We start from the raw sequence: 144,179 nt of genomic DNA on the forward strand, positions 1-144,179 counted from the left end.
TTTATAAACAAGCAATGCTCAGAAGCAATGAGTGGTACACACAGTGAACACTTAGGAGAATTTGGTATTTGAGCATAGGATTGTTCTGTTAAGCAGCTAGTTGCAAATTTTTATCTGAAAAAGTCTCGACTCTCCTTTTTTAATATTCACTGACAAGGAGAGCGTGAAAACAAATCAGGCCAATAAAACAGGCTTTTCTTTAGAAACCGTTGTCCTCCACCTCTGTCAGCTAATCACCTGTTTACTTCTGCTTCAAGAAAATGTTGTAGAGAAGATCACATTTTCAAGTAGTTACTCAGAGTGCTTTATGGGCTTCAACTGAAGGTCAAAAATTACCTCTCATTTACAAGAAATGTCATCTGTTATTCTAATAGAGATTATTTTTGACGTGACTGAAAAATGGGTCACTGAAACTCCAGTTTGCCTATGGATAGTGTGCTGTGGCATTTTTCATTAGAGTTGTATATTGCTCTGATGGAAAAGGTTTCTGTAGACATGTGAATGCAACCAGCAACAGCAGTACATTAACTAGCAAACACTGTGTGGGCTCCTTCTTTCTAATGCTTTGGCTCATTAGTCCAAGGTGCAGGCTTAGCAGTGTCAGAGCCATGAAGCATTGCAGTATTCCTTTTTTATCCAGACCTATTGAGGAAGAAGTTTAGCATACAACCTTTGTTACCATGTCTCTTTTTTCCTAAACCCCTTCCTGAAAGTTAACACTCTCACTGTGGGGAATCTGTTGAGCTGTTTTTTTAGATACATGATAGATGTATTTAATATTTATCTTCCGGACAAGAGTGTGTGTCCTGAAAAGGTTGCTGCTCAATGAGTTGGGGATGGGGAAGGGAGAGGGTGAAGCTGCGCTGAAGCCTTCCAACTATACAACACACAGTTGGTAGACCAAGGAGAGGAGATAAGCAAGGATGAATCTCAGCCAGCTCTTCAGCATCCCTGTGTGCCTCTGCAGGGACTAGTAGTACAACTGAAAACACCCTGAGGGACTAGTCTCAGTTACAGTGCTCTGGCAAGTGTGTCCTTTTCGGTGGCTCTGTTGGAGGTGGCTCAGACATATCAAGTCAAACCATCTGCTGAAGTCACAGCTGTCTCCTTACCTGCCAGCTACAGCAAGCCCAATTCCTGTCACGTTTGTGTCTCTAGGGTCGCACTGCCCGCACTTGGATCAGCGATATGATGTTCTCCCAGAGAAAATCTTAAACCCACTTCAGCCTGGACTTCAACATCTTTGCCTTGCTTTCAGACAGCTCCCATCAGTGTGCCCATCTCTCAGCATCTCCTAAAGCACTTGGCACAGCCCAGCCTTCACTGTACCACTATCCACATGACACGCAAGGCAAGGTTGCACTGGCACGGCTCCAGACCAAAGGGTCTGTAGGAAATAGTTTTGCATCTCCTTTACAGTATTTTTTCTGGAGGACTCTCTATTAATGAGAAATAGAGCTTGCAGATTTTTTTATGCAGTCATAGTACATTTATCCTACTACAAGACACTGAGCAGCACAAATTTCCTCCTCCTTTTTCCCTAATGTGTTTCTTGTAGATTGGTGGAGCAATTAATAAGGTCTAATGTGTTAATGGGAGGCTGGAACCAAATTCTCCCCTCATAAAAGGTCTTAATCAACATGTCAGACATGTCAGGAGTTGAGACTGCATAGAATTCTTTCTGCAATCCTTCACCAGTGTTTTCTAATGCAAATAGCCCTCAAACCCTATTCGGTTTCCTGAATGAGTAATGCCATTCAGGACTGGCCTTGATTCCTCTCAACAAAAAAATGACTCATATGCACAGATAAATGTTTACCACTTTAATGGACAAAAGACATAATATTCAAAATACTCTATGTCAGTTCTGCAAGCATTTCAGCCATAAAAAAGGATGTAATTATACACACACGTTGACAGCTCTTAATCTCATACTCTGCCTTCTAAGAATAAAAAAAACTCTCAAAAATTGAAAAGCTGTTAATACATGAGCACTGAGTTTTCAAAATTAGTTAAGGCTAGAAAAATACTCTAATTTCACTGAAGCACATGGGAGTGTTTATAAATCAGGTGCATTTTGAAAAAGATCTTGTGAATGTATGGAAAGGTAAACTCCGGCTATTTGCTGTGCAATAAAATGAACTGTTAGCCAGATAATGGAATCATAAAACTTTAGCTCTGCTTTCCTATACATTTCCAGGAAAGGAAATATAAAAATAAAATTAAAAAGAAAAACATTCTGGGGTTTGTCTTTTTTTTCAACTAGATTTTTAAATTTTATATTCTTAATAGTTTCAGCCAGTTGGCAAATGATCTTTAGGAGAAAAAAAAGGTTGAATTGTGTCTTTCTTCCTCAGAGAGTTTTCTCATTGATTTAGACAGAATGACTGATGCTAGTTAGGTAAGATGTAGAATAGTTAGCACAAACCGCCTGGGTCAGGCCCCTGGAGATCACAGGGTTCAAGAGAAGTAGGACTACACCCCCTTTATAATCAAAGGGTAGCATTCACTCACAATCACACTGAAGATGAAGAGTGTTTGTAGGCAACTTTAACAGTACCTGGACTTGACTCAAAACTGAGGGTTTTTTGAATTAGGCTTTTGAACTGAATTTGAACTTAGACTAGAACATCTGATTCATTTAAAACACTGGCTTATTTAAGCTACCAACTAAATCATGGAAAGTAATAGCTGCGTGGTTTACTGTAGCACTAACTCTTGAAGAAATTATATCGCTATTCATGTCAGTCAATTCATCATTCTGGTGCAGAAGTGTGGCTGCCACATCTTTGTACTACTGCACACACGTCTAGCACACTGAAACAACAGTGCTATTAAGGCTGTGTATTTGAAGGGTACTGAACTGACTTCAGACACACGCTGTAGTATGCAGTCCTAGCTGGAAGTCTTATGATGCTTTCCATGTACTGAATCTCTTCTCTGGCTATTTTTAACCTGCTTATGAATTGACTGCATGCACCAGCTCACCTATTCAGCAGGTGTCAGCTTAGAATGAGGATCATTTTTATCAGTGAAGTCTAAATTAATCTGTAGCAGTATCAACTGAGAGAGAGAATATAAGCAAGGAATCTTTGCTCATTACATATTAGTCTTGTCAAACAATGACAAAGAATTTTAAACATCTATTTAAAAAATCACTAGAAAATAAAAGATACAGTATTTTGCCCAAGGGATGTGGCTCAGATCTCTGATGTCATCTTTAGATAAAATGCAAGAAAGTTACAAATATCCAGCCTGTAACAGTGAAATTTTCAATCTGTTCAATTTCCACTGCATGGCAACTAGCTTTTACCTTCTCTGCTCTTCCCAATTGGATATACATATTAAATTTATCAGGGATCAATTATTTCTCTCTCTCTCTCTTTTTTTTTTTGTTGTTTGTTTGTTTGTTTTTTTGTTTGTTTTTTTGGTTGGTTGGTTGGTTGGTTTGGGGTTTTTTTTTTTTGTTTGTTTGTGCTAATACATTTTACAATATTTTTTTCAGATACTCCAGCTGTAGCTCTTTTGTATTTTCTACAATTTAACAGGTTCATGCTGTAACTCTTGGAATTAACTGGGAGGGAGTATTCAATTCTTTGTAGCATCACATCTTTAGGTTTCAAATTTTAAGATCCGGAGTTCCACCTATTTAAGTCATAAAGTTCTAGTGCATAGAAAGCTACTCATAATACAGGTTCTCATTTTAATCATCACTGAAGTCCAAAGAGGAAAACAACAGTCATGTAAAACAAAATATTTAATCAACAAAAACGTAAGTTGTTCTCTCCCAGATATCTTTGTTTTTCAATATCAAGCCTTATTTTTCTACAGAAATTGTAACTATTTTATGTTTACTATCCCATGTAAAAGATATCTTAGTGGAGCAGCTTCCTTTGGAAGCTGACAACATCTTTTTGCAGGAGAGTCTAAGACTTTGTCTGCTTGAGGCTACAAAAACTCTCAGCATCTAATTTGAAATCCAGTATAATGAACAGAAAGACTTTGAGTTAGGCAAAGAATGAAGTTGCGAGGGATGGAGCAGGGGATCTAGATATCTTCTGACTGTTTCAGAGTCATTTTTCTGCATAAATACCTGCAAAAAGCACCTGTAGTTCAGGCATTGCTCAGCCCATAGATTCAGGAGGAGAATAGCACAGGATGAAGTACTTTATTTGCACTGCAATAATAAAAATGTGTAGCTGAGTACAGGGGGACAACACTTATGGCACTTCTTTGACAACAGCTACCAACAGTAGGCAAACTGCAGACTGGAAAATGTATTCTAAAATAAAGGTAACAAAAGAGTGTTGATGACAGTAGGTGAAATGCCTGCTTTAGTGCTCTGAAACATAAAAAAATTTGACACAAAAAAATGTTGAGGGGTCACATCTTATTCACATTTATTCTTAGAAAATTCCACAGACTTTTAGAAGGATAAAACCAGGGATATTTTCTAGGGAAACATTCCATGATTCTATATCAGAAGATTTCAGACTGAATTCATCCTTCAGGTGAGATAGGTATGTATGTTTTTTTTAAATTATTTTTTTCTGATTTTCTGTGAAGTGATGAAACACCAATGGGAAACCATCATACATGCATGTCAACTTAGTCAAGATCTGACCTTGTGTATTGATTTAAGCCATCTATATGCTTTTTAAATGGAAGAAAAATATATACATGCTTTCAAAACATTAGAATGCACTCTCAAGATGAACATTTGCCAGCTCAGCCTTGTAAAGGCTCAACTCCCATTGAAATCAAAGGTACACGTGCACAAACACTTTCCAGAAGAGAGATGTGTTCCTGAATTAGTCATAATGAGAATGAATTAATTTTGGTCTACTTCCCAGTACTCCCCTAGAGCCATGGTTTTTACATTTTCCTCCTAGCTTTAGACTGAGTGAGATGCTGTGCCTGATTTTTTGAGCTATAAAGTTTTTCAGTCATAAAAACCTATTTCTGATGTCTGCCACCTCTTTCCTTGCCAGACTAGTCCTAGAGAAAGGAAAAATAATATCTGTGCAACAACTCTGGAGGAAATATTCTCAAGGGACTACATGCACATGCAAGTAAATCAGCCTGAAACAGTAAATATCTCAAAGTGATTTTTTTAACCACTTTGTACCAATTATAAGGCAGTAGATTTAATTCATTAACAAAGATACAGCATTCCTGAAACAAACGATTCCTAGAATGAATTGTATACTGCCATCTTGCTGAAGGAACAAAATAACATGATTTGTTTCTCTACATTGTTTGGATAGCCTAGAATTACCAGAATTAAGTATGGTAATAGACTGCCAGTTAACAGTAATTCCTTCTGTCACTGTGGAAATGACATTACAGAAGCAATTCTGACCTATAGTTTCTTTCATGAATTCTGCAGTTACTATCACTATATTTCTAATTATCCTCGTGGTCACCTGAACTAACATTATTTCAGAGTAATTACAGAGACAATGCAAAAGTACCCTGTATCATCTTGTTTCCTTCATCCACTGATGAAGAGATGAGAATCAAAACAAAATAAAATAAATACACAAATCACAATGCATGATGTGAGAAGCATGGTGCATTGAAAAGATAATTAGAAATATCTTGTGCACTTGATCGTTTCAATGAATATAAATGCATATAAGCAAACAATTTAAAAAAAAAATAGTTGCTATCACTTTAGAGCACTCATTTGCAATTTAAGAAATAATGCAGAGTAAAAATTTTCAACAACTTGCAAAACAACTACTTATGTAACCTGACCTGAGTTTTAATTCCATGACTGTCAGTACATTACATGTCTCCTCCACATCAGAGGAGAGACTGAGGCCTGGAGGCTCAGACAGTAGCTGGTGGAAATTTTGGGTTGATCCCAGATCCTTCTTTTTTATTCCTGAGTGTAAATGACATTTCACATGGCTGCTTGGAGAACAGTGATAATCCTTGCAGGTTTAGACATCAGAGAGCAGCTCCTCCACAGAAGAGTTACAGAGGGCGTGCAAACCCCAGACTGAACAAGGACACACCTCCACACAGTTCTTCTGGAACTACAGAAGCCGATAAAAGCTGGTATGTACCACAACCCAGAAAAGAATAAGCTGTCTTTTTGTTTGTTTGTTTGTTGCCAATGAGTGCTAAGGAAGAGGCTAACACCTACAGTGAGAATAAACAGTTTCAGCTGAGGATAGCAAGTAGGTATTGTCAGCATCACAAAACAGTTGTAACCTTGATAGCCTATCCTATTGTAAAGTGCTTCAGTGTTATGCTGATGGTCACATTCTTTAGGACTTTTCAGAACTTAGAAGTTGATTAAAAGGTGATTGTTTTCTCCTAGAAATGGATTGTTCCTGCTATTATTTGGAGTGGAAGTCCTACCTCTAAGGGATGATGGAGGCCTCATAAAAGACCAGAAAGGTCCAGTCAGCTAGTGAATGTGTCAGATAAAACACTCAGGACAGACTTTGCCATGAATATGTAGCAGGACAAAAAATATATATATATTAGCAAGAAAAACAGAAGTGGCCGACAAACAGAATGGCCGAGTTGCTTATTTAAAAGGCATGAGCTTTTCCATGTGGTAAGCTTTTAGGCTTTTCTATCCCATGCTTTGCCCCCTCCCAGTTACTACTCCTTCCATCACTCCCTTTCTCTTCGCTGGACGTCATCATCAGGAAAGACATATGATGCTTAGCACTGACCTGTGAATCCCGTGCAGGATCTCATGCTGTCTCTCGCCCTGCAGCCAGACATCTCAGTAGGTAGCTTTGGAGATCACATAGTTTCAAATGATCCTCCATTACTGGTGCATACAAATATTAACATTTAGTATGGATTGTATGCTACAGAAATATGTTATGCTTATGAAATCTACAATAGGAGATTTGCAGTTTCAACTTCCATGCTTTAGATATCAAGATGAAGTGATTCAATGTTCACAAAATTAAGAAGATTATACCTTAGTTCTATTTAGAAAGCTGTGTTACACCTGCAATTTAGCTGTATGCTCATGTTCTGACTTAATGCAGCTTCTTTCAAACATTCATCCTGCAACCTGTGCTTCTTCATTCAAATTTTTTAAAGGTTGCTATGGCCACCTTAAGTACTGGACATTGTTAGAATGCCTGTAACACATGGTTATCTTCACGACTGTCGCTTCCCAAGAGTTCTGTTTTATGAAATGCAGTCCTCTAGTGTTGGAGTTTTCAACTCTTAAGTTATTGGGTTTCCTTAATTTCTTTTTTTTTTTTCTTCTTGTAACTACCTCTTTCTTAATAAACACATAGGCTAGACCTTCCATGAGGAGATGACAAAATATTTTTTTAAAGACTATTTTTTTTGTTCTGTTTTACATTTAACATAAGGGATATTTTGAAAATTAATTCTATGTGTATGCATGTGTTTATATATGCATACATATATACATATGTAACCCGCCTCCCAATTGTCACTGATTCCTGGAAACTAGAGGGATTCGTTGCGTGAGGAATCTCTGCTTTAATTGTATCAACAGTGGTAGCTAGCTTTCTAGAAGAAATTCCTACCAAGAAAGAAAAGGTCATACAATTAGGTCTTCGTTCTTGTCTACATCTATGACAATACTTTACATTGTCTTCTATCTTCAAAACCAGTGCTGGTAGCCAGGAGAGGAAGTATCCATGAGAGGGAGGTAGTTATCATCAGAGTCCTAAATCACTTGTGTAATACCTTCCTCCTACTCTGTCCTGAACCATATCAGGAAAAATTCTTTTCCTGGCAGCCCTACCATGTTGTATGAACCCAGCAAGGCTGACTGCTGACATCTTGAACTAGAACAGAATTATAATTTCCTAATTTATGCCAGCTTCCTAGCAGCCCCTGGATCAAAAGTTCATAGCACTAACTGGCTGTGAGCTCTTTCTGCTTTGAGTGTCTCTTCACATTTGCTGGACAGACTTCTCATCTCAGTGAAGCACACCTAATGAGAAGTTAGTGAAATTACATCTGTAAGACATGAAGCAGGATACTTGCATGTTGTGTGTGATCTTGTTTTATTGGCAGCATGTCTATAACTGGTTAAGATCATAAGCACCAGCATTCCTGAAGATGATCCTTTTATTTATTTGTGCCTATAGCAGACCATGTATTTGAAACATTTGTAGTAACAGCTATGAGGAAAAACATCACATAGTATCTATCTACATGTAGAATTTATGTGTTACTGTTTTGTTTTGTTTTATTTTCAGAATATACTAAATATTTTGCAGCTTAATCACTCACAGGTAGTGTGATAATACATAAGGGACAACTTCAAAGAACGCACAAACACATTGCTAAATGAATTTACAGAGCTTTAGTAAAGTTCTTGATGAAATCCACATGCAACACCTCCTGAGTTACATCATCTGTGACACCGTATATTCCTTTCCTACAGTTTTTTTGTAGCTCCCCTTCCACCAAGTCATTGGTTTTACCCTCCATTTTCCTTTGTGAAATTAAAAAAATGAATTCAGAAAAAAATCCTGTTAGCCAAAAATAGGATAATGAATCTCAATTTTGCAATTTCCTATTGAGTATATTAATAAAAATATCTGTTCATGGTAGAATATCACATAACAGCTATTAAAGTTTTCATAACACTCAGTCTAATCATATGGTCTCTTATTTTTCAACTGTAGTAGAATATTAATGCCAATTGCCCTATTACTGTAACTTATTTCACTTTGTTCAGGAGTAAAATTTTGTACTTCTTGATCAAATGACACTTTCTACTATATTTGAGAGAACAGCAGGACATGTAGGAAGTGGTTCTGATTTCTGAAAATAGTCTGTATTTGCATGAAATATAATTTTTCTTTGAAGCCTCTGATGTTACAGACCTTGTGTGAACTTTACATAGTCTAGAAAATTAATTTCAGGGGTCAGATTAAACGTAATTAGGCATGACTGATGTTATTTAGTTCAGAGAAAAGAAGGCTGAGGGGAGATGCCATGACTCTACAACGGTCTGAAAGGAGGTTACTGCAAGAAGAGCATTGATCACTTTTCTCCTGAGATAAGATGTGAGGAAACACACTGTGCCACAGAAGGGTTTAGACTGTTTTTTCATTCTTCATCAGAAAATTTATTCACAGTCAGGACTGTCAGGCATTAGAAGAGGCTGCCTAGTGAAGTGCTGGAAATCCACATTCCTGGTAAGAGATCTGTAGGTTTGGCACTAAGGGACATGGTTCAGAAATTGAATTTGTCAGGCTGGATTGCTATCTGAACTTGGTGATCTCAAAAGTCATTTCTGACAAGGAATTCTACATAAGTTGCTCCAAAAAAAAATGCTTCCTATTTATTTCCATGGAAACAACAACAGATACAAGGAGCACAATGACACTATTTGATAGAGCAAATTTCAGCTACAAAATACTAGTTTTCAACATAGTCACTACCATTAGATCTGCATTAACTGGAGTTTGTGTGTTGCACTCATAAACAGCAGAAGTGACAAGTTTTGCTGACACCACTGCTGAAACACACCACACAGTGCCTCATTGAGCTCACTTGCAGTGGTTGGTCTCCATAAATATTCAGCAAACACAGTTAATGACAGTGTATTCTTATCTGTACGGAGGAATTCAATTCCATATCCTTGTGTCATACATCCTCCCATGTCGGACAGCAACTTATCAGACTTCAACTTTGCTGCCATGTATTACACAGAAACAAAATGTAATGGAATTTCAGCGGGAAGATTCAATCTCCCTACCATAATCTGCCTCTGAATTTGCAGGACAACATAATAGAATAGGAAGCATTACTTTGGGAACAGCCTTCATATTGTTCTATTTTGAAACATTTAAGAAGACATGTCACTCAGTTTTCTAATTTATTATAAAAGAAGTCAAAAACTTCTATATGCCTGACAGGAGTGTTAAATAGCCTATATCACAGAATCACAGAATTGTAGGGGTTGGAAGGGTCCTCAAGAGTTCATCGAGTGCAACCCCCCTGCCAAAGCAGGTTCCCTACACCAGGTCACACAGGTAGGTGTCCAGGCGGGTCATGAATATCTCCAGAGAAGGAGATCCCACAACTCCACTGTGCAGCCTGTGCCAGTGCTCCGTCACCCTCACCATAAAGAAGTTCTTGTGCACATTCGTGCAGAACCTCCTGTGCTGCAGTTTCTGTCTGTTCCTCCTTGTCCTGTCTCCATACAGTGCCGAAAAGAGTCTGGCCTAGCCACTTTCCCACCCACACCTCATATTTATAAACCCGCATCAGGTCCCCTCTCAGTCTTCTTTTCTCAAGGCTAAAGAGACCCAGTTCACTCAGCCTTTCTTCACAGGGGAGACCCTCCAAGCCCTTCACCATCTTTGTGGCCCCCCTCTTTCCAAGAGATCCCGGTCTTTTTTACACTGGGGAGACCAGAACTGGACACAGTACTCCAGATGAGGCCTCACCAGGGCAGAGTAGAGGAGGAGGATCACCTCCCTCAGCCTGCTGGCCATGCTCTTTTTAATGCATCCTGGAATGCCATTGGCCTTCTTGTCCACGAGGGCACACTGCTGGCTCATGGTCAACCTGTCATCCACCAGGACATCCAGGTCCCTCTCTGCAGAGCTCCTCTCCAGCAGGTCATCCCCCAACCTTTAGTGGTGCATGTGTTATTCCTCCCTAGGTGCAAGACTCTACACTTGCTCTTGTTAAATTTCATCTAGTTTCTGACTGCCCAGCTCTCCAGCCTGTCCAGGTCTTGCTGAATGGCAGCACAGCCTTCAGGCATGTCAGCCAATCTTTCCACTTTGTATCATCAGCAAACTTGCTGAGGGTGGCCACTATCCTCTCATCAAGGTCATTGATGAGATGTTGAACAAGATCAAACCAGCACGGACCCCTGGGGGACACCGCTGGTTACAGGCCTCCAACAGGACTCTGCACCGCCAACTACAACCCTCGGCACTCTGCCAGTCAACCAGTTCTCAACCCACTTCACTATCCACTCATCTATCCCACATGTCCTTAGCTTTGTTATAAGAATATAATGGGAGACAGTATAAAATGCCTTGCTGAAATCAAGGTAAACTACATCCACCGTCCTCCTCCCATTCACCCAGCCAGTGACAACATCATAGAAGGCCACCAGGTTGGTTGAGCATGACCTCCCCTTGGTGAGCCCATACTGACTACTCCTGATAAGCTCTCTTTCTTCCAATTTACAGATATTCAGTATTCACAGAGGTTCAAACTACTAATCCAAAAACCATCCTGAACTTTTATTTTGCCTAGTATAGAGCCAAAATCATGGGGAAAAAAAATTACTACACATAGGAACGTGAAGTTTACTGATTCAAGATTTCCCACAATCTAGATATGTTTAAGACTTGGTGAATTTTTCACATTTCAGAAAGTAAAAGAGTAAGTCAGAGACAATTTAAAGAAATGGAAATCTTCAGTTTTTATCTTGTATTTATGACAACAACATGATAGCATTGATAAGCAAAGTAGAAAGCTACCCTCTATATACTGAGTAATTTTGTATGCCTCTTTAGAATATATCACAGACCTTTGAGGCTCAGGAAGCAAAGAAAAAGGAACAGAAACAGGAAAATAGCAAATTAACATTGTAAATCTTTAGTTTATGTCATTATTTGATTGGACTTACCCCAGCTGTGAGGTCAGATATACAATTCACTAATTAATACTACCACACATGTAGCAATATGTTGTGCATTTTAATAAAACTGGTGGTAGAAAAGTATTTGGCTAATTCAAATCCTCATTGGCTCAAGTAGGATTAAGTTTAAATGTTAGATTTTTCATATCACTTCTGTCTCTTCAATACCAAATTGCATTAAAAAAGAAAGTACAAAACACACTCTCAGCTCACTTGAGTGAATTGTCTTGTTAAACCCTAAGGAAATAATCTTAGATTTGCTTACATTGTATCTTAGTAGAATTTAACCACTTCCATTAACCCTATAAAAAACAACACCCTCCAGCCCTTTCTACAAAACACTAGTAGTTTAAACTCCTTTTATCCTCTGCCAGATCATCTGCAGCTGCTACTTGCAATCCCACATTTGTATTTAAATGCTGCTGGGAGAGACTTTTCAGTTCATGGCTTATCTAATTGATTTCAGGTATTATTTCCTGCAATGCAGGTAAATCCAGGAGAGTAGAAGGAAAACAGCACAAGTTGCTACTATATAGATTTTAAGCTGTGGAAAACTCATTACCTGTGGGTAGGCATTGACAGGAATTCATAGATTTCTGGAGCTACTTGGTTGTAGGGAGTCCTAATTTTCTGCTGGAATGCCTATTCCTGATCCTACAAGCTGTTGGTGCAAAGGAGGGTGTGGGCAAAGACTAGGAGGGTCTGGGCATGGCTACAGAAGTTTGGATGTTAAAGAAACTGTTAGAAGAAAGTAGGGCTGTGTGGAAACTGAAATCTTGTTTGAATGTTGTCTGTAGAATTCTCACAGAAGAATAAGAAATGTCATTCTGAAGTAGTACTCCCTTTGTGTGTGTTTTGGAAATGAAGTAATAACTCCAAAAACAGGTAGACTCTCAGTTGGCTCCTGGCAGTGTTCCAGCAATACATGTTCTAAGCCTGTGTGCCCCGGTGTACTTTAGGTAATCAAAGTCATAATAGAGGAGTCTGTTTCATTTCCCTCCTTGAACTGCTCTGTATGTGCACTTATCTGTGAACTTTTTAGCTTGACTATTTGGTATTCTGCAAGAAGCTGAATATAGAATTCAATTTATTCAATTTGACCAAAAATGTGAGGATGCAATTGAAAGAAAAGCTTGAAACAGGGATGACATTAAAAGAAGCAGCTAAGTGTAAGTTTGATATAATTTTATGTGAAGATATGTGTTTTTTACCAATTTCAAACTTGCATTAAGGGAATTAAGTGCTGTAGATGTACATGGTGCTTGTATTGTTGATTTCTTTTTTTTAAGGTAAAGAGGAGAAACAGAAAATAAAATATTGTAAGTCCTTGAGATAATTAAGAATGTTACAAAGGAGAACTAAAACAGTTCCTAAACTTTCTGTAAATAACTTAGGGAAGTGCTCGGGGGATTTGGGAGACTTGTCAGCATTCATGTGCTCTCACATTCCTGAAGGTTGAAGCAAAATCATTAAAAGAAGAGTAGAAAATTCCACATTTACTGTAGGAAGGATTAGGTAGCTAATTTAGCATAGGGATCTGATCCCTATGTAAAGAAAGACATTCAATATGTAAACACATGACTTCATTTTTATAAAGTGCTTTAAACTGTGTGCTTTGTGTTAAATTGATAGGCTCCAATGCCTATCAATCCTTAGGAAAAATACACATAATTAGAAAAACAGAAATAGATCTTCAGACCACAGTCAAATTCATGCTCAGGAATTTACATGTTTGCGATGCCAGATTTATTTGGATAAACAAAGGCTCAAATATCAATTTCACATGCAAAAAAAAAAGATTTCTCCAGCTGTTGCCACATGTGTCATTAAGACCTGCTGCTACAACAGTGAATGCATTTAGACAAATATTACAAGCAAAACTCTTCTCCTCTTCATACAATTCTGGATACCAGAATTGAATTTAGTTCTTAATGGGAGATTGGGTACTAGGAAATTGCTATCAGGCTGGGAGAAAATATTGCAGTCCTAAAATAAGATACAAAATAATGTACTTTGAATTTTGAATTCAGTAGTAGGAAAAATAATGTGATGTCACTTTGGTAAATGGAATGGCAAACCTTCATCAGAGAACAAAATGCTGTGTGTGAATTCAAGTCGGTGACCTGTGTCAGTTTACAACTTTACTCTTCCTGGCCAAGAATTCTGGATTTTCTTGTATAATACTGTATTGTTGATGTATATTTCATTCTCAAAAATTCTGTTATGTTGTTTGACAAATAACATGAAGTGTCCATGGAGATATGAACTTGAACCTTATAATGTAATCAGAGTAAAATTTTGGGAGATAATCAACTCCTTCAAAAGACTATTTAAAAAAAAATAAAATAGCAAAGCTTAAAAATAAGTGTTTTACTGTTTTGTAAAATAAACTGTAGTGAAGAACAGAGATAATCAATATATTGCAAGCTTTTTATATGTCTACAACATGCTGGATAGCTTTTATGCCCATGGTTGTTGTGGAATCCTCCAAGATGCTCACTCAGTAAAGAATGTCCTCACTGATTATTCTATTTTGGTCAATTCCTCCATCATGGATTTGCCTCTTGGCATCTTTCTAACTGTGTATTCAGTGCTCCAGTCAAACAAATGTAGTGCCATAGCCATAATAAAAAGCCATCAAACATCCCAGACTGAATTATACTGCACCTGCCAAATTCTGGGTGATTGTTATATTGATACATTGTGTATCAAAGCAAAATTCATCAACAGAATGGTTTAGGAGGAGATAATAATTTTTATCTTCTAAGCAGACATCTACACAGGGAGATGAGACTTCTGTAACATGATTTAATTTAAAAAGAGCATTGTCTTATTTTCTCACTGCCAAATTTTAAGTCAGATGGTATTCCGAAGAGGTAGAGGTAGTAGCATAGGTGATAAAACTAGTATGGTTATTCTTCCAGTGCAGTTATTTCTGTACCTTAGTTCATCTTGGGAGTGAGGCCATCCCCATGGTTTGTACTGTCCACATACCCAATAAACTCATAGTCCTAGCTGTAAAAAAAAAAAAAAAAAAAAAAAGGTTGCTATCTGTGTAGAGCAAGAAGCATGGGAGTTCAAAGAATGATCAAAAGGTTTACATTTAGCAGATCTTTCCCTTTTGTCATTCCTGGACTGGAATTTTGACATTCCTGTGTTTCACATAGGCACTGTTTTCTACCCTATTGTTACTTAGAGCCCCAAATTCTAATCAGCAAATTACTTGCTAAAAGCTGGAATGTGATTTCCACTGGCAATGATAAATCCACCTATGCTGCAGAATTGATATGACACAGTTTTATCTTCCATAAACATTTGCTGCTTAGAATAGAATTCTGGATCCAACATTTAAAAAGCTATGCATGCTCATTTATAGGTTTTCTTAAGGTGTGCAGGTATGTGTAATGTATCCATGTTTGCTGTAGATTTCTTTGACTTGCATGCAGTTTGAACAAATATACCTAATCTAATGATTAATAAATGTCTGTGTTTGTGGGATCAGAGCAAATTTTGTGTTTACACAAACAACAGAGACAGTGCTAGTAGAAAAGTGTTCATTTTCAGTAAAAGGAGTATCTTCACTTGTATTTGAATTTCATTCATTTTCTACTGTTACATCAGTGTCCCAAATGGGATGGATGCTGGATGTCCAGAAATCCTAAACCAATGATCCAGAAAACAGTAGGGCACATAAACTGGGAATGGCATGTTTTCTGGCTGCAAATACAGTTCTAGAACAGTTCACAAAATTCTGAATGGCATAGCAAGATCTTAGAAGTATGAGCCAATAATTCTGTGGCAGCTGGCTTCCGTCAGTGAAACTGCAAACTGGAATGGGCCTTTCAGGCTTGCTTATAGGGTGTAAGATACAGTTATGTTAGTTTTGCCTTACATTATAGTTACAGGGAAATTCCCATTCTATCAGAAAATGAAGGATGAGTGTTCTATTATAAGCTAGTTTGCCCAAATTATCAGTGAAAATAAAAATACGATAACTGAATACTTAGAAATCTGTTGTCAATGGTTGTTTTGAACTGTTGCAGTGGAACAGCAAAGTACATCCTATACAGCTACTACGACATAAAGATATATTTCAAAATATGAAAGGTAATGTGTCTTGTATTTATCCTTCAGACCTGGAAATTGAGAAAATTAATAAATAAATAAAAAGGAAGGAACATCTCGTTGTTATTGTTCTGCATGGCTGGAATCACACTTCAAGCTTAATGTTGATGAATAGGTTAAGCACAACTGAAAATTAGCTTTCCTTCCCAAGAGATTGTTTAACTCAAGACATTTTTCAGATTTTTAAATGTAAAATTATTTTCTTCAGCATTTGAGCAAACAATCACAGGTACTTAGGAGCAGTCAGTGAAAACAAGGCTTTATTTCATTTTGCTCATCAGTTTTTCTCTCTTGCAACTTGGCAAATGTGCCAGTTAGGTTTTCTCTAATATCAGATGCTGAAGTATTCCTGTGTATTGTGCCAAATTTTTCATGGCTGGTGTACCTTTATAAGACACAAACACAGAATAATATATCTATTTTTAAATAGCACACATTTTTTCAGTGTTAAAAAAAATAAAAATAGCATAAGCTCTGTGCTCAATAATTATACGAACATTTCTAAAACAAATTCCACCTACATGAAATGCATATGTGCCTGTATCATCTTTAAATGCTCTTTATTGACTCCTTCCTTTCTTGCAGATGACTGTAGCTAAAGATCTTTCTTTAGGATTTATACCTAGATCTTTAGTTGACCAGAGCAGAAAATCTGCCATAATGATGCTGGCTGTGAAACAGAAACTATATGTTTTGCATTTATAGTACACTGATCTTTCACTTGCCAATCCTAGAAGTACTATTAGCTGTCTGAAAATAAGTATTTCTTTAAACATGCAGTTTTTGAGGACAGAAGGAAATCATTGTACTAGGGTCCAGTGTAAATAGCATCTTTCACTTGTAGATCTTTCATTTTTCACTACTGGTGCCAGGTGAAGTAATGTATGTTGTTCAAGCTCAGCGTGCACGTAGAAGAGGAAAGAATGAGCCCCAGTCTTGCAGACTTATTCATGATCAAATGGAATCTGGAATAACATTTCCTTTCATACATGATTGTTTGACAAAGACAGGAGTGTGCCACAGTCAATCCAGTGATATTTTCTGCCAAGAAGCAAGAGGGAGACCCAAGAAATGTAGTAGCTGGTGCGGAAGATTGAGGCTTCTTTGTGCATGAAACTCAAGAGCATCCTATAATAATAAGGCTGGTTTCATGGTCCTACGAGAAGCAAATCCACTATTTCTAGTAGAACAGTGAATAAAGCTACTCATGGTGCAATGAAAGGGGTCTGTTTCTCTCCAGCCATTACTTTTCAGAAGAAATTTTCTTCTTTTTTTTTACAAGTAGAACAAATTTTTGTGTTTGCAACTTACATATTCAGTAGAGCAAGAGCTGAGAGCTGCATTTTGATTATGCCATCTGACCAGGAGATATATTGCAAACATTTTAGCAAACATTTCTCCTCTTCCTTTCTCCTAAGATTGGTAATGTTGATGTTGATATTTGACTGGGTAATCTATTCATATGTGAAGAAATTCCCTATCCCAACCTGTTAAACAGCAGGTAGTACCATTTCACAAGCGCACATAACAAATGTAACATGCTGGAGTTTAAACTTTGTTCTCCAAGTCCTTGAATAAAATCTGAATCTGAAACCATAAGACTCCCAGCCAGCATTATTTCTTGTTCTAGTACCTGTAAAACTTTGTAGGTGCTCAATTGAGAACAGCAGTGCTTAAAACAGTGATACTTGATAATGGACATAGACTATGCCAGAAACAGACACTTCACAACTACTATTATGAATGCTAGAAAATATTTTCTACTGCAGGACAAGGAGAGGAAAAGACTTAATCTCTTTTGGGGGAAAAGGGTGAAGAAGGAATTCTAAACAAATTCCCTGGCTTAGGTCTGCAGGACAATGACCAGTGTACAATGACAAAGCTACTAACCCTTGGTTAATTTGGTCCATCACTTCCATAAAAATGACTGAGTAACTACCAGGGTAAGAACTTATTCTTCTCTTTGAGCTGTTACTTTTCAACATGAACAAGGTTAACAGTGCAGTAGCTACTCTTTACTTATACTGTATTTAAATCTTACCCCAAATTCTGCCTTAGCATATGCCAACATTCATGTTCAGAGCTGCAGTGTACTCCCCAGTTGCGTACTTATTATGCATACCTACTTAAATCGAAAAAAAGGAATGTAGACTTTGATATGTTATGTACAGCAGTAATCAGCAAGATCCTGAGTATCTACAGTCTGCATTCTGTCATGTCCCAGTAAGTCCAACAAAGATGGTAAGTGCTGAGGGAAGTACTTTGCATGATCTGGAATACTGACTGAATGAAAAAAAAAAATAGTTAAGTATCCAGTGGCTCTTAGATGTCCCTAATTAGTTTGCTATAAGATTAATTTCAAGTTGTAATGAAAATACATGGTAGTAATATATGGAATTTTTTATTAGAAATTACACAATCATTAAGCGCATGCCATTGTTGTCTCAAAAATTAAATCAGAACAATCAGTATGAAGCCAAAGATACCCATCCTGATTATTCTAGGAAGATTTGGAGTTTCATACTGTTTACAATAAACAATGTGTCACAATTTGTCTAGGCATAGGCCAGACAGTCTGGATGCATAACGTGACATGGTACCTGTCACTAATATGCAGAAAGAGCCCACTAAGATCAGGTATCTGTGTTCAATGCTAATGCATCTGTCAGTCTGTCTGATCTTGATTCCTTGATCTCCACTTGTAACTTTTGCTTGCCTTAGCACCCAGCAGCTGATTTCTATGGTTTCTGTTACAGCTCCAAGCATGAGGTGCTATGCCCAATTACACCAGAAGAACACTATTCTTATAGAATCATTAAAATTGGAAAGGACCACTAAGATCACCTGGTCTGTGCTTGTTCAACCTTTTGGCTTGCCTCAGCCACACCGCTAGTTGGACATGCCTAACTTAGTCAATTCAAATCTCTTGTAAGTCACTCAGATATCTAAATTTATTACACTTCAGATATAACCCATTAAGATAAGCTAATGAATCACACAGTAGGTGAACAACCTTTGATATTTCAAATGTTAGCAAGTGTCTTTCAACATTTTGGCTCAGCCAAGGACCTAAAAGAAAATGGAGATCTGCTGCCCGAATAGAGAATGAAGCATTTCAGGCTGAACCAGAGACATTCTGTGGTTCAGGTATTATTCTCTAGTTTGGGTGGCTGCCAAAGCTGCAGTTTTTCATAAGATTTGGATTTGATATTTTGTTCCTGTAGAGGAAGTTTTGTTATGAAGGAGCAGAATAAATTTTAAAGGGACAGTCATATCCAAGTACTTCTGTCTACGGTGATGGTGAGGAGCATATCTTGTTCCTAGTAGAATGTTGCATCATTAATACTACTTTAGCTTTTTTTTTTTTTTGTTCCTAAAAAGGAAAAATGACCATCTTTAAATATTGCAAAGTGAAGCTATTTATAATTTCTTACATTTTTGTGTGTTACTTTATGGGTTTTGTAAAGTCTGTAGAGGTCACGTTTTGTTTCTTTAACTCCCATGCTATTAATACAATTGTGAAACCAGCAGAAGTCATAATCTACCAACAAGTGCTTCTGTCCTTTCCATTCAGAAACCTTACAAGGGAACTCTTTTCATTACTTTCACATTTACATCCCAAGTGCTGTTCACTGAGCCCCTCAGATACTGCAACATTTCCTTTGCTACTTCTGGCAACCTCAAAGCATGCTTGTGCATGAAGGTTATTTTTTCATGTTTAATGTAATATAATCATAATGGAATTTCAAGTGTTTGGCAGAGTGTTAAAGAGTCATCTTATCTGACATTGTAAATTATCTGTATTGGCAAAAGTAAATATTTTCTCAAATATTTCAGTCCCCTATGAGTAAATTTGAAGCTTCCTAGTCTTCAGATGTACTTGAATGTGATTTATGATTACTTCCTGAAGCCCTCTAAAACATTCTCCATCGGAGACAAAAATTCAGCTTCTGTCAAATGTCTTGACTAAGTCACATAATTATAGTCCCCTAGACAACACTAGATATCAATAACATTTATCTTACTACCTAGTAATGGACACTATAGATTTTTCACTCCGTGAACATGGTAAGAAAAGTGTGATGGAAGTGAAAGCATTGGGCTGGGTTTGTACAGAAGGTGCATCAAAATTCCAAGAGGGGAATAAGGCTGAGGACAAGAGGGTTCAGCTGACTACTTACTCTTCACAGAACCCACACAGAAGGCGAAAGTAAAAGGTAGTAGTGCATGCAAAGGGATGAGCTTTATCCAAGTTATCTCATTTCCCCACCTGCCAGATGAGGAAAATAAAGAGCTCCGTTCACAGTGGCACTGTGGGATAAAGACACTGGTTTTTCCTAAGGCTCTTGTAGATACTCTGATTAAAGACATTGTTGATGTACAAATTACTTGTTGTGCCTAAAACTTGAATGTATCTGTGGCCTTGGGTAGCAAAAAATAAATGATGTGTTACAAGCACACGCCAGATAAACATTTTAAAGGTTTAAAATGAACAAGACAAGCAGAGTGGGTAGGTGTAGCTGCAGAAGTTGGATTAGCAGTTTCCGTTTTCCAAATCGGTTTCTTTCATAGGCATTTCCTTAGAAACATTCAAACATGAATTAATATAAACTGTGACCAACCACTTTTTATATGTCTTAGTAACATATCACCACTTACATTAGGGCTGTAGAGATGCTTGCAGTATGGAAATTTCTCCTTGTTTTTTTTCCAGGTTCTCCTAAATGAGCAGGGAATGGGCAAGTTCTCAAACTTCATAAAATAAGTACAAACAAGAAATATTAAAGCAGAAGCATAGGCATTGCAAAGAGCATCAACTACGGGGCCACATGGATTAAAGGCACTCAAGAGTGTTAATAGGCACCAGGAAGAGATATGGCATGCATCTCTGAACAGTAGTTACTGCGCCATTGCCTCTGTAAATTTTTTTCTTAATTAGGAACATGCAAGCTTTCATGTTGTTACTTAGTATGTGACTCAAGTAAGTGTAAATCAAAGAAAACAGGAAACATACTAGGTCTAAGCAGAGGACTTTTCTAGTATGAACCTGATCCAGCAAATCAGAGTCAGAAGTTGCAGTGTGTCCTTCCATTTGCCAGCCTTGGCAAAGAGTCTAGTATCTATTTCCTATCATGACCCCACACTGAAACACTGACAGGAAAGAAAATTCTGTTTAAAGATAGTTTCTGCTTTCTTGGATACGTTCAAAATCTTAAAGAGTGAACTCAGCATGTTGTTTACTGAACTATGCTGCCTGTTCGTGTATTTCAACAGAAAGTTGAAATACATAAACTTTTCATTTTGAAGGTGTTTTAGGAACGTATGTACTTTACAGAAAGAGTAAACTGGACAGGGTGTACTCTTTCATATATTCGAACTGCAAGAGTGTTAAGTTATTGGAAAGAAACAGAAAAAACAAAGGTCCCAGAACCCTCTGGATTTTTAAGCCTTTGATACTCCTTACTAAGTGCCAACATATTAACTTAATGCTAAGTAACTTCAGAAATTAAAGAGATCAATACACAAAGTGGAGTGAAGGATATTTGCAATTCTGAAACACTTGTGTATTTTTTTTTCCAGTTCAAAAGAACCTTCCTTCCTTTGCACAGCCATCATTTGCAGAGAAATTCAGCCTGTAGCAGTAGAGGTCAGGAAACTGAAAGCCAATGGAGCAGTGTCAGGGTACCTAAGCACAGCATTGCCATGGTTGCAGATCTCATCCACCTTCCTACTTCTGGCAGATGTGCACCTCTATCTCTCTGTCGAAATTTGGCAGTCAGCATGAGGATTCAGCAGTTGCTGGCATTTCAGCCGTAACAAGGGTATGAGAGAGGTGACCATAACAGACTGATCTTTGCCTTTTGATCCCTAGACATACAGGATCAGGACTACCAAAGTTTGTATTCCCACTCCTCAATACGGAAAAGTGTCCAGTGATACTACTGGATTGTGTTACACAGAGCTTCCAAGTCTTTTTTGTTGTTTTTGCCCAGTAGACTACAGGCTTTTGTCCCTTTCTACTGGGAAATCTGTCTTAGCGCTTTTTCTGGCTCCAGGATCAGGGCATATGGGATTTCTTCTCACAAAGTGATTTGTGCAAGTTAAGAGCTAGCCCTGGCACCAACATGTCTAAAGAGTCTTTAGTCTCCTTGACTTTTCTCATCATTTAGATTATGCAAATTCAGGTTCCACAGGCTTTCTTTAGAACCACAAATTTATGCAAATATTTTTCTCTTTTCTGGGAGCTAGCTGCCTGGTTTTAGTGCCCGTGTTTCTCAGATCTTCCATTCATCTTTTGCAACTCATTCTGAGAACTTCTTGGGGCTGCCTTGTACAAAATCATTAACTGCATTGCTACAGTCACTACACAATACCATTATGGGCAAAAGCAAATCCAAATGCTAATCCAGTGTGCAACCTTAAGATGTCAGTAATGTTTTTGAAGAGTTGCTAAATGCTTCAGAGCTGCAATCCTTTCATTTATTTAATTAATTAATTGGGTGGGGGGTGACTGATTATGAGTTTCTTTTGGGAAGACTCTCATGTATTTTTTTGTGGGATGACAGTGTAGCATTTGAGCATTTTTTTTTTTATTATAGTCTAAACAAAGATTCTGCCTTGCAGTTAAGAAAGTACACAGATCACCTGGTAAGCACAAACACTAAAATGTTTCTGCATAGAACTTATTTTGCTGTAGAAAAGTTGACTCAGTGATTTCACTGTTTAAGATGTCAACATGGGAAAGCTTATGAAGTGAGTCTAAATGTTTTTCCCCATTCGTGTTTTGTGCTCCATCAAGGATTGTATTATCCTCTGGAGCCCACTGTTCATTCAAAGACAACATAACAGTATCAATTATACTGTGGAAAGAGCAAGTCTCAGTGGAGATTTTTGTAAGCCTTATTCCTTTTTTTTACTAGAGGCAAGAAAGTGTTTCCAGTATTTTCTGTAATTGGGTGCTTTCTTATTCATGTATGTCATCCCTGAATAGTCCTGAATTATGAAGTTTTTCTGCTTTTTTTTTGCTCCTTTATGATGTAATATATTAGGAGATTTAACAAAGACATTGTAGAAATTGTACTCTGAAATTTAAAATAAGTTTTTGTAAATGAATATGGCCAACAGGGGCAGATTCCCTATTTATCTCCTAGTAGAAGTCAAAACTGAGAGGAACAGAGCACCTCCTCTACAAAGACAGGCTGAGAGAGCTGGGCTTGTTCAGCCTGGAGAAGAGAAGGCTGTGAGGAGATCTCACTGCTGCCTTTCAGTATCTAAAAAGGATTTTTAAAAGGAGAGTAATCAACTTTTTACAAAGGTAGACAGTGATAGGACAAGGGGGAATGGTTTTAAACTCAAGAAGGGAAGGTTTAGATTAGATTTTTGGGTAAAATTCTTCACAGAAAGAGTAGTGAGTCACTGAAACAGGCTGTCCAGAAAGGCTGTGGATGTCCCATCCCTGGGGGTTCTCAAGACCAGGTTGAATGGGGCCCTGGGCAACCTGGTATAGTACCAGGTCTGGAGGCTGGTGACCCTGCCGGTAGCAGGGGGTTTGGAACTCAATGATCCTTGGGTGGATCCTTAAACAGTTTTTGAAACAGTAGTAAGAGGAGGCAAACAAGACAGAAAGACATGCCTTTGTCAGTTCTACTTGCTGACATCAGTAAAGGTCAACAGACTTGCCTTCCTGAGTACCAGCAACAAGGAAAGTCAAGCTGCAGTTTTTGCTAGGATATGTGCAAAAAGTAATTTATAGCCTCTACTGATGCATATTTTATCACTTGCTGGGGAAGAAGCTGCCACAGCCCCATGGCATATAAAAGAATTCATTTAACAAGTACCACAATAAAATAGAACTAATAAAAACTCTAATATAAACATCATGCTGCAAATTTTAGTTAGAAAGAAGGATCAAGTTAAAGCTTTAATAGAGTTGCAGTGTTCCAAAAATGTATTTGATTGTACTCAGGAATCTGGTGTGTTTCATGTAGAGTGGAAATAGCACATTTGGAGACAGCATAGACCCATTGAGTTCAAGACAGAAGAGCAGGCTATCCCTCAGACTCAGGGTATTGATCACGTGTAGAACAGTTTGCTGGTCATCAGCTTGTGCTGATACTCACTTCAGCTTTTTGTTGCCTTTTCTTCAGTTTACTTTGTTACAGGAACCGGGATTGTTTAGTCTGGAGGAGGCTCAGGGGAGACCTTACCATCCTCTAAAATTCCCTGACAGGAGGTTGTGACAAGGTGAGATTTGTCCTCTTCTCCAGTGTAACTAGCAATAGGACAAGAGGGAAAGGCAAGTTGAGCCAGGTTCAGGTTGGATATGAGGAAAATTTTCTTCTCTGAAAGTGTGGTCAGGCACTGGAACAAGCTGTCCAAGGAGACTGTGGAGTAACCATTTCTGGAGGTGTTCAAGAAACATTTAGATGTCATACTGAGGGACTTGGCTTAATGGGAAGGGAAACATTAGTGATGAGTGGATGGTTGTACTGGATCATCTCGGGGGTCTTTTCCAGCTTTGGTGGATTCTTTGATTCTATATACAGTGAACTGCTCCCTGGTGGATTTCCAATTGCATTGTATTGTGTTACTTTTCATGCAGGAGGAGGTAAAAAATTATCACTTTCTCCAGGGAAGAAGGAAGGGCAGAAAAGCAGTGGTAATTGCAGGGGATCAAGTGCATTTCTTTTTTCAAGAGTCATGCTACAAATACTGCCATTTACTTCACTAAGTCACGATGCCACAAACCTTTAAACTTTCTGAATCTATTATTTCAACCACTGTAACTGCTAATGTTTTTCTGAGGCTGAAATTTGTCCTTTGGAGGTCAGCTTAAAGTGAAGCCCCTTTGATATCCACATACAATGTTTACCTGAAGTAGAAAGAGAAGAACAACAGGAAGGAACAAAGTGTAAGAGTGTCAACATCCCCTTCTATACATGCATACAAAAGTGAACAAACATCAAAAAGAAAGTCGATAAAACCAAAACTTTGTTCCATACAGCCAGAAAAAAAAAAAAAAAAACTTGTTTCTGACCTCAAACTTGGGAATCAGTTCAGGTCCACACATTTTTGCAAATAACATTGTCATTATGCTATAAATCGTAAAGGATATAGAGTTCATCTTTGGTTTTCTTTGTTTGTTTTTCTAAATGATGAGAACTTCACAAATACACAGAAGAGACAAAAACCCCAAGCTTTCAGTATTTAGATGAACTGTTCACTCATGAATTGAATGTCAGTCAGTCTGGTCTGGCTTTGATTTATTTTAAACAAAATGATATGCTTTCATGTACTTTTTGCTTAGAGAACTCAAAAGCAGCTGTATATTTTTAATAATATTAATAGTCAATTAATTCCAAAATGGAAGTGGATTAGTTTTTCTTCCCTTGGGAAAAAAAAAAACAATTTTTTTGAAAAAATTTAAAAAAAAAAAGATTTTAATGGGTTCCTCCACTTATAAAATAATAGCTATTGCTCATGCTTTTTATTGTACTTCACTTGTATATATTAGGTATGAAAATACTGGAGGTCACTTGAAAAGGCCGTAAAAGGCCATTTCCATCACTGAATTCATAAAAATAAGTGCAGTTCACAGCTGTAATGTTTCTATATGTTCCAGGCAATATTCTTCCTCCTAAACAATTTTCTACCACTGTTATACCCTACGTTAATGGCTTATTACTGGTTTTTGAGACATAAAGAATGCTCAGCAAGAGAATTCTGAGCTTTGCAATAGGCTGGCCTATGTGCTTTTAAGTTATTAATTTGGGAAAGTCATATTTTCTCATTAAGCATTCTTTTTTTTTAAGCAGTTCCTTTTGCTGACACTTTTTTGCTGTCATTTTTTAACATAAGATTAAAATACATTTGCTTTCTTGCCTGTAATCAAAATATTTATATCTATTTGGAACCTACTTTTAGAAATATCAATCTCCAAACGAAGGCTTAAGACACAGTTGACAGAAAATGTTAAGAGGGTTTCTTTCATTTGTTTCTCTGGATTCCTCCTTCTGAGGTCAAACCTTCATTAGTAGCAAAGACAGAGGGAATTGGGTCTTTTGCATACTATTTGCACGGAAGCCCTGTGTGACTTCAATCTGACTTCAAAGGGTTCCTCTATCTCTCTCAAAAGGATTCTGCCTATGTCTACGCAAGAATGGAGCCTTTTCTCCTTTGGAGAAATATATTTGCACTGTTAGCCTCCTGCAAAATAAATAACTGGAATTCTGAAAGCAGTGATCATGCCTTTTCCCTGACTAGCCACACAGGTATAGCCATTCAGATCAACTTCACTATTTAGAAGAATGGCAAAGGCAGGAACATGCAGGAAATAAAAAGCTCTCCGAGCCTATTCTGCAAATCATGGCAGTCTGAGCAATATTTTGTTTAGCTTGAGCCTAATGTGCACATATTGTTACACAATATGACACTGTCTATCTGAGTCAAAGCATTGCATTAGCATTCCTTTATTGAACACGGTGAAAAGGAATTAAACAGTTAGAAGGTTCATTTGATATTGTGTTAGTTTATTATACTGGAAATGAAAACGTTATATTCTCAACTTTATAAACATTTTAAGGAACCATCTATTGTGTGCAAGCTGGCAAATTGTTTGGCTCAGCATGTGGGGGCAGTGAGTTTATCTCAGCATCACTGATTGAACTGGTGGTTTATGACTGATTAGTCTGAGCAATACGTTTGAAGATTTGAATGAAATAAGTGATTTGCGACTTAGGGAGAGGGAGCAACATCAATAATACAATTCCCTACAGCAAAAATAAGTTAATACAGAGACAGTGAACTTATGCTAGACTTGCTTTATCAGACTGTACAATGGATAAATAACAATGCTAATAAAGTCTAAGTGACTGTATTTATAAAAAAATAAAAATTAAAAAAATAAAAACCACTCCAAAATAACAATTCAGGGATGGAACGTAATATTAAGTGAGATTTCTTGCTCAAGTGAACATACAAGTCTTCTTATATTCTTATATTCCAATCAAAAAATGCTGTTTTATGGTGTGTGGAACTTGCATGTGTTATTAATGAATTAGAACATCCTTGACAATGGGATTAAAACGTGAAAAAGGTAGTGATAAGAAAGAAGATGTTAATTAATGGTATGTCTACCTTGGAATATATTGGTTTTCTGCATCAGCATTATAAATAATTGAGTAACCTCTTGAGGCAATCATCCAGAGAATGTTTGTAACAGCTGTAACTTAAAAAAAAAAAGTCGAATTAATGGGTATAGTAAGTGGAGTGGCAATGTGCAATTGTTAGCCAAAGGTCAGTATACCTAGATACTACACAGGGTTCAATCCTTCTGCTCTACTTTATCAAAATTCATATCGTTATTATGCAGTGAATGGTGTTGCTAAGAGATTAAGGATATTTGACCTCCTTTTCCTTACAAGATTCAGTTTTTTGGTTTAAAATGCCAAAATATCTATGTCTATTAAATAAAATTACCCTGGAAAGTTATTAGTTGAGTTAAATCTTGCTCGCTTCTATGGCTTACACACTAGTCATTTCCTACACATTAACATATTGCATGTAACTATGTTCTTCCAGATATCAAAGGGTTAAATTATAAAATGTCACCACTTATGCCCAAACATCGGGGACTGAGATTTTGAATTAAGAAATGGATACTGTGCACAAAGAACCGAAATAACACTCAGAGGTCAAATGATTTCAAAAATGTTTAGGTAAAGGATGTGTGTGTTTGTTTCATCTAAGGAAACAAATTCTAAGCAACTGGTTTGCCACTCATCATCCCTACTGTTCATAGTAACCTTACTTTTAATCAGTTTTCTGTGAGTGTAACAGATGAATGAAGCCTTAAGGGTATGAAGTTACAGTATATTTAACATAGTTGACATCTCAGTAGTGACTCTAATACGACACTCACAAAATTTAGTGAGAAAGGTAAGGAGAAGAGCCATATTCACACTGTCGGACAACTGCTTGATGGTTGTGATGGCTGCTTGGATCTAGCCCAATTAGCGCTGCCCCTCACTCAGTCAATCTGTTAAAGAAGAGGAAGGAAGGGCCATGTGAAGGAGGCATGGCTGCCTTTGTGGGCATCAGAGATGCTCAGATTACTGAAGTGAATATCCCACATGAGCCACAGTAAAGCTGGGATTAGAATGAGTCAAGTATGGGAACATGAAAACACGTCTTTATCAATCAAGTCATACTCTTGTTTTATATATTAGAGTGGATGTACATACATGTATATCATGTTTTATATAGAGCTAGGCTACTTCTACATGTGGAAAAATTAATTTAATTCGGGAAATGAGGAGTTGGGAAACTGAAAATGAAGAGAGGGTAGCAGAAGGCTTTCTAGTTGTTATAGGTAAAAAAGTGTATAACCACAGTATCACTGAGAGGAAGTGAGGGTGGAGCACCTTGGCACAGCAGTCCAGCAGATTAAGAACTTCCCTTGTCAGTGCCAGAATAAGGAAAGGGAAGCACAGGAGGGCAGGACAGGTGAGAAGACAAAGAAAATATACAAGAAAAATATGCAAGGAAAAACTGAAGATGCTGTGGTAGGGAAGCTGCGATGGAGACCTCCCTCTCTTGATGGTGTCTCAAATCATCTCCTCTGGGGCACAATGGAGTGATTCACCTCCAAGAACTGTCATAGGAAATCTGATAATCCTATTGCAGATAAACCTCAATTGCTGATACTGCTGTTTCCACTCTCACTTGGGCACCATCCAGCAAAATGACACATGCTGAAGAAAAGCTCAGCAGCAGTTGTTTGCCAGCTCAAGAAACCAGAGACTCTTGCGTATTACAAAGGGATTGCTTTACCTTTCTGCATCATCTCCACAGAAGGAAAAGATATGACTTGAAAAGACCGAAGATTGTTTCAGCACAGTGAAAATCTGAAGTGCTTTGGGTAACTGCACTACAGCTGTATGTGTGCTTGTAATGCAGAGGACTTAAGCAGAGGTTTCATATGAAAGCTAAGGGGGAACAATAGGTAGGTGGCATCTTGGTCTACCAAAGTACAAAATTATGAACTTGGCAATCAGTTTCAGTGTTGATTAATTTACTGGAATTATTCACCTTCTTAAAAATAAGCGTATGACAGTGTGCTTTGCTGCATGAGATGCGTTTAAGCCGTTTGATGCATTCTCAGTTACCTTGCTTACACTAATTAAAATGACTGGTCATTTGAGTGAAACATAACTTTGCCAAGTGAAGAAATAAGCTATAGTCAAGTGAGAGTAAAAGCCTGGGAAGTTTATTTTTTGTGTATAGAAGTCAGTTAATTTGCTCAATATCTCTCAGAACACCATATGACAAACAATGACAAAAATTGTTGCAGGATAACTGTTGCTGAAATCTTTAATCTGTGATTTTTTTCTGTAGTATGGCCCCTAAATCATGGGTATCTTCGTCTTGATAGTGTGTTAAAAGAGAGCTAATAAAGAGTTAAGAAGCCCTTCTCTTCTATTCAGCCCTTCTGTTTCCTTTACAGTGTTTCTAGGGATTGGTTAGGGAAGGAGAGAAGGGTTGTTATTGTCTGCTGTACTCAGAATCCTGAATACTAGCTCCTTTCCAGCCACTCCAGGAAGTCATGCTGAGTGAATTACTGTAAAATGTGAAATTGATGCAACAAGTATATTTTACACTCCCCTTGAATCAGATGGGTGAGTGTAAATTAAACTTTGCAATAACCTGCTCAAAACAGTTAGTATACGAAAAATATCTGAATGTTTAAGCTGATTGCAGTATGAAAAATATAGGAATTTTACCTATTTGAACAATGCACAAATATAGCAAAATCGTTTGGGGTTGGTTTTTTTTTTTTTTTTTTTCATTATCGAAAATTGGGGACTTTGAGTCACTCTGTTAGAACAATGTTGAGCACTAGAAGAATGTTACATAATATATGACCACTTGAGACAGACCTATGACCATGAGAGGAGGAAGGAGAGACCTCTAAGGTATTTTTTCCCAAGAGGCACTGCGACCTTGCTGTCTGAGCATAAGGAATGAGGAGTTTACTTTTATTCTGTCACTGATTAGTTACACAAACTCAAGTAGGCTGTTTCCCTTCGTTTTCCATGTGATGTTGGGCAATTGTGATCTCTTGTCAGTCTGTCAGTGGTTAGAAACTGTACGCTGATGTCATTCTTTTTCCTGTCATATGTAAATTTTGCTTATTACTGTGGTCTATCCAGTCTGTTAATCTTACAGTGTGATTTTTTGGCTCTCTAAGAACTATTGTTTTACAGATTAAACATCCAAATGGCAGTGATGATAGTCTACATGCAACTGTTCATCTTGCTTTGGCATTTCCAAAGGAGAGCTGTCTCCTCTGCTGATAGACCTCGCCACTCCCATGTCATAAATTACCACAGAAAAGGTAGAATGAAAAAGTTGGCAATAGCATCACTGCTCCCTTCCTGCAGAGTCTGCTAGGTGATAGTTGAGTATTCCCAGACATCTCTCTGTGCAAAATCAGTGTTCAGTTCAGCTTTGTGTCTCCACTGGCTGTACCTCCGTGCCTCACGGTTACCCCTACAAAGTGAGGTCTGGCATGAATGCAGAGCATCTCAGCGCTGTTCTGAGCATCCATGGCTGACCATAAAGGTACTTGGGTCTTCGGGATTTCAGTAGAGCACACATAGCACACTGTGGGAATCTACTGTATAAGACCGTTTCTCTTCGGGAAAAACCTGTTAGGCAGCATTCGTTATTTATCAGCATACAAAAGGGAACAGCTTCAAGTTCAAGACATGCCCCAGGATGCTGTGGAAGTGCTTTAGCTATCATTGTGCCATTACATTTGGGAGAAAGGGAGAAATTGTAAAAATGTTTAGTAAAATTCTTCTTTGTGAAAATACAGGACGCATGTTGCATGTCATACAGTAAAAATTCACACTTGTGTGCAAAATAATAATGAGAAAGCAGCCATGAAAAACGATTGAAGCAGCAACTTCTAAATCTACCTTTGTACTTTTATAATGCAGGACACAACTACAGCACACTACAGGGTTCATAGATGCCAGTGCACCCTCTATTTCAAATGTCATGTTTGAATGCCTCCTAATTGTTGGTTTAGTTGTCATAAACTATGGGGAATGTTGACTGAAGGTCTCATGGCAGAGGAGGATAGGGGCATTGTGTCTTAAGTTGCCTAGGGCTTAGAGAACAAAGACTTCCTTGTTTCAAGCAGCATAAACTCATCAAGACCACATTGTTTCACGTTGGGTTTTTCTCTGGGATCAGAAATGCTTAGAATGAGTGAAAGCACAAAAAGGCGAGTTATTTACAGCCCAGTGAGAAGAAAAAAAAAAAAAGAAAAAAAAATTGCTTTAAATGCAATAGTAAACTAACCAGCAAAACATTTGACAATTTTTCCTCAAGATTTGTCCATATGTGAGGATTGTTGTCATCACAGATCTGTGAGGATACAGAATTTTTTATCACTACCTAGTTGGGGTTTATCTGGGGGGGGGGGGGGGGGGGTGGATTGGGTAGAAGATTTCGCTATTTAGTTTTCTGTTGTACTGGTTTTTGTTTGTTGGTTGGTCTGTTGGTTTTTGTTTGGCATTTTGCTTTGTTGTGTTTTGGTTTGTTTTACTTTGTGAAAAGAAGAAAACAAAACTTTAGGAACAAAATAACATGACCTCTTGATCTGAATACTGGAATGGAATAGAGAAAATGTTGCACGTTGCTCATTCATGACTCTTTCTGCAGTAATTAAGAAGTTAATTCTACACATGGCTTAGTTTTCAAAATTAATAAATTTCAGCTCTGCTGAACACTTATTTCAAAATGCTCAAAATTTTAAACAGAAGGTTTAGCAACTTCAGCTGTAAATTTTCCAGAACACTAACTTGTGGCATTTGTCGCATGGGGCAGAGAGATAGTGTCCCTACAGAAGCTTTGTTCTCTGTGCAGCACTGTAGACACAGGGCTCATGCTGTTCCCAAGTTCCAGCACACACTTTCAGCCCTCTTCGTGTACATTCAGTATTTCCCCCTAGTTAGGCATTGCCTGTCCTCAGTGCAGCAGTTTTCAGGGACTGTCTTTGGTAAGGGATATTTGAAAGGAGACATCTGTCCATAACACTTCGGTCAAAATGAAAGTCTTCTTGTTACAGAAAGAACATTAAAGCAGTTTGCTACAGTTGCTTGTGGAGGCTGACTGAAGCAAGATTCCATTTATCTTCTGTCTGTGGAAATGATCTGCCTGCTTTGGAAGGGCAGCTACAGATAACATGGTGAGATGCAGCATGCCTATGCTGGGACTTACCAGAGGGTTTGTGCTGCACTGCATGTTTCTACAGGCCAAGTGCAATCCAACCTTAAGTTCAAACCTCTTTGTCCAAAATGTATTGTGACTCAAGAAAACAGAATATTCTTCTGACTTATCTATGCAGCCTTTTTGGACAATGGTACGCATGTGTGCATGTATTGCTTCATGGATGATGTGTTATTTTATGTTCCTAGATAGGTATGAACTCCATTTTCTGTAATACTTCATCAAACTTGTAGAAGACTTCAGGCATTATGAACCTTCATTTCATTTTCTGCACTGCTTCTCTTTGTTGGGGCACCTGTTGGCTACCTTTGGCCCATAGCTCCAAACATAAAACATGTCAGAAATCTGAGCCTACAAGATGGCACAGTGCTTATTCCTTCCAACATTTTTGTTATAGATAGGGCACATAACACACATGCCCAGTGCAAATTAAGCACAGCTTCTTGCACAGAGTTTGCAGTGTTAAAGAAAAGGCATTTTAGAGGAGTTCAGGGAAGAAAGGGGCTAGACCATAACACAGCTTATGAAAGACTTCACAAACAAAATTAATTTTTTAGGCTACTAAAAATGTGTAAACATAGTGATATGGCATCTCATATCAATATTCCCTTCTCTGAGTCTCAGAAGACACTAACTAAGCATTCTAACTGTGGCTAGTCACTCTTTGGTAATACATACTGGTGGGGGACAGCCAGTTGTTTGCTTTATTGCATTCCTGAATTGATAGAGCTGAATGATTGAAAATATATTTTAGTAAAGAGAGAAATTCACTTTCTAGAACTGATTCTGGGAAAGGTGCAGCTCATGTGTGCCTTCCCTCAGTAGTGCCAATGGCTGGCTGCTTACTGAGAGCCCCAGCCAAGCAGAGAAGATGCACAGTTGCTTTGTAGCATCCAGATACCTCCAAAGGCCACCAAAGCAGTGCAAATGTGTGTTTTCTTCATCTCTCCCAGCAGCTGGAAGAAAGACATTCTTTGAGATGGTGTGGGTGGCCAGCATCACCTGGGAATTTGATTTTGCAGAGTTCTCAGGGTTTGGATTTATGGTTCCTGTGTGCTGTCCTTCTTAGAAGTTGCTTCACTGCAGCCAATATTCTATATCTATTTATGTGGCTTTTTGTACCTTTTAAGATGAAGACTGCACTTACTATCAGACCAAGTGGATTAAAAGCCACCGTGGGTTTCACCTTCTTTTTTTGTCTCATGTATTCATATGCAGGTCAGTCACAGCCAACTCACCATAATTCCTCTGAAGTTATATACATAAAAGAGTTTTTAGTTTTATTCACCCCCCTTTCCCCAACTACCACCTGTTTTTGCCTTTGAAAACAGGCTTATTGTGAACACTTCAAACCACAGATGAGAGCGGAGGGGGAAAGATCATTTGATTTATTGTAGGGCCACAGTGAGATTTCTTTCAAGCCCTCATAAACAGGCTTCTCAAAGATCTGAAAAATTATATCCAGGGCCAGGACCTCTGTTTACCCATTAGACGCTTAACCCACTTATGAAAGCCTGCACTTAAAAGAAAACAATTCCTTTCTGAGGTCATGGCCCTTCGTGGTGGGTTTAGTGTCCAGCACAAGGAATGGTCTGTGTGGTCAGTGTTGCAAGCTATGTGGTACTGAGTAACTGCGGAAACCGTGAGGCTGTGGGAGTAGTGTAGGAGCAGTTTGTGGCTGTATGGAAGAAATAATAGCTGGTAGTTGATGTTGGCAGTACTGAGAGCTAAGAGTGGGAGCAGAGAATGAAAAAGGCAATTCTCTAAAGGATTCTCCTTTAAAGACGTCATCAGCAAAGTCTGCCAGAAGAAGAGTGTCAGGGATGTAGAAATTACATCAGTAACAGCAGCAAGCAGTAATATTAGGCCCTGTTAGTAGGCTGGGAATTTCACTTGAATGTTTTCTTCCAGATTCTGCAGAAGATGCAGGAACCAAGGCTCAGAAGGAACTGTGCATCCGCATGCTAGCAAGCCTGCATCACATTACTGGGTGTCTCAGAAGGAAGGGAAAGGAAATGAAGGGAAGGGAAGGGAAAGGAAAGGAAAGGAAGGGAAGGGAAGGGAAGGGAAGGGAAGGGAAGGGAAGGGAAGGGAAGGGAAGGGAAGGGAAGGGAAGGGAAGGGAAGGGAAGGGAAGGGAAGGGAAGGGAAGGGAAGGGAAGGGAAGGGAAGGGAAGGGAAGGGAAGGGAAGGGAAGGGAAGGGAAGGGAAGGGAAGGGAAGGGAAGGGAAGGGAAGGGAAGGGAAGGGAAGGGAAGGGAAGGGAAGGGAAGGGAAGGGAAGGGAAGGGAAGGGAAGGGAAAAGTTAATCTATATAAAATGAACATTACATTTTTTATATTTTTTATTGAAACATGGAAAAGGAGAGCAACACACTTATAAAACTAGAGGGATACGTGACCTTGTTTCTGTTAAACTAACATAACGGTCAGGTTCAATGGCAGTAGCTGCAGTTCTTAATGAGTTGTTAAGGTGTTTATCAGAGATTTTTGATGAAATTTTATGTTTCCTGAGCTTCAACCTTGAAAACAGTTGTTCACAAATAATCACACTGCCAAAAAGTGATGATGTGAATAAAGTATTTTTGATTTTTGACTTGAATGTGTGATTGTGACTCTGTTTATCATCTGTCCTCTTAAAATTATATGTTGATTATTATAGCTTGGCACTAAGAAGAAACAGTTATTATTCACAATAGTGAGAGCACTGGTACAAGATTTCTGTCCTGGAGGAACAGCTGTTCATGGAACTGTTTATGCCTCATATTTATCTGGGCAGTGAACAATATGTAATCTGGATGTATTTAAAAATAGTGCAAATACATGCTTAAGGTGCCTGATTAATTGCAAAGAGATCACATATTAGAGGACAGTTTTCCACCCAACTTTTTTTTTTTTTTTTTTTACTTCTTAATGCAGTGTGAGAAGTAGAAGCTGACATTCAGAAATGATACATCAGTTTCATTTTGGGGAAAATTGTTTTGGTAGAAGAGTTGTGATTGCATTCCAATCCTCAAGATATTTGTATAAACATTGCAATATTTTAACATTACAGAAAGGCTTTTTCAAAGTAAAAATAAATAAAATGGTGCAATATGCCATTTTGATATTTTAAGAACAATTCTGTTTCTAAAACAAATGCTGATCTATTAAATGCTATTTGAAAGATGTCAACTTTATTGAAGTGCTGGTTTCCAGGGTAACTCTGTTTGATTTAGACTTTCTGACTTGATTTGCTCTGCAGTACTTTCATGCTATTAGTCTCCTTTGCACTCTGCAGTCAAAGCCTCTTCAGTACCTCTTAGTCTCTTATCCTTCCTAAAGTGCTCTGTAGTAAGTCAAAGTAAATGGGTAGGGAGAAATGGCCTTAAATATTTTACTGAGCAAACTTGGTTATAACCATCCTCCTGTCACGCAGCCTTGGCTCTTGAAGTGTGTTTCATTAATTCTTCAGTATGTCCTGTGATATCCTCTCTGTTCATCACAGGATAAAGTTCACTTCCTTCACACTTTTTTAAAGCTCTTTGAGGTGGTCTTCTTTTTTGTTTCCAGATGTACCAACACTGTTGTGCTTCTAAGCCAAATGTGGTTTGAATTTCCCTTCCACTCAGGAAATGAGCAAAGCAACCCATGACTATGCTCATGTAAAGCACATCATTTGTCTCTCAAGTGCTTGCAATCGAACTGGGAAAAGAAACAGAGCACTGGTTGTCTTTAACAAGGAAACTTTCTCATTTCCAGCCTAAGACCCATTATGGGGCTGGAGGCCATTCTCCAAAATGACTTCAAAATATGTTACGTGAAATTGTGGCAGCTACATCAGCAGATTAAGTTAAAAGAAAACAGGAATATCCGAGGGAGGTGGAAAATGCTTTAGTGCTTCCTGCCACTTGCAAAGATTTGGTCTTCAAATACAAAAGCAAATGTGAATTCATTTTAAAGTTTAGTCATGATCCCAGACTGTGTCAGTGTAGTTCTATCTTTCCATTCCACTGGCTGGGTAATGCTTCTGCCAAGACCATGGCAAGCAAGTGCCTCCAGAAATGTCCTTTAGCTGCCTGAGAGGGAAGAGGATGGGGAGCTGCCAGATGTGGGAGAACAGCCATGCCAGGCATGAAGAATCCTGCATCTGCTACAATCACATAAGCAGCAGACGTTTGATGAATTACTTTCTAACCCAGTAACCTGGCAAATGCTGTGTAACCTGTGTGAGACCCAGACCAGATCTGAACATCAGGAAAATTATTTTAACTTTTGTTACTTTAGCACATTTATCTGAGCACCTCATTCATTACTTGATATTACTCCTCAGAGAAGGAGGAATCCCTGATTTTCCTAGAGCAAGAACAAGATGGTCTCTTAGAGAAGAATGTTCAAAGTCAGATTAAGATAAGTTCACTGTGTGTGTCAATGAGCAGAGAAGAAAACCCTGATGATGGTACTTGTCTAGTAGATTTAACTGTTCTTCCTGTTACCCCATACATGTACGCATACTCATGGTCCAGCATGTTATCTCTCGCTGTTTCAGACTTGTATGCTGGGAGAGAGATGAATTTTGTTTGAACAACAAAAAAAAAAAACCAACCAAATAATAAATCCTTGGCTTTAGGTCCAGTGGCCTGAAGCCAAAACCACTAAAATAAAATATTACTTCACATGTTTCAGATTAGCATGGGAGCCCACACATAGGGGAAAGAAATGTCCCTTCAATGTCACCTGTTTTTGATAGCATTCAGTGCTAAACTACTGCAATTAGCAGGGCAAATGCTGGAAGCTTTTTCTCTCATTGTTTGCACTATGACTTAATATAAACCAATGTTTTAGGACTACAGACGTTATTAAGGCCAGAATAAGTAGTCAGGCTAAACTGATCTGCCTCCAATCCTGGAGTGTATGTATGAGTTACACCTGACACACATTTGGCATGTTATGAATATGAGTATCTCACTAGCTAAAGTGGTCATTATGCAACTATTCACTGAGAAAAAGCAACAAAACCTTCAGAAATAATAGGAGAACAAAATCCAGCATCTGGGACAGAATGTGTTGTTACATTTTGAAATGGTAACCACTGCCTGGAACTCCACTGGGATGACAGTTCTCAGAGGAGTCCTCTGGAGAAGCAGAGGTCTCCACTACTCTGAGCAGTTTGAAACAACTCTATTCCCAATATAATTCTGGAAAAAAAATCAATAACAGTAAAATTTCAGGATGTAATCTCTATTGGCTCACTCTTTAAAACAAAATAAATAAAATAAAATAAAATAAAACAAAATAAAGTACAATAAAATAAAATAAAGTACAGTAAAATAAAATAAAGTAAAATAAAATAAAATAAAATAAAATAAAATAAAATAAAATAAAATAAAATAAAATAAAATAAAATAAAATAAAATAAAATAAAATAAAATAAAATTCATTTGTATGATGCTCTTGGCCTCACTTAAATGTGAATTAAACATCCAAAAATTAGTTTCTTTGGAGAGTACAATTTTATGATCCAAAAATTAGAAATAATTCATGAAAATCTCCAGATTTTTATGAGATACTAATTATTAAGTTGTATGCATTTAGAAAAAGAATATTATTCCTGTAAATCACCCTAAGGCTTGTGGGCAATATCCATTTCTCAAATCTATCACCTTTTCCTTGGCTTCCCTTTGCTTAATAAAAATAGAGTGGGCAAGGATGTGTGCTCCTACAATGATCAGATGATGTGTAGTACCACCAGCACATCCATTCCGATGCATTCTGTTGCCATGTGACAGATGGCAGCAGAGGGACAGTCTGACAGAATGGCATCTGACATGGAATTATGGATGAAGCAAAGGTGTTGAACTGAATTCCTTCATGCAGAAAAAATGGCACCACTGACATTCATCAAGATTTGCCGAAAGTTTATTGAGACCAAATAGTAATAAGTTTGTCAGTCGCAAAAATGTATTGCTAGGGGTGAAGACTATGTAGAAAACTAGTGTTTTGTAGCTGAGAATATGCTCTATCAAACAGTGTTATTGTGTTCTTTGTATCTGTTGTGGCTTCCATGGAAATAAATAGGAAGCATTAATTTTGGAGTGACCCATGGAGATTAGGACATATGTAATCATAATCAAACATAGAGGTATACCAGTTTAATTAACTTGGAGACTCATAAAATTCCCTTAAAAAGTAAACACAATGGCTTTGACCTTCAGAATATGTGGAACTGGCCAAGCAAATACCATCTGAAGCTCCTCAAAATTGCATTTGCATTCCACAGGCTTTAAATCAGTCAATGGCTTAATTTTATTATTTTTAACTTAGCATATTTTATTTTACCATTTAACCAGCCATGTTTTTAAAGAAAGCTCGGTAGAAGCCTGAATTGGTCAAATGATCATTTGAATCTTTATTGCATACGGTAAATTTTGGGTTAGATTATTTTCTTGTAACTAGGGAAGTGGTTATACAAGGCAAACTAAATGTTAACTTAGTTTAATTGTACTCTGTATTCATCTTCATTCTCTCAAGTGAAGTGGATAGTATTGATTTGCTTCACCTCCACTTTGCACGGAGATGCATGACTTTCCTGTGCAGTAGCAAATACGTTGCAACTTAATCATTTTTGACAGGATGCTTTCTCCTCTGAGAGCATGTCTCAGACCACATCTGAGAGAACATCTGTCTGTTGGAGAATACTCTGCAAAGAAGTATGTGTGAGCCTTGTAATTCCTGGTCTTTGTTGATACAGAGGAATCTATTCTGTGAGAAAATATATTTCTCTGTGATCTGTAATGCTACGAATGTCTTCTTGGCCCCTCAAAACGAATTTATGAAACCCTACAGCTTTTGTTCATCACCTCAAATAATTAATTTGCATTGTTCACCCATACTCCTAAAACAACGAGGTAGGAAATACATTAAACTGCACTACATTCTCTCCTGTATAGTATTACATCCAGTAAGGGCAAGGAAACTGCTTGCAAAGTTGATCTCAATTTTGTCTATCGTTGGCAAGAAACGTAGGGATTATGCATATCTGAAGTTCTAACTGTTTGGCATACTCAAGAAAAATACTCTTACCTGTGAAAATTATACCTACTGGAACATGTTAAACATAGGAACAATAGCATTGCTCATCTGCAATCAGCTACTACAGACCTAGCACTTTTTAAAAAGCTACCACATACCTAGTACTTCTTAAAGACCATAAGATACACAGAGCTCTGATTAAATGCAGTGATTTTTCCTGAGCCTGTGAAAGTACTTTTTCAATAATTACAAAGTTTAGGAATCAGAAAGTTGGCCCACTTTTTTTAATACTTAGGTGGTTTTGCATGCAGATAGAGACAACTCAGTTCCTACTGTACTTGATCTTTTTCTGTTCCATGCTATGCACAAAGAAAAGGACTCCTGCTAACTTTAGACTTAAATCACCATTATCTAACCTTGATAATCTTTTTTTATCTCACAGCTTGTAGAGAAGTAAATAGGAATTAAAACAGAGCTCAAACAAGTTTAACCTGCAACCTCTGAAATAAGAAGTAGAGCACTTGGCTACCTGGTCTCCATGGAAGTGTGTATATATATATATATATATATATATATATATATATATATATATATACACATGTATATTTATATGGGAGTTTATTAGCTGTACTTTTGTTCCCTGAATATAATAGAAACCTAGAGAGAATGTGTTAAATTTTACAAGTCAAATATAAGTAGTATTCAGCTCAAACAAACCCTATTCCCCAATTCATACAAAGATCTAAGTGCACAGAAAATTTAATGAATGTTAGATTTGCTGTAAGTCTGTAATTTTGTTTGAACCGGAAATATTTGATTAGTCTTTAGGACCAAACACTGGCACCATCCATAAATTAGCTACTGATTTCACTGGGATCAAGGTTTGGTCCCCAGTGCCCTACTTGACATTCTAATGAATTTATTGTTTGACTGCTCTGAAAAATCTTCTCACAGAGCTGCTGTAAATATAAGGGATCAGTAATGTAGGGACACTTTTTTTTACAGGCTCTACTTTCAGCCATTGTGTCATAGAAATAGTTGTCTGCAAAAGAACAGTTTTAAAAATTATGGAGAGATGTTAATTAAAAGTCAGCAGTAAATATCAGAGGCAAAAGAAAAAAAAAGAACAACACACAAAAACAAAAACAAAACATAACAAAAAAGCAATAATTCCTTACTCCATAATTGTATGTGTGAAGAAAATGTAATAAGAAGTTAGGTTAATCTATTGTATTATTTTATCAGAGAGAAAACTGATCTGAAAATGAATTATATACTTCTTCAATTCTCAATTCACAAAAATATGCAGAAAGGTGGTACTAATAAAATGTAGGATTGGGTTTTGTAGTGACTGGGTCTGTGCAAACCCATCAAGGATTTAAGAGCTTGATATTAAACTTCACATCTGAATTATTTCTGGGTAGGCAGAAAATGCTTACAGCACATAAAAGAGTATGCATCCATGTGTATCCTGGCTTGTTTATGCAAGCCCTGTAAGACCAAAGCCTTCACTTTCCTAATTTTTATTTCGAAGATACAATTATTATGCTTCTAGTCAACTGTGTGTCAATGCATATCTGTTGCAGTGTCTTGTCATTTAGCTATATCCCTAATGGTATGTACATCTTTAGCATATGTGTTGGGGAATCTGCATTACTCACCTCAGCTACTGTGTTCTCTAGCTGTGAGTTTCCTTGCAAATGTAACTGAAATCAGCTAGTGGTTCATGGTGAATTTATACTAATATAAGAATGTAACATGCATATTTAATATTCATAAATAGAGAACACTTTTTTTAACAGCTGTCTATGATATCCCTACCAAACACACAAAACAAATAAAAAAGAAGTTCTTACCAAACAAAATCAACCTGGGAACAAAAACAAATGTTCTATGGATGGCCACAGCAATGACCCTCTGGGCTTCAGAGCACTGCTCTCTTGTCAGCAGAATACCGGATACTGTGTCAAGTATCATCTTACCTGTATGGTATTCATGAAAATATTTAGCTGAGATCAATCATAGCAGTTAAGTCAATACATGTTAAAGTTCAGTGTATGCTGATTACTACTAATCTCAATCAACTGTTGTATATTACTGCCAAGTGTTTAACCAGTGAATCTGATTGTCACAGCAGAGTCACCTGGAGCAGCAATGCATGAATGGTTTAACAGTTCACTGTGCAAACTGTGGACTAGTCAGTGAATGAATGTATGAAAAGCACTGGGACAGACTCTTTGTTTAAGTTTACTGACAAATAAGGACACATGCAGCATTGCCATCATTAAATTTCAGGGAGTCACAGAGTATAATGTATTGCCTCAGGCTTTTCAAGAATTGTCTACACATTCATAGAGAATTATAAAGGGCTTGGACAGGAAAGGAACCCTAAGGATCACCCAGTTCCAATCCCCTGCTGTGGATAGGGTGGCCACCCACTAGATCAGATTGCCCAGATCCCCATTCCATCCTGGTCTTCAGCACCTACAGGGGCAGGACACTAACATTTTTTCTAGGCAATATGTACTAGTATCTTACCACACAGTTAGTAAATAATTTCTTCCTAGTATCTAATCTAAATCTCTTTAAGTTTTGTTTCATTCCCCCTTCTCCTATCACTATCAGAATGTGTAAATATTCATTCTCCCTCCTGTTTACAAGCTCTCTTCAAGTACTAGAAGAGCAGTGAGGTCTCCTCAGTGCCTTTTCCAGGCTGAACAAGCCCAACTCCCCCAGCCTTTCTCCATCACGGAGGTTCCCCAGCCCTCTTAATATTTCTGTGGCCGTCCTCTGGATCTGCTCCAACAGATCAACATTTTTATTGTGCTGGGGACCCCAGGCCTGAAACCAGTACTCCAGCTGGGGCCTCACAGGCACAGAGCAGAAGTGGTTGCCCTACTGATCACACCTTTGTTGATGCAACCCAGTGTACTATTGTCATCCTGAGCTGCTAGCACACACTGCTGGCTTGTGTCCAGCTTCTCATTCACCAGGATTCCCAGGTCCTTCTCACTTGAGCTGCTCTCAAGTTCTTCAAATCAGAATGCATAGCTGAGAATCTCACAATCCATGTGCGCTCAGCCTAGTTAAACCTCACTAGGTACATGTGTGCCCATTTTTTGGCATTTGTCCATGTCCTTTCAGCACCCAGTTTAAGGGTCTGCAAACTTTTGGAGATTAAGCTCAATCCCATTCCTTATGTCATTGATAGAATGTTTGAAAAGCATCAGTCCTAAGAAGGACCCATGGAGGATACCAGTCATCACTGGCCTCCACCTGGACAGAGAGCTGTTGACCACAACTCTTGTACTGTAACCATCCAGCTAACAACTGGCTGACAAAGTAGTTACACTTAAGATCCGTACCTCTCCAACTCCGAGTGCAATGGTGCAGCAGTGTGCAGATTTCTGGTACCAGTGGGAGGCAAGATGAGAGAAAGAGCCTTACTATGTATATATCTTAATGATGCTTATTGAACCCTAAATATTTGGGCAGGGCTCCCCATATTTTTAATACATTTTAAAAATAATAATAAAATTATCAGTGGAAGAAGGTGCAGTATCCAGAATCCTCCTAGTTAGCTGTAACCCTGAGATAAATTATAATATTTATGCAGGAGGCCAGTCTCTTCTGTAGCACTGAGAAGCTAAATATCTGTCCAGTCAAGCATGACAATTGTACCCTGAACACTTGGCAATATATGGAATTCACTGTTTGATAAAATTGTTTACTCTATTGCACTCCATAGAAATAGCCAGTGGTTAAGTGAGGCTGTATCTCAGAAGAGTATAATCTATGGAAATATATGTAGCATCCCATGAATACTAAACAAATTCATTATCAGCAGCAGTATTTCCAATGAATCTATAATGATGGAACCTTTAAATTAAATTGTCTCCCTTGATTTTTCAGTTTAATCATGTTCATCCGCACAGTCCTGTTTTTCTCCTTATTTAAGGCATCAATAGCATGAGCTCATCAATATATGAAAGCACATTTGAGCTGCTCAGGCTAAGAACAAAGTGGGGAAAAAGAAAAAGAAGTCATTTTTTACATAATGGAACACCAAATTCTTTTTGTGTAAAGAGCAGTAGAAAGAAGACAGAGATTAAGAAATACAGCACAGAATACTCAGAGAAACTGCAAGGGCTCAATTTCCTAACCTCTGTCTACAAAGATACTGTAGGTAATGCCTAAGAGAAATAAGACAGCCTCTGACATTTGGATAAGTGAAGAAGATTTCTGAAAGCTTAAGTTTGTTTCTACCTAAAGTGGCAAACCCCCATTATTTCTATCCTGTTCCTCGAATTCTTACCAGGAGTATCTCAGCACTGCTAATGCTAGAGTGCTTGCTTCAACATTGGTGAGTGAAGCAATTCTTAGGCATACTTCAAAGTGTTTGTTTTTGTTTTTATCTTTGGCTGAATTACTTGGTAGGACAACAAGTTTCCAAGTGGAAACTAATTCATTTCCTCAGCATCAGCACTGTGTCACGAGAACAGCAGCTATCATCCTAGTGACTGCCCTACTACTGTAGAAAATCTTGGCTTCTTCCTAGTGATAGACTGTTAATGACATCATCTTCTGAATAGTGCAGTTCTCCAACTGCATTATTTGTTCCTATACAACTCCAAACATGTGCAAAGTCGATAAAGGGCAAATGCTACTTATTCTGCTTCTCTAGAAGTTTATATCCTCATATTACTTCGTTGATCCTAGCAAGATACAGGAACAAGTCAATGTCAAAACTATTGCTTTTTTCTGACACAGGAAATGAAACCATGAAAACATGAAGCTTTAATCTCATATATATATATACACATATATATGTTTTAATTGTATAGTCAGCTGAAAAGTGTATTTTCAAACCAAAATTTCTTCTATACCAAGTACAGTTCTTGAAAAAAGAACATTTATGTCAGTAAATGGCAATATATATAAATTACATTGCCTCAGTAAATCTATGCATTTGCATCATTTACCTCAGCAAATAACATCTCAGCTTTCTTACTGTTCTGTCTCAAATTAATTTAAAAGTATCTCTATCCTGTGCTCATGGAAGTTCAGAATTCATCTTTTCTCTTCAGCATGTGTGAGTTAGATTTCACTAAACATTTTGTACAGTCAGGGAAACTTGATGTCATTGTTGATGACAAGTGGTCTTGATCATTTTTAGCTGGTGAGAAACAAATTGCAGCATTCTTATTTGTTCAGTAGGTCAAAGTGCATGTGCTCTGATGTGTCAGCATTTGGCACAGATGTAAGCAGGCTTGCTCCATTGAATTTTTCATCTGTGAAAATACTGAAGTTGTATTTATTTTTTTTTTGTCAGTGAATGTTCTTAGATTTCTCACAGACATTTTTTTTTATTATTATCATGTATGTTAGATATATCAAAATCTCAATGGCACTGAGTCAAATTTCTTTCAAAACAAAGATGAATTTTCGTTTTCAATGGTGGTCAAAGTTGGATGTTGCAGAAGCTTTCGGCCGAAACAGAATAAAATTTCCCTTGATCTCTGCTAATGGAGACTGACTAAAACCTCAAGGGCAGAAGATAAAATCTTTATCAAAATTTTATATCCACTTTGAAGTGTCTCTACCATTCAAATAATTCTTCTTTTTAAAGTAAACCAGTGTAAAATCCTGAAAAACAATCCATATTTCACACTACTAGGAGATGTCAAGTTAATTGCAAAAACAAAGGTTTCTGATGTGCCTGCCATATCTCTGTAACCAACACCTGTTCTCTCTTCAGTTCACTGTCAGCAGTTTACAGGCTGGTTCATCCCAGTTCCATGACTAATGGGGCGGGGGACCCACAGATCAATGCCCCAGGAAAGGGGAAGGGGGAGAAGGGAGAGTGTAGGGAGATGGACCTAAAAACAAAACAGCAGCAACTATCTGAGGAGGAAAACTAATTTACTAAATAAGATACGGGAATGCAAAATAACATGATATAATACAGTGTAATTGGAATTGAAGCTAATAAATCAAATAAAATGTGACAGTGTCTGAAACCAAAGGCCTTACACTGAAGTTGAAGGCGAGATGGCTAGAGAACTTCCACTGCTGAGATGAACAGCAAAAGAGGGAAGTCCCAGGACTTACGTATAGTTTTATCTTCCCCTCTGGGTGGAAAATGGGAACACAACACCCTGTGGGGTATGTACTTCTTCTCTTCTGAGAACCAGGTACCCAGATATTTGTCAGTCCTTGGAATTGGAGCATTAACTCTTTAACTCCCAGTGCCTTACATGATGTTATGATGTGGAATACTGACAACAGAAAATCATAAAACCATTCACTGATCACCCTTCAAACACACACGCTTATACATCTTTGATTTGTTTTAGACTGTTGCAATTCCGTAGCAGAACTAATAGGATAAAAAGAGCTATGTGCATTGTGTGACCTGCCTCTTTGACAGCAGAGCCACAGCAGTAAACACGTATTTACAGGAAGTAGGTAATAGAACAGCTCAGCAGAAATGTTACTGGAAAATAAAGCAGCTTTATAAAATTACTTCTCACTTCTCCATTGCCCTGTGAAATGCTGTTTCAACACAGATATGTCCTGATTAAATTGTAACTGCTCAATTTCTAACATTCACAGTTATTTCACTAACATGGTTGTAACTTTATTTTTGCTCACTTTCTCAGTTTGGGAAGATGTAAGTTTTTGGCAACACTATATTCATATATTGAAGTCTTTAAACTTGCAGCAGCTCTGCAGTGTCTAGGCTGCCTAATTCTACATGTAATCCCGGATTTATTGTGGGCAGAGGAAATCTCCTTTTGATCATAAACGGAAAGCAAAGCAAATCTAAACAGCTTTAACAGGTTCTATTAGCATTTATTAGAAGTCTCTTCCAAAATCCATACAAGAAAAAAATGAATTTATCCCATCTTGGATAGCAGCAAGCATTTGAGTTAGTCCTTAACACAGTTCATAGATTCATAGATTCATAGGTTCATTAGGTTGGAAAGGACCTACAAGATCATCTAGTCCAACCATCCTCCAATCACCATCCCTACCCACTGAACTACTAAATCAAATCCCTTAGCACCTCATCTAAACGCTTCTTGAACTGCGCTAGGGATGGTGCCTCAACCATACATTGAGCCATTCCAGTGCCTGACCACTCCTTCAGAAAAAAAATGTTTCCTCAGGTCTAATCTAAATCTTTCCCGGCACAACTTGTGGCCATTCCTTCTCATCCTGTCATTATTTATCAGGGAGAAGAGGCCCACCCCCTCCTCAACACAACTCCCCTTCAGGAAGTGGTAGAGTGCAATAAGGTCTCCTCTGAGCTTCCTCTTCTCCAGACTAAACAATCCCAGCTCCCTCAGCCACTCCTCATAAGACTCCAGACCCCTCACCAGTTTTGTTGCCCTTCTCTGAACACGCTCCAGGGCCTCAATGTCCTTCTTGTAGTGAGGGGCCCAAAACTGAACACAGTACTCGAGGTGCAGCCACACCAGAGCTGAGTACAGGGGATACTTGCGGGAATCCTGGACAGCCTGCTCCTGTGCCTTTAAGATTTCCATCTTGAGGAGCATCCAGGCTTCCTGGACCCCTTTACCCCTCAGGAGCAAGTCCCAAGGGACCCTTGCAACAAGCATCCTGAACAGGTCAAAGTCTGCCCTCCGGAAGTCCAAGGTAGCAGTTTTGCTAGTCACCCTCTTGACATCACCAAGAATAGCAAACTCCACCATTTCATGGTCACTCTGGCCAAGGCAATCCCCAACCTTCACATCCCCTACTAGTACTTCTCTGTTAGTGAAGAGCAGGTCTAGCAGGGCACCTCCCCTGGTAGGATCTTGCACCAGTTGTGTCAGGAAGCTATCTTCCACACTCTAGAAATCTCATGAATTGCTTCCTCTGCGCAGTATTATATTTCCAGCATATATCACGGAAGTTGAAGTCTCTCATGAGAACAAGTGCTGGCCATCGTGCAACATCTACGAGTTGCTTGTAGAGCACCTCATCTGTCTCTTCGTCCTGACTAGGTGGTATAACAGACCCCCACTACAATGTCACCCCTACAGACCAACCCCCAGATCCTTATCCATAGACACTCTACTATCATTTCCAACCTCAAGCTCTTCAATATCAAAACACTCTTTGATATAGAGAGTTATGCCACCACCCTTTCTTCCCTGTCTATCTCTTCTGAAGAACTTGTAGCCATCAATCCCAGTTCTCCAGTCATGAGAGGGGTCCCACCATGTTTCTGTAATAGCGACAGTTGTTCATCTGTTCTCAAAATTGCAAATTAACATATCGGAGACTTGAAAGTACTTAATGATGTTGATTACAGTACTTCACTGTAATATCACAGTTTTGCTATTGTGTACTTGACATGTCCAAAACATAATGGATGACACAGTGTATGTTTTGGCAAGATGTAGATTGCACCATGTTACATTATAAATACTCATTCTTATTAAAAATAAATAAGTGATAATGACTGCATCAACCTTGCTCAAGGTTCTTTAGCATTTACCATCCAGGCACACTCAAATAGTCTTAGTGACATAATTATGTCAGTAAGGAATGGAATCTGAAATAGCTATATACAGCTATCACTCACAATAAGAAAACTATTAGGAAGTTGTTCTTGAGAGAAGATGGAAAAAGTACTTTAATGAGTGACAACTAATCAACACATTAAAAATAGTGAACATCAAATGTTCAGATTACTATGGGACAACAAAATATGATAGGAACAAAAATATAAAATCTAACTGAAAGCCAATTACACGATCTCTTTAGAAAACTCTGTGTATGAGGCTCAGCTTGCATCTGCCACTAGAACTGAAGAACTCTGCACAGGAACTTCTATCAGGCACCCTGTGTTTTAAGGTTTTTTAGCAGAAAAAAAATATTAAAAAGATAAAATAAAAAAAGATAATAATAACTGATACTATATATATAATAATAATAACTAAGACTATAAGAATAACTAAGAAATCTTGAGAAATATAAAAGTTAGCTCTCAGAACCTCAGTTGTGGTTTAAGCCAGCGGACATCACCACTCACTCCCTCCCCCATCCCCAGTGGAATTAGAGTGAAGGTTGAGAAAAAGATAAAACTCATGGCTTCAGATAAAGATAGTTTAATGGAACAGAAAAGGACAGGAGAGTAATGATAACAATAACGATAAAAGAATGTACAAAACAAGATATGAATAGTGCAATTGTTCACCACCAGCCGGTATCTGAGCAGTGTCAACTTCCCCAGTTGTATTACTGTGCAAGATTCCTTATGGGAATCCCTTTGAACCAGCTGTCCCAACTCTGTCCCCCACCACCTTTTTTAACCTCTTCATCCTCCTCTCTGGGAGGGTAGAACGAGAAGCTGAAATATTCTTGATTTAGTCTAAGTACTGCACAGCAACAACTAAAACACTGGTGTGTGATCAACATTTTCAATGTAAATCCAAAATGGAGCACCAAACTCAGAGCAAGAAAATTAATCATATTCCAGTTGAAACTGAGGAAATCACTCAAAGTCACTCATATTCCAGCTGAAACTGAGGAAATCACTCAAAGAAATGTATTCAGGACCATCCATGACAGTCTATTAGAACTCTGAAGGAATACACACGTATACCACAGAAAGACACATGTACACCACAGAAAAAATCCCTTTTTTCTGCTCTACTAAATGCTATAAGAACTATTGCACTTTTTAAGGAAACCCTAACACCCACAACTATCTTAAAAAGCTCTTGCAAAGTATATTCTGAATATTTCTGTAGAGAAATCATTTACTGTTGTAGCTCATCTTTCTGTCATCTTTTTTGACTTGGCTGCCTAGTTTTCCAGATAGTTGATATATTTTCTTCTCATTTAATAGCCAAGGGAATAACATACCTATTTCAAAACTGAGTTCTTCACCAAGAAAATTCTGGGTTTTTTAAGTAAGAGAAAATACCTTTGACATACTTAGAATGTGTGACCATTTCCTAGCTGAAAGCAAGTTGACACTTGATTATATAAAAAGCCAAATAGAAGAACATTGTTAGTGCCTGAATGTCAGTTTCTCTAGTGTTTCCCTGAAATGAGTAAGAACAATGACTGGATGTAAAATCTATTTACAGAAGATGACAGCCAGTGTAACAGCTAAGGCAGCACCATGGCAGATTAACAGTCTGCACTTGAAGAGAACTCAAATTTCTTGACCAAACATGATTGTGGTGACATACCTACTACCAAAATCATCTTGCTGCTTCCGTGATTACATTTATTTATTTACAACGTGATTATATTTATTTTTTTTATACTTGTGCGTATTGTGGTTTAACTCAGTAAGCAGCTCAATACAACACAGCCTTTCAATCACCCCCTCCCCCCCACACTCCCAAGTGGTAAAGGAGAGAGAACTGGAAAAAAAAGGTAGAACTTGTAGTTTGAGATAAAATAATTCACTTAGACAGAAAAGGAAGAGAGAAATAATAGTAATGATAATCATGTATACACCAGCTGACTGATGCCTAGCCAATCTCCAAGAAGCAGTTAACTCCTCCCCCCAGCCAACTCCCTACAGTTTAAGAGTTTTTTCACATTATTTCATATTGTATGGAATTTCGCTTTGGCCAGTTAATGTCAGTTCTGTTCCCTCCCAGCTTCTTGTGCTCCCTCGTCCTCTTGTTGGCAGGACAACTTGAGGAGCTGAAAAACCAAAACGTCCTTGGCTCTATGCAGCACTGCTCAGCAACAGCACATCCACATATAACCAACTGTTATATAATATAACCGTTTTCCTCCTAAAGCCAAAACATTGTATTCTAACAGTCACAGTGAAGAAAATCAGCTCTGTTCCAGCTGAAACCAGGACAATACACAACATTATCTTGAGTCATTCTGCACACAGTGCTTTAAACTCTTTCCACTGTCTTTGTGCTTAAAAGTGCTATACGACCATCCAGGAGTGCAAAATTTCAAAAGGGGTTTGAATGCCTCTATTGAAAAAATCATCCATTCTTCAAAGTTCCCCCAGTGTGTCCATTTAAAATGAATATTGCCAAATCACAAATATCCAGCTATTTTAAATAGGAAGTCACAAAGACTCAAAGAAACAGCACTGATTTTCCTTTGAGCAAACACAATTGTATTAACAACCTAAAACATAGAAGAAAAGGATACTGTTATACAATATTCTAAAGAATTTTCAGGCAAACAGGTAAGCAAATTATTAATTCTTAGGATCTCTGTATGCTACAACTACAGGAGGTTCAAACATATCATGGAAACAACAGAGCAATCCAGTCTGACTTTGAAGACAGTCCTCCTCTGAGAAGGGATTGAACCTCCAGACTCACATCCCAAACCAAGCTAGTATTTAGCAAGTAGTAGTTCTCTGCTAAGAAACTAGCCATCCCATTTCCAAACAGTTGAAGAGTCACCTCTATTTGGTAGACAGATATGTTAGCTATGCAGATTACAAATAGCATAGCTGATGACCATATATATTAAAGTTCTGTTTTCTTGATCAAATATATTAGGAATCTGATAAATTTTACTATTTACCTTGATTCTACCTCATTTAGAATGCTACAGAACTTTCTGCATCTAATGCAAAATAAGTCTCCAAATGGCAATCCACTGACAGTTAACTTGACAAACAGGCCACACAAATGCAGCAGCTTCCTCAGAATAAGTCATTTATGAACATAGATATTTAACAATATATTTCCACAAATTTCCCGAAGTGTTTATCTTCCAAGTATATTAATAGTCCCACTCACTGCAATGAGAAAATAATGGCTGTAAGAAATTAAGCAAATGAGTAATGATAGTTACGAATCTCTATACTCAGCCTTTTAATTGTACACTTCCAATATTTAGAAAAGAAAATCAGTTGAAATAGAGATTCTTCTCAGTTGTTTTATATTTATTTTAACAAAGGAGAAATAGGAAGAGAGAGAAAGAAGACAGAGGAGGAACTTAAATCCAATTGCATCACCTCAGATACAAAATTAGAATGATTTTTTATAACCTTCCCTATTCAAGAATAGCATGCCCCTTCTCTCTTTTTCCACACTTCTAATGCCAATTGGAATAACTGCAGTGTAATAAAAATCACTAATGCAGCATGTTATTATATACTGTTGGCCTTATCTAAGGCCTCTACAAATGCAGTGTTGTATAAATTTTTTCTCCCTTTTGCTGCCTGGCTGCTGTACCTTTCTTTCCCAAATTGTGCTATGCTAGTCAGTCCTTCTGTGTGATTTGTTTATCTCAAATCAACTTTTAAAAGACCATTTTTGCAACTTCTGTTCTGAACAATAACATTCTAGAGAAACACAGGCAGTGCCTCTCTCCAGATGTATTTTCACTGTCATGTTATAGATTTTTTTAGCTACAGGTAACATAAATATCCATAAACTTGATATTTTAGTTAATTTCTCATTAAAGTACTCTCATTCAATTTCTAGTTCATACACCAAATCCTCCAATGTTTCTAAATATTGTTTATTTACTATTTGCTGTTCTCTGCTATCAGCTGCTGGGTAAAATTCATCTTTAACTTGATGTTTCATGGCTACTAAGAGAAACAGCCAAGAAATGCACTTTTTCCTTAACCCACAACAGTAACGTTTACCTTTTGGCCATACTACTGAGAATGTCTTAGGCAGAAATTCCTTGTATTTTCTGTTAGTACAGGTTTTTCCTGATCTCCTTTGAGCAGTTCCAGGTAACAGCAGCCAAAATAAGAAATACACAGCAATGCACTGCAGAGAAGTTTTGTTAGAGAAATTTGTTTTATTCATTCCAAAGATATGCTCAGAACTATTTGATGACTTTCTGTGTGAGCAAGAATGTGTTTCTCTACCTGTGCATATACATGACTGTTTAAAAAAAGAAAAAAAGGGGAGGGGAGGGGAGGGGAGGGGAGGGGAGAGGAGAGGAGAGGAGAGGAGAGGAGAGGAGAGGAGAGGAGAGGAGAGGAGAGGAGAGGAGAGGAGAGGAGAGGAGAGGAGAGGAGAGGAGAGGAGAGGAGAGGAGAGGAGAGGAGAGGAGAGGAGAGGAGAGGAGAGGAGAGGAGAGGAGAGGAGAGGAGAGGAGAGGAGAGGAGAGGAGAGGAGAGGAGAGGAGAGGAGAGGAGAGGAGAGGAGAGGAGAGGAGAGGAGAGGAGAGGAGAGGAGAGGAGAGGAGAGGAGAGGAGAGGAGAGGAGAGGAGAGGAGAGGAGAGGAGAGGAGAGGAGAGGAGAGGAGAGGAGAGGAGAGGAGAGGAGAGGAGAGGAGAGGAGAGGAGAGGAGAGGAGAGGAGAGGAGAGGAGAGGAGAGAAAAAATATTTAATTTATCACTCTTAAGGGATTAGATCTGTGCAGAAGAGGTCAACATTTGGTTGTACTTTGTGTTTCTGCAGTGGGAACATGTATAGTGCAACTACTGAAATGCTGCTTGTCTCTGCAGTCATAATTGCTGAACATACTCTCATGACTGTGGGTGGTCTAGTATTTCATGCTGCAGGTAGCGGTAGCAAAATTTTTCTCAGCCATTTCTGCATGGGAGGGATGCTCTTGTTTTGAACTTTTTTATGCTCAGAGATCTGTTTAAGTTGGATTTTAAATTCTGCAGACCCTGCTGTTTTAGGTGTCATCAAGCTGGCTAACAATAAGGAGCATGAATGTTTCTTCTTATTCAGCTGCTGGGCCTGCAAGGCATGGAGAGGACTGTCAGTGGTCTCACCGAAAATTAATTGAAATTGCTAGAATAAAAGACTGTGGAAAGACCACAGAGTATTGTGGAAAAATCAAATCAATTTTAACATGTGGAACTTAATTCTGTTAGGTAATATCTGAATTTCACCAAAGACCTCTGTTTTCAGTGTAAAATTTCCTATCCTTACGGTTGATCAGTAAAATAATATACAAAGACTCATAATAGTTCATTAATATGCCAGATTATTTCCTCAAATAGAAATTTATTTCAGACAGAAATAGTACATGTATTGTAAACAAGAAAATGTTGATAGCTATTATTATTACTATTATCATTATTACATCTCAAAAGTTCATTGCAACCTCCCCCTTTTCCCCCTAGAAACTCTGTTTGCCTTCAGTTGTTTGCTGTTTCTTGGTTTTCTGTGCAAACTTTAGAATAACTTTAGGACTTCTCTTTCCACTATCTTCGAAGTTAGGATATTCCTCTCTACATTTTCATTTATATTAAGTTCTTTTTATGTTTGTCTCATCGTGTTCACTTTTGCTAGCATGGGGAAAGGAGATGAGCGTCTTTCAGTGCCTCTGCCATACAATCTGCTCCCCAGCTATTTCCCACAGCATCAAGGTTAAAGACCTTACCCTGGGGTCACCAGAATCTCCTTGGAAAGTCCATGCATATAAGACTTTTTAGCCATGTAACTCTTGGAACTTCAATGACTTGACTTAAGGGCAATCTGATCAAAATGTGGTATAACTTTTGAATCCTCTTCATAACATAAAAAGCCTGTTCAATCTACAAACATAAAGAGATGGTATAAAAATCAGCTACAACTTAATGCTGAAATTCCTGGCTTCAATCAGACTCTTCCTGCTATTCTTTTATCCCACAGAGCAGAGCCGGGGGGGAGGGAACAGGGGAGGGTGCTGTGTGACTGCTGTTCCAGGCAGCAGAAGAGTTGTTCACAACTGTGGCCTTTAGTAAAATAATAACTTCTGCTGCTTTTACTCATTTTTTTTCCTATTGGCAATTAACATGTATACCAAATATTCGCACTGCATTTCTCCCATAATTTTTCTGCATTCCATTTAGCCTTTTTTGCAGATTATTGCTAGAATGAAAAGACGGTAGAAGACAGAGCTTCCAGAGATCAAACTTACCATTGTTCTTCGAATAAGAAATTGTATTTGAGTACAGAGATTTGCATAAGAATTAGTCCCCTTCCTTGTATCAAGTCAGCTTTTTTTCAGCTCAGTGTAGCAATCTTTGATTTCTTGGTTGTAACTATGGCAATAAGATTAGGTGGTATTCAGTAAGATTCGTTTTACAAATTAGCATGGGAGGGTGCCCATGACAGTGAACGAGGGAGTAACATAAAAACACGGTGGAATGAGGCTGAAATTAAAACAGGACTCAGAATGTTTCTCAAAACAATTATTCTAAAATTCATCCTGCACCATCTGGTAGTTTCTGAATGATTTACAACTAGCTAGAATAAAAGTGATGGGATCAATGGGCCTGATGGGGGCCATAGTTCTTATTCTGTGCCATTTTGAAAATACATTTTAACCCCATTTTGGTTGGATGTTGATTTCTTTGATCTATAACTTTTGTAACACCAACAGTCAAATCAATTTCAAACACTTTCTTTACTGTACAAATCTACAAAGCTCATTATAGCCAGAGGAGGAAAAAAGAAGGTCTTGCTCCAAGCCTCAGGACATGTTATAATGAGGGTAAGAATGAACTATATGGAGTTCTGCCTCTGCCTTTCCACTGCTTGGTACAATCCTGTGGGTTCATTACAACAGCAGACCTTAATTTGCACATGCTAAAGATGACTTCCTGAAGTTTTGCATCATTTCCAATAAATCTTGATTTTGATCATACTTCATTACTAATGAGTTTCCTGTCCATACCTAGCCTCTTCTGTTCTTAATGATATATACAAACAGGGTTAGAAGGAAGACAGTTTTAAGCATATATTTTTTATAAGTTTAACAAATATTTATTGCATATATTTGCATTTTCCAAAGGAAACAGTGAATAAAATATGTACTGCAAAAATGATTAATAAAAAGAACTTGATGTTATGCTATGATAATTAGCTTAATATGATATGGTTAGTTTAATATGATATGGTATTTATTTCATATTTATATGATTATTTCATCAAGTATTAAGAAAAGGAAAGATTTGTTTTTCTTCTTCTCTGAAATACAGTCTTTCTCAGCATTTCTTGGATGTAGATTGACATTTCAGAAGGCTTGAAGAGGTCAGCCCCGCAGTCTTGCATGAAAGACAGCAGAATTTAATGAAATTTCATCTCTCAGCACAGTTCAAGCTCAAAAGATGTTCTTCAGTAATGTACAAGGCCTATACCTGTTGTCCACAAAGCAAATCGTTCTCATGGAACAAATGTATGCTTGAACTGCATAAAATGGAATTTGGCATTTGTAAATAATGTCCAACAACCCCAATTCACAGTCTGACCAGTTCATCTTACCAAACAGCATGCACAGTTTCTGAGATGATGAAGAGCCAAAACTGGCCCTTCAGGAGGAAAGAGGAATTACAGATTATGCAGACCTACTCTTTTGGTTTGGAAAGATCACCTCAAGGGACATTTTCAGAGCTCAGTTTTGAAGTAAAAAAGATGTTAGGAAGAACACTCCAAATAAAGTCTGACCGCTGAGGGTGTTTACAAAGTAAATGAATGCACAACTTCATTGACTGGTTTTTTTTGTTTGTTTGTTTGTTTGTTTTTGTTATTGTTGTTTTTCTAATACTTTACCCTGAATTATTTAATTGCAAATCCTCATTTAAAACCAAGTATGGGGACATTACCTCTGTAGACATACCATGCATTATCAAAAGTGCTTTGTGTTTCTTCTCAGGTAGAAACAAAAGCTATGGGGGTGGAAATTTTCTTGCTCTCACTATTGGTTATCTGAATAATTCTTTGCTGATATAAATGAAAACAAATTATTGTCTCCACATAAATAATCATAATCCATTTCCTTGCCGACAAGACATATTTCAGCTGGTGATACACAGAAGATCAGATACACAGTGGTTAAGAAAAGAGTATTTATTTCTTAAATGGTTTTTTCTACAGGATAAAAAAGAGTTTTTAACAGCATAGACAAGACCTTACAGTCAGTTTTAAAACCTTCATGATTTCCTGTGCTGGATTCAGCAGTATTCTTAGTTTGCTGCTAGACTCTAAAATAGATCACACCATGACACAAATTAAACTTGTACAGAATATGCATTACAAACAGGGGATATAATGCTGTATGACTGTAGAATAACAACATTCTAGATTACTAAAATCCATGTAATAAGTATTTCTCAGTGCCAGGAGTACAAAAGAAATAAAACACTTGGAAACCTGAAATAAGATTTAAAAAAAAAAAAAAAAAAAAGACAGGGATCTCCTGGAAAGAGTCCAGTGGAGGGTACAAAAGTGATAAAGGGCCTGGAATACCTTGTCACGCTCCAATATAAAGGAGTGAGACGAGGTTCTTTGATTATGTGTATACCCGATGGCAAGATTAAGACACAGCGGGTCAAATGTTAGCCCAACCAGTTTATTACAAATACTAGTTGCTTAGGGATATGGGGAAGGGAAGGTGGGCGATAGAAAAGAGATGAAAAGCAAGGAGTCTTGGCAGAAAGCAAGAGAGATATAATCACCACCGTGGATCCAGTGAGGTTCGTAGTAGGTCCATTGATTTCAGGAACTCGTCAGGTCACCGCAGGGGATGGGAGATGGCAGCAAGCAGGCCTCAGGGTCCGTCCTAAGTCTCTTTGGAAGTTCTCCTCAAAGATTTTTTTCTTTGGGAGTTCTTCTCCAAAAATCCTTAGTTCAGTGAAGGCCTTTTATCCCCCATTTCTCAGGTGTTTTTTCCTTTTCTCTTTGTTTGTGTGACATGTCTGGCCCAACAGATAAGCCAGCAGCGGATGTCATCTTCATTGCTATGCAGGAGCATTGTAGTCTTTCTGTGGTGGTCAGCTTCTCCAAGCTGTACCCCCCCCCCGGAAAAGACTATTTGCACCTATTTCTGCTTATCTTTACAACCATAAGCAGAGACAATGGCACCATAACACCATCTAGATAACCGGCAGTTATCAGCCAGAGTCTTGTCACCAGAAAAGGCCTTACGAAGCAAGCTTTGAGACAAAAGAAAAGGAAAATAGTTTCTGTCCTTCACACACCTCCTTTAGGAGGAAAGGCTGAGAGATCTGAGTCAGCCTTGAGAAAACTAGACTCAGAGGGAATCTGATCTATGTCTATAAATATCTAAGGTGCAGAAGACAAAGGGACAAGGCTGGACTCTTCTAGCAGTGTGTCATGATAGAAGAAGGGGAAATGGTCGCGAACAGAAGCATAGGAAGTTCCATACAACTGTGCATGCGAACTTCTTCACAGTGAGGGTGACGGAGCACTGGCACAGGCTGCACAGAGAGGTTGTGGAGTTACCTTCTCTGGAGATATTCAAGACCCATCTGGATGCCTACCTGTGCAATCTGGTCTAGGGAGCTGTTTTGGCAAGGGGATTGGACTCAGAGATCTCTAGAGAGTTTCTTCCTACTCTAGAGAGTTTCTTCCTACCCCTACAATTTTGTGATTCTGCGGTGATCCACCCCTATTTCAAAACCAACAAGTGAAAGGATCAGGTAGGTCTAGGAAGGCTATCAGAGAGGAACATATTTTGCCAGATGCTGCACTAGGTAAAGAGTGGAACCAGACCATCTAAAGCAGACATGTCCAACACACAGCCCACAGGCTGCATGTGCCTGGCACAGGCTATTGTGCAGCCATCCCTGTCCTGTGCCATCATGATGACAGCTGTGAAGACCATCCGGGCCCTGGGCACACACCCATCAGCCAGCAACAACCAAACGGTGTGCAGTTGGCACTGCCTGGGCTGAAAGCAGGACATGCGGAAGGTGCAGTGCCATGCTAACTCAAGTGATGGCAGATAATTTTATGCATTTTGATACACTGCTCAAACACAGTCATGTGAACAGCATAAAAAACAGAGCTGTGTTTTCCATTCTGATTAAGGAATTTGAGAATAGTTTTCAAGACTGCTGAAAAAATCATCTTTTTTTGTGTGCATTTGAGATTTTATTTTCAATCAACATACACGACTTGCAAATTTTCAAATGAAATGTATAGAGTTGCAATCAGATATTTAACTCAAAAAATGCATCATCACTTTTATTAGTCCTATCTTAACACAGAAAAAGATCCCTCACTTCACAAATCACATTGTCACATTTTGTCAGCCCATACATTTGTGAACAAATGTTGTCAAGGATGACACAAAGGAAGAGTAAACTTTCATCAAAAAACTCTGGCAAACACCTTGACAATTCATTAAGAATTGCAACCATTTGCACTGAACTAGACTGATGCATCTGTTTCACAAAAACAAAGGTAAATAAATATCCCACATTTTTTAATGTTCTTTTTTGTTGTTTGTTTTGTTTTGTTTTCCATGTATTAGGTTTTAATAAAAACATTTTTAGAATTAAAAAATAAAATAAGGGCTTTTCTTATATACATTAACTATATTACACATTTTATATGCTGCCCAAGACTATTTCTCTTCACTCAGTGTGGCCCTGGCAAGTCAAAGTGTTAATACCCATGATCTGATGTATGTGAAAGTGTAATTTAAAGTCTCAACATTTAATGGCAGATACCAGATAGTTCTCATAGATTTAACTCACGTCTTTTAAAAGAAACACACATAGGATACGTAAGATCTTTATAAGGATTACACATTTTTAAGAATTTCTACAAGTCATAACTACTGTTTAATTCTTATTCAGTGGAGCCATTTGCTTTCCTCTAACACCCTTGAATTTCAGTCCTAAATCTTACCTCTTGTCCAGGTGCTAAAATTCTGCCGTTAAGAACTTCAGAGTTTCTATTTTATCATAGAATTTCTCCATAAGTAACTTGCCTGATAGCAACAGCCTAATAATTCTCTTGCCTTGACTCTTCCAAGCATCTAAGTCAGCAGAGGTAGCAGGTCCCCAGATATCTCTGTTCCCAAACAAGGAAGATATGGGCTGTGCTATTTCTTTTTCTGAGTTGAATGAGTATGAGTTGGAATGAGTGTGAGTTAGTATCAGTATATGGCTGAAAGTCATTGATAGCAGGTGAGACATGGCTTAGCAAAGGGTTGGTGAAAATATTTATCCTGCCTATGCTGGCAAAAGTTGCATGTTATGCCTTTAAATCAAAAGAAAATAAAAAATAGTTTCAGGGACTAAACTAACTAGTAGACCTGCTGGTTAAATACTTCTCCTGTATTTTCACACCAATCAATACCACATAGTCTTGGCCTGTGACCATATAGCTATATAACTGACTGCAGGAGGACAGCTCTGGTGTGGTCACATTCCACACTGAAGCAAGGAATTGCTTCAGCAGGGTAACTGAATTCCTGTCGGCAAGTTGCTGCTGAGTGGCGTTGCCTTCCATGTGGCAGTGGCTCTGACATGGCAGGAGTGCGACCAGGAGCAGAGGCATCACACCCTGCAATTACAGCAGTAACCCCTTGGAAGTGCAGCTCCTAGGAGCATCACTAACACAACAGAGCATGGAGAGCCAATAAGAGTGTGGTGGTTCACATAGGCAGAGTGAGCAGGGACAACAGACTGTCCCTCCCCACTCAGAAGGCTGGCTTACCTATTAGCTCCCTTCCAGACAATAAATCTAGCCATTGTTTCCACTAGGCAGAAAGATCTTGCCCAAAACAGTGTGGCTACCCAGACTGAGAGCCTGCTCAGAAATGCAGCTGCTGAGGTCCCTCACTGCAGGAAGTGCCTATGCCTGCTGCTTCCCCACAAGATGGTAAAGATGCCACCAGCAAGAGGTGTGAGCATGTGTCTGATCCACACAACGTGGTGACAGAGCTCAAGGAGGAGATGGAGAGATTAAGAACCATCAAGCAGTGATAGACAAGTCCAATAACTATCTTCCATATATGCATGAAAGAACCCCAGCCCTATCACTGACAGGTAGAGGGGAGGAGACCTAAGAGATAGGGAGGAATAGAAACAGGTCTGTGTTCAACATCACAGGAAAACATCCTCCCTGCCTTTCTCACCTTACCAGATGCCTTTATAGAATAGATTTGTGGCTCTGGAACTTGAGAGACAGGTAAATGAAAATATGGTGGAAGGTCCACCCAGGACATTGTCTTTGGCAAGGAGGTCAGCTTCACACTTCAAGACTAACTCCACCAAAAGGGAAAGAATTATAGTCATTGTTCCTTTCCCTTCTGAGGGGAATAAAGGGCCCCACATGTCAGCTAGACACTACCCATAGGGAAGTATTCTGCCTCTCTGGGGCCCATGCAAGGAACATCGCTAAGCTACTCCCTAGCCTGGCTTAACCTCTGAAGGAAGCTTGCAGACTATCAATATGGACCTCAGAGGTCCAGGGCAATTAATGAACAGTGCAGGACTACAGTTGGTATTTTCCTCTATGCCTTCTGTGGTAAGGAGGGACACTGAGAGGACAAGGAAAAGCTATCTAATAAATTCTTCACCAAGCGGCTGGTGCTAACACAACAATTCTGGCTTCTTCTACTACAATGGCAGTTTACTCTTCACTTGGCCTAATGGCTGCAGATGGGGTGTACTTGGCTTATGACAGGAAAAGAATTCTCACTCAGGAGCTGCCTGGCATCATTGACAAGGCTTTAAACTAGGTTTGAAGGAGGAAGAGGGTGGTAGTGAGCCTGCCCATGACAAGGTGTGGGATAGCATAGATATGTTAGAGGGACAAGATGGTAGGAGGAGCCCTCAAACTGCTGCATCTCATGACGATGAAGGTAACAAGGAGAATAAACAAAAACACTTTCAAAGGAGTTAAGGAGCCATCCTCCAAGAAATCATTGAGACAACCTGCCCAGCTGAAGTGCCTCTATAGAAAAACATGCATCTCAGAAAACAAACAGGAGTTAGTTTAAAGCTACCATGCTACTGATAAAACACAATATAGTAGTCATTACCAGAACCTGGTGGGATGATTCCCATATTGATAGCTACAAGCTGTTCAGAAGGGACAGGTAAGGGAGGAGTGAAGGAGGCATTCCCCTCTACATCAAATAAGGAATGAACTGTGAAGAGTTGTCCCTGAGGAATGAGTACGAGCAAGTTGAAAGCATATGGATGAGAGTTAGAGTCCAGTGCAACAAAGGGAACCTTTTGGTTTGTGTCTAATACAGCTTACTTGATCAAGTGGATCCTGTTGATGAAACCACCTTCTTCAAGATACTGAACGTGCAAAAGAAGACTCAGAGGGATCTGATCTATGTCTATAAATATCTAAGGTGCAGAAGACAAAGGGACAAGGCTAGACTCTTCTCATCAGTGTGTCATGATAGGAGAAGGGGAAATGGTCATGAACATAAGCATAGGAAGTTCCATACAATTGTGCATGGGAACTTCTTCACAGTGCAGTGACGGAGCACTGGCACAGGTTGCCCAGAGAGATTGTGGAATCTCCTTCTCTGGAGACGTTCAAGACCCATCTGAATGCCTACCTGTGCAACCTGGTCTAGGGAGCCTGCTTTCACAGTGGGGTTGGACTCGATGATCTCTAGAGGTTCCTTCCAACTTCTTCCAACTTCAGTTCTGCGATTCTGTGACTCTGTGTCATGATCTTTGCACTGGTCCTGCTGGAGGACTTGAACTATCCTGAAATCTGCTGCAAAATTAGCATGGCAAACTGTAGGCAGTCCAGGAAGTTCCTGAAATGCATTGGGAATTACTTCCTGAGACAGGAAACAGACATCCTAGTGAGTGGTTTGAAGCATATGGCTTCGAACTAAAGGAGGAGAGATTTAGATTGGGTATAGGGAAGAAGTCTTTTCAATAAGGGTATTGAGGCACTGGAACAGTTTGCCCTGAGAGGTAGTGGATGCTCCATACTTGGAGATACATGATGTCAGGCTGGACCAGGCTCTGAGCATCCTGTTCTAGCTGTAGATGTCCCTGTTCACTGCAGGAGAGTTGGACTACATGACCTCTAAATATCCCTTCCAACTCAGAAGATTCTCTGGTTCTATAAAATGCTACAAGCAATCAGTTAGGTGTATCAACAGCAATTGTAATTGCTGACTGTATTTCTGCTTTTAATTTGTGAATGCACTAACTGAACTTTATCATGCTTGCCACTGATTGAAGGAAATGTCTGAGAGTAATGGGAGCCTGTGGATAAAGTTTTCTCTCCTGTTGTCCTTCAGATACTGAGAACAATGCAGAAAATGAGTCATTACTTAGCTGACAACATAGCAGATCAGAAGTACCTGATATTCATCTCTGATTAGGAAGGCATCACTATAGTTCTTTTTACCTGGGCAACATAAAATCTTTTCTTTAATCTGAGAGAAAGGAAGCTACATTGTTGTAACGAGTGAAGGATATTTTTAGAGATATTGTATAGTGTAGGATTAGAATTTCCACCTGTCTTTGAAACATGTTGGAGCTCTTCTGTTCTTGCAGACTAGCTTTCTTTTTCTCATTATGGCCTGTCCATCCTATTCTTTATACAGTTCTCATGAAGTGATAGAAAAAAAAGAGGAGTACATTTGTATACATTGCACAAACTAGGCCTAATTCTTTGTTAGCTAATCAGCCAACTCTCAGCTCCTCCAGGTGGAAATTTTGAGATCTATAACGCCCTGTATGCTCATCACTTTGGTGCAATTATGAGTGAAATGAAATACCAAATTCATCACCAGCCGAAAAATTCTATATAACATTTTTTTTAATTTATGAAGAACTGAGCTGTCAAAATGCACAATAGAGGTGTCTAGATACAAAGAAATAAGGGGAGTTATTCTCCAAGGTGCTTTGGGATACATGAAATATAGAAATATTAGGGCTGCTCTGAAAGTAATCTCTCCTATTTTATTATGTCGGTCCACAACTTCAAAGGCAGATGTTGAGAGTATGGCAGTAGAGTTTCAACCTTCCCATCAATATTCTACTGCATGTTGTTGCCATGTGACAGATGGCAGCAGAGTCTGTCAAAATGGCATCTGACATTGAAGTACGTATAAAGGTATAAAATTTAATTCCTCCGTGCATAAAAAAAAACAACCAAACAAAAAAAATCCCAACAATGGCACTCACTGACGTTTGCTGCTGCTTGCTGAACATTAATGGAGACCAAACCGTTTATGTGAGCAGTGAGATGATAGGTAGTACATTTCAGTAGTGGTGACAGCAACAGTGAATCATTTCCACTGGTACAGATTTTTACAAGCACAGCATGCTTGTTCATTACAGGCAAAAAAAAAAAAAAAAAAAAAAAAAAGCATAGCAATGGTAATGACTATGTTGAAAAACAGCAGTTTGTAGCTGAGAATATGGTCTACCAGACTGTGTTACTGTCCTCTTTGTATCCATTGCAATTTCTACAGATAAATAGGAAGGATTACTTTCAGAGCGACCTACATATTATTAGCACTTTTCATCAAGCTTCAAGGAAAATTATGCAACATACTCATTACTGTAGCATTTGTACAAAGTTGACTTTCATTGTAAGTATGGCTTTCCTGAGTCACAGTAGAACACTCAGCTGAAACAGTGAGCACTACTTTCTTTCTTGACACAGCTGATATGTAGGAGTTTCATTACCTTTACAACAAAAAACATGCTGATCACATAGAATAGTTTTTTTTCTTGTAGTCACGTGCATTCTCACCAAACTTCTGAGGAAATCAGAGTTTCGAGTAGCTTAGTTTCTTTCCTTAATCTTTGGAGCATTAAGGCAATGGCATACAACTTTACAGGCATAAAGAATCATAGAATCATAGAATAACTCGGGTTTGAAAAGACCTCAAAGATCATGGAATCCAACCACGACCTAACCATACTTCCCTAACTCTAACAACTCTCTGCTAAATCATGTCCCTGAGCAAAGAGGATTCTCTTATGGTCTACACTAGAGCCAGACCAGGACACTAACTGGCTTCTTCCTTAAAAATCAGAACAAATTCCACTGAGGATGGAAAAACGAATGTTATGATTGCTTAAGTTGCATGAGGTCTGATTAAAGATTTTAATATGTGAAAACCCATAAGGAAGCATTATGGTGAATTATGGGATTGGTTAGCTTATTCTTTATAGGTAAGAAGACAGAACAAAAATTGCATCATCACCATTATACCCTTCAACTTTTTACTAGTGGCCACACTTCTGCTTCTACATTTCATTCATGGCTTCTCATTGTCTAGTGGTTATTGTATGTATGGAGACAGTGGCTGCCCAGAAACCTAACAATGGAAATTTGTCCCAGTTGCAATTTGTGAGTGGCCTGTAAGTCAGCACACTGAGAGGGACAGAAAATTGAAACCATCTTGAGGCCTTAAGACTGCTGTCACAGATCACTAGTGCTACTATAGCAGATCCTGTAGTAATGCCCCAAACTACCACACATTAGCAAGAACCTGTTGCTTGAATATGTATTACAGCTCAGCCTAGTGTTGCAGGAAATGTAGTAGTACAATGTGAAAATTTCCTCGTTCAATCTTTGTTCTTCCTGAATTGCTAGAGCTGCTCTTTACTACAGTGGTTCTGCTGTGATATTTCCTGGTGTAAATCACTTTACATCCAGTTAGGGCTCCCCTACCTGTTTGATTGTCAAATCAACAGGAATACTCACACTTAATTCACAGGTGTCTGTATTTGCTGACCTGTCCTATTGAACATGTTGGCTGGCTGTTTCACTAATTGAGAATGCAGGAAAACAAGAAGGACACATGGAGATGTGAATAGGATCACAAAAATCTAGGTACTGATTTTCTTGACACTTGTAATATCTTTATATCTGAAGTGTCTTTCTCTTTGATAGAAATTATAAAATATAAAAATATCTTTCTCCTTGATAGAAATTGGCTGGTAGCTCAGAACTGCCAGTGAAGAGCAGGAGGATGCCAGGCAAACAAAAAGGCAGGATGGTTATATAGGACTTGTTTATTTGGTGAAACTTTTGGAAAGCAAAACAGCATTTAGAGGTGAGGGCAGGGAGGGAGGGAGGAATTGGGGGGAAAAGAAAAGAAAATATTTTGAATCAGAAGATTATTGCTCTTTCATGCTACTTTGAAAATACTGCCCATTGTTCATCACAAGTTACGTGTGCTATCAGTCTCACATATGGCTGCATTTGAGGAATTTGTGGAACTTAACAGGATTGGATTTTTATGAATTTCATTCTTTCTGGGCAACTCTTGGATTTAAGCTGAATGTACAGGACATCTCTCAGTCTCCTCTACAACTAAAACTGCAAAAATAGAAATAATTTTTATAGAGATTCATCATGTTAGGATTCCTGCTTCTGCATTGGTCCACTTCTAATTGACACAGAAATTACATTGCTGTCTGAGCAATGTGTCTTATTAGGGTGTGCTAGACCTACCCAGCAACTGTCATTGGCCAGCTAAAGAAGGAGATCATTTTCTCAAAGAGGCAGTCAGTTAAAAAATAACATAGAAAATTAATTCTTACAGATACTTTACATTAGCTGATATGTATTGATAAAGAATCACAGAATGACATAATTGTAGAGGTTGGAAGAGACCTCTAGAGATCATTGAATCCAGCCCCCCTGCCAAAGCAGCTCCCTAGCCCAGGTTGCACAGGTAGGTGTCCAGGCAGGTCTTGAACATCTCCAGAGAAGGAGACTCCACCACCTCTCTGTGCAGCTGTGCCAGTGCTCCGTCACTGCACTGGGAAGAAGTTCCCACACACAATTTTATGGAACTTCCTATGCATTGGTTTGTGATCACTACCCCTTGTCCTATTATGACACACTTCAGAGAAGGGTCCAGCCTCGTCCCTTTGCCTTCCACACCTTAGATAATTATAGACATGGATCGGGTCCCCTCTCAGTCTTGTTATTTCAAGGCTGAACAGAGACACTGGTCTCTCAGCCTTTCCTCATAAGGGAGGTGCTCCACCCCCTTTATCTTATTTGTAGCTCTCCACTGGACAGGAGATCCCTGTCTTTTTTATACTGGGGAGCCCAGAACTGGACACAGCATTCCAGGTGAGGCCTCACCAGGGCAGAGTAGAGGGGGAGGATCACCTCCCTCGACCTGCTGGCCATGCTCTTTTTAATGCATCTCAGGATACCATTGGAATCCTTGGCTGCCAGGGTACACTGCTGGCTCATGGCCAGCCTGCCATCCACCAGGACACCCAGGTCCCTCTCCTCAGAGGTCCTCTGCAGTGGCTCATTCTCCAATGTTAATGGTGCATGCGGTTATCCCTCCCTCGGTGAAAGACTCTACACTTGCTCTTGTTAAACTTCATCTGGTTCCATTCTGCCCAGCTCTCCAGCCTGTCCAGGTCTCGCTGAATGGCAGCGCAGCCTTCCAGCATGTCATTCATTCCTCCCAGCTTTGTATCATCAGCAAACTTGATGAGGATGGACTCTATCCCCTCATCAAGGTCATTGGTGAAGATGTTGAACAGGACCAGAACCAACACTGAAACATGAGGAACACCGCTAAGTGCAGGCCTCCAAATGGACTCTGCACCTCTGATCACAGTCCTCTGAGCTCTGCCAGACAGTCAGTTCTCAACCCAACTCACTGTCCCTTCATCTAGTCTATACTTCCTCAGCTTTGTTATAAGGATGCTGTGTGAGACAGTGTCAGATGCTTTTCTGAAATCAAGGTAGACTACATCCACTGCTCTCCACTCATCCCCCCAGCCAATAATGACATCATAGAATGCTACCAGGTTGGTTGAGCACAATCTCTTCCTCGTGAACCCGTGCTCAGTAATCCATATCAATAATTAATAAATATAATAACTCATGATCAATAGTGTATTTTATTATAAGTGATAAAATGAATTTTGATTTTGATTTAGTGTAACTGTATATATATACATTTAAACTCCAACCAAATAACCATTTAAACTCCAATTCATTAATACCAAAAACATTTCTAATCTAAAATGTTCTCACTATGATCATGCTGTTGTTCTGATTTACTGAATGGGTTTTCTTATCCCGAATCTTCAATGTCAGTAAAAACGCAGTGACATATTCGTAAGTCACCTAAATTTTACAGAAAATGCTCAGCTTTTATTAGTTTGATTTGGGACATATTGGGGCTGCATTTCTCTAGGCAACTTCAAAGAGAAACAACACTAAAATTCTTCAGAAAGCAACATATTTTTACCAGTGGAAGCCTAGACCAGGGCTTGTATCCCACTGTTGCTTACAATGAGCAGCTTGAAGGAGATGATAGAAATGAGTTTTACAGTTCATGAAAATTCTACCAACCACCAGCCTCAATCACAACAAAGAAGATAAAGGAAAGTTGTCAAAGGAGGATGTGGATGTACTGAGGGAAATATAAGGGTGGTTTAGACAATCAGCACTTATCAGTAGCTGACTGCATGCATAACTGTTTTTATTTACAGCAAAAAAAAAAATCAGCTACAGAGCTGGTCAAAGTGTTTATTAACACAGATGCGCTGACTATGAACTAAGCAAAATATTTATTTTCTACTACCATATTTTTATTGCTTGAAAATATTCCTTCATTTGTTTTGTGTTTTGTTTAAGATACCATATGGAAATATGGTTAAATTGATTTATAGACATGACTTTGGTTGGTTGATTATTTTTTCCTACAGAAATACTGGCACAAATGCTCCAGAGATGTATAGCATCCATTCTCACAATACATTTAGCAACCTTATCAATGCTAACCCTGCTTTGGATGGGCAGTTGGATCTCCAAAGATCCCTTCTGTCATCATTCAGGGGAGATTATGCAAAACTGCAAGGTAAAGAAGAAACTAACTGCTTATGTAGTTACTCATAAAAGAGCTTCTATTTCCTAATTGTTTCTCCTGAAAATGATTTATGCATGGTGTTGTAAGAAATAGTCTCCAGAACAGCCCAGAATGGATTCAGAATTTTTTCTCTTAATTATAGGTTTTTGGTTTTTTTTAATTTCTTACAACTTGCAGTGCTGTCATCTCATCCTTGAATTGTCCTCACTTTCCATTCAAAATTACAGGCTTGCTTAAATCCAATTTCTGATTCTTCTAAATGTGAAATATATCTTTCTTCTAAATGTAACATAATATCATATCTGCAATGATTTTTCATGAAATATATGTGTAGTATTTGGCAGCTGCATTTGTTTTTCTCTATTTGATGTCATGCAGCTATTGCAGGTAGTAGCATACTGTGATATCATTCTCAGTACTAACAATACTTCCTTTCTATTATTATTATTATTATTATTTTAATATTTTGAGCCAAAGTCCTGTGTTCTATTTCCCATTAGATCCAGCTGGTTTAACTCAGTAAAGATGAAAAACACTTAATGAACTTCCTGTACCATTGGTTGTAAAGAGCATCCAATAATAATCCTTAATTTCTACTCACAAATTTGCTTCCTCTTCCTTGACATGAAAGATTTCTTTGGAAGTGCCTCTGCCTTATCTTGGACCTGTAACAATTTATCATTGACAGCTATGACTTCTTTAATCAGTCAACCTTAATAGCCATTGGCTCTTTTTCAAGGATTAGGTGTATACCTTCCATCTTAAAAATGCTTGCCTTAACTTTTTCTAATTATGCAGAAAGAAAAGACAAATTTTACAATAGAAGGGAAACTATATGAGAAATATTGAATTTTGAACCTATGTTGAAAAAAAGAAATCATTTACCCAGTAGAAGAGAATATTCCTGATCTTGAGCTGTGGTTTAACCTGACAGGTGGCAGAGCACCACACAGTCATTCACTCACTCCACGTTTCCCAGAGGGATGTGGGAGAAAATTGAAAAAAAAACGGTTGAACTTGTGTGTTGAGATAAAACTATTCACTAAGATAGATAAAATGAAAAGGATAATGAATATATATATATATATAAAAATGTATGTAACAAGTGATACACAAGCAGTCACATTCCAGTCCTCAACCAGTGCCCAGACAGACCCTGAGCTGCAGTAGAGAATGAGGTGAATTATTACTTGATTCAAAACTCTGTCATCTTGATGTCATATGGTATGCAATTATCCCTTTGGCCAGTTTAAGTCAGCTGTCCTAATTCCATTCCCTCATAACTCCTTGAGCCCTTCACTGCAAATGGTCTTGGCTGTGTACAATGCTGCTTAGCAGTAACTGTAAACATCAGCATGTTATCAATATTGTTTTTCTCCTAAAACCAAAACTTAGCATCATATGAGACACTCTGAAGAAAAACAATTCTGTCCTAACTAAGACAATACCCACTCCTTATTCCATATTACTTAAATCATTATCAGGTCCCACAATTTCTGCACATCCTAAGTAATAATCATCAGCTTGTGTTTTCTTTTTGCCAGTTGGTGGAGACATAGCAGTTACTTTATTGATCCTATCCATGAGGATCTGCCAATGTTCATCTTGCCATTTTATTCCTAAGAACTGGATCTCCTGTAAAGGTGCCTTGACCTGACTTTTCTTTATGGCAAAACTGTCTATTACAAGGTTTTTGATCATTTTCTTCCCTTTCTCAAAAGCTTCTGCTGTGTTGCCCCATGCAACAATGTTGTCAATGTATTTCAGGTGTTCTGGAGCATCTCCATGACCCAGTACAGTTCAGATCAGCTAATCACAACTGGTTGAGCTGTGTTTCGACTCCTGGGCAGACAATCTTAATACTGAACAATCCAAGTAAAAGCAAATTGTGGCCTGCACTCTGCTGACAGGGGGATTGAGAAAAATGCATTGGAAACGTCAGTTGTGGCATATCACTTGGCTGCCTTTGACTCCAATTCATTTTGGAGTTCTAGCATATCTGGCATGGCTTTCAATGGTGGTGTGACTTCACTCAGGCAATGATATTCCACTGTTAGCCTCTGCTCTCCATTGGACTTTTGCACTAGCCATATAGGACTATTGAAGGGTGAGTGAGTCTTGCTGATTTCTTCTTGCTTCTTCAGTTGGTGAATCATCTGATGAATGAGAATTGCAGAGTCCTAGTTGGTGCAATATTGCAGCTGATGCAAATTGCAGTAGTGATTGGCATCTGCTGTTCAGCTCTTAGCAACCTCACAACAGAAGGTTCCTCTGAGAGACCAGGAAAGGTAGACAGCTGCCTAAAGTTCTGCATCTCCAAGGCAGCTATACCAAAAGCCCATTGATATCCTTTTGGGTCCCTGAAATATCCTCTTCAAAGAAAATCTACACCAAGGATGCACAGAGCTCTGGGCCTGTCACAGCGGTGTGCTTTTCCCACTCATTTCCTGTTAGGTTCACTTCAGCCTCTAATACAGTTATCTTTTGGGATCTCATTGCACTCCAGAAATACAAATGTATTTTACCCATTTATAACTTGATAGTGGTAGACCACATTGTACACTGGTTTCAACAACAGTCTCACATTTCTGTGGTTGTGATGTGTCAGGCCATTGAATCCACACAGTCCAATAAACCCAATTGTCCCTTTCCTCCATGTGGCTGGAGGCAGGGCCCCTCTAGTTCTGGATATTATGTACATTACTCATCTCTCATGTATGAGAACTAGTAGGTTCATTGTAAACCTCAGATATGAGACTGGACTATCTTCTCTCTCTGAGGAACTGCCTGCTCAAAACTAGAGCCACAATCTTCCTGGGCGGACTCTCTCTTCTGTTTGTTTTCCCTTGCAACTCATGTACCCAGCCTATCAGGCTGAGGTGGGTTTTCCATCCCACTTCCCCATGCCCCCTCCATGTTCTTTCAGGTAAAACCACAGGATGGTATGTGGTGTGAACCCACTATATCCTCTAATTGATGAAATAGTGGTTTGTGCAGGTTGAGGAGATACTGAACCAGTTGCCTTTTCTTTAAGCTGTTGAACCAGTTTCTCCACAGCTCAGACACAGGCCCAATGGGAAGACAAGTGTCTGTCTTCATATTGTCAAAGTAGGCTAGCCAGTTCATCCATTGCTGGTCTTTCATCATCTATCCAGTATATTTCTGCCAGGGTCCTGGAATACAATGATAGTATATTTCATACAAAATGATTACTCTGCTACATAGGTCACATACATATCATGACATCTTGAACCTGGGAGTTGGTATCATTGTCAAAGTTAATCCCATATATTATCTCTACCACAGCTAGTTCCCTCGAGTACTGAATACTTTTCTCCATGGTGGTCCATTTGCCCTGGTTAAACACTAGGTCTTCCTTGCAGGGATTTCTTTCCTTCATGGCTCACAAAGTTGCACCATGGGGTATAAGACTATGCCCCTTTTCTAACTGCTTTTTCAGTGCCACTTTCCCTAGAAGGATATCCCAGCTGCTTGGCTTCACTGCACCCTAAGTCCAGGCTACTCGCTCTACCATCCCAGCAAGGTGTACTGGCCAATGTTGTAACCTTTTTGCCAGTCTCACAGTTCACACAATGTTAGCAGTTGGGTGGTTTCTGTCTCTTCCTTCTCCTCCCACTTTTGTGATGGCCTCGCTCCACCTTCTTCTTCTTCTGCTGCTAACTTATAAGCTTCTCTCTTTGATATATGTTCTAACATTTGTAGTCATTTTTTCATCTTGCTTAAAGGGGCAACTGACACTGGCATTGATTGGTACTGCTTAGCAGGTAACTAACATTAATGTTTAATCAACGTTGTTTTTCCCCTAGAACCAAAATATAGCATCATACCAGATAGTCTAAAACTGAAAAGAATTCCATTCCAGATGAAAATAAGACACTTTAATTACCTTTGGGACTTGTTTTCATACTGTTTAACTGAATACACCTGAACAAGCATCTTTACACATCTAATATACTTATTTATGCTAAGGTGTCTCTGACCAAGATCAGGGACCCTTTGTACCACATACTCTGGAAGTATGTGTAAGAGACTGCCTGGCAATGATTATTACCTGAATAGGCAATGCAGGAAAAATATAGGAAGACAGACATACTATGATTATTGCTTACGTTTTATAGACAGTGGATGAAAACCTAAGGAGGGCTGTGATGACCCTTTGCAACATAACAATCACACTGGAAACCAAGTAAGCCATTAGAAAAGTGGTCTATTTACTTGATTCTGTGGCCAGTGCTCTCACCCCTTGATTGACTTTCCATGCCTGACCACTCCCTAAGTTCAGCTCTCCTAAGAAGGTTTGTATATCCAGGAAGGGATGATTCCATTATCAGACTTCCAAAAGTAAAAGGAAGTCTTGCTGCAGATATTTTGTTCAGCACATGGTTTGCCTTAATCTTTCTTTTTTCATATATTATAGTATATTTCTAGTTAACCTAAATAAATGACCTTTTCTGGTGGAGAGAAATTTGGCCATGGAGAAAATCAGGGTAATCACCATTCCTCAAAAGATAAGACTCACTATATTTCTGGACTAAAATATAAAGAACGGTTGTGTTCTTTTTCACTGGGCAACAGATTTCCTTACATGTGGAACTTGTTTCTATTTAGCTACTGCATATGTTTTCATGTTTTTAACTTTTTCTGGGTCAGTTTTTACATTTTATGTCTTACTAGGAATTTTCACATTCGGATAGGTTGTTTTCTACCAGGGTCACCACTAATGCAAGAATTAAAATGTCATCAAATTTCACTGTAAAATGTGGTTGAGTATGTACAGTTTGCAGTTATACATTTGTTTGTACATGTGTTTATCCAAAGAAGATATTAAGAAAATGTTCTTAGTTGCCAGCTCTGTCAACAAAGATCTCTTGCATGGTTAATCACATACTGTCATTACAGTGTATTATTATTCCTGAAACATACACAGATATGACCTTTATTATATCAAATTTCTACTTAATGTATTTTAAGATTGCTGTGCTTTTGGTTCATGTAAAAATCTTTTTTGTTGTTGTTGTTTCTAAAATTAGGCTACTTAATAACAATAATGAATGTGAGCTTTAATCTGCATGCAGTCATGTCCTCTTACTCCCATACTGTACTAAATCGGGAACTTTTCATGCATTGTAATTTGGGAAGTGCTCCTGAGCAATTGCACATACAGTTAAGATAATCTTTCTTCCTCAGGATGGGAGATTCCTTCCTGATGCAAAGCTAGAGACTATGATTTCCTTTTCCAGGATACTTGACTTTGACTGATAGCAACTAACCTATTCCTTAAAACATCCCCTGCAGCTGATGCTGCCAAGCCCAGGGTGCGTGACCTGCCCTCCTGAGGTAGAGCATCCTGTGCGTAAAACTATTGTGTCCCAGGGTGTGTATGCACAGAGAGCAAACCTCGTCTGATCTCAGCTTTTTTTGGATTTCCAGAGGGAACAGAAGCCAAGTCCAAACACTGAGCTAAAGTCAATGCAAGAAATAGAAAATAAACTGTTTGGATAGAATATAGGTTAAGAGAAACGCAGAGCAAACAAACAAAAAATAACACGTAAAACACTTTCCACTGACCTGAGCAAGAAAAACAGAATAATACAAATCATTTGAGTGGAAAATGTCATGTTCTTTCAATCTATTAATGACCTTTCTGAGTCAGCTCCCCAGTTACAAGTTGTTACATGGTCGTTTACACCTGCGCAGAGGACAAGTCAGACAAACAGCTTTCTTAAATGTTTTTCCTTTCGTTTCTGTTCTTTCTGTAGCAGTAACAATGGAGAACCTGCCTTCCCAGACATGCACACCCGGTCTCTTCAGTATGTCTCCTTCATTCTCACTTCAATAAAGAGTAGCAAATTTGCATTAATAGCATCCCAGTTGCTTTAGGATGCAAATACATCTCTGACTCCAGGTTGCAGCTTGTCCTCCTGCCTGGCTGTAACCCTGGACCTGACCCCTTTTTGTCCCAGGCATACCTAGAGATCCTTGCCCACCAGCCACTCTGATGTCAGCACTCAGTTATAATGCAGACCTCTAATTTCTGGCTCCTCTTCCTAGATGAATCCAGTTTCTTGGTTAAGTAAGCCTCTGTTCTGCCCCAGGCTGTTTAAGCCCACTCCTGCCCACTGATGTGGTACTTTTCTCTCTTCAGTGCAAGCAATGCTAGGTGTCTGCACGGAGATCACAGAGATATACTACCTCCAAAGCAAATCCCCTGCTACTCCTTGGCTCCTCAGGGACAGACGTAGGAAGGATGCAGAAAATTCAACAGCTTAAGGCTGTGGTATGCTCAGCATGGAGAAGCACCTCAGAGAAATAGCTATCCTGCCCAAACAAGTCTCTACAAAGCATGCATGCATAAGCTGTCTCCTGAGGGCTTGCAATTTACACTCACCATGTGATTTAAAGGACCAGCTACTCCTCATTTTGCTTCTGAAGAGCAAATGCTTCCCATGCAGCATGCTGGGGCCAGCCCAAGAGTTATTCACAGGATTAATATATTTGAGTGCAGAATAAATCACAGCAAGTAGCAAGCTGTCATTTGACTTGTCACAAACACAACAGGAGGAGAGAATGAAGTTAAAATTAATTAATTAATTAGCTCAGTGGAAGTTATTTACTTACTTTTACTAAGTCAAAGGACCAGATCCTCAGGTGATGTAAATCTACATAATCTTATTGCAGTCAAGTGAAATATGTTATGATCAAATAGGAATTCTGCATCACATCTACTACATAAGACAGGAAAATTCACTTCTTCACATCTTTATTAATTGTAAATATTTGTGAGAACTGACAGTAATGTGGTTTGGGGATTGAATTATTTTTTCAATGTTTCAAAACTATTAACATTGCTACTTTTAAATAAATAGATATTTTACATAAGTGTGTATGTTCTTTTATATAGATTCACAGTAGGAATGTGGTTAAATGTTATGCTTATTTAATTAAGATTTTAGGAAGGCATTACCACTTATTTTCAGCTAAAGGAATATACTTGTATATTGAATGCTCAGAGAATCACATTCACTTCTCCTATATCTTGTTTTTAACAGAGCTGGAATCTTTCATCTCTCTGAATAAACTATCCTGAAACAGAGTGGGGTACAGAGCTTCCTCCAGTGTGCTCTCTTAGGCAGCACCAGGATGAGTGGCTTGAATGGAAGCTAGAAAATTAAGTGATGCATCTGTGAATACAGACACACTACACAGCAAAGCAAAGCAGCTCCTTATCCCAAGAACACATCATTTCCATTGAAAGCAGAGATGATATTAAGTGCTCCAAAGATGTCAAACACTTGTTCTTCTCTGGGTCAGAATAACAGTCGCTGCAAAGGTCGCGAGTACAGGTGTCATTCAACCTTTAAAAACAGCAAACCTAAGGCAATAAGCATGGCAAAAGGGGCAGAGAACTGCAACCTGCAAACACCTAGTTTGATAACCAAGAGAAAGCAAGGCACTGGGTGACATCTGTTGAAGAAGTAAAATACACTTAGGTCAAAGACAGAAACAATTTTCCACATCCATGAGTGACATACTGTGAATTCTCCTGTGTTTGCTACGCTGTCTACGTGTGTTTATGTATCTGTGTATGGTTGCTAATTAGTTTGTATGACAGTGTGACAGTACACAATATAATTATTTTGTATTATATCTCACCATTAAAACTGATGCAGCTGATAGCCTGTTTTCCAAATTTAGATTAATGGTGATATCTAATTGGACTGTAACTGAGCTAGAGTTGGCTATCCATGCATCATTATGGGAGTGCCCAGCATCATAGAACAGACTGATAAGAGATTAGCCTTCCATGTCTGTCCTCAGTGCCTTGTGTAACCTGGCAAGATAAAATCAGCCACATGTAATTAGACATTAAGCTTCTCATTGGAAAGATACTGTAAAGCGAAAGATATCCCTTTGTGCTTCTGTTAAACATGTGGATAGTGAGCACAAATAAGGCAGGTCATTTTCATTAGACAAAACATCCCAGTAAAAATCTGGACAATTTATGAAGGACAGCTACTAAAAAAAATCCTCATTAAGTATGCTGTGATGCTTCATTCTCATGCCCTAACTATTGCCCAGTGCATGTACACAAACATTTCCTGCTAATTTAACTAAATATTCTGTCACTGCTGTTTTCTCCTTATTCAAATACAGCTTCTAAATTGCCACTTGTTTGCTGCAATACTTGTAGAAGTCCCATTTTACAAATTTTTGTTTTCATTCTGTGACACTAACCTCCCTTCAGTGACTGTAATCTTGTTTTTGTTTTCATCTATGTTCTGCTGTTCCTAGCTTCCTCCTGTTATGTATGTATGGGGGAGACAGAGAGGTAAAAGGGATTTTTGTTCTTTTGTTTCATGCTCTCTTGATTTGATCTTGGTTCATATTGGTCCCAGTTCTCTGGCTACAGTACAAATGCCTGACACCTGCCTGACTGCCCTCTATGAGATTCTGTGTGAACACATTAACTGTTACTTTGCAGATTTTAGATTGCAGTACCTTGAGAGAATGACTCTGTCTTCTCTGTACTGTATGTGTATGAGTAGAGTCTATAATCATAACAGTTAGCTCCACTGAGAAAAAGGTATAGATTTAAAAGCATTTGAACTCCAAGTAGTTTTTCCACTTTGATTTTACTTTTTAAAATAATTTAAACCTGTTTATTGTCTTGGTTGTTAACCTAAAATCCAAGCTGGAAAGTACCCTAAAAGCTTTGGACAAAATCTTTGAGAACAAACATCTCTCCTCTCCTCTGTGTGTTCCAGGATTTCTAATCCACAGAATTCAAGAGATTTTATGAGGGTATCGCTCATTTAGTTGTTTGGATTCCTCAAGCAAACATGCCCAACAGCACAAAATGAGTTTGGATTTTGATCAATGGATATTAGTGACAATGCAAGCCACAAGAACAAAGCTGGTATAGTTTCAGTGTGCCACTAAAATCCACAGATAAATAGAAATGGCATACAGAAATTCTAATGAAACATTCCAGCTATAGTCTATTTTTTTTTCTCTGAGAAAATAAGAAGGAAAAACAAAATCTGCAGTTACAAACATTTATGTTTGAAAAACATCATGCAAGTCGTGTTCCTTTGCAGATCAAGCCCCCAAGCAACACTTTGAACATGTAAGGATAATTTCAAATTTGAGTAGCTATTCTCAAGATTTTGGTTAAAACTTGATAGCTCCTATCAGAATCACACAGACTGGATATTTATAGAATTTTAGCTCCTGCTGCACAATTCCTTTCATACTTGAAGGCTTCACATCATCATATTTAGCAGTCACAGAATAAATAGCTTAGAAGAGCAGAACACTTAATTTTTCTGCAAGAGCTTTTTGTATTTCATAGCTTTTTGCTATCCTCTATATATGCTATTAATAGAATTGCTGTGTTTCAATTAACAATCACCATTTCACAGTAGCAAGATCACTTTCTGCAATGCATTTCTTTTTAGTTGTTTAGTTTGTTCATTTGATTTTCAGGTAGAAAATCAACTATTTCTATGCAGCTAATGTCCTCAGTAACACAGATGCAATCTCCTTCAAATAACTGAGCAAACTGAGTCTGTTTGCTCATGAGATATGTGTTAGCTAAGAGGTAGAGGTATAAATACTGCATCAAAGTTATCTTTTTCACTGATGTCAGCCACAGCTCTTAGGATTTCTATTGCAGGCCTCCTCCTGACAATTACTTCAGGTAAAAGGAAAAGACTGTAGAAGGGCAAGTACATTGTTTAGTTTCACAGATTGTTCTGGGCTTCAGTTCCCTTGGTAAAATAATGCACCTAAGAAAGTTGTCATGAGAGTGAATGGCAGAAAGACAGCAAGAAGAGGGTGTCTCAAAATACAGGTACTTTGTCCTGACTTCAGAATAGATTACCATTCTCTTCTAGATAATGTCTTTACTTCTCATCCTGTCTCTGTCCCTTTGTTCAGGTTGTACAGATATGGTAAGATTTTAAGTTAAGGTCTAGACCTATAATACAGTACTCACTCAGATTTCAGAAAATGAGAAACAGTAAGAGATAACTGGCTTAATGGCTTCATTTGTGGATGGTGCAAGCTGTCAGTTTCACTGATACTCAGACATAGACTGAATAGCCACTGAAAACAGATCAAGTAGCCATTGGTTATTCATTCCTTTTTCAACAGATCACAAAGAGAAAAAATAGTATTTTATCCATTTTTGAAGAAAAAACACTAATGGCATAAGTTCCTGCCCATCCCATCAGCTGAAAGCACAGTCCATTACGATAACGATTAAGTATGAGAAAGTACAGTGGGGTGAGCTATAGAGACCAGGGAAGCTCAGTGTAAAATGCAAGAGAGAATGGCTTAGAGGGATGGGCAAAATTTTGGGGTTGTTTGGACAGACACATAGGTGGTGATCTCCCAGAGGAATTCTGGCATCCTTCCCCATCTGGAAAACAGACAAAACTATATATAGTCTCACTTCCACATTTCCTTAGGATTATTGTGTTTTTAAGTTAAAGTTCTCCAAGTCAAAGCAACATGGGTGTGTTTTCTTCTATTTTCATATATTTGACATTCTCTTTTTTTCTTCTGATCCTCAAGCTAGAGCAGTCAATCCAGGCATTACTGAGGAGATCTTGCTGCATTTCACAAGTTAAAGCTGCTTTCTCTCCATTTCTGATCAAGGCATTAGATCACAAATGGATGTACACTGTTTATTCTTTGATTTACCACAGCCTCTCTTACGCCATATGGTGATGCTTTTCTCCTTTTAAATGACATGAGATGCCGCATATTTCTCTTTCAACGTCTACCTACTCTGTAACAATATTTTTACTGGATCTTAGAAGGTATAAAGCAAAGAGAAATGCTTGAGAGCTAGTTGTGAAGAATAAGCTTTGGCAGCTGCCTGTGAAATGAACTACAATCCCTTCCCCCTCTCCAGCTGATGTACAGCATCCTGGATGGTGGTCTGACAGCATAAACAGGGACAAAAAATTCTCATTCACTCTCTCCTAGTTAGAGGGCAATTTCTCCTCTGTCTGAACCACGGCATGCTATGGAAATGAAGAGCTACTGCAAAGGATGATGGACAGTCCTGCTGTGTCTAACTAACAGGTGCCACACAGATAGATTTCACTGGCTAGGCTGGACGTGTCTCTGCAGAGGGTCTGCACGCAAGCTGTCATTCAGCCTCTTCTTCCATCGGGGCATTCAAAATCTACAGGCACACAAATAGATTGTGGAAAGGAAAAGAAAGGGGACATCAAACAATCTTCTATTTAAATCACCTCTCTCTCAAGTAGGTTCTCACAACTTGCTTTCTGGTGTTATTTTGGCAGTGAAGAGATGGAGTCCTGCTATTTACCTGTCTGGAGTTACAGCTGGATTCGCACAGGTGTGACCAAAAGTTCTATTTGTTTTCTATAGAAATCTGCATATTAAAGTACCAAAAGTCATGGTGTAAAAGCTGGCAGTGTGCAAATATGAAAAGAGAGGTCAGATGGGTTTCTACATCTTGAAATATACAGCAAAAAATAAAAATAAAAAAAAATAAAAAACTCAGCATTTCCTTAGGTTTATAGCACACAAATGAGGAGGAGAAAAAGGAGACAGTTTTATTTTTCTGTTTTACAGTTGGTCTGAATCCTGTCCGTGAAAAAAGCTTCACTTCTGACCTTTCCCACTATTAATTTTTAAAATGTCACCTCTCTGCTCAGCCTCAGACTTCCAGCAGAACATCTAATGCCTCAGTTGTGCATACACAATTAAAAAGTAAGGATTGCTCTTATTAATCTGTGTAAATATGTGGATGAATTTGGGTAAGCATGGAAGCTCCAGTGAAGTGTTCACCTCCACAGTAAATGCAGCAAATAACACCCCTAAGTGCACAAACTGAATGCTGTTTTCCTCAAGGTGCCCATTAGAATGGCAAAGAAGTGTGGACATGAAGAGAAAACATTTTGCTGACAGCTATGGGAGACTCTGCACTCCTGTGGTAGAGCAGGATCCTCCCAGCCATTATCCCATGTAACCATCCAGCTTGTTAACTGACTCCAAAACTAAATAATTGTGATTTTTTTAAACCTGTTGAATTGCTTCAATCTCCATCAGTGAGCCTGAGATCAGAACCTTGCCTATTGAGGACAGTCTGTCTGAAAGACTGATTACTCTTCCCTATCAGCTTCAAGGCAGTATCTGGACTACTGATAAAAATCTTGGAGCCAGAGCTGTGAACAGCATCAGGAAAACCAGGCTGAGCACCTGAGTGAAGCACAGGAGAATAGCCATTAAGGACTAGTTTTCAGTCTAGGACTTCAGCTTTCAAACATCCCACCTGTTTGCCCATATAAAACACAATCAGATGGACAGAGCCTGGAAGTTGGTTTTGACAGGCCTTAGAGCATCAAGAGCTATCCCTAATTACATTTTAACCTATCTAAGAAGCTGTGGATGGTCTAATTATCTACATAATGTTTAATTACTTTTTGAATCCTGCTAAGCCACTAGCCTCAGTGAGACTGGTAATGATAATTCACAAAGGTTACAAATGAGAATTAGATAGAGCACTAGAGCACAACAGGGACGAGTGACTCCCAGCCCCAAGCAACTCTGATACTGAGCCAGAAGGGCATTTATTTTTTTACTATTAGAGATTATAAAGATCTTGCTCTGTAACCCTCCTGGATGTTTCCAACATGCAGCCTTACCAAGTACATTTTCTGTATACAGTGGGCATTGTCAAGTTGTTCTGTGTTTCAAAGGCTTTCCATTGTCAGGGGTTATTGGGTAAGGAAGGAGAAAGCTGTGGTTTTCCCTTTGAAACCAGAGGAATGAGGAGGGAGAAATGCCCCTTGGTTTCTTGGCTCGAGTCATCTTTGCTGTCTCCTGTTAGGAAAGGTGTAATGATGTCCAAATGTAAAAAGCAAATGGGTGGGATGCTTGCAAAATTAAAAAGAAACCTAATCTAAACCAAAGAGGGCAGATGAAATCTCTGCTTGACGGATGCTGCATTGCATAGCTGTCACTTCTGAACAGGTGAAGCTACCCTGATGGACTGAAGGACTCCTGGGCTGCTGAAATCTGGCATTGCTCAGTTAGGGAGTCCCTGCTGCCTGACTGATTCAAGATGGTCCAGATTTGCCTGGTTCAGGTAGCACAGGGCTGGAGCATTTTCTGCAATTAGACTGGGTGCAGAATTGCTCAGGGGGCGCTTGGAACTGCTGTCTCTTGCACCAAATCACCTAGCTGGGCAGGGCAGGAAAAAAAAAACAGTTGTTTCTAAAAATGAAACACTTATCACATAATTGATGACTATTCATAAAGAATGGATGTAGGGGAGCGGATGTCATGAAACAGTTTCAGGTCATCAGGGTCTTGGGCTTGTTACAGCTGTCTGCCTTTTAGTTTAGAGATGGCGGAGCTCACCAGGTGGGCATGAATTCACAGAGCAGGCAGCAGCACAGCTGCCCTTTTAGCCCTGATCCTTGTTACACTTCTCTCTACCAGCAGTCTGCTGATGATAACCATATTCATAACACAGCACAGCATGGCACGGCACAGGAAACTTTGCAGAGAAAGAAGGCAAATCATGCTTGAATGCCTGTCTGAGCTGCCTTGTTTCTTCCTTGCTGCGCACTCCCATGAGCCAAAATTTCAAGAAACTGTTAGATATAATGCAGCAACTGCATTTCCCATACTTTGCAACCAAAAGAATAACAATAGCAGGTGAGAAAAAGTCTCAGAGACAAGTAGCTCTGTGTACAAATATTTCTGTGGAATATCTTTGTCTTTTTCTAACTGTCCTTTTTTTGCAGTTGAACAGTCACTTACGAACGCTCTTGCAGAAGAGCTTGGCTCTGGGGGCAGCTTGCTGCTTGCCATTGCTTTTAAACCTCCTGCTGTTCTTCTATGCAGGCCAACAGTACACTCATTTTGCTTAAAATTCTTGTACAACAAACACAGAAACAGAATCCCTGTTCTTGCACTCAAGGGACTGAAAACTTCTCAGTATGAAAGGTTACTGGCTGAAGGCTGCTACTCAGTAGATTAAAGTTCAGGTTTGGTTTACCTGTGGATTTGACATCTTTATAGAAACAGCTTGCAGTTGGAGCCTGCTACCTGAACTAGCAAATAGTTCCCTTTTCAAAGTCTGCACAGCCATGTTGCACGTATGTTGCAAAGCTGCAACATACACTGCACTGCTGGAGACTGCATTGCATTCAGATACCATTCTTAGATGGAGCATTTTCTCACCATGGAGGCTGTGTGAGAGAAAGAGGGAGAAGCAGGTAGCTCAAATTTGAAAAGGATTTGAGATTAGGGAGAGAAGAGTGATGTGGGTTCCATGTATTCTTTCTGCTTCATCTTCATCTTCTAGCTTGCTGCTAATCTGAGCTCAGCCTGCTCCTGCCCTTCAATGGCCTGAGTCTCTGAACATCATATGGACTGATTCCCTGAGGTCAGAAGCTCCTCCTTCCCCTCTGTTCTGAGAATCAGAAGATGGATTCACTCCCTCCTCCTGCAGATTCAGTTCTGCTTTCCAAATATGAGAAATTTTAGAGAATATGAAGCATCAGACTAGAGTGCTGGTGCCTTTTAGAGCAAGAGGAGCTCTGGAGGTCGTAACTAAAGAATGAGGAGACTGCAGTCCACAGCTTACCTTTTAATTCATCTTTCACAGTTTCAGTTGAGCAACTGGCACAGAAGGCTCCATGACATTGTTCCCATGACATTTCAACTTGAGAGAGCAAGCGCAGCCTCACATGAGTGGAAAATCACATTAGGAGTCAGCAATGAGAAAACTTATTCAAAATCTTCTCTTCCTCTAGACTCAAAATGTTATCCATGCAGACCTTTTTCAGAATCTAGCTGAAGAGCAATGATACTGATGATTGTTAGGCCCCTGATAATTTTGGTGTGTTGACCACAGACCTGGTGCATTAGTCTTGAATGAAGCTCTACCACCATATTATTTTGCTCTATTTCTTCTGTAGGGTGGATAATACGACAGGATGGAATTCAGGGATATCATGGAGGATGGTACATTTTTATAAGGCTTTATATAGATGGTTCACAGACTACTGGTAAGCAAAGGGTAGCTCACCTTTTACAATGGTTGATGTTCACCAATGACTCCACCGGGGAGGGATCTCCAAGAAGAGATCCTTCCCTGGTGGTGGTCAGCCCTTAAATAGGGTCTGGGAGAGGTGGAGCCAGGCTCCACCCCTTCCAATCACACAGGTACATCACCTTCACCTGTGCCCCTGTGGCTGACTCAGTGCTCACCTCAGGTGATCAATCAGTGTTTCAGGCCATGATTCAACAGTTCCTATACACCATCTTGCTTGAACATTTGTGTCAATTCTACCTTGTCAGTTATCCCTCTGTCTCTTGCTAAAATGAAACACAGAACACCAGTACCACTAAAAAATGAAATGGTGAAATATTGAGATTACTGAAAATTTAATGGGGAAATCTTTCATGAAATGTCATTCACACTTAAAACTATATTAAACACTTTCTGTAATACAAACAACTACAAACTAAAAACCTCAATATTCCTTGTGAAAAATCAGGCTCTTTCTTCCAAAACTGGGTGGACTGATTTTTGTTGAGAGAGTGGATTGCTTTAGAGGTTGTTTTCTATCACACTGGGAAAATGAGAAATGTATGTATGGAAAAAGTAACAAGTAAGATTATTAACATGAAGATTATTTCCAGTTAATCTTTATGCTACTTCTAATTGATTAGTCCATTTTTAGCACTTCAGAACTTTTAAACGGTGTATGTCTTCTGGGCACCTGTGTGTCCCACAGCTACCAGGCAGGGACTTGCAAACTGAGCAATGAGATTTTCAAAGTTGACGGAAGAATGTGAATGTCAAGTACTCATTCGAATTAGTGAAAGTCCTCCTGGTATTAAAAGACCTGTGGATAGTGTTAAAGAAAGACATTCATGCAAATATAAATTCCACTACAATGGTGACTGGAGTGCTATGTTTATAGATCTTCTTTTTCTTTTCATGATTGAGGTGCTTATTTAAAAGGATAAATGTGGATTTGAGTTAGTTACTGAAGTCCACAATCTTTTCATTTATTTTTCTTTGTTCTTATTACAAGTTAGTCATACATGTATACACATACAAGCTTTGGTGTAACAACTGTTGCTAAATGGAAGACAAGCTGCAAAGACAACTCTCACTCCTTGAGCTTGCCAGACACTGGAGTTTGCTAAGCCCACAGGCATCCTAGAGGGTATAGTAATCACATAGAGCTTATTGGCTCAAGGCTTCAGAAATCCTCAAAACCCAACAAAATGAAATTGCTATGACAAACTATAAAAAAAAAATTGTCACAGATCTTCGGGGACTTCTCTTATTTAATGGTTTGAAAATAAGATTTGATGGCAAACCACACTGCAGAGTGTCAGTGTTGAACTGCCACACGCTCAGTTCCATGAGGATACCCGTTAATACTTAGTCTTGATTAAAGTATTTTGATTTTATTTGATACTTAATGTTATCAACTGAGTAAGCTTTTTTTTTTTACTAGAAACAAACTCTAAGCAAATTACAGGTGAAGAATAAATGATATGTATATACCTGTCACAGGTCTGAGTGAGAAAACTGTAGTGAATCCATCACTGAAAGACAGTCTTTGACAAACCTGACTCTCAGCCAGTTTACTCTTGAGTGTTTCCTGACAGTTTTCTTTCTTTTCATTTAGAATGAGTTTATATTTATTACTTTTATCCCCACCCTAGCTTTCTTTTAGTATATAGGAGAGCAAAATCATGATATCACTTAAATATTTTGTTAGGATCCTCTGATCCAAAACAAAAAAACAAACAAAACAAAAACAACAACAAAAAAAACCCCACCATCTTATGAAATGCATCATCTACCCGATATCTTCAGCCACGTTTAAGGGCTTATACACATTTACAGGTAAGGCAAATATGTAATATCCATACTCTCTAACTAAGAAATTAGGAGGACAATCTACTTCACCACAACACAGAAATTTTTTAACAGAAGACCCTCGTTGTATGGGAACTGCTGAAAAACGGCCTGAACCACTGATTGGTCACCTGAGGTGAGCACCGAATCAGCCATGGGGCCACAGGTGGAGGTGATATACCTGTGGGATTGGAAGGGGTGGAGCCTGGCTCCACCTCTCCCAAACCCCCCATTTAAGGGCTGACCACCACCAGGGAAGGATTTCTTCTCTGAGATCCCTCTAATGTGGAGTCCCTTGCAAGCCTTGTTGTTCTGAAAGTGAGCCATCCTCTCTTTTATATTATTTGTATTGTATCTATATAGAACTACTCAAAATATACAATCATCTATACTATTTCTTTGTGAAGTACCATCCTTGGGAGTTATTTACCCCACACTCATAAGCCAAGATTGTGTTTTTCTATTAGCCAGACAGTTCTGTTTAATACTGCTCACCCAACGAGAAGAAACATAGGTTCCTTTAACTCCCACACTGGTATTATGTTTAAGGAAGGACATTCTGTGGGAAAATGTTGCACTTTGTTCTGCCTAATTTAAGCATATAGGTTAGTATGATTAAGGCTAATGAGACTTAGAACCTTATCCAAAAAAGTTGTCATTAAACCACATTTAACACTGATGAATTAATTAGCAAAATACAAATCACATTTTCTATGGGATACATGCCAGACTTAATTCAAAAAATGGCAACATCCAAGCATTTTCAAGGTAGTGGCTTCAAACTATAAATCTCAGACAAAATGGATGGACAAGTATCTTGTTAATGTATGCTCTGGAACTGATCCTCAAAACCCAGAGTGAAAACTTCAGCTCAGAAGGGAGAGAAAAGGGCAGGGTGAGTATACCAGCATCTTGAGCCCAGTGAATGCCTCTGCATCAGATGTATCCATATGCTTCCACTTGTTCCCACCCTCTTATCAGTTACATTTCTCAGCAGAGAGGAGAGGAATGTTTGAGTAAGATTTTTTTGTGAGGCAGAATATGTTTCTGGCTTTATTTGTTGGGTTATAGATCTTTCAATGGATTTTTCAAGATAGGTTCACAGTTCTCAAGCAACTTAGAAGCAAAATTCAAGATTCACAATTGAAGCTCTACAAAGGGGACTAGTTTCAGTTCTTGAGTATTTTAAGAAGTTCTAATTCTCTTCTAATTTACATAATATCTAAAAGAAACTGAGAGATAATCTAATATGAAATGACAAATAGAATGATCATGTGGATGGATTTTCCTGACAGCACTGTATCTCTAGTATGTTCACAGCGTTAAGTGACAGGCTTGCCACTAGCCTTCTGCTTAGCAGAGGGCAGAAAGCCTGGTTGAGGTGTGCAAATGCATGCAGTGCAATTGTGCTGGGGAACCAAACACTTGGTGTGTCACCAGACCTTTTGGAAAGAGCTATAGGTTTGTTCCTTTGTACCTGGGCTCTTTTTGGTGAGAGATGAGCAGAGTATGCACACAATTTACTGTATAACATAGCCACGGAGATGGGAAGGTACACCATCATACATCAGAAAGCACTTAGGGGAACAGCATGTCTTTGCAAAATACTATGCTAACTTACAGTGTAGGACAGAGTATGTACCAGTTACTATCTCAATGTGACTGTCATTATTAAAATGAGCCCTTTGATTTGATAGGGACTTTGGTGGAGGATTCATGCCCTAGGACATGGATGTTCAACCTTTTCGTTTGCCTAGGCCATATTGAAAGAGGATAAATTGTCTTGGGCCTCATATACATAGGTTCCACTGAAACCAATGCCTCCTATCTATTTCCATGAAAGTTACAATAGATGCAAAACAAACAACAAACAAACAAAAATACAATAACACTGTTTAATAGAGCACATCCTCTGCTAAAAAAACCACTGCTTTTCAGTGTAGTCACCACCATTATCTATGCATTTTCACCAGCACTGAACACGAGATGGCATGCTGTGCTCCTCAAAATCTATAACAGCAGTGGTGACTCACTGTTACCATCACCACTGCTGAAATGCACCACTCACCTCCTCACTGTACTCACATTCACTGGTTGGTCTCCATAAACATTCAGCAAGCATTGATGAATGTCAGTGGGGACATTTTTTCTGCAGGGAAGAACGTATGTGCCATGCCACATACAGCCCATGGGCAACAGATTGGATGTTGCTGTGTGAGAACACTGCTATCTTTGGTTTGTTGATTTGTTGTTTTTCTTATAGACACTACAAGAACCAAAACTGCCTTAATATTCAGCTTCTGCAGTTACCACTCTTAAATTTTCACACTAAGAATTTTAAGGTCAAGAGCCCTTTTAAAATACATTTGCAGTTATGAACTGTGGTTTTGCGTGTAATTACTTATCTAAGTAGCAATATGCAAATGCAAGTTCAGTAATTACATATACAGACACACAGAGCTCAGATCACCACTGAGAGATGTCTGGAACATGTCTGACACTAAACCACCAGGTCAAAGAATTTTGAACTTGATTGGTGCAATGATTTTTCCAAGTATGTTTATCATCATTACCTGGTGAATCTTACAGAATATGTTTATCTGTAATCTCTGGATCCTATTCCTTTTCCTGCTGTAAATATATTGTTATTTGCAGCATTAGTGTTAAATTTCTTTCTAATTCATCTCAATTTTGTTTTCTTCTTTATTTTTGCTAGATCCAGTGTGTTTTCTTCTTTTAATTTCCTTTTAACTTTTTCAAAACCACTCTACAGTGAAAAACTAAGTCCAGAGTTTCTGGACGTGAATGTCTATATTTAGACTGCTCTAATCAGATTTATGGTACATAAACAAATAGCTCAATCAACAAAGTTGTTGACAACCCATAATTATCATCATCTTCAGTATGTATCTAGTTTCCAAAACTCAAGAGTTGCAAAGGCTGTTTTTGAAAATATGCAGACCAGCAAGTCTCTGTTTGAAACCACAATCTTTATAAAGTCTTGGCAAACAGAAATGCCTGAAGACTGGAGGATAGCTAGCATTACTCCAGTCTTTAAAAAGGGCAAGCAGGAAAACCTGGGAAACTACAGGCCAGTTAGCTTCACCATGGTTCTGGAAAGCTGATGGAACAACTACTCCGTACTCTGGACACCCTTCCTAAGCAATTAGAAGAAAATATTGTTATCAGGAGTAGTCAACATGGATTTACCAAAGGAAAATCATGCTTGATTAACATGGTAGCCTTCCATGATGGCATCACTGGCTGAATAAATGGAGAGAGAATAGTGGATATTGCTTACCCTGGCTTCAGCGGGGCATTTGACACAGTCTCCTGTAAGATCCTTGCTATGAAACTTAGAAAGTATGAGATAGATGAGTGGACAGTGAGGTGGATTGAGAACAGGCTGACTCGCAGAGCTCAGAGTTATCACAGAATGACAGATTTGTAGAGGTTGGAAGAGACCTCTAGAGATCATTGAATCCAGCCCCCCTGCCAAAGCAGCTCCCTAGCCCAGGTTGCACAGGTAGGTGTCCAGGCAGGTCTTGAACATCTCCAGAGAAGGAGACTCCACCACCTCTCTGTGCAGCTGTGCCAGTGCTCCGTCACTGCACTGGGAAGAAGTTCCCACACACAATTTTATGGAACTTCCTATGCATTGGTTTGTGATCACTACCCCTTGTCCTATTATGACACACTTCAGAGAAGGGTCCAGCCTCGTCCCTTTGCCTTCCACACCTTAGATAATTATAGACATGGATCAGGTCCCCTCTCAGTCTTGTTATTTCAAGGCTGAACAGAGACACTGGTCTCTCAGCCTTTCCTCATAAGGGAGGTGCTCCACCCCCTTTATCTTATTTGTAGCTCTCCACTGGACAGGAGATCCCTGTCTTTTTTATACTGGGGAGCCCAGAACTGGACACAGCATTCCAGGTGAGGCCTCACCAGGGCAGAGTAGAGGGGGAGGATCACCTCCCTCGACCTGCTGGCCATGCTCTTTTTAATGCATCTCAGGATACCATTGGAATCCTTGGCCGCCAGGGTACACTGCTGGCTCATGGCCAGCCTGTCATCCACCAGGACACCCAGGTCCCTCTCCTCAGAGCTCCTCTCCAGCAGCTCATTCCCCAGCGTTAATGGTGCATGCGGTTATCCCTCCCTTGGTGAAAGACTCTACACTTGCTCTTGTTAAACCTCATCTGATTCCATTCTGCCCAGCTCACCAGCCTGTCCAGGTCTTGCTGAATGGCAGCGCAGCCTTCCAGCATGTCATTCATTCCTCCCAGCTTTGTATCATCAGCAAACTTGATGAGGATGGACTCTATCCCCTCATCAAGGTCATTGGTGAAGATGTTGAACAGGACCAGAACCAACACTGAAACCTGAGGAACACCGCTAAGTGCAGGCCTCCAAATGGACTCTGCACCACTGATCACAGACCTCTGAGCTCTGCCAGACAGTCAGTTCTCAGCCCAACTCACTGTCCCTTCATCTAGTCTATACTTCCTCAGCATTGTTATAAGGATGCTGTGTGAGACAGTGTCAAATGCTTTTCTGAAATCAAGGTAGACTACATCCACTGCTCTCCACTCATCCCCCCAGCCAATAATGACATCATAGAAGGCTACCAGGTTGGTCAAGGGACCTCCCCTAGTGAACATGTGCTGACTACTGCAGATAACCCTTTTCTCTTCCATTTGCCTGGAGACAGCATCCATAGATTCATATATACATTAGGTTGGAAAGGACCTACAAGATCATCTTAGTCCAACCATCCTCCTATCACCATCCCTACCCACTGAACTACTAAATCAAATCCCTTAGCACCTCATCTAAATGCTGTTGAACAGCACTAGGGATGGTGCCTCAACCACCTCCCTAGGCAGGCCATTCCAGTGCCTGACCACTCTTTCAGAGAAAAAATTTTTCCTCCATTCTAATCTAAATCTTCCCTGGCGCAACTTGTGGCCATTCCCTCTTGTCCTGTCATTATTTATCAGGGAGAAGAGGCCCACCCCCTCCTCACCACAACTCCCCTTCAGGAAGTGGTAGAGTGCAATAAGGTCTCCTCTGAGCCTCCTTTTCTCCAGACTAAACAATCCCAGCTCCCTCAGCCGCTCCTCATAAGACTTGTGCTCCAGACCCCTCACCAGTTTTGTTGCCCTTCTCTGAACACGCTCCAGGGCCTCAATGCCCTTCTTGTAGTGAGGGGCCCAAAACTGAACACAGCACTCAAGGTGCGGCCATACCAGAGCTAAGTACAGGGGGATGATCACCTCCCTGCTCCTGCTGGCTACACTATTTCTAATACAGGCCAGGATGCTGTTGGCCTTCTTGGACACCTGGGCACACTGCCGGCTCATGTTAAGCCGATCATCAACCAACACTCCCAGGTCCTTTTCCTCTCTACATTCTTCAAGCCATTCTGCCCCAAGCCTATAGCATTGCATGGGGTTATTGTGGCCAAAGTGCAGGACCCGGCCATTCTGCCCCAAGCCTATAGCATTGCATGGGGTTATTGTGGCCAAAGTGCAGGACCCGGCACTTGGCCTTAAGGATGACTGGCCTATAGTTCCTTGGATCCTTTTTCTTGGCCTTTTTAAGATCCAATTCCAGGTTAGCTTTGGCCTTCCTCAATGCATCCTTGAAGGCTCTGACAACATTCCTATATTCTTCCTAAGTATTCAGACCCTTTCTACATATTTCAGGGACCTTTCTCTTCCCTTTGAGTTTATGCATGAGCTCCTTGTTCATCCACACAGCTTTCCTGCCACCCTTGCCCTGTTTCTTACACACAGGAGTGAACCGATCCTGACCTTGGAAGAAGCACTCTTTAAATGCTAACCCTTACCTTCTAACACCCTAGCACACAGAATAGCTCCAAGAAGGTCCCAGAAGAGAACAAAGTTGGCTCTCCTGAAGTCCAGGGTAGCAATCCTACTTTTTGGTTTTCTTCTTTCACTCTAGATCTTGAATTCCACCATGATCACTATATCCCAATCTGCCCTTGACCTTCACTTCTCTAACAAGCCCATCCTTATGAATAAGAACAAGATCCGATAACCCCCCACTCCTTGTTGGCTCTTCACCACCTGCATCAGAATGTTATCTTCAACACATTGCAGGAACCATCTGGAGCACATGTGCCAGGCCATATTGCTTTCCCAACAATTATCTAGATAATTGAAGTTCCCCATAAGAAACAGTGCCTGAGATCACAAGGCTACTTCCAGCTGCTTGTAGAAGGCCTCATCAACTTCTTCCTCCTGACCAGGGGCCAATAATACACCCCCACAACAGTGTCCCCCACACTAGCCTGCCCCTTAATTCCCATCCACAAGCTCTCCACTGGTACATCACCCTCCCCTAGGTGAAGTTTGATATATTCTAGCTGCTCTCTCACATAAAGAGCAACTACATCATCCTGCCTTGCCACCCTGTCTTTCTTAAAAATCACATAGCCATCCATGACAGTATTCAAGTTATGTGAGCAGACCCACAAGTGTATATTTTCCAGCAACCTGGATGAAGGGATAGTGTCTGCCCTTAGCAAGACTGCTCATGATACAAAGCTGAGAGGAGTGGCTGACACACTGGAAGGCTGTGCTAACATTCAAAAAGACCTGGACAGACTGAAGAGTTGGGAGTTGGGCAGGGAGGAGTCTGATGAGATTTAACATGAACAAGCATAGAGTCTTGAATCTGGGGAGGAATAACTGCATGCATCTGTATGCATTAGGAACCTCCTGGAGATGAACTCTGTGGAGAAGGACCAGGCAGATCTGGTGAACAGGAGATTGGCTATGATTCAGCTGTGTTTCCTTGTGGTCGAAAAGGCCAATGATATCCTGGACTTCATTAAAAAAAGCATGGCTAGCAGGTTGACGGAGGTGATCCTCCCCTTCTACTCTGTAGAAAGGCCACATTTAGATTACTATGGCCAGTTCTGTGCTCATTGGTACAAAAAAGACAGGGATCTCCTAGGAGTCCAGTAGAGGACCACAAGGATGATTAAGAGCCTGCAGCACCTCCAATATGAAGAAAGGCTGAGAGTACCTGGGTCTGTTCAGCCTGCAGAAAAGAAGTCTGAGGGGACCTGATAAATGTTTATAAATATCTATAGGGGGATGGGAGTCAAATGAATGAGGCCAGGCTCTTCTTGGTGGTGGTATGTCCAACAGGAGAGGGAGTGCCCTAAAACTTGAACATAGGTAGTTTTGTAATAACATTTAGAAGATCTTCTTTATGGAGCACTAGAAGAAGTTGTCCAGAGGTGTTGTAATCTCCTATGGAGATATTCAAGACCCATATGGATGCCTAGCTGTGTGACCTATTGTAGAGAAACTGCTTTGGCATGCGGGTTGTACTCAATGATCTCTTGAATCCCTTTCAATTCCTGTGATTCTGTCATTCTATGATACTTTTACATACTCTCTCACAATGCACAAAATATTTTGCTTGGGAGCTACACTGAGTGACCACAGTAAATCACTTTAATATGATTTTTCTTCCTTCAGATATGCTGCAGTCTGTCTTTCACCAATTTTCTTTTTCCCCTTCAGGTACTATAAAGCTAAGAGAGATTTCCTCATAATCCAGTTTTTTATTGTAATCATTTTACTGTGTTAGCCCAAACACAATTTCCTCCCCTTAGCCATCCACATGTAGCCATTTGGTAAGCTATGGCCAACCAGTTTTCTACAAGTAGACATTTCAGATTTTCTTCTTTTCAAAGTTTTGCAGAATGAGACTTGGAAGCAAAGCCAGAAAAGTTAAGGCTTTCTAACTTCTGTCTCTCAGAGACATGACAAGCTGAAAGCTTGCAGAAAACACTGCCTGAGATAATTATGCAAAGTGAGAAGGAAAAGATACTCATTTGACACCAGGAAATGCTTTGAAAAGAGTATTTTCCTGAAGGTGTAAATTGAGAGAACACCATCCATTAACAATTGCTCTCCTGCTAATGAAAAAGATTATGTATCTAGATTCCAAGGTTTATTTTGTCATTTGTTTGACAATCTGTGATGTCTGTAAGTGCGTTTCCAGTATTCCCATGCAGTGAATGAAGCTGACGTTCATTAACTAGCTTTTAGCTTCAGAGTTTGCTCTCAGCTTAATTAAAATATTTAGGCAGTTGGAGCTACATTTACATGAAAATGAGTGTATAGCCAGTAGAACATGCACTGATCATTTCTTGCTTGCAACGACTGATACGGGAGAGGACATGGCTGTTGAAAAAAAATAAAAATAAAAAAGTAAAATGTATATATATATACAAAAAGATTTCAGGTTATAGAAATAATAAAAAGAGATAATAGATATGAAAATATGAAACACTGAAAAAGTCATTGAAAGAAATGTGATTTTTCTAAGAGGGTTTTTTAAAATTTCATCTGGATCAGTCATTTCATTACTATATTGCTTTTCAATTGCTCTTTGTAGTTAATTATTTGTGATTGGTCAGAAGGTACAAGAAAAAAGCTTTATACAGTGTCACTGTATCATCAGATCTAGCATAGGACCAAAACTTATCAAAACAAGCCCGGAATTATTGCAGCAGACTTGGTGCAGAATGACAAAATGAAATTGCCATACAGAGTGCACAGTACAGAAATATGGGAAAGGAACTATAGCTTATATATTATGATGACATGCTGGTTTATGTGGATGTTTACCAGTAAAAAGGGTTGTCAGAGCTTCTCACCAAGAGGAGGAAAGAAATAGAGCAGAAAGACCACACACAGACTAAACTGTCAATAAGGACTAGTTTATTTTTCAAGTCTATCCTCACATCCATTTCAGATTATTCATACTTATATTTAATAAATTGTTTGCTATAGATTTGTAACCAAATTATAAACAAGTAATTTCCTTTCATAAATAGCTACTCATCATCTAAAAAATAATGGATGTTCTGAAACTTTATACTATAGGAACAATGTTAGGGGAACATTTTTTAGAAAAAAACAAAAAACGGAATTGTAGTTACTAGCATCTTAGGCTCAATCCTAATCAGACTTTGTATTAAAACATGTGCCTTAAAAGGTATGAGAACTTGATGTATGTCTAGGTGCTTAGTGTATGTGTGAAATGCGCCTCTTGACACAAAGGATTACAGTGAAGAGATAAAAAGTTCAAAAATAAATATTTTGCCTTTTTAGAGATTAAATGTAATGATAATGACAGGTTTTTTTCTTAATTTTAAGGAAGATTTGGATCAAACAGATCCCAGTAACAAAGGTGAAAGACTTTCTTATCCTTGAAATAGAAGGAATTATTTCATCTGAGGAAAACAAACATCCACAAATCTATGGGTCTCAATGCGATGCATGCCGAGTCCTATGGGAACTGGATGATACAGTCACCAAGCCACTCCTGATGATATTTCAAAAGGCATAGCAGGCAGGCGAAATCCCTGCGGATCTGAACAAGGCAACATCACACCCGTTTTTAAGAAGGATAAAAAGGATGACCTCAGGAACTACCAACCATTGTCAGCTCTGTTACAAGAAAGATCATGGAGCAAGTCTCCTTGGAAGCTATGCTAAAGCACACGGAAGGCAGGGAAGTGAACAGGAGGAGCAGCATTGCTCCATCAAGGGCACGTGCTTTCTGAACCATCTAGTAGCCTTCTGTGGCTACAAGATGGGGGAGGTAAGAATACAGCACAGCTCTTTCAAAAATGATCTGGAGGTACTGATGGATGGCAAGATGGACATGAGACAACAATGTGCCCTCGCAGCCCAGAAAGCCAACTGTATCCTGGGATGCATCAAAAGAAGTGTGGACAGAAGGCCAAGGGTCAGAAGGGATCCTGCCCCCTCTGCTCTGAGCTGGTACTGCTTCAGCAGCAGCGCTATGTCCAAATGTGGAGTCCTCAGTCCAGCAGATATGGAGGTATTGCAGCACGTCTAGAGGAGGATCACAAAAATGATCCCAGGGATGGAACACCTCCATTGTGAGGACAGGCAGACAGCTGGGGCTATTCAGCCTGGTGAAGAGAAGGCTTTGAGGTGACCTGGGTGCAGCTTGTCAGTATCTAAGTTAGGGTTATAAGAAAGAGAAGAACAGACTATTTTGCAGGGTCTGTGGTGATAGGATGAGGGGAAAAAAAAGGCTGTGGTGACCCAGACAGAAGGTCTGCCTAGAAACATGGCTACACAGGTCTCTGGTTTCAGGGAGTGTCAGAACCTGCTGCTGCTGGAAGAGGGTGGCAAGCAGTTCTCCTGTGTAAGGTTTGAGCAGATGGAAGATCTGCTTAGAATGATGACAGAGCTGAAAGAGGAGGTTGAGAGACTGAGGGCCATCAGGGACTGCAAGTGGGAGATTGACTGGTGGAGTAGCTCCCTTGAGCACCAGAGAGAAAGGCACTGGGGAGATCCCCCGCAATTGGTGGTGGACTCCCTGACCTGTCCCCGTAGGGCAGAGGGGGGATATCTGAGGGAGGGGAGGGCTGGCAGAGAGTCCCTGCTCGGTACCGTGGACATTCTCCCCCTCTGCCTACCTCGTGTCCCAGGGTCCCCCTAAGCAAGGTCCCCCTAAGTTGCAGCATTGGACGTTGAAGAGGAGATAAGGGGGGAGGTGAGGAAAGATTCCCGCAGGAGGTCACCAATGGCAAGGCAGTCGACTCCGTGCATTGAGACTGCTGCTGCCAAGAAAGAAAGAAAGGTGATCGTAGTGGGTGGCTCCCTTCTAAAGGGAACTGAGGGCCCCATTTGCAGACCAGACCCAAACCGCAGGGAAGTGTGCTGTCTCCCTGGGGCCCGGGTTAGGCACATAGCTAGAAGACTCCCAGATTGGATACACCCCACTGACTACTATCCGTTACTCATAGTTCAGGCAGAGATGAAATAACTCAGAGAAGCCTGCAAACTATGAAAAGAGATTTCAGGGGTTTAGGGCAATTAGTTCAGGGGGTGGGAGCACAAGTGGTGCTTGCTTCCATACCTTCAGGGGCGGTGAAGGACATGGAATGGGCTAGGAAAACACAGGTTATGAATAATTGGCTGAGAGGTTGGTGTAGACAGACACTTTGGGTTTTTTGACCACGGGGCAGTTTACTAGGCTCCTAGCCTGTTATCCGTTGATAGAATGCACCTGTCTCAAAGGGGGAAACGAATCCTAGCACAGGAGCTAGCTGGACTCATTGAGAGAGCTTTAAACTAGCTGTGATGGGGGAAGGAGATAAAACAGGGCTCACCAGTAAAGAGCCTAAGGAGGCTGTGCTGGAGAAAGGGGTGAGGCAGATGTCTCAGCTAAAGTGCATCTACACCAATGCACGCAGCATGGGCAAGAAACAAGAGGAGCTTGAAGCCATTGTGAGGCAGGCTAACTATGACCTTGTGGCTATTACAGAAACATGGTGGGACCCCTCCAACAACTGGAGTACTGGGATTGATGGCTACAAGATCTTCAAAATGGATAGACAGGGAAGAAAGGATGGTGGCATAGCTCTGTATAGCAAAGAGTGTTTTGATGTTGAAGAGCTTGAGGATGGAAATGATAAAGTAGAGTGTCTATGGATAAGGATCAGGGAGATGGTCTTTAGGGGTGACATCATGGTGGGGGTCTATTATAGACCGCCCAGTCAGGGTGAACAGATAGATGAGGTGTTCTACAAGCAATTAGTAGATGTTGCATGATGGCCAGCACTTGTTCTCATGAGGGACTTCAACTTCCCTGATATATGCTGGAAATATAATACTGCACGGAGGAAGAAGTCCATGAGATTTCTAGAGTGTGTGGAAGATAGCTTCCTGACACAGGTGGTGCAAGATCCTACCAGGGGAGGTGCCTTGCTACCTTCACTAACGGAGAAGGACTAGTTGGAGATGTGAAGGTTGGGGATTGCCTTGGCCAGAGTGACCATGAAATGGTGGAGTTTGCTATTCTCGGTGATGTCAAGAGGGTGACTAGCAAAACTGCTACCTTGGACTTCCGGAGGGCAGACTTTGACCTGTTCAGGATACTTGTTGCAATCTGTGGAACAGGTTGCCCAGAGATGTGGTGGATGTCCCATCCCTAGAGGCTTTCAAAGCCAGGCTGAATGGGGGCTCTGAGCATTTGAAAGGACTGTTGATTGTCCCTGTTCATTGCAAAGCAGTTGGATTAGATGATCATTAAAGGTCCCTTCCAACTCTGAGGATTCTAGGATTTCTACCTTCCAAAGCACCTAGACTTCTACTTTCCATAGAAACTGATTTGTACATCTTTGAAGATGTCATATTTTATATATAGTTTTTATGTTGAAGGGATCAGTCATTGTGTAGATTACTGAGGCGCTTGTGCTATCCTGAATATGCTCTCTGTCAGTATTTGAGTATGTAACGTTAGAACCATAGGTTCATAGAATCTTAGAGTTTGAAGGGACCTCCGAGGGACAGTTCTTGCACACTCGTGCTAGAAGAAAAGAGCTAGAAGAATGTGTGCAAATACTTTACTACACTGATAAGACTTGATCTGTTTATTCACAGCAACCTGTTTGTGCATCCATGCTCACATTTCCACTTCTGAAACATTGCCTCAGGTACTTCTGAAGACATCATGTCCAAGATTTTCAAAACAGCTCAAAATTTACACATAATTTTCTCCTCAAGTTAAAAAAGTGCAGCAGATACCCTACAAGGGTAGTGTGAAACACTGACTGATGTTGAAAATATCAGCTTTAATTTTGATGTCCTGCTTTACTGAGAATGCTGGCCTGACTGTGGAAGCTGAGCTCCTAGAGATGTAATGATGTTAAGACATGCCTCAAAATTCATGGTAGTCAATAAGGTATTTTTTCTTATGGTTAACAAGAAATTATCTGTTGTATTGTCATGAGGTCATGCTGCTCACAGTGCTGTTACTTGCATGTGCGTGAATATACTAGCCTAAAAGTGATGCATGTTGGTCTTACCAGTTTCTTATTGTTTAGTTATTTATGTAATTGAACTAAAGAACATCTTCTGTTCAGTATGAAGTCCTATTGTTGTTGATTTACTCATGAATAGTTTTCATGTGGATTTCCATAGGATGACTCACAGTATTATTCCCAGCTGTTGTAGCACAATATGTCTAAAGGATTGTACCTAAGGGGATTATAAGGTTGACTGTGGCCCTTATCAAAGATAATACCCATCTTCTGCTAACTACCAATCTCATAGAATTTACATAGAATTAGACTAATCCCAAGCAAATTGACAACTAATTTCACAGGACTCACAGATATGACAGCTCCTGTCTAATTAAAGAGTAGTTGCGTCCACATGTGATATTACACTGCCATATCACATTTTCATTGAAGCTCAGTGATATGATGTTGGACTTGTTTTCCACACTAACTTCTTTCCTTTTTGAACCTTTTGGAAAACATTTGCAATATACCGTCTGCAGATTTCCACCATACAAAAGGAAGGAAAGTGAAAGGCTCACACAAGATGAGGGAGATTCCTACAGTCATATACGAACACCAGATTGAATTTTCAACTGCTTTAAAAATTTAAAAATGTTTTTCTCCTAAACATAAATGTAACTATTTCTGTGGTTACAAATTTTCACATGGTTCATAGAATAAGGATGGGAAGAGAGGAAGAGGGAAAAAAAGTTGCATCTAAATCAGGATTTAAACAGCTAATGGCTACAGGTTTTGGTTAGTTTTATTTTTTGCATAGCTCTTTTTTAGCTCTGTGGATTTGTATTAACTGTTGAGTGTTTCAGACACTATAAAGTGAATGATCCATAGATTTCTCTCAAGGAAAGGCTGGTACAGAATACAGGGAAAAAAAGTATTTCTCCTAGAGCTATTTGCTTTTGTCAAATATAGAGGCATTAATGCTGTTAGACAACATACTCACTGTCACTTCCTGACATCTTGATTGTGAGAAGTGTTGTTCTGTGCTGCAGGCAGAGAAATAATGGAAAATGAAATAATCCTCTTAGCTGACTTTGTTAAAGTGGACAAATGACTTCTAGAGAGAAAATCTTAGTGATTTGCTTTAATTCGAAAAGTAGAAGGGTCAGCAAAACACTTCTTATTGTTGTTTTCAAAACCTAATGCAATACATTACCCTCCTCTTGTCCAGTGCAGCACTTACATGAAGCACTATTGCAGTGATGCTAAATCAGAGTTCCTAAGTCACGTCTCAACTCTTACCCCTCTCTCCGGGGCTCAAAGAATGCCTCACAATGTCTCTGTCTCCCACATGGCTATGAGAGTCTCTGCAGCTTGAGCTGTATACTCCAGCTGCTGCATGAGATGTGGCAAGCAGGACAGCTTGTGGCTGGTGTTGGTGAGATCACTCCTTGCCAAGAAGGCTACCCTTGTCTGAGGCTGTCACTTGGTACAACCAGCTCAGGAGTCACTCACTGAGCCAGAGACAAATATTCACACAAACAGCAGAAACAAACAATATTAAATGTATTATCTGTTACAACACAGAACATTACAGCTTTTCTGCTTGTGATAGCATACCAGTAATTTATGGAATATTACCTCATAGTCATGTCATTTCAAGATGTACTGTACCACAAATTACATGAAAAAAATGGGAAGAGAAGGCAAGCCCATGAGTGAACTGATGCTGAGATGCCTGTGTTTCTTTTACAGCAAAAATCATCCCTTTTTTTCCCACTGTACTGCACATCCTGATATATAATTAATTACTTTATTTCAAATGGAAATAAGTACAATTTGTGTTAGTACTGTACAGGATAAAGTACAGCCAAACAATTCAAAATTAGTGAGCTTTAGAACATCTTGATGGCAATCAAGGTATCTTCATTCACCTAAATACTTCGGGTTTTGCTCAAGATTTGCAACAAAGCCCCCAAAAACACTGAAACTCTTTCCAGCGAGTACTGTGGATTTTGATGCAAGGCAAATAGTCACAGCAAAATATAGTTTTACACTGTCAAATAGGTGTCACACTAACACAGTCTAAGGAATACTTGCATAATCCAATACTGCAGTTTCAGAATTAAATGTTAAAGGGAGAGAAAATGTAGAAACACAGACTGAGCAGATGAAAAGTGTTTTGGTTTTTTTTCATTTAAGATTTGAATGTATATTTCTTTAAAATGCAAAGAAGTGAAGGGCATGTTTTGTCATGTGTGCCTGCTGTGAGTTTCAGTGAGAAACATCAGCAACCTCAAGCTACGTTAAATCAAACTGCTTTTAAACTCAAGTAACAAGGGTATGCCTGGTGAGCACTAGCTGAATTGTACAGTGCAGTTCCTCCTAATACGAACTGTCTTTTTGGTAACCACTTGTGCAGAGGATGGCGTATAAACTGTGAGCAGGCCCTCAGGCTCTGTAATTTGCAAACTAATCTCACTAGAAGTTAGAGAAGTTTTCTTGGCCAAAGAAGATGTGGAAGAGAAGATCTTTTTGCTGCTGGAAACCAGTGGACATGTTTCAAGTTATTACAAAAAGAAAATTTTTAAGAGAAGAATAGTAAATTTGCTTTGAGAGAGAGAAATGTGCAGGCTGTAGGAAGTTCTTTTATTTATGCATGTATTTATTCATTCTCAAGTGGAAGGAGATGCTATAGATGGTTTGAAGTCAGCAAATTTGCAAAAATATAAGTATGATATAAGAATACTGTCTTGCCAGTTTGAAAACTCCAGTAGCAGAAATTCTGGTCCTGGAACTGCATCAGTAGGAACAGAGAAAAACAAGATAAAAGAATTTCAGTAGCTGTTTTATACTGGGGGGGAAGCAATGAAATCTTAGTATCTTTGCTCTACTTCTCAGTTGGTAAAACGGGGATAATAAGACTTGCTCTCACCTCCCAGGCACTGCTTGTACGATGCTTTGGGGATGAAAATAGGCAATATTATCTAAGTGCTGAAATTGTTATTATTACAGTTTTACTAGGTTGGTTGCTTTTGTTTTGTTGTTGTTGTTTTTTTTTTTTTAACTGAGTCTTTTATGATCTGCAACTATCATAGGCCTGAAATCTATAAATTAATTAAGCATATTTAATAGAATCAACATGAATGAACTGTAGTTATATATGCAGGACTACTTGCATAAAAATCCTTTCTTTCAGAATTAAAACTCCTGTGCAATAATAAATATTCAGATATCTGTATTAATAGGAAGAGTGGTCAAAAAGGTAAGTGCTCTTGCCTTTATGTGCTAAAGTTTGTTTCCCACCTCAGCAACACTGCAGTTTAAAAAAATAAATCAGAACTTGTCTTTTTATTGACTGTAGCTCATTAAAAATTCTTATCCAGTGTTGTAGACTATGGTGCCCAGAAGCCTTCACAGAGTCCATAAATGCAGAGAAACCTAGTTTGCTCTGTGCTATCCCTGTATGCTGAATGGCAGGAACATCTCCTTTAACTCAAAAAATACAAGATATTTTTTTAATGCCTGGAAGTTTTGCAGCCCTGAAGCAGCTTTGACGCAAAATAACTGGACAAGAGCCATAGAAGAAATCTAAAGTTTAAAAGAAGTTTAAACTGTCCACAAAATCACAGAACTGCAGGGATTGGAAGGGACCTCAAGAGGTCATCAAGTCCAAGCCCCCTGATAAAGCAGGCTCCCTACAATTGGTCACACAGGTAGGTATACAGCTCAGCCTTGAATGCCTCCATAGGAGACTCTACAGACTCTCTGTTCCAGTGCTCTGTCACCCTTTCTGTAAAGCTCTTCTCCGTGTTAGTATGCAACTTCCTACATTCACGTCTTAGTCCACTACTCCTTCTCTTGTCACTACACACCACCGAGAAGAGCCTGGCCACATCCATTTGACTCTCACCTCCCTTTAGATACTTATAAATATTTATTGATCTCTCCTCAGCCTTCTTTTCCCCAGGCTGAACAGATCCAGGTTACTCAGTTTCTCTTCATATATGAGATGCTGCAGGCTCTTAATAAACTTTGTGGCCCTCCACTGGACTCCTTCTCAGATATCTCTGTTTTTTTAGAGCACAGTAATCTAAATGTGGCCGTTCTAGGGCAGAGTAGAGGGGGAGGATCACCTCCCTCGACCTGCTGGCCATGCTGTTTTTAATGCTGCCCAGAATACCTTTGGCCTTCTTGACCACAAGGGCAGGGCACACTGCTGGTTCATGGCCAATGTTTTCCTCTTCTCTCCCTCTCCACAGACTTAATTTTCACCACTGGGGTACTTTATTGTCCCATGACATCTTGCACAGAAATTTGAAAATGCTGTAAAATGTCTCACGTTTTTGTATAAAGACTTGACCTGCAGTAAAGAATTATATGACATAGAATCTGCAGATTTGTTTGCTTTTTTTGAGGTGAGAGCTCTATGCTTATGTTTTGTTTTCTTTCTTTTTTTTTCCTCCATAGCAAAGAAAAGAAAACCAAGATTGCATTTAATTATACTCTGATCCCAGGTGGCCTATGCTTCTCCATGCTTGTTAGCCCCTGAATGCTATCAGAAATGCTTAGCTAAAAGCTGCCTTTCGCATGTTGATGGGCATTGTAAATCCTTCAGCAGAGTTGTCTTCATGTTTAGACAATATCAAGCACAGTAAAACATCATCATATATCCATCCCTCTGCTTCTCTCTTTCCTTTGCAAGTTGTATTCTCCTTCTCTGCCCCACAGTCAGCTTCCTTCCTTAGCAAGGAGTGTGTGTGTTTGTGTGTATAGCATGTTCATGTGTGTATTCACAATCTCAGAGGGAGGGATGCACACTGCCTTCACTCAGGATCCTCCTTTTAAGCTAAAAAGAATAGCCACATCTGCTGCTTTGTCCACAGAGTGCCTAGTCTAATTGCCTATTCCACTTCAGGTTTATTAATATTTAGTTCCTTAGATACAAAAATCCTTCCTTCAATGCAGATGAGTGACTATTTCTCACCTTTTTTTCCCCTGCTGATTAGCAAGTGTTATAGCATTCTTGTTTCTTGACAGCAAGAATTAATTGTGCCATAGAGCCTGAATCTCTGGGGGGAGAAATCTCCTAAAATCACAGAAGAAAAGTGAAGAGAAAATCTTGGATCATTTTTGAACCTTATTCTTATTAACCTGATCTAATTTTGGATGTGAAAATCTTCCACAAACTGTAATCTAGTGTTCATTCTGGAATTGCAAAGGTTAGAAGGTGGGGGAAAATGTATTCCACTTGGGAGCCTTTACATTCTCCTATATGAATTGTGCTGAATTTCTCATTTGTGCTCATGTGATTGAAAATTTAACGTTCACAACACTGGTCACCTCGTAAGATACAGAATCTAATAGCTGATGGCCCGAATACACGCTGTCTTTAAAAGAAACATAGTAAAAGTGAAATTAAGGAAGACAGACAAATGCCAAAATTCTATGATGATGTGCCTTTTAATTATCACATCTGCTGCAAAGCGTCTGAAAAATAGCTTTGGAAGCTTGCCATGCTGCAAACAGCTCACAAAATGAAGAGGAGTAGGACAGTAAAGGACAATTGATAATGAGATTTTTAAATGGACTTACGACCTTGTAACAGTTGGTCTTACCCATTCTATCTTTTGATGCGACACCTGTTTGATTTTCATCTTTAAATTGTTTTTGCTTTTCATGATGCCATCTGATGTCATGTTTGGAAATGTGGCATGGTAACAAATATATCAGAAACAAAAGGAGTGGAGAAGGGAGTGAGGACTAAAAGAGGAAATTAATTCTTGAGTTCCTGCCTCAGAGAAACATAAGAAACACAGTGCCACTATGCCTACGGGAGTAACTTAATTTCCCTTTTGTTACCTGTCTGAGTTGCTGTTAGTTGGGCTATTTTGTTCCTTAGGAGACATAATAAAATTTTGTTCTGCAAAGTGTGCTGCAAATTGTGCTGCAAAATATGCTGCATGGGTGTCAAGCCTTTTGGTTTGCCTGGGCTGTATTGAGCAAATAGTAATTGTCTTGGATTGCACACATGTAGGTCACTCCAAAAGTAATGTCTTCTATTTATTTCCATGGAAACTACAGATGATGAAAAAAACCAACAACACAATAACACTATTTGACAGTGCACATTCTCAGCTACAAAGTAGTATTTTTCAACATAGGCATTATCAATAGCCATGCATTTTCACTGGTGGTGAACAGGAGACCGCATGCTATTGTACTCCTTAAAATTTGCACCAGTGAAGGTAAACCACTGTCTCCACTACTGAAGCACACTACACACAACCTCACTGTGCTCACATCCACTGGTTGATCTCCATAAACATTCAGCAAGCATCAGTGAATGTCAATGGTTGCCATTTTTTCTGCATGGAGGAATTCAGCGACATACCTTTCCTTCAGATACACTTCCATGTCAATAGCATTGTGTTAGACTGCCCCTCTGCTACCATGTGTTGCATGGAAACAGCATGGAATGGGATACTGGTGGGAAGGTTCAGCCTCTACTTTCATACCACCAATATCTGCTTCTGATGTCATTGGCAAACACATAATAATAATAATAATAATAATAATAATAATAATAATAATAATAAATAATGAGGCATTACTTTCAGAGCACCTCTCACAAAATATGCAAGATAATTAATACGTTAGTAAGAAATTTAATTTTAAGTGTATTTCTTAAAACGTCCAAAATAAAAGCAAGAGAGAAAGAAAAACATGAAACTAGTGGGATATACGATCTTGTTTTTGTGAAAGTAACACACTAATCTGGCTCAATGACAGTGGTTACAATTCTTACTGAGGTCTCACGGTGTTCATTCAAGATTTTTAATGAAATTTTAGTCCTCATTTTCTTCACTCTTGACAGTAATTTTACAAAATGTGCACCAGTAAGTGATGACATGAATAAGGTGTGATTGTGAAACGGAGGATATTTTTCTCTGTTTAAATGGGGACTATGAAACTACAGTAAAGAGACATGACCAGACTTCTGAGTTGAATATCTGACTGTAAATCAATATATTCCCAGCCAGTTTGTGCATACCCCCTCTCAGGAAGCATTCAGAGCCAGGCTGGATTGGGTTGTAAGCAACCTGACCTAGAAGGAGGTGTCCCTCCCTATAGGAGGGGGGTTGAAATTAGGTGAATTTAAAGACTCTTTCCAAGTCAAGCCATTCCATTGTTCTATGATTCTATTTAAAAATTTGCAGGTCATGTTTTTATATAAACTGAAAATGGTCTCGCAAACATAAATTGATTCATTTTTGGGAGGGAAGTCCTGAAACACCAGTCTGTGGGGAGCAGTTGACATGCTTGAGGGACAGGATGCCCTCTACAGGAAGCTGGACAGGCTAAGAAGTGGGCCCAGGAGAAATTTAATGAGGTTGAACAAAGCCAATTGCAAGGTCTTACACCTGGATCAACTACCAGTACAAGATAGAGGAGGAAAGAATACAGCACAGCTCTTTCAAAAATGATCTGGAGGTACTGATGGATGGCAAGATGGACATGAGACAACAATGTGCCCTCGCAGCCCAGAAAGCCAATTGTATCCTGGGATGCATCAAAAGAAGTGTGGACAGAAGGCCAAGGGTCAGAAGGGATCCTGCCCCCTCTGCTCTGAGCTGGTACTGCTTCAGCAGCAGCACTATGTCCAAATGTGGAGTCCTCAGTCCAGCAGATATGGGGGTATTGCAGCACATCTAGAGGAGGGTCACAAAAATGATCCCAGGGATGGAACACCTCCCCTGTGAGGACAGGCAGACAGCTGGGGCTATTCAGCCTGGTGAAGAGAAGGCTTTGAGGTGACCTGGTAAGTTAGGTTATAAGAAAGAGAAGAACAGACTATTTTGCAGGGTCTGTGGTGATAGGATGAGGGAAAATGGTTTCAAACTTAAAGAGGGTAGATTTAGGTTGGACATAAGGGAACAGTCTTTTAGAGTGATGGTGGTGAGGCAGTGGAACAGATTGCCCAGAGATGTGGTGGATGTCCCATCCCTTGAGGCTTTCAAGGCCAGGCTGACTGGAGGCTCTGAGCATTTGAAACAGCTGCAAATGTCCCTGTTCATTGCACAGGAGTTGGACTTGATCATTTTTAAAAGACTCTTCCAATTGTAAGGATTTCATGATTCTGTGATTCTTTTTTCTAATTCCTTTACCAAAATAAAAAGCTCAGGGTCCTGTGCTTAGCCTGTGAATCTAGATGCACACTGTGATGTGCCATCACTGCACAGCACTGTCCTCCCTGTGCCCTGCTTTCAGTCAACACAGCTCAATGACCATGTAGTCATTGCTGTCCGATAGGTGTTTGCCCAGGGCTGCTCTGCGGGGAAGAGCCACTGCTCTCAGGGAATCACTGAACCTCAGGGAGGGGGTGGGCAACACTGCAGGCCATGGTGGGCCACATGTGGCCAGTAGACCGCAGATTGAACATCCATGGTATACTGGAATCAGAAGGACAAAAGAGCTGAATAAGGACTTAAAGGAAATGTGTCATCTCAGCTTTTGATCTTCAGATTAATTATCTGCATGGAAGTGTGTATATTTGCACATAATTGCATGTTCAGAGCATCACTGCAAAACATCTTTGTTCCCAAGTGACTCATCAGTGATTTGATCTCATTCTTACAAGCATTTTCAATGGAAAAAAATTGACAAAATAATACAAATAATAATTAACTCCCCCAAATAATCTGTTGTTTTCAGTAATTTTTTCTGCTAAGGACCTTTACTTTGTTTTTCCTACTGTCACCATTTTGGCACCATTAGCCCATGAAGAAGAAAATTACTACTTGTTTTTGAATAAGACAAGAAGATTAAGGCCCTGTTGGGGAGATGAGAGGAAATAAAGCTATAGGAGGTAGAAGCGGAAAGGCTACCACAGTTTGTTCTCAATGTATTCCATCATGAAATTTTGTTTTCTGTGGCCATAATGCTCACACATTTTTAATGAATTTCCAGTGCACTGAGTTAAGCTCTGTCTCTTTAAGCCCAGAGAGAACTTTCAAGCTTTCTCAGATGACACCTTAATTGAGCACGGAAGAAAGTGCATGTGCATGTTGCCCTCCTACTCCTGATGCTCCTAATAAAGGAGATTCATTCCTTTCTTCTGTTCTTTTATTGGTCATAATTTCAAAATAAGATTTGAAGCTTGTTCCATTCCCCTGAGCTAGTGCTAAGTATCACATGCACCAGAAGGCTCAAAAATGCAGGGAGTCATATTGAATACAGTACTTAAGCCCCACAGTGAAGCAAGACTTCTGGGGTTTTCCCCACCAGTTAAACTTAGGGATCTCTTAGATTATTGGTGTGATTCAGCATCAACATTTGATGGTGTAGATTGTCTCTTGAAGTGCCTACCCCTCTCCATATCATGCAGGGGTCCTAGAGAACTAGCTATGCATTTGGCAGGTCAGGCACAAAATCGTTTGAGGTCAGTACACAAGATCTGTTCCAATTCAGTTCCAACTTCAGGTTTTGATGAGCACCCAAGAAAAGACCATATGAGAAGAAAGCAGCCTTAAGAACAAAGAAGGGTTTTGGCACTGTGAACACCAGGCATGACCTGGGGCCAGCTCCATAGCAAAGAGAGCAGAATATGGAATAGCAGCTCATCAGATGAGTGCTAAACTATTCATGGATGAGAAAGTGACCAAGGAGAAATATCATACAATTGACAAATCTATCATGTGACTACAGAGGAGAGAGTCTGACAGCTGGATTGTCGACTCTCCACCAATGAGTCTTCTCTCACTGAAGTCTTGATATGTTCTTCTATACCTTGATGTTGCATAAGCAGATGCTGTCCACCTTTGGAAATGAGATGGGAGAAAAATAGTGCTTAGAGAAACAGGAAAAACAAAGTGCTTACAAGCAATGGTTCATAGGTTCATAGGTTCATAAGGTTGGAAAGGACCTACAAGATCATCTAGTCCAACCATCCTCCTATCACTATCCCTACCCAACTACTAAATCAAATCCCTTAGCACCTCATCTAAACGCTTCTTGAACAGTGCTAGGGATGGTGCCTCAACCACCTCCCTAGGCAGGCCATTCCAGTGCCTGACCACTCTTTCAGAGAAAAAATTTTTCCTCCATTCTAATCTAAATCTTCCCCGGCGCAACTTGTGGCCATTCCCTCTCGTCCTGTCATTATTTATCAGGGAGAAGAGGCCCACCCCCTCCTCACCACAACCCCCCTTCAGGATGTGGTAGAGTGCAATAAGGTCTCCTCTGAGCCTCCTCTTCTCCAGACTAAACAATCCCAGCTCCCTCAGCCGCTCCTCATAAGACTTGTGCTCCAGACCCCTCACCAGTTTTGTTGCCCTTCTCTGAACACGCTCCAGGGCCTCAATGCCCTTCTTGTAGTGAGGGGCCCAAAACTGAACACAGTACTCGAGGTGCGGCCGTACCAGAGCTGAGTACAGGGGGATGATCACCTCCCTGCTCCTGCTGGCTACACTATTTCTAATACAGGCCAGGATGCTGTTGGCCTTCTTGGCCACCTGGGCACACTGCCGGCTCATGTTGAGCCGAGCATCAACCAACACCTCCAGGTCCTTTTCCTCTCTACATTCTTCAAGCCATTCTGCCCCAAGCCTATAGCATTGTATAGGGTTCTTGTGGCCAAAGTGCAGGACCCGGCACTTGGTCTTATTGAACCTCATCCCATTGAGCTCAGCCCAGCTGTTCAGCCTATCCAAATCCCTCTGAAGGGCCTCCCTACCCTCAGGCAGTTTGACACATCCTCCCAACTTGGTGTCATCTGCAAACTTACTGAGGGTACACTCAATTCCCTCATCTAGGTCATCAATAAAGATATTAAACAAGATGGGCCCCAAAACTGACCCTTGGGAGACACCACTCGTAACAGGACGCCAGCTGGACTTAACTCCATTAACCACTACCCTCTGGGCACGGCCCTCCAGCCAGTTCTCCACCCAGAGAAGAGTGAACCTGTCCACACCACGGGCTGCCAGTTTCCTCAGGAGAATACTGTGGGAGACCGTGTCGAAGGCCTTGCTGAAGTCCAGGTAGACTACATCAACAGCCTTTCCCTCATCTACCTGTCTGGTCACCCAGTCATAGAAGGAGATGAGGTTGGACAAGCACGACCTGCCCTTTGTGAACCCGTGCTGGCTGGGTCTGATCCCTTTATTGCCATGCACGTGTCGTGTGATTTCCCTCAAGATCATCTGTTCCATAACTTTCCCTGATACCAAGGTCAGGCTGACAGGCCTGTAGTTCCCCGGGTCTTCCTTACGGCCTTTCTTGTAGATGGGAGTTACATCAGCAATCCTCCAGTCTTGTGGGACCTCTGCAGATAACCAGGAATTCTGATAGATGGCAGAAAGTGGCTCGGCAATGCTTTCCTAATCCTAAGGCTCAATTCAGCCCAGGCACATTACAGGCTGTGAATACTGCAATAGTAACAGGTTCACATAGATACATGCAGGCAACAACTTTTTTTCTTCAGGAACCCCTGTAAGCTTTGGTTACATTTCTGACCCAAATCTTTTAATACACATTTGTACAGTAGACTTAATCTAAGGCATCTGAAGGCATTACTATTTCACATGTTGCTTCAGTAATCTGCAGTCAGACAGTAGCTGATTTCTGGGAAGGAGATTTGGAAATCAACCTACTTTTGTTCTGTTTGTTTCTTTCTATTAATATCGTGGCCCAGTTTGACAATATTTCTAAATAAGAATAAAATATTAATCTGCAGATTAAATACTAAGACCTACTTTTAGTGTAGTTGTGCTGTGATAAATCAGGTAAACCGAAGAATTGCTTTGTATCTCTGCCATGCATTGTAGATCCAAATCTGTTAGACTCTGATACTCTTCCACTGGATCTAAAGCTACTGTGTGTCCTGTGACAGGATAGCAGTGATACTCATGATAAAGTGTCATGTTCAATACCAGAAACATTTTTAAAAAATTTGTTTTTCTCACAAATGAAATAAGAATAAAGACCAGATTTTGCTGTTCTTATAACATGAATATCTTAGAAAAAAAAATAACAAAAAACTCTTTAAATGAAAACAAAAACAGAAACCAGATATATAAGAGGGACCAGGGTCTTACTTAATTCATATTCTTTTCTTGCCTATCCAATAAATCCAATATCCAATAGCTATGAGAGTGCATGAAACCCTTCCCTTGCTGACCCACATGCAGCTGCATGGCACAGTATCTTGGCTGTGATAGTGTGGCTGCAGAAGAGAGCAAATACGAACCAAATGTTTTTGTTCAGAGCTAAAGCACACAGCAGAAAATCAGTGATTTACCCTTATTTAATTATTAATTACTGATTCACTGTTAGGTACAGCACAGATGTAAGGAACAGATCTCAACACAAATGGAAATAGAAGTGTGCTATTGAACTCGTTGCACATGTTAAGTTCTTGAGGTCACAAGCTGCTTTTATAGCTTAGACATATGCAGTGTTTGGTACAAAAGTCACTCACTGGAGCCTCCAGGCATAACAGCAATATGAATAATAAATGATAACAACAGTCAAGGAGTGCAAGGGTTAATTCCCAGCTCCAGCTATTGGGGCCAAGTTACAAAGTAAAATCAGGAAGTTCCATAGCTGTTGGTGCAGGAAGATTATTTTCTGTCGTAATTGTTGTGGTAATCTCTACTTTTTCTGCTCCTTCAGCTTTTTAATGGGAAATCCTAAAAGCCAATTATTTGAAGCTGCAGAGTTGGCAGAAAATGCTGCCCCATTCCCATCCAAGTGGTTTCTCAGGAAACAGCCATAGGAGTCCTTTGTGCTCCAGAAATGGCTGAACATAGTACATTAAATTAGAAAGTAAAAATCCTGGAAGGAAATAAATACAAGTCCCTTGTCATTTGAATGCTGGGAACACTGAGCACCTGTGTTCTAATGATCATGAATGTACACTGTCATGCTAAAGAGGAGGGTTGAAAACACAGTCAATATTGATGTGATATGAAACCATCCTTCCATTTGTCAGAAAGACATCTTTGCTTAATTCTGAGGGAGTAACCACAGAAAATATTTAGAAACTACTCTCTCTTCTTTTTCCTGAAGAGAGGTTTGCTGTAATTACACAGCAGCATGTAATTGCACAGTGGAAATCTGGCAATGGTGGAGCTGAAAAAGTGCTTGAAGGTATTTGCTGATAGGTGTGCTCAGGTTTCCAGATCTCATTTCTTAATCTAGCATTAATTACCACAATGTTCTCTTTAATAAGACCAATAAATAATGAGAAACATATGGCAGATAAAACACACTGTGTTTGGATTTGGAAAACAGTCACCACCATCATTAGGAAAAAAATAATAATTGAAACTGGTCAGGTAAGTTGATCCAAATAAATAAATAAATAAATAAATAAATAAATAAATAAACAAAACTGAATAATAGGCCCAAGAATGTAGCTGACAAGCTCTGGAAAATGAACGTTTTACACTGAAGTCATGGTCAACGTGATTTGTCTATTTTGCCCAAAGCAAGTACAAATCACCAGTGCAAACTCTAAGTACATCTGAAACCAGGTTAATGTAGCATATGTGGGTGACTAAAAAAATACACCTATTACTGCATCTGTGATCAGGCTGGGCTCTTGACTGTCCCCAGATAGGTCAGTTCTTTTGGTCAACATCTTGTTTCTCCTTTCCCTTGATATCAAATAGCAGGAGACAGCACCTGTTCTTCCCACCAGAACATGTCTCCCACTGCTGAAGTCAGGGCTAGAGCTGCAGATACAGATCCACCTTCACCTGTGTTCCCATACCTGCTCTTTAATACTGCTGGAGTATTCCCAAAGAGTTAGAGGGACATGATCAGCCTGAACACTATTCATGTTTTGTTCTTTACTCTGACTGTGAGATAAAGATCTGATAAGCTCATCAGGATTTTGAAAAGGAAGGATGTCATCAGGAACCCTAGGACAGGACTAACACTGAGTATTTAAGGAAACTGTAAACCCTTGTCATTTTTTTCCACAATTTTTTCCAAGCCATTAGAATTTAAAGAAAAAAATTAGAATAGCTCTGTTATGTCCTTATCCAGGGGGAAAAAAATATTATATACCCTATTGTCCAGATATCAAAAAGAGCTTTTTTTTGCATTTTTTTTTCATTCAGCAGAGACATGTGTATCTGTTTATACTTTCTATGTCCCTCCACACAATTCCATATTAAAAGTGTTCTAGATCATTGTCCGAGCTGGAATACTGCCTCAATGTCTGAACTTACTGCCTATTCCTAAGGGACAAACCCAATGTTAAATATCTTCACTCTGTCCTAAAACAAGGCATTAATCTTTCCAAGTGAAGAAGCAAAATGATCGATGTCCAGTCCTCATGACCTATCACCACATCACATCAATCACTTGTAGCACACATACATACATGTGATTATGAAATCACATTTGTTTAGAATCAGTCAGAAGATTTTATATAGAATTGGCAAAATGCAGATTTATTTTAAAAAGTAATTTTTGAATATGTACTGAGACCTTTGTGCAACATTTTCAAAGGATTTTACAGTCTGTAAGAAAATGAAGTTGACATTTATATACATATTAATAACATTTTCCATTATGCCATAGCACCGCCCCTAAGATCATCATACTATTCTGCCTATTAACACCAGTTACCAATACTCCGATCCAAGATATTTTAAGGGCCAACTAATATTGATATATGCTTGTAGAACAAAACCCAAGTTTATTTTCCTTTTTCCCTTTCACTTATTAAAAAAATAACCTTTCTTTTTTCCCCACTAGCATGTCATTTTATAAGTATTATGAGCCAAAATCTTTCCTTCCATTAAAATTTTTTGTACATGAGAAAGGAGACCAAAGAAGTCGTTGGCCTAGGATGCAGTTTATGAACTTAGCAGTCTCAGTATAGGTTCTAAAACCCAGAACTCCATTTTCATTTGCAAAGGCCCCGTAGTGAATGATGCTGGGAGGAGATTATGTGAAGGCCCACTGACTGTCTTCTTTGTTTTTGTAGATGACTTACACGACCTTACACCACAAATGAAGTTACACCACTGAGTGGAAACACTGAAAATGGTACCACAGGTGAAGTTACAGATGCTGTAACTGAGACATACCCTCTGTAGTCTTTTCCACCCTTAACAGTTCTATGATTCTGTGGAAATGAGGTATTTCTGTGGTGGCATCTTAAACAATGGAGTTAGAGTAAAGATAGAAAACAAAAACCCTATCTCGAATGGGCAACTTTTTCATACATTTGTTTCCCTATAAACATCTTCATCTATCCCAGAGCTGAGTCATGGCACCATTATCTCCTAACAAAACAGTTGACTTTGACAGCTCAGGCAGCCATGTTTCTATTCTCCACGCTGTTTCTCCCACATCAAAGCCCAAAGAACAGGATCCCTGGAGGCAATATGCTCATGGCCACTTATGCAACTCCACAAAGGCTGACAGAGTCAACAGAAACAGTAGAAATGGCGTGAGCAAACCATTATGCATTCACTATTCATCACTATGTCATCTAGCTCCAGAAAACGTACATAAAGGAGAGAGACAGAGGAAGAAATTAAGTAAGTCAGTGAATATTAGAACCATTAGAACTGGAAGAGACCTTTAAAGGTCATCGTGTCCAACTCCCCTTCAATGAAGAGGGACAGCCATGGCTTGATTAGAGCCCCCATGCAAGGAAGCTCAGCACCACCATCTGATGTGGCCTTGAAAGCCTCAAGGGATAGGACATCCACCACATCTCTGGGCAATCTGTTCCACTGCCTCACCACCATCACTCTAAAAGACTGTTTCCTTTTGTCCAACCTAAACCTGCCCTCTTTAAGTTTGAAACCATTTCCCCTCATCCTATCGCCACAGATCCTGCAAAAGAGTCTGTTCTTCTCTTTCTTATAACCACAACTTATATACTGACAGGCTGCACCCAGGTCACCTCAAAGCCTTCTCCTCTCCAGGATGAATAGCCCCAGCTGTCTGCCTGTCCTCATAGGGGAGGTGTTTCAACCCTGGAATCATTTTTGTGACCCTCCTCTAGACGTGCTGCAACATCTCCATGTTTCTTCTGTACTGAGGACTCCTGCTGAGGCATCATTAGCACAGAGCAGAGGGGCAAGATCACCTCCCTCATGCTGCTGCCCACACTTCTTTTGATGCATCCCAGGTTACAGTTGGCTTTCTGGGCTGTGAGGGCACATTGTTGTCTCGTCCATCTTGCCATCCTCCATTAACCCCAGATTGTTTTAGAAAGAGCTGTGTTCTATCCTTCCCTCCCTCATCTTGTATTGTTAGTAGAGGTTGCCTTGATCCAGGTGTAAGATTTTGAACTTGGCTTTGCTGAACCTCATGAAATTCCTCCTGGTTCTATTGCTCAGTCTATGTACATCTCTCTGTATGGCATCCCTTCCCTTGGACATGTTGACCACAGCCCACAGCTTGGTGTCATTCTGAAAACATGCTGAGGGTGCACTTGACTCTGTTGTCTTTGCCACTGATGGAGATTCTGAAGAGTATCAATTACAGCACTGAAACCTGGGGTACACCGCTCATCAGTAATCTCCATCCAGGAGCTGATTTGATCCTACAACTACTCCTTTGTCCATCAAACAGTCTACCCATGCAATCCACATTTGCAATTAGAAGTATGTTGTCAGGTACTGTGTCAAGACCTTACTGAAGTTCAAATAGATGACATTAGTGCCACTTTCCCTGTGCAATGATGCAGTGACACCATCATAGAAGGTGACCAGGTTGTTCAAACAGGATTTGCCCTCAGTGAAGCATTCTGCTTCTCCTGCTCAGCTTCCTGCCTTCCGTGTGCTTTAGCGTAACTTCCAGGGAGACCTGCTCCATAATCTTTCTTGGCACAGAGGTGAGACTGACAGGGTAGTTCCCAGGCTCATCCTTTTTACCCTTCTTAAAAATGGATGTGATGTTGCCTTTTTTCTGATCAGCAGGGACTTCACCAGACTGCTATGTCTTCTGAAATATCATCAGGAATTTCTTGGTGACTGCATCAGCCAGTTCCCATAGGATTCTGGGATGCATCTCATTGGAAGCCATAGATTTGTGAATGTTCAAGTTGTCATTAACCTGATCTTCACTTACAGAGGGAGAGCTGTGTAACAAGCAGTTGTCTGAGAAGACTGAGGCAAAAGTGTTGAGTACCTCAGCCTTCTCCTTGTCTGTTGCTACTATTCTGCCTCTGTCACTCACTAGGGGGTTATGCCTCCACTCCCAGACTTTCCTTTTCTGATTGAGGTACCTGTAGAAACCTCTCTTGTTCTTCATGGTACTCATTGCCAAGTTTAGTTCAAGTTGGGTCTTGGCTTTCTTGATCCCATCCCTACACAGCCTAGCAGCATCCTTATACTCTTCCCACAGTACCTGTCCCTCTTTCCACTGCCTGTGCATTTTCTTCTTTCTCTCAAGTTTGACCAGTATGTTCAGCCATGCCAGTCTCTTACTTTCCTTTCCTGACTTGCTGAACCTGGGGATGGAGAACTCTAGTCCCCCAAGAAAAGCTTCCTCAAAGATCTGCCAGTTCTGCTCTGTATCCTTGCCCATGAGGACAGTTTTGCAGGGTGTTTTGTTGACTAATTCCCAGAAGAGCTGGGAGATAGCTTTCCTAAAAATTAGCATCCCGATTTTACTCTTTGACTATCTGATATCCATCCAGAACATTGAACTCAACCATAGCATGATCAGAACAGCCCAGGCAGCCTCCAATCCTGATGTTACCAGTCAACTCATGTGCACTGGTGAGCAACAGATCCAGTATTGTATTCCCCCAAGTGCAACCATCTATTACTTGACTCAAGAAATTATCCTCTGGGCATTCCAGGAGCATCCTGGATTTCCTGCAGTTCACTGTGCTACTTTTCCAGCAACAGTCTGGATGATTGAGGTCTCCCAGCAGGACAAGAACTTGTGACTGCAATGCCTCCCGTAGCTGGAGGTAGAACAACAACAACAGGGTTCACTTGATTAGATGGCTTTTAATAGATAGACACCAACCACAAGGCTCCCTTTGCTGCTTTAGTCTCTAACTGTCAACTATAGGTTTTCAGCTTGCTCATGATTATTCTTTAGGGACAACTCTTCACATTCTATTCCTTTCCTGAGGTAGATAGCAATGCCCCCTCCCCTTCTTCCTCACCTGTCCCTTCTGAACAGTTTGTAGCTGTCAATAGCCACACTCCAGTGGTGGGAATCATCCCATCAGGTTTCAGTGACAGCAAGTATATCGTGGTCTTCTAATAGCATAGCAGCTTCCAGCTCCTTCTGTTTTTACTTAGCTCTGTGCATTGGTGTAAGGCCCTTCAGCTGGACAGCTGGTCTTGTCACTTTCTTAGAGGATAATTCCTTCATTCCTTTCAAGTATTTCCCTTAGGCTTCCCCATTGCCTTCTCCTACTGCCTCAGCAGTCACTGCCTCATTATCATAGGGCTTCATATGTTCTGCAGTGTTGCCCGAACCACAGAGTACAGTAGACCGAAGGCCCCTGATAGCACAGTGTCCCTCTAGTATAGTTATGCCATCCTGCGCCTTATCATGGGAAGGCTCAATATCCCCCACACCCCCTTTCAGATCTAGTTTATGGGCCTCTTATCTTCAGGCCCTGTAGGAGTTTAAAGCAATTTTGAAAATGTAGATCTAAAACACTTTTGATCCTTGTTTGACATAGTAGTTTTTGAAATCTTCCAAGAGCAAGCATTTAGTAATCAAGTATCAGAGAATTACAGAATTATAGGAATTGGAAGGAACCTCTAAGGGATCATCGAGTCCAACTCTCAATGATGAATAATTAAAAACTTTAATTAATTATCTTGTATTGCTTATTTCCTGTTCATGTGTTATCTGCAAGGAGTAATTCATTAGAAAGGAGGCAAAGGTAGTTGTTCAGTTAACCATTCTTTAAACTACCATCCATTCAGCAACTGTCTACTGAAAGTGTTTAGAAAAAAATACGCCCTTTTTTTTTTTTGTTTTTTGTTTTTTGAGATAAATTACATGATACTACTTTCTGGGCTGAGTGGATGACCTGGATAACTAACCAGCAACAGCAAGATCTTCAAATTGCAATCAGAGAATGAAATTAGTAATTTGGAATTACAAATGCAATTAGAAATTCACAATGATGAGCCTTCATTTGCACACGAGCTTGTCTTCAGGACCAGACCTTTGGTTGCTGTAAATCAGAGTAGCTCTGTTCAGAGATGAGCATCTGACCCACATGTTAAATCCACTTTTCAGACTTGTGCAAATCAAGGCAGACTACATTTGCATCTTCCTCAAAGTGTGCTGAAGAGTATATTGATGCTTTTCATGGCTGGTGGGCAGAATACATCATAGAAAGCAGCTGTGTTTATGTATCTATGGCCATCTTCACAATTAAATATTAAACTGAAGATTAAAGCTTCTCCCAGACACCTTAGACCTAGTTCTTAGCCTAGGTTCTATAGGGAAGGAGTCTGTGTGGAGCACCCGCACCAGAAGCGCCTCACTTGATTAGTTTCCTAATGATCTAGAAGAGACTGGTACAGCTACAGTCTCCACACACTATTCTGAACTTGCTTGTGTTAAAGCAGAGATGGCTTAAGAGTGTATACGACTTTCAGAAATTAAAAGGAAGCATAAATGAATATAACAATCTCATTTTTGGAAAGTTAATAGAGATCGTGATTGGCATATGCTCTGCCAGAATGAAAATGATGCTAATGTAGCTATATTCAGCAACACTTCTTCCAGTTGCTTGTGGGTAGGCAGCGTGATAGCATAGATCACACAGGTTATCATAATCTGAATCACTGGCTCTCTTTCCATAATTTTCAGACAACTGCTCTGCTATCTAGGGATGTCACTTCACATTTTGGTGTTTATTTATCTGTAAAATATATATATTAATATTTATCTCCTTTGAAATGTTCTGTATGACTTAGTCTTCTCAAACTCTCTGAGACCCATAAAAACTTGCAAGAAAACAATCCAGTATCACTGCTGTTGTTTCAATATGTTTAAGTTTGTATAGGAAGAAGCTGGCAGATTACCAGGCTGCTAAAAAGGATGACACAGAGCATGTCAGTTCAACAGCTTGATTAGACAACAAAATAGTGTGTGTTCATGTTACCCATAAAGCAAGTTAAAAAACAAAAAACAAAAAAACTCTTTAATTACAGTTCTGAATTTGGTATCTGAGAATATATATCTTAGTAAGAGCTCTTGGTAGGAGAAATTTTGAAACAGCAATGTGTGGTGGTGAAAATTATGACAAAAGCTCCCCTGCATTTCCATGCTTCGCTGGCTTCATGTTTTGTGTGTTGAGCTGTGTCACTGGGAAACTTGCTGGGAACAAAAAATGCTTTCAACCAATGAGTAAGCATGACAGCTTGTCATATAAGTAAAATTTTGCATGTCAGAGGCTTCTTGACTGTGAGAGTAAAATGAGCATATCAAGTAATCTAGGCAGATCTAATCTGAGCCCTAGCTCGTTTCCAAAATTCAACCATGGAGCAAATTTTCAGCTGCAATTTATACAGAAGAATAAATCAGAAAAATTGTTCTTGTTTAATTCTAGGGACAATTAAAATAATTAGAGGTGTACAGGTAGCTGTTCAAAACTTGGTTTTCACCCCTCAAAGCCTTCTGAAAAATCCAGCCCTAACAGGACTTCCTAAAAAATGAAATATTTCTCCTTAAGATAAAATGAACTATACCACCCAGCATTCAGCCTGTAAGGCAAAGGCAGATATGAAATATGTGTTAATGTGTGTGTTATTTGGAGAAAGCTAATTTTTTTTTTTGCTTAACTAACCCTGTGGGAGAAGTCCTTTCCAATAGGAACCATTTAGCTGTAACCACAGGAGACAAAACCTGAGAGAGCAGGGGAAGTACCAAATGGAAAGTCCAGACTTCTCTGATGGCAAATATCTAACAAAGGTCTCCAAGCCTTGAGAGATTTCATCCCAGTAAATCATCATTTGAGAGCTGCGGGGTCAGTGACGGGGTTGAATGTCTCCAAAAGAAGCTTATGGAAATCTTGATATGGAGGCTTGATCAGCTGTCTTTGGGGACAATGACTTTTAGCAATGATAAGAGGATAAATTCCTTTCTAGAGGTCTCTTGCTAGACTCATCTGCTATGTTGGCCTTGTTATTCTTCTTCTTTTGTTCTCTAGTTTATGCTTTCTTCAGTGAAGTTACACCATCTTAAAACTCAAATTAGGCATGAATCACCTCTCATGATTCTGCAATGCCTTCAACACAGTTTTGGATGCTAAATCTTGCTGTAGCTGACTTAGCATTGATTTTGCCCAAACATTTATTTTTAACTGATTCAAAATATATATATACATATGTTTAAGACTATTAAAGAAATGAGAATTCCATATCCACCAGTATCAGTCTATCTTTGGACCTCCAATAATTAGGATGACAGCTTATGTAGTACATTTCATTTTCTTTTTTCACTAACATATGTAAATTAATAGCCCCTTTTACTCTGATGGATGTAAGAAACAATAATGATCTAATAATTCTTCTGCTGCAGGGTAGACAGGTATAGCGGCTGTGAATTTAACTGAAATTATATAGACAAGGCCTGAGAGTCAGCAACGCAAAGCACCCACGACTCTTAAAATCCATAGAAGCTCAGGGTGCTTATCACTTCTGAAAGTAGGCTAGAAATGTATTTGTAGTAGTTTTTGTATATACAAGCCATCCTGTGAGCTACAGCACTGATTAGGCCCTTGTCTCAGGAGGACTGTGTTCCTACTTGCCTGTATTGCAACACTGCAAGTTCTTCAACTATGGCCCTCTCTCACCTCCATAATCTTGGTTTACCTTGCTTGCAATGTTCCTAGAGCTTCTTCAGCCTGTACTTCCTCCTTCTCCATGTACCCTCAGACTTATTCCCTTTTTCGTATTTGCTCCTTCTTTCCACCTCCCATCAGGCACCATGCACCTACCTCTTCCCTCCTTTCCACCAAGTGAAAATTCCCTCCTCTTCAACATCAAGTGAAAAAAAAAAAAAGCCTCATTCATTATTCCCCGATAGGCTTGAAGTTGTTTGGCCATGTTGGCTGGCCAGCTGGCAGGCAAAACAGAGCAGGTAATTGTTTAATTCACACCAGAACCCTCCCCTCACTGAGAAGATTAGCTGTCTTTTTCCCGTCTAGCTGCCGGATTTTCATGAAACCTGGAGGAGAATAATATATCTGAGGCTGATACCTCTCTGTTAAATTCAGATGAAGTAAGCCAACTATATCAAAAGTTATTTGAGGGCAGGACAGTAGTGCTGTTATGCAAGTCCTATTTCCTTAGGAAGTCAGGCTAATAAAATCTGCAGGCAGATATTCATTGTATTTTTCTTCTCATGACCTTTCTTGTCTGCTTGTATCACAGTTCCACACCCTCATGGATATTAGAGGACCTGTGTGTACTCAATCGTTATTTCATTTACATCAGTGCAGCTGCATGCAGCCCCACTTTCAAGCTCTTCAGACTGGCTCTTTCCCATGACAGTGTCAGTGCCTGATCCAGCTTGGCACTATTAACAATTGAGAGACCAAACAATCACGGAGTAAAAATTTCCATAATCTTTTTTTACAACATTGTGAAAATTGCCGTGAATCTAACTCATTAACAATAACTTTACCATTTGTTCAGTCTTCTGCTATCATGCCCTTATGGTATACTTGCAGTTCCAAAAGATGTATGGAGCTTGCTGTTTTAGTTCTTAGAAATCTGTTGTTTTCTTCTATTATAAATGGTTGATCTTCGTTTTCTCCTTGGCTCCTTCCATGGCCTTTTGGAGGTATCCATAGGGATATGACATACAAATGTAAACTGAGCTGTTACTTTTCCTCCTCATATGGGAAATGTGGATCTGAGATGCTGATATTTAGAATTGACAAAGAAATATATATGTCTGTGGGAGAAGGCTGGCCAGTTGTAAATGTGGATGTTCTTATTTGCCTAGGGCAGCTGTACTACTATGGCTGGCACAGCAGTGCTAGATTTTTTGATGAGTGGTAAAGCAGAGTTCACTGGTGGTCCTGTAGCTTTTTCCACAAAAGGAAAGGCTTTTGTCCTACTACTGTAGACCAATTCCTTATTAAGCAATTTGTGGAAAATTAATGCAATATGATGTTCTTCACTTCTTGCCTACAGAGATTGGAAGTTTCTTTCAGGCTGATCCAAAACCACTGGAGTGAACTGGGTTTAAACCAGACCTTCCATGGAAAAAGCATGTTGTTTGTGGGACTAGCTCTAATTCGATACAAAAGTCACAGTGATTCCATCAGCATAGTATAAACATGGCACAAGTGTATAACTAGAGGTTTTTAATTACCACAAGTAGTTGTAATCACAGTTATATGTCAAACTTGAAAATTCTTCCAGTTATCCCAACTCTAAGGAGTCATTTTTCAGCACAAATGTACCAATCAGTGTAAGGGCACAGGGATATCACTACAGCCACCATAGACAGTCCTTGGTGATAAAAAGTGTAAAATTTAGAAGAGGTGCTGGGGTATAAAGTGTGGGAGCACCACAGCTTTCCAGCGACCTCTGCCTGACCCTCCAAAACCGAGCCTGTTGGCCTGAAGACAAATGGGGAAAGAGCAGAATTGATTACGGTTACCAGTTCAAGGAGCAACCATGATCACCTCTGTTGCTTCTGCCCTCCAGATGAGTCTCAAATTCAGGATGAATATCTGGGATTCAGTCCACAGCTTGCATTTCTCTTGGCCCACATACAATCAACAGTATTCAGCTAATTAAATTTTGCTAGCATGCAGTTGAGAAGAAAATCACATACCTGGGAAGATCTTCAGCTTGTCCAGATGTAACAGAGCTTGTATTCCTCTAAAGGAACCTCATCTCCTTCTATGACTGGGTGACCAGACAGGTAGATGAGGGAAAGGCTGTTGATGTAGTCTACCTGGACTTCAGCAAGGCCTTTGACACGGTCTCCCACAGTATTCTCCTAAGGAAACTGGCAGCCCGTGGTGTGGACAGGTTCACTCTTCTCTGGGTGGAGAACTGGCTGGAGGGCCGTGCCCAGAGGGTAGTGGTTAATGGAGTTAAGTCCAGCTGGCGTCCTGTAACGAGTGGTGTCCCCCAAGGGTCAGTTTTGGGGCCCATCTTGTTTAATATCTTTATTGATGACCTAGATGAGGGAATTGAGTGTACCCTCAGTAAGTTTGCAGATGACACAAAGCTGGGAGGATGTGTCAAACTGCCTGAGGGTAGGGAGGCCCTTCAGAGGGATTTGGATAGGCTGAACAGCTGGGCTGAGCAAAATGGGATGAGGTTCAATAAGACCAAGTGCCGGGTCCTGCACTTTGGCCACAATAACCCCATGCAATGCTATAGGCTTGGGGCAGAATGGCTTGAAGAATGTAGAGAGGAAAAGGACCTGGGGGTGTTGGTTGATGCTCGGCTCAACATGAGCCGGCAGTGTGCCCAGGTGGCTAAGAAGGCCAACAGCATCCTGGCCTGTATTAGAAATAGTGTAGCCAGCAGGAGCAGGGAGGTGATCATCCCCCTGTACTCAGCTCTGGTGCGGCCCCACCTCGAGTACTGTGTTCAGTTTTGGGCCCCTCACTACAAGAAGGACATTGAGGCCCTGGAGCGTGTTCAGAGAAGGGCAACAAAACTGGTGAGGGGCCTGGAGCACAAGTCTTATGAGGAACGGCTGAGGGAGCTGGGATTGTTTAGTCTGGAGAAGAGGAGGCTCAGAGGAGACCTTATTGCACTCTACCACTTCCTGAAGGGGGGTTGTGGTGAGGAGGGGGTAGGCCTCTTCTCCCTGATAAGTAATGACAGGACGAGAGGGAATGGCCACAAGTTGCGCCAGGGAAGATTTAGATTAGACCTCAGGAAGCATTTCTTTTCTGAAAGAGTGGTCAGGCACTGGAATGGCCTGCCTAGGGAGGTGGTTGAGGCACCATCCCTAGCGCTGTTCAAGAAGCGTTTAGATGAGGTGCTTAAGGACTTAATTTAGTAGTTGGGTAGAGATAGTGATAGGAGGATGGTTGGACTAGATGATCTTATAGGTCCTTTCCAACCTTATGAACTTATGAACTTATGAACTTATGAACTTATGAACTTATGAACTCAGGAAAGCATTTTATCGGACTGGATGGACAGACTTTGCCTTTACTTGAGCTATGAACTTGTAAAGGATTCAGCTGGAGATGGTAGTTAGCAAAGCCATCACCACCTGCCACTCTTTATAAAGAGTGAGCTGTTGCTTGGCTCCAACAGCTCTAATAGTGTAGTCCTTTCGATGTGAAGACCACCTCTCCTGGTGGTCCTGGGAGGGGAGAGGTCTGGTAGGGAGGAAAGTACATTCAGAGGCAATGAAGAGTTGTCACGCAGGTCTCTAGGCTTTACTAGTCATCAGTGTGGCAGTTAGTGCCCAAAGATCTCTCCCAGGGACTGTCACCTCTTCCACACTTGCATGGTTTTTTAAGGGCCATGGTCAGCCTTATGGCACTGGAGCAACACTCAGATGCCTTCAGTACAGAGATGGGGCAGCAAGTAAAAGAGCTAATATGGAAGGATGCCTCTTTCCACCATAAGTTTGCCTTTCCTTAGTTGCAGAGTTAATGCAACTACTTCTGTTCTGAGCAGGTACAAATCCCCACTGCTTCTGGCCATCCTGTTCAGCCACATTCCACCTAAGAGAGAACAGAAGCCTCTGGCAGGCACAGATAAGTGTCTGTGAAGCATGGATGGGGATATGAACTGCTCTGTTCCTTACATGTCTGCTTGTGTAATTTTCCAGTGTCAGGTCAAACGTCCTCTCTTGCCAGACTGCAAATGCTAAAATCTGTACTTACTGTTGTTGTTTTACACTCATCAAAGGGGTCTGATTTTTTTTTTATCCCAAGTATGTGTTGTCTCAGTGCCCAAAACCTCTGGCTGTGTTGTATATGAGGAGAAACCCAGAAACAATGGCTAAACAAGTTGCAGCAACTTCAGCCAAAAATCTCAAAGATGAGGAGTACCACCAGTCAGTTTAAGGCCAAGCCAAGAGGTTTTCTTCATTTAATTGCCTAAACTACTATGGATCCCTCAAGTTTGGGATAGATCCTGCAAAAGATTTATGACAATCTATGTCCATAATAGTCCCACATAGTGTATTTTTCTCACGTTTTTATTTTCATGTATTCTGAATAAAAAGAGACTTATAGTTACTACTTCTGTGGAAAATCTGATAGTGAAAAGCCCATCCACACAACCTTCCTGAGAAACAAGAATGATGCAGAAAGTGGTGTAGGTGTTAGACATCATGTCTCCTGAACAGCAGTGGGTATTAAAAGCATCAGAAAAAGGAACCACAAAATATGCTGTAGTTAAGGTAGGTTACTTACCTGCAGTTGATTCTGGTTTGACCTAGTTATTACTTCAGAAATTTAAGGATTAAAGCAAAACACCACTGTTTTCTTACATGTTTTTACATTGTGCTATAATTGAATTTTAAAAAAGCTTTCTGCACTTCTCTGAATATTGCTATAATCCTTTTGCTTTTTCATAGGTGGAAGGGTTAATAGGAGAGAAAGGTGTAGGGTTTGCTTCCCAAAGCTTCATGTGCTAACCAGCATCAGGTGACATTGGTGACTGAGCACAAGGAGAAACTTTGAAGGAGGATGACTTCATTCCTGGGGCAGGCACTTGATGAAGAGAGGCTTTGGAAGACCTTTAGTATGCAAGAAATTACAAGGCAGTTCTGCACTTTTCATATTTTTATGAATGACCATCTTAGTTTCAGCTGGGATGGAATTATTTTCTTCAGAGTGTCTGGTATGACATTTTGTTTTGGTTCCAGGAGAAAAACAAACTTGATAACTCACTGATGTTTATAGTTGCTGCTAAGCAGTGTTGTACAGAGCCAAGGCCATTCTCAGCAAAGGGCCCAAGGAGCTGGGAGAGAACAAATAGCTGACATACACAGATCAAAGGGATATTTCATACCATACAACAGCATGCAGAAGAAGATTTGAAGGGGGAGGGAGTGCACCTCGCCCTGTTGCATTGCTCAAGGGCAACCTGGGCATTGGTCAGGAGTTAGTGAGCAGTTCCCTGTGCATCACTTGTTGTATACATTCATACATACATATACATATTTATATATAGTCATAATATTATGTTTTTTTCTTTTTCTCTGACTTAGCAAATAGCTTTATCTCAACCCACAGTTTCAACTTTTTTTTTTTTTCTTTTTACAATTCTCTCCCCTTTTCCATTGGGAAGGGGGATAGTGAGCAAATGACTGTGTGGTGCTCAGCACCTGCCAGGTTAAATCACAACAATAGTGCAGGTGGTGATTTGTTATGTTTCTGTTTCTCTTTTCTTTTGCCCACCTACTACCTCAGCATGTCTGCAATTAGCTGGAGTGCCCTGCACTGAAGAGATAATCTGGGGGCCTTTGAAGTAGCAGGAACAGATACCTTCTCCTGTGCCCCTGAGAGTGAAGGACGGATGATGTTTTTTGTGTAGGGAGACAGAGGCTCTCCAAACACAGTTGGCAGCATTGCTGCATGCGGGACCAAGCAACTGCTTTGATACAGACAATGGACTCATGATTCCAGACTAAATGCTGTGGAGTTAGGCCTAAATCTTACAGTTCCCTTGCCTTGAGATAATACACATATTCTTTAATGTGCACCATAATAGGACAAAAGCATCCCTACCATTAGCATAGTCACAGACCAAGTGTACCAACGCTATAAAGAAAGACTGTGGAGAATGCTAGCTTTGCAAAAGTCTTCAGTGGAGATTTAATCACCAAATGCCCTAAAACTGCAGCTGAACAAAAATAACAATCCAGTGGATACAGACAGGGAAAAGAAACAAATTAACAGTCCATTTAAGGAATGATAAAACAAACAATAAATACTGTTTTCATTGTATGGTACAAAAATGTATCGTTTTCTTTCTGCTTGTACTGAGTGCTTAGTGAGACCAGTTGTCTGTTGAGTCCCCTCTTCTTTGCACAGAATGGGCCGTTTTTATCTCACTTCTACTAATCTACTTTGTTTCTAGAAGAAAAGACAGCTCTGTCAGCTGTAATGTCTCTTCAATACTCAAGAACAGGCAGAGAGCCTGGAAAATATGCATTATGCAATGAGTAAACCATTTATAATATTTAGAAAGTTACTTCCCTTCCCAGTTCTATAAACAAATATGAAAGTCTGCTAAGCCAGAAAGAAATCAGACCCTACCACTGAAAACAGCAATGATGAAAAAATGCTTGTAGTAAACATCAATGTGTAAAGATTCTTTTGTACAGCAAAAAATAATAAATAAAATAAAATAAAATAAAATAAAATAAAATAAAATAAAATAAAATAAAATAAAATATAAAGGAAGAAGAAAGGATTATTTTTTTCTTAACCTTCCAGCACAAGAATACAAAGAATGTTGTTCTTCATATCAACCCTGACAATTCATCCTCCAATGTGACTTTTAAATGTAGCTGTGTGAAATGATAGTCTTTTAGTTTGTGGAAGTTCATATGCATTTTTCTTTATGTTTAAGAGTTTAGGATAAATCCCCAAATCTCATGGTTAAGAACCGGAAAGCATCTACTCTTCAGCTAGTTCCAGCATCAGATTTATGTAGCAGTGCAACTCTTGTATGGCATCAAAGTGAAAACAAAACTGGTGTCAGATTCACACAAAACCTGCTTTGCTTCAAGGAGAACCCAGAGCAGACTGAAGCCTTCTTTCAGCCCTGGAGAGCACTTGGCTTTTGGACAGCAAAGCCCTGCCTCCTCGTCCTCCTCTCTCCCAGCCAAAGCATCAGGATTCAATGCAGATGCACCACAGCACGTTCCAAGTGCCTGCACTAGTTTAAGAGTCAGCAAGAGAAAATTAAAAGTCAGCACAACACAAACCTGAAGTGAGGTTGTTCTTTAATTTTGGGGCTGTTGGGATGGCCACAATGCAGAGGGAAAAGAGGGGATGAAGTGAAACTGTGCTTGTTGAGTGAAGAGATGCTCCCTGCAGCGACAGGGAGCCTCACTCACAAGTTTTTTCAGCAAATTTCAGTTCTCTAATAGTAGAAAATTTACATATGATCAAATGTTGGACCAAATTCTGATCTCCGCATATCTATGAAGTAACTTTTTAAACCAGTAGGGCTGTTTAACGTCAGGCTCTGTTTGGCCTCATATAATTTGGCTAAATTTGCTGAAATGATGGCAAAATATGTAAATGAGGTATGACTTTAGTCTCTTAACTCTCCTTTCCGAGAGTTTGCAATTTCCCTTTTGGCTCCCACTCCCCATTTAATTATGCCAAGCTCCAAAATGCATTCTCAGTTGCAAGCCAAGATTTTGAGTAATTGCAACAATTTGCAACAGGAGGATTTCTAGTTTCGACACACGCATTAGCTAATTTCCTTGCGTTCTGATACTAACTATCAGATTCCACCATTACCCTGTCTCTGGGCTGTTGTTTTTTTTTCCCTCCATTTTGTTTTCTTTTTTAACTTGTTTCCCAATTGCAAAGCAGACATCTGGCAGCTCTCTGGTGGCAATAGCTGATACACACACTGCTCATTGTGCTTTACCCATTTCTCTGTGGGAGGTAGGAAAAGAGGCAAAAGAATCCATGGTTTCAGATTCAAGCCTTTATTCTTATCCTGTGTAATTCCATAAGGGGATGATTTCCTCCTCCTCTCAGCCTCAGGCTTGTGCTTTCTATTATCGCCAAAAGACCCGACTAGCAGGAAAGGCTTCCCTTGCCTTTAAAATCAGAGAAATTATTTCTGGCTTCTCCTCTTGCACGTAGCATTGTCTTTTCCACCCACATTTTCAGATGAGCTCCTCCTTGCCTCACACCCCTAGAAGTGAAGGGCATCCATGCTGGTGTGGGGACACCTGGTTCAGAGGCTTGCCTGCCTCTTGCTGCTGCAGGGATTGCAGCAGTCAGAGGTGCGATGTGCAGAGCACCTGCCAAGCTGTTTTTCTGTGGGAAGAGTACCCAAGGGGAACATTGAAATGCAGGAAGAGAAGGGGACAAGAGAAGCAATGCACAACTTTATCTGCCATGATTTGTCCTTTTTGTCCCGTGAGATCTATAAGTAGAACACAACAGAGCTGGCTGTGACCTCAAGTTCTCATCTTAATATTTAATCATGATTTAGATTGCTGTGATGTTGATTAAGACTGTGTAAATATATACTACCCATAAAAGATTTCACTCTAAATCAACAACTGCATTTTCCCCAGTAATGATCATCATTAGACTAGAATGTTTCTCATGCCCACAGTGTTTTAATAGATATAAATTATTTTTGTTTTAAAATAATCCCCACATGCCCCAATGTAATTTTGAATATTAATTCATTCCTATTCCCATATCCATAACAATCCTGCTTGAAGTTGCTTAGACTTATATGAGAACAATCATATTTTGTTCTGCAAACTCCAGAGGTTTTTTTTTGGTAGTAATAAGTTTCGGCTTTCACATTGATGCTGACACAAATTAATTGTCAAGATATTTCACATGGTCATTGGAGGGACACAAATTCATAGGACACTTGCTTTAGTCTCTAACACAGAATACAAGCCTGGTAATCTCAGAATGATTTTGATAGTTGGTTCCAACTGTGCAGGCTTGTACACAGCATCAACAGATATCCCTAGAATGCTTTCTTCCTACCACATTTACCCTACTGTCTTTGCTCCAGCTCTCTTACATTGCAAGAAATTGACCTTTAAGAAAAAATACAAGTACTGACTTATGATATTAAGCTGACTTCTGTCTCTATAAGAACAACAATTCTGCAGTGCCAGCCTCAGATAACATCTTCAACTAATTTTCTGAATAATACTGATCATTCAGTCTTAAAACTGCATTTCTCAAATTCTAAACAAGCCCTCATCATGTACGGAGTTATCACATGAATATGTATTATAATGCTTTAGTACCTAAGAATGTCTGAATGTATAAATATAAAAAAGAACATTGAAGAAATGTTAAAGCATTTAAAAATAGGCTCAAATGAAAACTCAGGCAAGAATTTTCTGCACCAAATGCTGAGAATGCACAATAGCAGTGAGCCCAGTATGTTAAAGATGCACCATTACTTTTTACTTCATATCAGTTTGAGGCTGTCAGCAGCTCTTAATGTGCCTTATTAAAGGATTCTGCTAGAAATATATAACAGCCTTGGTGAGTAGGAGAAAAAAAAAAAGTAAAATAAAACCTCAAAAAATGCAGTCCACAATTTTGGCTTCACTGCAAGTGATAGTAATAATCTGCAATTTTTCTTTCAAGCTTGATCGCAAGGCAGGAGAGTAATAGCTAGAGAAGAGGACTTTAAGCAAATAATTGAACATGAAGCAGAGGGAGACATAATAAAAATGATTTTGTGGCACTGTCTTTTTTTTTTGCTGAGAACTTTTATGGTTCAGTTTGCAAATGGCTAACACAGTTCTTGGGCTAAACAGAGGGACATCCAGGTTTTGCTGCAAAACAATAAGGCTGGCACCAGTGTAAGATGAGGATACCACCAGCACAGTGATTAATCTATATAAACTACTAAGACAGTAGGTCCATTGTAACTATTAGAGACAACTGATGCTTCAACTGCTGCTATTTTTTCCTGCTTTGAATCACTATATGTGGGGTCTTCCTAAATGTGTTGCGTGTGCACAACTACCCCTTCTGTCTGTAGACAGTAGGTAGGGTTACGCTCAGCATGTCTGTGTGATATGGTACTCCTGAGATAAAGACAGAGTTTAATCAAAGCCACTGTCACAGACTGATAGCAATGATGTGATCACATAGTCATGATCTGTGAGGTCTGTATTTGCCTTTCGATTTCACACTATGCTGCCTTGACTCTAATGTGTGTAAAGTGCTACCACCAGAGCTTTAAATCAGCATGAGGGGTTTCAGCATGTCACAGTAATCTTAAAGGAATAGTTTTTGCTCATTTACAGAGATTGAATTTATTTTAATATTTCTTTGATGACTTACACAGTTGGGGAACTAATTGGCACATATGTCAGCCAAGGCACTGCAGAAGATCTCTGAGAACAGGACACTCACCAAAAGTATAGCTTAGAATTGTAGCATTCTCATGTTGTAACCACTGTGCATTCCACACCTGAAGCTTACAGTTTACTACAGGCCCTCAGAATATGAGAGATGTGAAGCTATTGGAGTGGGTCCAGACATAGACCACAAAGATGCTCAGAGTGCTGGAGCACTTCTTCCATGAAGAAAGACAGGGAGCTAGACTTGTTCAGCTTTACTCATTCTTTACTCATAGGGTGCTGGCACAAACCATACAAAAAAGTTGTGGATGCCCCATCCCTGGAGGTGTTTAACACCAGATTGGGTATCAATATTGCTCATGGCAGAGGGATTGAACCTGGATGGGCTCACCCAAGGCATAATGTGACAGTCAGGAGGAAAAATTCAGTAAACCCACTTTAAAAGTAACTTTGATTCTAGCTGTTTTCCTCCAGTATCATTTTTTCAAATGGATCAGCTAAGTCCCATGCCTACACTATCTCTTTGAGCTTTTTGAATAGTGAGCAAATCTATGCTATAGATTCAGTCTGTCCAATTTCTTTCTTGCTTATAAGTCAGTCATAGTTTTAGTACTGGTTAAATAAGAGAAAAACAGAATAAAAGAAAGATATAAGCACTTATATTTTACCTCACACCTGTGATTGACTAAATACATGTGCATGACTGGGTACTGTGGCTGTGCTGATATGCTGCAACTTGTTGAGCTGCAGTAAATTTAGTGTCTGTCTGAGCCCTTAGGGTCTGTCTACATACAAAAATTTTAGTGATTAACTCTACTGTATTGGTACAATACTACACTTAACCATATTAAAGTGCAGCATTGGCCTCAAGGATAGATGCAGTCTGCTTGATGTGAAAGTATGTAAAACCATGGAATTTAGTCTTATGAGGGAATTGGTGTAAGTTATGCCAATGTAAAGTACTTTTATACCTAATTACAATCTTAGCTGTAGGAAAAAAAATGCCATCAGATCACCCATTCTTCAGGGGAGGAAATATTACACTCAGATTATATTAAAAAAATATATTTGGGGTGGCAAAAAAATGCACAAATTATAGAATGTGGCAAGAGATTTGGATGAGAGAGTTCAAAGTTTCTTGTTCAAGAAAGAAATGGGGTATTAAAAATTCAGGGACTGAACCAGGGGTCACATTGAATCGTTAAGATTTCTACATTACATATTCATTTGGTCATTTGTGATAATTAGGTGACTTCAGGAAAATGGACTTTAAGATTGAAACAGGACAGTCACCAAACAAGTTTTGCTGTAATTCTTGCAGGAGATAGAGATGAAACTAGGGATCCATCTATAATGTACTCAGTTTTTACAGAGGAGCAAGAAAGCATGATTCTCACAGATGTATTGGGTAGACTGAACTAAAAGCTACTAAAGAGTACTCATTATATGCTGTATATACACAGAAAATGAGGAAATTCTGACAGAGGTACAGCATGTCTCCTGGAATGGATAATAGATTACAGCCCTTTTCTTTTTACTTGATTTTAAAGTATTGTCAGTAGCTGTTTTAACATCATTTGCTTGGCAAAGTGAATTCGTGAAATGAGTAGGGCACCCTCTTTTTGCCCTCTGAGAAAACTTTGGGAGCTGCAATTTGGTTCTGAAGTGGTTCCTGATGGGAACTGTCAACTCATTACTTCCAAGGGTAAAATGACAGCCACTGTCACAGGACAAATTTCATGGCCATCCCTCATTTGTAGTGCATGACTTTGTGACGCTGCGTTTTATTTAACCTCAGTGGTGTAATTATAGATTAAAGAAGTGCTAAGTGGCAGATTCGTACATGACTCTATCTTCAACTTTTAATGGTAACTTACCCAAAATAGTGGAGTGTGGCCTGACATCATTTGTTCTGTGGTAACATTTTTTTAAGCACTTTAATTTTTTAATGCAGCTGAAGTAAATCATGGCATATTCAAGACAGATTTTAGACCGTCTCTTTGCAGTGAGTGCACAAATGTTTTGTGCTAACTGTGGAGCTGCATGCATTAATTGAAAAATTTGAGTGCAGAGTATCCAGAAAGAAGTAGAAACTCTAGAAACAGTAAAACTGAGAGCAACTTCCCTTCGAGCTGGCCCAGCGCACAATGAAAATGAGGTCCCAGGCAGCCCACAGTGCTACCCTCACTTAAAACATGGAACTTAAGGATCTTGAACTCCATCTTTTCATGATGCACACATACCCGCCATTGACACTGACATCATTTCCCCTGCCTCTCCTTCCCAAAAGGGTCTGTATCCTTCCATTACAACTCTTCAGTCATGGGAACCATCACACAGTTTTCCTGTGATGCTCTGCAGAAGTGTGCACATCTCTTAACTCATCTTTTAACTCTTCTTGATTGTAAAGGTGTTTAAGTCAGGCCTCTGATGAGACAGTTTTATTGGCTGGAGTGTCTGGGTCTCCTTTATGCTGCTCCTAAGGTGCTCTCCTGCTGACCTCTGATCTTCTACCTGACTGGGTATCTGTCATTGCTGCTGGCAAGTAAACAGTAAGAATCCAGTGGTTCCCCTGTCCCAGTAACTGTAATTTAAACTATTTAAAGCTCTCTTCTTCAATGTTAATTGTGCTAACAGTGTTAGTTGAACTAATAATGTTAATTCTAGTTAACTTAAAAAAAAAAGAGCCAGCTCCAGAGATATGAATACCCTACAGACTTGGAAGGGGCATTTAACCATACAAGTTTGGCATAAAGAATCCATTTAGAGGATTAGACACACACTTGATGTATGTAGGTCACTCTGAATGTAATGCCTTGTATTTCTTTCCATGGAATCTGCAACAGAAACAGTGACCACAACACTATTTAACAGAGCACATTTTCAGCTAAAAAAAAATACTATATATATATATAGTATTTTTCAACATACATCACTAGCTGTGCATTTTAAATGATGATAAACAAGAGCCTGCATGCTGTGCTCTTAAAATTCTGCACCAGCAGAGATGATCAATTGTCATTGTTATTGCTGCTGAAACGCACCACCGACCACCTCATATTCACTCTTTGTTCTCTGTAAGTGTTCAGAAAGTGTCAGTGAATGTCAGTGGGTGCGAATTTTTTCCATATGGAGGAATTCAATTCCACATTTTTGCTTCATACGCACCTCCATGTCAGATGCCATTCAATCAGACTGCCTCTCTGCTGCCATCTGTTGCACAGCATGTGCAGAACTACATGTAATGGAATATTGCTGAAAAGGTTAAATCTCTACTGCTGTAACTCCAACATCTGCATAAGTTGTTGTGGGTCAACATGATAAAATAAAAAGCATTACTTTCAGAGCAGCTCCCATAATATGGCATACAAAATGACCACTACTGCTCTGAAGCAAAGGTATGCCATTGAATTCCTCCATGCAGAAAAAATGCAGCAGTGATGACACTGACTGTGGTCACCACCTCCACAGGTGCAGATTCTTATGAGCTAGGAATGCAGGCTCTTATTTATCCTTGGTGAAAATGCAGCAGTGGTGATGGCAACAGTGGGTCAACTTTGCTGGTGCAGATTTAGAGGAGCACAACATTCATGGTCTTGTTCATTGTTGGAGAAAATGCAAAGCTAATGGTGGTGACTATATCAAAAAACAGTATTTTGTAGCTGAAAATGCATTTTCTCAAACAGTGTTATAGCGCTCTTTGTATCTGTTGCTGTTTCCACAGAATTAAATAGGAGGCATTACTTTCAGAGCAAGCTATATACAAAGGATAACAGAAAGTACTTTCCCATGATTTTACAGTAAAAAAAAAAAAATGAAGCAAGCAATCATTGGAGTTCTATTTGTTAGTACTTTTGGCTAGTTATCAAGGAACACATGGCAACACATTGACAGAAGACCAAAGAGCCCTACAAGTGCAAGCCTAAGACAATGAAATTAACACGGCCTTGAGTTCATTTTAAGTGTGCATATTTAGTAAGTATGTAAAGTGTTCCTTTCAGCATGGTTATTCTTTCTTCATCTTGTACATTTTTTCCCTCATGAAAAACAAGCATTTGACAAATACTTGTTGACTTAATCTTATAAAAATCTTAACATATTTAAAGAGAAAAAGTTAAATTCCTCAGAATATCCACAGTACTAAATTAGAACTTCAGTCAGTATTCAAGCAACTTCTGTCACTTAGAGGAAGTTTTATCTAACAAAACTCAGATGTTGCCAGTGGTTTATATCAATTTGAATTTCAATCTTTACATACATTCTTATACATTTCAGAATTTTATCAAAGCCTTGGGCATAGGAGACTTTCTGCTGATTTTGTCCCCCTTTTCTCAAGAAGTACCATATTATTAATCCTTTATTAAATGATTTTTCAGACACTTTACATGATGTGAATAGAAAAATTACTATAATGGGTCAGAACTTCTCACCTAAAACATTAAGAACATTCAAAAGGTATTTCTTAGGGAAGCACTTCAAAGGCAAAACAAGGATACTAGTATCGGAACATCTTATGAGGACTCTTGATGTACAGGTGGTAGAGTCATTTCAGGACTGTAACTCTGGTCAGCATCCCAATGGACATGTTATCCACTTTATTTCTTTCTGCCTTCCCAGAATTTGTAGCTGTTAGTGGTGGTTTTCACATCCTTACAAGCATGCTCAGTTTTGTTTTGAACCTGTATGAAATGCATGAAAGGATAATTTCCACCATTTAATTACCTATTGTGCATTCAAGACCCACCTCCTCTGATTGTCCAGTTTTGTTCCTCTCCACATACTTCCTAAATTTACCACAACCTCAAAAAGCTACAGAAGCCACCATGAATATATGTAGTGATATGATCCTACTAAAACACTGATTTTTTTAGTATTTTCTTCCTAAAAATTTCAAACAGTCAGTACTCTTCTCTGACCACATTGTTGACAGTGTCAAAAAACTGCCTGTTATAAATTCAGGATCTTATTCCTGAATCATTAGAGTCAGCTCACAGACTATCATTTATGAAAGAAATCACAAGGAGAGAAATAGTAAGGCAAGGTCCTATGTGCGTCATTTCATATTTACCTCATGAAATTTCATCTGCCATTTTATCACCTGAGTATAACATCTCATACAGTTCTTCTACAGTTCTGCACAGCTATCTCCATCCTTATTACCCTCAGTATCTTGGTTTTGTCAGCAGACGGTGGCACCTCTCAATTCACACCATCAGATCAAAATAAAGCTTCCTAGGCCTACGCTGTTTTGTTGTTGTGCACATATGCACATTCATGCAGTAAAGGGAAAGAAGCAGAGATATCAGACATACAGAGGAGAAAAGCAAAGCAGCCACAAATTTGAGTTCTTTGCTCATGCCTTCATTTGAATCTAGATTGCAGACTGTTGATGAGGAAAAAATGAGGCAAAATCAGTCTTCTGAAAAAAGTTGTCTCTAAAGCATAATCATGTTCTTAATGCAAAACTCCTGCAAAGCAAGCCAGCTCATAATGTTTTAAGGGAGTGTAGACTTTAATTCATCTTAACTGAGTCATGCTTAATTCAGAACCTCTCCAGCAGACTAAGGGTGAAGGAGCAAAGGGATCACAAGGTAACTTGTTTGCTATTGCTTCGTACTGCTACTACAGAATATTACAGGAGTTGTTGCCATGCATACTTACCAGGGGTGCCCTAGAAATGTGATAACTCGACACACTGCACTGTTACCAGAAATAACAAATTGACCTACAACAGTCTTCCAGCAGGCTTTGCTGTGACAAGTGTTGGAAATGCTCTCCCAGTTCCTTGTTACCTTTTCATTTATTTGCATGCTAATTTGTTAAGAGACTGGTACTTTTCAAAAACACTGTTGTATTTATCACAGTCAAGCCCAACTTCTAGCAAACCTGAGCTAGCTCATGATCCCTGTGTCTTGGTCAATAAATTCTGACTGCAGTGGACAGATGGAAACCAGATGGATCCACATTAGACACGACAGCTTCTTCCTGCTAGCTCACAGTTCCTTGAGCTTCCCAAAGCCAGAACATGTGGAGGAAAATACATAAATGGCATAGGTGATACACGTGCTAAACAACTCCCAAGCTAAAGAGAAGGAAATTTAATTCAAAAATAGTGCTTTGGAAACAGTTAGGTAGCAGACAACCTGGAGTTAACAGAGCACATTGGTAGCTGAGGAGCAACAAGAGCAGGAGTAGCTGTGGTCCTGATTAATCTCTTTGTGCTACAGACTTACCACTCAGAAGGGGTGAGAATCCAAAGAGGAACACAGGGTAGGAGCCTCCATGGTGACCTGAACTCTTGAGAAACTGGTCTGGGATAATGCTGGTTTCTGCACAGTGACACAACCATTTCCTGGCTGTCAGTAGTCCTTATACATTCTGCATCGCTTCTGCATGTTTGCTGATTCTGTTCTCATGTTTTTGGATTGCACCTGAGATTTGGCCTGCCGAAGGCATTTGAAAGATTAATATGGCCATCAGTAATAGAAATAACCACATATTAACTACTTAGCCCCTTTTCTCCATCCTCCCCACAGTTTTTGCACAGAAATAACAACATCATTGATGAGAAAGACTAATAGGAAAGAGGTAAGTATTATCTTCTTTTAGTTCTTAGAACTATGAAGTTAATGCAGAAACACTCTGTGATTCAGACAATGGCCAGTGACTTTTGGACAGTGTATGCAATGATAATATGTGTTCAGTGAAAAACACAGTCGTTTCCTCAGAACAACCATACTCTGCTGCTGTCTGCCTGTTTCTGAGTCAACAGCAAAATTGCGCACACTGCATTATGTGAAGTTTATATCAGCCAAGCTATGTTGGCAGGCAAAACAGTTAACTGAGATATATATGCTCTTCAAAAGCTGTTCCTAAACTGCCAGAGCCTTTGTTAACCCATTTGGAATTTTCTGTTGGAAAGTTGCTGGTTGTCAGAAAATGCTCAGCAGGGTAAAATCTGAGGGAGTTCAGGATGGCAAACAGTGGGAGGTGATTTTATGAAATGCCTGAGAGGAATGCTGCCCTCTCTGTTCCCTCCTATAGTACACTCTTTGTTGATGAAGGCTGCCTTCCTTTTGTTGGTGTTCATTGTAGAGAGAAATGCACTAGTTATTTACTGGTGAAAATAAGATGGCAGTAACAAGCAGTGGAAGACAGTGTTGTTTTTCATTTTGCACTGATGCCCCTCTACAGAGGCATCCATTTCTCACATTAATCTTCTGAAAGCCTTCATTGTCCTGGCTTCCTGTTACAAATCAAGCTGGTGATGGCAGCCCCATGAAATCCCATTAGCATACTGAGAGCAGTGTATTACAGTACCAGGCAATAGAGTAAATGCAGAACAATAAGTATAATAGGGAATGCATTACCCCAAAATTAAACAGCAGCTCTGTTACTGCATAACAGTGCTACAAAGGTATCTCCTCCCCTTCTTGGAAACAAACAAATAGCATTGTAGGAGCTCAGCTCCGCTGCGAAGTGAAATCTGCCTCATACAATCTAAGGAAAACAGAGACACCAGAGCATTTCCAAGTGCTGTTGTCATCTGCCTCCTTGTTCACAGATTCAAATCTCTTTGAAAGACTGACTTAAGGTACAAAAAAGTCATCTATTTTTGATCTACGGATGTAACAGCATCTTGGAAACTCCTGAACTTATTTTAGAGACTTGTTTCAATGACATCACTGGCAGCACATGATGATAGAAGGGAAGTTGGCCATTTGAGGCCATGCAAGAAACAGCCTACGGTGAATGAGCTGGAAGATGGCTGGATCATCAACGTATGCTAATACATCCCTAAACGTGGATAGTTCTCAGGGCAGGCCCCTATGTGCTCTTACTCTAGGAGGTCTTAATGGGTTCAAAGTAAAGGTGCATACAATAGGCAACTGCAAGCCACCTGAGCAAAAATGTGCAACTCAGATAAGGAACAACCCTTAAAAGGAATTAGCATTTACCTTTGCCTTAGTAAGGGGTTGTAAATGCCTCTACAAAAATGTGGATTCCCACCATCTGCCAAATATGGGTGTGTTCAGAGGTGAGAAAGCAGCTATGCTTTTCCAAAATGAAAAGGATAATAAATTTGAAAGGCTTTTTTAAGAAAAAAAAAAAACTGACAATCATCTTAAAAGCAAATCAGACTAGCTACTGGCATGTTGTTTCTGATGACAAATCACTTTATGACTTTAATTCTAAAAATGGAAACGGTAAGTCTGTAATTTCTCTTCATATGCCAGATGTAAGGTTTCTGTATTAGTAACTTGAGATGATATAATGACATCTATCTTCCTGTAGTAGTTTCACTTCTCGGTGAGGCAAGCTGGTCTGAGGGATCTCTTAGACCAGTGAGTCTACAGTGAACAGTGGGTTCTGTCTTTGCAGATAAGCCCACAAAAGTGGAATTAAGTCTTCACTGAGAACATCTCTCCAAATACTTGTATTAGGACAAACATTTACAGGTTTTGTTCTTCAGCTGAATGTAGTTGAAATGGACTATTAATTAATTTATGAGGATAAATATAAGTTAATGTAGTTGGGTATAATCACCTGTCAACTTATTCAAAAATTCAAATAATAAATAGAAAAAAAACCCAAACTGAAAATATATGAAAAAGAGAACACTGTTTGATTTCTATGCATTCCTACCTTCCTGGTTCAGATAAGAAAAATCAGGGAAGGTCTTCATGAATTAGTCTGAAGTTAGCAATGGACAAGGGGCACAAAATCTGATCATCTTCTGATATTTAAAGAAATGTTCCATTCAAATGTTCAGTCTGAGGTTTGTTTGCATATGAGAAATGTGAGAACTGACACAAAGACAGGCACCTAGCTTGAGCTAGTTTCATACAAGATTTCAGGAGGCTCCATCTTGACCCAGAAGAATCATGGTTGTACATATAATAAGCATTTCAAATGGTGCATATGGATCTTGTTACATGAATATGAAGGGACTTGCTAGGATTTCCTGTTTTAGCATATCAAAGATGACCACATGGCTTTTAAGTAGGAGCACAGAAGCTGTATAGGACTGTCTTGGTTGATAAGCACAGAAAATCACACAAGATAAATCTAAATCACATAAATTCACAAGATCTCTACCTCATCTGCCCCCATATCACATACAAAAGAAAAGATTCCGGCACTTTAAAACAAATGAAATACCTTTAGCATAACAGATGACAATGCTAAAGGGCAATCAACAGCAGAGCTATAGGTAGATTTTCAGATCACCATTAGCAGTTACTTGTTTTTATCTCATGCATGCCTTACATCTTGTGAAGAGCTATGGAACAGAATGATAGCACTTCCTGTTTACCTGCCTTCTTCAAACTAACCCTCTCAGAAGATTCCTCTTAGATAACCTTTAAGTAACTTCTGAATCATCCCAGGAAGTAATTATTCTTTGCTAGCTACTGCGTGAAATTATTCAGCTGTCAACAATTTGGAAGTTCCCCTTTGTTGCAGTGTTCTTATGCTTTCTAGGGTGTTATAGTCACTGTGAGATGTGTCCTTCAAACATCACCAGTGAATCTGTGGAGATAATAAATATTCACATGGATCTCACAGTACTAAGTAGTAGTGAGCACCATAGAGAGCTGCTTCTGAGAGTTCTGTTACAGTTTCACCTGACACGCGAGGCTGAGCACTCCTCAATGTCCATATTCCTCCTCATAACATTTTAAAAATATGTTTGCAGTATAAAAGCAAAAATACCAGTGTGAAACACAGCTTCCAGTGTGAAGAAAACATTAACTAATATTTTAATAACACACATCTATTTCTAAACCTCTTCAAGAAGACTTCATTACAACAGTAATCCACTCTGTAATACCTTCCCCTGGTGCTAACAGCAAACCAGATGAAAATCATCCCAGGGATATGTCTGAGAATAACTTGCTTTGAGCACGAGCATATTACATTTTATGACAGGTTTAGCTTCTTTTATAGGTAGGCTAGAGAAGATCTCCAACAATTATGGCATTACTGCCCTGAAAACAGATGTGATGCACTGAAGCACCACTTGTTAGGTGCTCCCTGTAGTCTTCCTTCTCTTTCAGATCTAATAACAGTATGAAATTAGCTATTCTTTAAAATAAATATAAAATAGTTTGCAAGTGACTCTACCGGCTGCAGGCACTAAGGAAATTCTGTGTATTTGCCTAAGTGCCTCCTACTAAACTGGTTGTAGGATTCTACTGTGTAAAGCCATATTGTAAGAAATGTTTCCTACTCCATATTCCATAAGAAAATCTAGAAAAGCATTTAGGGATTTAAGATAGGCTTTAGCTGCATAAATACAAATTCCTAAAATGTCACACAGCTGTTGCCTAAATCCAGAAAGTACTCAAGATTTGAGCACTGGACTGACACAAACCTCAACTTATTGTCATTTCCAAATTGACTGGAAAATCCTGACAGTACCATGCAGCAGTTTATTTCATATCCAAGCCCTTCTGAGCCCTGCAGTCCAGATCTATGGTCTTTTCAGTGGCTCAGTACAATCTATTTTGAGGGCCTATAGTCCAGACAGAGTCCTGCAGAAGGCTTGGCCATTGAATTTGCCCTAAAATATTTCAGATGAAAGATGGAGCACACCACAGCTGTTGCTACCCATAGAAGATCCATCTTGGTTCCCTCCCTGCCTGAATATATCGCAGATGATCTATCTGCTCAGGTCTTCCCATTCTCTCCTGCTATTTGTCATACAAGTGTAGCCTTGATTGTCAGTTTTCCCTGTTGCTGTTCCACTTAAATTTAAGTAAGTCAAAGTAAAGTAGGAATAGCAAGGATGTCCATCTGTCATACTTAGGTTCTAATCTCTGCTTCACTGACATCACATATTTTATCAGATGACCATTTACAATAAAATACAGCTATGCAAACTTTGACAGAGTCCTCAGAGAGGAGGCAAAGGAGTCCAGGAAAGCTGAACATTCTTCAAGAAAGAAATTTGCAAGGCACTGGACCCAGCCAAAATACAAGTCAGCAGGAAGAAGACAAGCCTGGCTGAATGGAGAGCTTTGTCAGGAAATAAGAAAGAAGATGGTTATGAGCTTTGGAAGAAGTAACAGGTAACTATGTAGGATTACAAAGACATTTTGAGGTTATTCAGGCAGAAAATTAGACAGGCCAAAGCCCAGCTGCAACTTAACTTAGGTACTGCAGCAGAAGGCAATAAAAATGATTTTATCATTGAATAAATAACAAAAGGAGTACTAAGGAGAATTTCCATTCTTTATTGCATGCAGTAGTAAACATAATGACAAGAGATGAGAAAAAGAATGATGTACCTAATCTTTTTATTTTACTCAGTCTTTATTAGTAAAATTAATGGTTCTTAGAGTACCCGGTCCATGGAGTTCAAAGACAGTCAGGGAGCAGAACAAAACCTTTATAATCCAACAGCAAATGATTAGCAAACTACTACACTACTTGGCCCCACAAATTGGTGGAATTGGACAAGATGCACACAAGGGTGCCAAGCTACTTTTAACTATTTATCACCAGTTCTGGCACACCAGGAAGGTCTCGTTTGACTGGACACCCATCTACAAGTACAGCAGGAAGGAGGATCCAGGGAAATACATGCCTGTGTATCTGACCTTGGTTACAGAGAAGGTCATGGTGCTGAGTATCCTGAATGTCAAAACATGGCATGTACAGGACAGCCAGGTGATTAGACAGTCAGTGTGGTTTATGAAATGGAGGCCCTGCCTGACTAACCTGATTTCCTTCTGTGACAACATGACCCACTTAAGGGATGATTGAAAGCCTGTGGATGTTGTTTACTTGGACTTCAGAAAGGCATTTGATTTTGTTTCTCACAGCCTTCTCCAGGAAAGACTGGCTGATCATGAACTGGATGCTGCAAAACTACTTGGATTGCCAGGCTCATGGAGTCATTTTGAACAGATTTGATTGGTGGCTGGTCACAAGTGGTGTTCTACGAGCTCAGTATCAGGGCCAATTTTGTTTAACATTTTTGTCAATTATCTTGATCAAGAGATTGAGTGTGCTCTCAGTAAATTTGCAGATGATACAAAGTTGAGCAGGAATGCTGATCTGCCTGAGGGTAGAAAGGTTCTGCAGTGGGATCTGGATTGGCTGGTTCGATGGGTTGAGTCCAAACACAAGACATCAACAAGGCTAAATGACAGGTGATGCATTTGACTCATAACATAAAGACTATCTGGAAAGTTGCCCAGCAGCAAACGACCTGAGGATACTGGTCAACAGCCAGCTGAAAATGAGCCAGACAGCAGTGTACCCAGGTGGCAAAGAAAGCCAATATTATCTAGGCCAGTGACATAAAACACATGGCCAGCAGGACTGAGGAAGTGGTAGTCCCCTTGGACAAGGTGCTGATGAGTCTGCTTTCAGAATATTCTTTTCAGCTAGGAGCCTTTCTCTACAAAACAGAAATTGAATTGCTGGAATACATTTAGAGAGGAGCAGTGAAACTGCTGAAGGGATTAGAAAATAAGAGGGAGCTATAATTGTTTAGTCTGGAGAAGAGGAGGCTGAGGGGAGACCTCACCACTCCCTGTAACTACCTGAACGAGGCTGTAGCCAGGAGGGTGTCTATTTCTTTTCTCAGACAAGTGATAGGACATGAGGAAGTGGCTTTAAGTTGCACCAGAAGAGGTTCTGATTTGATGTCAGGAAGTTTCATCACAGCAAGGCTGATTAAGTTTTGGAACAGGCTGCCCAAGGAAGTGGTGGAGTCATCATCCCTGGAGGTATTTTAGGAGACTTGTGGATGTAATGCTTAGAGACACGGTTTAGTGGGGGACTTGGTAGTGTTAGGTAACAGTTGAACGTGAAGATTTTAAGGGTCTTCTTCAACCTAAATGATTCTAAAATTCTATTATTAGTAGGAAGATCTTGTAAAGTCATGAGAAACCTTATTAAAAGACCATTTAAAGTAAAACTTAACCAGGTAGGAAGAATTGGCTTAAAAGCATGATCAGCAAGGCAGACAGACCGTCTTGTCCAAATTCTTGCTGGTATGATTGTGAGGTATAAATGACTTTAAGGATTTTAATTACAATGACCTATATTCGGAATGTTCATTCAGTTACATTGGTCCAGCAATTAGGACTTCAGTGGGTGTCATTATATTGCCTTCTCTGCAACAATCAGTTACGTGAACTTTTCTAAGTTGCTTCTTCTTGGGATTTTCTTAGTAAGTTCAGGAGTAACAAGCAAACAAATTCACACGTACATAATTTCCATGTGTTTTTTAATACTATCCATCACCCCATAGTTCTGCCTGTGAAAATGTCACTTTGATCTCAATTACACACACAGAGCATTGCTGTGATATTAGGAAGACTACAAGACCATGTTTGTAGTATGGGTATTTTGTATCCATGCTCTGGCTTCTCTGAGGATTTTCACATTTTAATGGAGCTTGAATGCACATTCAGAATCTGGTTCTCATTTAGAAATTAATTTTCATGGCTGATAATTCCTACCTTTCATTAGCAGGCCACTTATTGATAAGAGTGGGGGGGTGTGTTAAGTTTTGCTGAGCTCTGTTCACACTGTATTTTTATAAAAGTGTAGGTTTTTTTTAGAATTCCCTCTTTTGGTAATTTTTTCTTTTTCTTTCCTTAAATGCCCTGTTTTTTCTAGTTTCGGCCAAAGCAAACAGAAAAATACTCCAGAACATAAAAGTCTTGAGTAGTGTTACTTAACTCTGTGCATTGTGACATTACTATTTCCAGTATTATCGCTGTTGCTCTAATGTGCTGGAGAACTCCACTGATTTTACTCAAGCTCATTGCTCCTGCAGTTCTGCTGGTCTGCCTTTTTTAAGGCTTTCACAGAACATGATTTCCCTAAATTTGCTTAGAGGTGCCTCTGTCAATTATTGCTCCTGCTCTCTAATTCCTTGGAAGTGAAAGTCTGCTCTTCTGGAATGGTTTCTTTGTCCCAAAGAAGATATCCCCAAGAATATATCAAGTCTATGTGATAGTTTTTGAGGAACAGCCCCAATCCAAGAATACTCTCTTTATTGTTTTATCCTGTCTGATTTGCTGACAGAATTTCAACAGGTATGGTGACAGAGAGAAGGGGAAGGTGACTGTCACACTTTTCTCCAAGGATTAAAAAAAAAAGGAACAATGCAACATGAAAAGTCAATCCATAACACGTTTCTCAGGGTAACAATTCAGACCCTCCTTTGTAAATGAATTATGGTTTCTAAAATATTTCACTGCTTTTTATGGTGATTCCAAGTAATTAGAAGTATTTAGTTACATACGCATATGTAACTAAAGGTAAATCCATGTATAGATTTAGTTAGAGTACATAAATAAACCTAATAATTATATAAGGTGCTTTGTTAAATATATCAGGTGCTGGGTGACTTTTCTCTCTGGGCTTTAGTAAAAGGAAAAACACAAGAAAAATTGTTGCATTTTTTTCTTTAATTTAATTTTTATTTTATTTGAATCCCATTCAACTTTCTTCTGAATGAACAAATTGATCCACAGAGACCCAAGAAAAGAGAGACCTGGGCAGACTGGAGGCCTGGGCAGAAAGGAACCAGACAAGGTTTAACAAGAGCAAGTGTAAAGTCTTGCACCTAGGGAGGAATAACTGCATGCACGAATACAGGTTCAAGGAATGACCTGCTGCAGTGGAGCTCTGAGGAGAGGGACCTGGGTGTCCTGGTGGATAACAGGTTGCCCAGGAGCCAGCAGTGTGACCTGGAGGCCAAGGCCAATGGTATCCCAGCATGCATGAAAAAGTGAGTGGCCAGA

Source organism: Cyrtonyx montezumae, unplaced genomic scaffold (genome assembly GCF_038088225.1).
Source record: "Cyrtonyx montezumae isolate F1298 unplaced genomic scaffold, pur_monq_1.0 scaffold_30, whole genome shotgun sequence".
Taxonomy (NCBI): domain Eukaryota; kingdom Metazoa; phylum Chordata; class Aves; order Galliformes; family Odontophoridae; genus Cyrtonyx; species Cyrtonyx montezumae.